The 137,131-nt window shown below is 40.9% G+C and overlaps 20 protein-coding genes across 25 annotated transcripts in view; 10 read left to right on the top strand and 10 right to left on the bottom strand.

Moving 5' to 3' along the window:
• Positions 1-604: 604 nt before the first annotated feature.
• LOC135346701 (protein MON2 homolog) lies at positions 605-23,670 on the bottom strand. The gene is made up of 33 exons (XM_064544417.1): positions 23,419-23,670; positions 22,945-23,008; positions 22,486-22,610; positions 21,467-21,598; positions 21,063-21,260; positions 20,429-20,554; positions 20,013-20,213; positions 19,508-19,632; positions 18,485-18,781; positions 18,185-18,342; positions 17,953-18,034; positions 17,216-17,708; positions 16,892-16,996; positions 16,588-16,668; positions 16,184-16,260; positions 14,373-14,457; positions 13,829-13,930; positions 8,801-8,893; positions 8,222-8,314; positions 8,048-8,130; positions 7,776-7,938; positions 7,458-7,645; positions 6,556-6,685; positions 6,268-6,393; positions 5,106-5,240; positions 3,967-4,830; positions 3,523-3,698; positions 3,165-3,225; positions 2,820-2,943; positions 2,492-2,596; positions 1,882-1,993; positions 1,548-1,636; positions 605-936 (listed from the first exon to the last, which is right to left on the bottom strand). The coding sequence occupies exons 1-33, from the start codon at positions 23,563-23,565 to the stop codon at positions 797-799; spliced, it is 5,280 nt and encodes a 1,759-aa protein (XP_064400487.1). The 5' UTR covers positions 23,566-23,670; the 3' UTR covers positions 605-796.
• Positions 23,671-23,721: 51 nt separating this feature from the next.
• On the top strand, positions 23,722-30,015 carry LOC135346712 (mitochondrial-processing peptidase subunit beta-like). Its single transcript, XM_064544434.1, has 14 exons — positions 23,722-23,881; positions 23,999-24,055; positions 24,115-24,204; positions 24,969-25,185; positions 25,389-25,667; positions 27,009-27,099; positions 27,194-27,263; positions 27,515-27,628; positions 27,898-27,989; positions 28,455-28,520; positions 28,836-28,952; positions 29,398-29,455; positions 29,519-29,594; positions 29,825-30,015. Exons 1-14 carry the CDS (start codon positions 23,837-23,839, stop codon positions 29,887-29,889), a joined length of 1,437 nt encoding a protein of 478 aa, XP_064400504.1. The 5' UTR covers positions 23,722-23,836; the 3' UTR covers positions 29,890-30,015.
• An 843-nt stretch (positions 30,016-30,858) lies between these two features.
• On the bottom strand, positions 30,859-32,929 carry LOC135346720 (ras-like GTP-binding protein RHO). The gene is made up of 2 exons (XM_064544444.1): positions 32,772-32,929; positions 30,859-31,694 (listed from the first exon to the last, which is right to left on the bottom strand). The coding sequence occupies exon 2, from the start codon at positions 31,676-31,678 to the stop codon at positions 31,100-31,102; it is 579 nt and encodes a 192-aa protein (XP_064400514.1). The 5' UTR covers positions 31,679-31,694; positions 32,772-32,929; the 3' UTR covers positions 30,859-31,099.
• Positions 32,930-33,003: 74 nt separating this feature from the next.
• On the top strand, positions 33,004-36,846 carry LOC135346719 (ras-like GTP-binding protein RHO). The gene is made up of 4 exons (XM_064544443.1): positions 33,004-33,160; positions 35,574-35,778; positions 36,051-36,194; positions 36,369-36,846. Exons 2-4 carry the CDS (start codon positions 35,595-35,597, stop codon positions 36,617-36,619), a joined length of 579 nt encoding a protein of 192 aa, XP_064400513.1. The 5' UTR covers positions 33,004-33,160; positions 35,574-35,594; the 3' UTR covers positions 36,620-36,846.
• Positions 36,847-36,905: 59 nt separating this feature from the next.
• On the top strand, positions 36,906-40,816 carry LOC135346715 (proteasome subunit alpha type-5-like). The gene is made up of 8 exons (XM_064544436.1): positions 36,906-37,040; positions 37,183-37,249; positions 37,732-37,858; positions 38,192-38,373; positions 38,607-38,665; positions 39,285-39,387; positions 39,521-39,607; positions 40,569-40,816. The coding sequence occupies exons 1-8, from the start codon at positions 37,012-37,014 to the stop codon at positions 40,656-40,658; spliced, it is 744 nt and encodes a 247-aa protein (XP_064400506.1). The 5' UTR covers positions 36,906-37,011; the 3' UTR covers positions 40,659-40,816.
• A 1,797-nt stretch (positions 40,817-42,613) lies between these two features.
• On the bottom strand, positions 42,614-49,348 carry LOC135346717 (sentrin-specific protease 8-like). Of its 3 annotated transcripts, XM_064544440.1 has the most exons (8): positions 49,187-49,348; positions 49,001-49,089; positions 48,836-48,944; positions 48,499-48,614; positions 48,347-48,400; positions 43,330-48,047; positions 43,023-43,098; positions 42,614-42,971 (listed from the first exon to the last, which is right to left on the bottom strand). In XM_064544440.1, the coding sequence occupies exons 1-6, from the start codon at positions 49,309-49,311 to the stop codon at positions 47,884-47,886; spliced, it is 657 nt and encodes a 218-aa protein (XP_064400510.1). In that variant the 5' UTR covers positions 49,312-49,348; the 3' UTR covers positions 42,614-42,971; positions 43,023-43,098; positions 43,330-47,883. The 3 variants fall into 3 exon arrangements, with proteins under 3 accessions (XP_064400510.1, XP_064400511.1, XP_064400509.1); XM_064544441.1 differs by having other exon boundaries at positions 43,023-45,342; XM_064544439.1 differs by having other exon boundaries at positions 43,023-48,047.
• Positions 49,349-49,380: 32 nt separating this feature from the next.
• LOC135346705 (ataxin-7-like) lies at positions 49,381-60,120 on the top strand. 2 transcript variants are annotated; one of them, XM_064544423.1, is made up of 12 exons: positions 49,381-49,679; positions 50,450-50,518; positions 50,930-51,034; positions 51,341-51,556; positions 51,763-51,839; positions 51,953-52,101; positions 53,448-53,616; positions 53,934-54,067; positions 54,994-55,046; positions 55,911-56,659; positions 56,896-57,076; positions 59,125-60,120. In XM_064544423.1, the coding sequence occupies exons 1-12, from the start codon at positions 49,622-49,624 to the stop codon at positions 59,736-59,738; spliced, it is 2,574 nt and encodes an 857-aa protein (XP_064400493.1). In that variant the 5' UTR covers positions 49,381-49,621; the 3' UTR covers positions 59,739-60,120. The 2 variants fall into 2 exon arrangements, with proteins under 2 accessions (XP_064400493.1, XP_064400494.1); XM_064544424.1 differs by lacking the exon at positions 49,381-49,679 and adding an exon at positions 49,745-49,842.
• A 105-nt stretch (positions 60,121-60,225) lies between these two features.
• LOC135346710 (blastula protease 10-like) lies at positions 60,226-68,329 on the bottom strand. The gene is made up of 7 exons (XM_064544432.1): positions 68,224-68,329; positions 65,777-67,020; positions 65,265-65,381; positions 63,041-63,167; positions 61,948-62,354; positions 61,410-61,457; positions 60,226-61,000 (listed from the first exon to the last, which is right to left on the bottom strand). The coding sequence occupies exons 2-7, from the start codon at positions 66,051-66,053 to the stop codon at positions 60,465-60,467; spliced, it is 1,512 nt and encodes a 503-aa protein (XP_064400502.1). The 5' UTR covers positions 66,054-67,020; positions 68,224-68,329; the 3' UTR covers positions 60,226-60,464.
• An 87-nt stretch (positions 68,330-68,416) lies between these two features.
• On the top strand, positions 68,417-70,956 carry LOC135346709 (zinc metalloproteinase nas-8-like). Its single transcript, XM_064544431.1, has 6 exons — positions 68,417-68,664; positions 68,784-68,999; positions 69,094-69,223; positions 69,335-69,765; positions 69,896-70,012; positions 70,104-70,956. The coding sequence occupies exons 1-6, from the start codon at positions 68,517-68,519 to the stop codon at positions 70,667-70,669; spliced, it is 1,608 nt and encodes a 535-aa protein (XP_064400501.1). The 5' UTR covers positions 68,417-68,516; the 3' UTR covers positions 70,670-70,956.
• An 11,405-nt stretch (positions 70,957-82,361) lies between these two features.
• On the bottom strand, positions 82,362-87,767 carry LOC135346721 (mitochondrial import inner membrane translocase subunit Tim17-B-like). Its single transcript, XM_064544445.1, has 7 exons — positions 87,647-87,767; positions 87,396-87,571; positions 86,590-86,689; positions 86,113-86,170; positions 85,172-85,336; positions 84,657-84,731; positions 82,362-82,687 (listed from the first exon to the last, which is right to left on the bottom strand). Exons 2-7 carry the CDS (start codon positions 87,419-87,421, stop codon positions 82,575-82,577), a joined length of 537 nt encoding a protein of 178 aa, XP_064400515.1. The 5' UTR covers positions 87,422-87,571; positions 87,647-87,767; the 3' UTR covers positions 82,362-82,574.
• On the bottom strand, positions 87,728-90,086 carry LOC135346718 (ras-related protein Rab-7L1-like). The gene is made up of 5 exons (XM_064544442.1): positions 89,878-90,086; positions 89,604-89,659; positions 89,033-89,230; positions 88,386-88,507; positions 87,728-87,921 (listed from the first exon to the last, which is right to left on the bottom strand). Exons 1-5 carry the CDS (start codon positions 89,993-89,995, stop codon positions 87,780-87,782), a joined length of 636 nt encoding a protein of 211 aa, XP_064400512.1. The 5' UTR covers positions 89,996-90,086; the 3' UTR covers positions 87,728-87,779.
• A 67-nt stretch (positions 90,087-90,153) lies between these two features.
• Positions 90,154-92,544, top strand: LOC135346716 (ras-related protein Rab-7L1-like). The gene is made up of 6 exons (XM_064544437.1): positions 90,154-90,318; positions 90,930-90,982; positions 91,068-91,083; positions 91,246-91,430; positions 91,779-91,906; positions 92,288-92,544. The coding sequence occupies exons 1-6, from the start codon at positions 90,192-90,194 to the stop codon at positions 92,451-92,453; spliced, it is 675 nt and encodes a 224-aa protein (XP_064400507.1). The 5' UTR covers positions 90,154-90,191; the 3' UTR covers positions 92,454-92,544.
• LOC135346711 (T-cell differentiation antigen CD6-like) lies at positions 92,504-96,371 on the bottom strand. Its single transcript, XM_064544433.1, has 5 exons — positions 96,057-96,371; positions 95,832-96,005; positions 93,738-93,902; positions 93,188-93,626; positions 92,504-93,061 (listed from the first exon to the last, which is right to left on the bottom strand). Exons 1-5 carry the CDS (start codon positions 96,301-96,303, stop codon positions 92,626-92,628), a joined length of 1,461 nt encoding a protein of 486 aa, XP_064400503.1. The 5' UTR covers positions 96,304-96,371; the 3' UTR covers positions 92,504-92,625.
• Positions 96,372-96,433: 62 nt separating this feature from the next.
• Positions 96,434-103,162, bottom strand: LOC135346703 (uncharacterized). The gene is made up of 2 exons (XM_064544421.1): positions 103,055-103,162; positions 96,434-100,708 (listed from the first exon to the last, which is right to left on the bottom strand). The coding sequence occupies exon 2, from the start codon at positions 100,177-100,179 to the stop codon at positions 96,577-96,579; it is 3,603 nt and encodes a 1,200-aa protein (XP_064400491.1). The 5' UTR covers positions 100,180-100,708; positions 103,055-103,162; the 3' UTR covers positions 96,434-96,576.
• On the top strand, positions 103,143-107,339 carry LOC135346707 (E3 ubiquitin-protein ligase RAD18-like). Of its 3 annotated transcripts, none has more exons than XM_064544426.1 (11): positions 103,143-103,312; positions 103,364-103,499; positions 103,567-103,628; positions 103,770-103,840; positions 103,895-104,361; positions 104,478-104,774; positions 105,092-105,165; positions 105,723-105,783; positions 105,978-106,535; positions 106,739-106,814; positions 107,127-107,339. In XM_064544426.1, exons 1-11 carry the CDS (start codon positions 103,262-103,264, stop codon positions 107,275-107,277), a joined length of 2,004 nt encoding a protein of 667 aa, XP_064400496.1. In that variant the 5' UTR covers positions 103,143-103,261; the 3' UTR covers positions 107,278-107,339. The 3 variants fall into 3 exon arrangements, with proteins under 3 accessions (XP_064400496.1, XP_064400497.1, XP_064400498.1); XM_064544427.1 differs by having other exon boundaries at positions 103,144-103,312; positions 103,418-103,499; XM_064544428.1 differs by lacking the exon at positions 103,143-103,312 and having other exon boundaries at positions 103,413-103,499; positions 103,756-103,840.
• Positions 107,340-107,379: 40 nt separating this feature from the next.
• On the top strand, positions 107,380-119,214 carry LOC135346704 (FYVE, RhoGEF and PH domain-containing protein 4-like). The gene is made up of 19 exons (XM_064544422.1): positions 107,380-107,537; positions 107,873-109,486; positions 112,178-112,239; positions 113,957-114,136; positions 114,422-114,578; positions 114,728-114,866; positions 115,125-115,183; positions 115,292-115,435; positions 115,927-116,010; positions 116,069-116,145; positions 116,364-116,394; positions 116,615-116,677; positions 117,186-117,335; positions 117,624-117,726; positions 117,891-117,967; positions 118,150-118,275; positions 118,356-118,406; positions 118,473-118,567; positions 118,913-119,214. The coding sequence occupies exons 2-19, from the start codon at positions 107,885-107,887 to the stop codon at positions 119,100-119,102; spliced, it is 3,390 nt and encodes a 1,129-aa protein (XP_064400492.1). The 5' UTR covers positions 107,380-107,537; positions 107,873-107,884; the 3' UTR covers positions 119,103-119,214.
• A 4,403-nt stretch (positions 119,215-123,617) lies between these two features.
• Positions 123,618-125,251, top strand: LOC135346737 (26S proteasome non-ATPase regulatory subunit 10-like). Its single transcript, XM_064544459.1, has 2 exons — positions 123,618-123,938; positions 124,620-125,251. Exons 1-2 carry the CDS (start codon positions 123,633-123,635, stop codon positions 125,061-125,063), a joined length of 750 nt encoding a protein of 249 aa, XP_064400529.1. The 5' UTR covers positions 123,618-123,632; the 3' UTR covers positions 125,064-125,251.
• Positions 125,167-126,998, bottom strand: LOC135346731 (ubiquitin carboxyl-terminal hydrolase 21-like). The gene has a single exon (XM_064544454.1). It carries the CDS (start codon positions 126,949-126,951, stop codon positions 125,245-125,247), a length of 1,707 nt encoding a protein of 568 aa, XP_064400524.1. The 5' UTR covers positions 126,952-126,998; the 3' UTR covers positions 125,167-125,244.
• Positions 126,999-127,029: 31 nt separating this feature from the next.
• Positions 127,030-128,879, top strand: LOC135346736 (speract receptor-like). The gene is made up of 4 exons (XM_064544458.1): positions 127,030-127,185; positions 127,418-127,592; positions 127,763-127,871; positions 127,993-128,879. The coding sequence occupies exons 1-4, from the start codon at positions 127,099-127,101 to the stop codon at positions 128,729-128,731; spliced, it is 1,110 nt and encodes a 369-aa protein (XP_064400528.1). The 5' UTR covers positions 127,030-127,098; the 3' UTR covers positions 128,732-128,879.
• A 1,270-nt stretch (positions 128,880-130,149) lies between these two features.
• LOC135346727 (exportin-5-like) overlaps positions 130,150-137,131 on the bottom strand; it is a 26,267-nt gene continuing 19,285 nt past the window's right edge. The window contains exons 13-32 of the mRNA XM_064544450.1: positions 137,051-137,131; positions 136,644-136,790; positions 136,076-136,117; positions 135,871-135,960; positions 135,394-135,500; positions 135,183-135,269; positions 134,788-135,003; positions 134,422-134,522; positions 134,267-134,354; positions 133,949-134,085; positions 133,476-133,579; positions 132,279-132,346; positions 132,134-132,213; positions 131,681-131,862; positions 131,417-131,521; positions 131,294-131,353; positions 131,015-131,092; positions 130,790-130,858; positions 130,426-130,515; positions 130,150-130,354 (exon numbers count right to left, since the gene is read on the bottom strand). The exon at positions 137,051-137,131 is cut by the window's right edge and continues 32 nt beyond it. Coding sequence (XP_064400520.1) covers positions 130,220-130,354; positions 130,426-130,515; positions 130,790-130,858; positions 131,015-131,092; positions 131,294-131,353; positions 131,417-131,521; positions 131,681-131,862; positions 132,134-132,213; positions 132,279-132,346; positions 133,476-133,579; positions 133,949-134,085; positions 134,267-134,354; positions 134,422-134,522; positions 134,788-135,003; positions 135,183-135,269; positions 135,394-135,500; positions 135,871-135,960; positions 136,076-136,117; positions 136,644-136,790; positions 137,051-137,131 — 2,067 coding nt within the window. The 3' untranslated portion in view covers positions 130,150-130,219. The remainder of the gene's footprint in view (positions 130,355-130,425; positions 130,516-130,789; positions 130,859-131,014; positions 131,093-131,293; positions 131,354-131,416; positions 131,522-131,680; positions 131,863-132,133; positions 132,214-132,278; positions 132,347-133,475; positions 133,580-133,948; positions 134,086-134,266; positions 134,355-134,421; positions 134,523-134,787; positions 135,004-135,182; positions 135,270-135,393; positions 135,501-135,870; positions 135,961-136,075; positions 136,118-136,643; positions 136,791-137,050) is intronic.

Consider the following 137,131-nt stretch of genomic DNA (forward strand, 5'->3'; position numbering starts at 1 on the left):
CTCAGGTCAATTTAGGTGTGACCTTCACACCAATTGTGTGGTGTGCCATCACACCTATAATAACTTAGGTGTGGGTATTGGGACAAACGCATCACAGCTAATTAGGTAGTGGGCCACACCGCTGTATCTTCATGGGACAATACATAATTGCACTCAATTTATTGCTTCAAAATTAAAGTCGGCAATTACCACTTATTTATACCATGCAAACAGAGCTTTTGGCAGACTTGTATATACGTACACACTGTACATATATACAAGGGCGTAGACAACTTTAGACAAGTAGGGGGGGGGGGGGGGGGGGTTGGCATGCAAGGCGTGCTGATTCTTAATTAATAACCAATTTATGGGAGAAACTGGGGAGGGCTTCAGCCCCCAATGTCCTTGACACAATTATATCACAAATCAGGATCCAGTTGATGTTCTTTTTAATGAGGCCATGCATGTAACGTTCACTATATATACACACATGCATGCATTCATTCATTTGACTGTCGCACAAACTGTAGCCCATGCCTGCATGCCCGAATGACCTGCACACATGCAGTCTACGATCATTCTCTATTACATAAAACGTTCCATCAGTTTTCCAACAGCAGCGAAGCATGAGCACAATGAATATTATAAGCAACCATACCAGAGACAATTGCATGGTCATGACTCTTACATGTATTAATCACTTTACATGTACGGTATAATTATAATAATTATGCTGAACAAAGTTTAAAGAAATTGATCAGATATAATCCTTAACTTTTAATAAAACACAAGATAGAAAACAAACTTGCAGGTGATCTTAAGATTGTTCCTGGATGAGATCAGTGAATTGATGAAGTGCTTCTCTTAACGCTGCCCTTACTTCCTGAGAGTGACACGTCACACACTGCACCAGAGCAGGGTACAACCTCGCAACTCCAATCCAAATGCTGTGGTCAACTGTATACAGTAAAAACAGAGAAGCTATAAGAGGCAGCTACAAAGGTACCAAGTATAGACCATGTATAGTGAGGATTATGATAAATTAAATGTTGAATGACAATGCCAAGCCCAAAGGAAAGCTACAGCGGCCATGAAAAAGAGTTTTGTATAGATGTACACAAGGCAGCTGAATTTGAGCATGCAAAAAATAGTGTAGATGGGCAGGGTTTCGAATGTGAGTACCGTACGGGTAGAAAATTTCGAGGGTGTAAATTTTCGTGCAATTCAATATTCTGTCTTATTTGGAAAATTTCACGGGTAGTAAATTTCGTGGAGTTAGGGTGTGTCACTATCTCGCATGCGTAAACAAAGCCTTTCGCGGGTTTTAATTTTCGTGTTCTGCAGCCACCCACGAAAAACGCGAAATTAAAAACACCTCGAAATTTTCTACCCGTACGGTATATATTAAAAAAAATAGCAATCATGCAGGCTTGTACAATGTCCTTTGTTATCGTTTGGCTATATAATTGAAACCTGACCTACAAAGGAGATTTGTAAGATTTGTAAAACCTACAATTTTGACTGTAAACTGTTTTATAGTGTTGCTGTGATATGTCTGAAGAACTTACTGTTTGTTGATGTCTTTCGAGCCTCTTTCAGTGTAGAAATTAGAATAGTGACTGACTTTAACACTAAAGCAACTTCGCTCATTCGAGTCCTGTGTGTTAGTATGTGTGAACGCGTGTACAATAAGTGCTTGTCCAATCAGGAGCTGTGGAAAATACTCTTCCATTGTACACTATAGCACAAAACAGGTATTCAAATGGCTAATGGGTTCAGTGCATGCATGCATGTGTTTATGATTTGCCTCCTACAGGCCTATTAGGAGAGGAAGAGTTGGTGGAGGGAAATTAGTGTTGTATGAGATCGTCAATTGTCTGGCATACCCCCATGCACACTGACCTCGGTAGGGGACATGACCCAGAGAGCCTCTCATCGTTGACGAACCTGCTCAGGACCTCCTCACTCCTCACCAACAACGCCTTAAGGGCACCCTGATTAGTAGAGTCCGGAGCTGTGGATGTGAAGAGATCATAACGATTATATGACGTACACCAGGAGCCCATAAATACAAGAAGGAGCGGCTAACTTCACAATGTATACCTGGGGATCACGTTTCATAATTGCCAGTGAAACCGCATTTACTTTTATGGAAGCAACTAAGTGCTTGCAAACCGCAGCCCTGTATTGTGTATAACACGTGTAGGTATTCAACCACTTACAGTGACCGTGCATATATAGAAATGCGGTCATAGCCACTTACGAAACGTGATCCCCATAGTCAGCCGGTCCTCTCTTATTTATGGGCCCCTGGCGTACATGTGACGAAAATCCAAATTATTTACTGATTCTACAGGCAAGTGGCAGCAGTAAATAGCTGTCTTTAATGCAGAAGCACCCAAAATAGGTAAGGATCAACAACAAGTAACCAGATAACAGCCGTACATAAACAGTATAATTATGTTACTGTGTGTCCTAAAGTCCTACATAGTAATAGTAGTCTATAGCATACCCATTTGGTTGTCTTTGGTGCTGACGAACGAAAACTGTAAGAGAGCCTCAAAACACACCCTGGCAAAGTGCTCTCTGAACACAACACCACAGTGAGCACCTTCTCCTGGAGGAAGGCACCATGTACGCAAGACACTGAAATATTTTTTGTTAGTACAGTACCTTTAAATAGATACACACTGCTAGCAAGGAAAATATGTATGTATATATATACATGTACATGTACACCTAGTTTTGTTGCAATGGTAGCAAATGATAATGTTTATAGATGTGATCCAAAAGCTTGGATACACATTTACATGTATTAGGGGGCTTTCTATCGCACTCACCATCTAGTTGGTCAGTCGCCGAGTGTATGGAACCTCTGTTGAGAATGGACGTAAAGTGGTCCAGAAACTCCCTTGGGGCTTTTGCTGGGGTCGTAAGGACCCTACTCTTTAGTAACTCAATAACCTGAGGACAGTAATGGGTAGCATCAACATTCAAGGCCTTGTGTAAAATCTGAACACAGTCCACTCAATCAAGTGCTTCTAAGGTTGCACATGAGCTTCAAATAAAGAGGTAGATGTGAGACAGTTACATGTAATGTAGCTGGTTAAAACATGTAGATAATGCAAAAAGTACATGTTACATGCATGGACATGTACATGTATTGTAGATGTGTATGGCTGTACCTTGATATCCATTGCTTCACATTCTCTAATCTTTTCGGGAGTCAGGTTCATACCTTCAGCACTACAATAGAACAAATTGTTTGACATGCTGATAGTTGACTATTGGAGATTAAAAAGTAAACAGTTAACGGGACGTTACTGTGGTGTTCAGAAAATGTTTTTGGATCATACTCTTGATTGAGTACAGGGTTTGGCTCACAGTTACAGAGTTCAAAGTGCATTGTACAACTCTAAATGTGCTAAAAGAATGCTTTAAAACAATTGCACGAACCTCAATCATTAAGGTCACCCACCTATCGTACACATACAAAAGTATCTTACTAGTACTACAAGTAAACACAGAGCACATAGCTCCCACCTTTCATTGAAGAGGAAGTCTTCGAGCACTGTTGCCAGCTGGAGCCAGAACGGACTGTTCGCTTTGTTACCACTTGGTAGGGCAGTCTCTAAAATTAGCAGAAGGGCATTCAAACTCTGCACCCAGACAACGGGAGACAAACAGTTGTGCTTCAGCTTGAGAGGCATGTGCAAGGCCTGCGTGTGCACACGGAGATGCATGTGAACAAACAGACGTGAACATAGCAAAGGCTTCACCTACATCTGTAACTACACAATTTCTGAGTTGGACTTTATCAAATTATGCACTCTACATTCTGGATAGCTCTGAAAATGCACATATTCAGATCAATAATAATACTGACAATAAGCCGTCCAATTTCCTGTCAATCCTACGCACATTAAAACTAAATCATATACGTACATGTACACCCACAACCACCTTCTCATGCAGACACATACATACCTTTAGAAACATCTCTGACATGTTGTCCGGTAGTGGCACCTTCTCTGTCACACATGCCCTGTACAATTTCACAGCCAAACACAGAGCACCCACACTGACTGGAACCATGTTAACAACCATCACTGGTAATTTCACTGGGGGTATGCCACTCGTAGCGGCAATCAGATCAGGGAGTTTCGTAGCGTAAGAAAAATAGTCCAACAACTGTGATAAAATACGTGGGTAGAGAAGGGCCAATTCACAGTCACTGTTCAATTTGATGGCTTTTGTCATATCAATTTGGTCTGATTTTCGTTTAGTGAGCAACGATCCCTCAACTGGTTCTTTTGGAGGCTCAAAAATGTCATCTTCTGTAAAGACAGCCCCTAACGATCGTAAAACTAGCTTATGAACTGACGTCATCAAACTCTCGTTGCTTGATGGAACAAGAAAAGGAGAGACATCTCTTGTGGCCGGCATTGAGAGGGCAGAGGTGAGTATCTGACACAACATTTCAAGATTAGCTTCAGTGAAATGCGGTTTTAGATGAGAGAAAACATGTGGAAACACTTCTAAGAAATGGTTGAGAAACGCTTGTGTAGGTAAGCTGTTGAGAAACATTCGCTCATTTTGATGCTGAGTTTGGATGGCTGAACGGAATTTCTCCACCCCTGGTAATTTATCAGATACCATTTGCTTGCCAACGCTCTCCCAGGCCTGCCATGCTCTGGTCCAAATTGCCGACTGTTCTTCATTTGTCTGACCGCCCCTTACATTATCAGGGGGTGGTTCGGTAGTGGAAGTGGGTGTTGGGTCGGCAACAGAAGAGGTGGTGGACTGGGGATCCACTACAATGTGGAAACTCTTGATAGCTGCTATGGAAACCTACGTACGTATGTATGACACTGTATGTTAAACGTGTTGGACGCAAGTACATTACACATACATTACAGTCAAAGTACTGTATGCGGCCTTCGGGCCTATATACATACTACTAATTGGTCTACCAATAACAGTATAACTGTTGGATTTACTAATTATAAGGAAATAGCTACTGTTACAGAATGTATAAAGAATGTTCTACATACATATAATATTTCTGTTGTACGTGTTGATACATTAATGTGGTCAAAACTCAAACTTAATAGCTCTTATCTTACCTCACTGCTAGAGTTACAGGCACAGTTCTTGAGAGAGAGTAGAAAGGTGGTCCATGCCTTCTCAAATCCACTGAGACTCACCAGGACCGGCCACCAGGACTGGAAAAGTCGGGCTGCCCCAGTCAACACTAGAACCTGCACGTTGGGAGAGAGGCAATAAGTATTTACTAGTACTTACAGTACTCCATGATGTGCTCTGACACTAAGGAATACCCATTGAAACTCTCAGCATACTCTAGGGTACAAATGCCGTGTACCCTCCAGGGGTTTACATTCAAGAGAGAGGGCATGCAACAGCTTGCGAGCAAAAACTAAAGGGGGCGGTGGAAAAGTACAAATCTAAAAATTATTCTATTAATAGTTTTGTGTACAGTACATAGTATATCCGGTCTGTGGCTTTAGTTTTTTTGCTCGGACGTAGGGTTGATAGTCAGTTGCATGCCCTCTCTCTTTTTATACGTACTTGCTACTACTCAGTTGTAAATGGGTTTGTCAAGTCAAATAATCAATAGGTGTTTTATACAATGTAGTACAAGCCACCTGTACCGTGCATGGATTATCTTAGCGAGTATTGGATTTGTTTACCCTCGTGCAGTTGTATGTATTCCCTCGGGTACAAATCCAATACACCCTAGTGTACAACTATTACACGTACATGTATCCTACACAATGTTTGACATGTATGTAAGCTAGGCTAAGAAAAGAAGGCTTATGAGGTAAAGCACGTGCTTCCTTTTCTTTTCTCTAGGATATACTGTAAGCATTCCAAAACTATCTGCCTTGCATACAAGCAGAGAGTCTGTGGATTTTCTTAGTGATACGTGTACACATGTTATTACCGTATATGTTCTAATTTATTGGACAACAAAAATAATTATTTTGGAAATTGTCTGGGTATAATTGGAACAGATCTTTATAGAGCACGCGAGTGTCCGGAATAAGTATGCAGCTGCACACAAGCTAATAGAACAGTGTGCGGCTGAATAGTTGCTGTATCAAATCTAACTTGCAGCACTTTTGCTGGTTATAAAACTACGTTGCTTGGAATGTATCTCAACGTTTCAAGGTATTGTCCAGATGTTTAGTAAATTAAAAGCACCAGACTGTATTAGAACAACGAAAATTGTCCAGAAAGTGTCCAGGTTAAATAGCAGTGTTGTACCTGTGTCTCCGCCCACTGTTTCTGTTCGGAGTCTCTACTGTGGTGGATCATGATGGCAGTCTGGAAACTGCTGGTGCTAGCCGACCATGTCGCCTGGGTAACACCATCCAACAGTGGGAACAACACCTGCATGCACGGGGAAGAGTAAGTATTAGTGTACTTAATATTGTACGTCCATAATTGTCTGCCTCTCCAAAATACAATACCCACAAGTATATGTATTGTAGCATGTACAACAAATTACACGGCATTCTTGAAAAAAAAAAACCTCATACAAGTTAATCAAACCTGCCACAGAACATCTGTCCAAGTGGTGCTCTGTAAGAGTGAGCCGTGAGCCGACAAAGTGGAGAATAGAGTCTGACAGGCACTCTTACGCACGGCAGCTCGCTCATCCACACACAGCTCAGACATGTACCTGCACCAGAGAGAACAAGCAAATAGATTAACTAGCAGAAAAAATGGGTGATATAATTATTACGAGAGGTTAATAATATAATGAAAGCACCGCAGGTGCTGATGCCTCGGTGGAGATGCCAAAGCTACATACATAAAGCTACTAATAGCTTTTACACTGATGAAAATTTTTGCAATAATTATTTTGCTGCATGCAAACTCAAAGAGTGGGTAATGATCAACCATGATTGTTGTTAAAAACGATCGATGCCAAAAGTTCAAGTCTAAAATTAATGGCTGCCATCAGCAGAGCCTTGCAGCTCTCTTCCTCACTCTTGCAGCTACCAATAGCTAGCGTTCTAGTGCAGAGCTAACTACTAAGTAGAGTAGTAACACTCGGTAAACAAGTTTGGCTATGTGCTCTTTTGAAAAGGCTGCAATGGCATTCCAAGTAAGCAAAACTAGGCATAACTCGAGAACGAAGCATTATTTTGCAAATCCATGAATAGTACACATGACTAAAAGCCTATAGAAACTCTTACTTGCACTTGATTCATCCTTGAGCAGCTGTAGCAGTCTACACAGACACACAGACACACACACACTACCGTATACCTCGCTTGCATATGCGCACCGAGGCATAACTATACACCATTTAAATACATACTAGGAAATTCAGGATGGTTTGTGATGATTTGTGAACACATCCAGAAACACTGCCAGTTAATTTTCAATACTCTCAATTTAGCTTCAGATACATACGCACACTTTTTTCATCACACTAATGCACTCACTTGAAAAGCATCAACCAAACAGAATCAAACACAGGTAGTGAAGGATTCTGCAGGGTCTTATAGAACGTCAAGACGGGGGTCTGGTTCTCTTGACCAGTCTGCCTGGTTTTATCAGTGTCGAAACGGAGAGCCTCTAGTGAGGTTTGAAGAGAGGACCGGTTCTGATAGAGATAGTCCGCCATATTCCACTGTAGGTGTGTCCAATTGCAATGCGATTATGCACAGGTGCTTAAAATCATTTTTTTACCATGGAAAGATCATCCAATCATCGTAAAATCTGATTATGTGTATGCGCAAGCCAGTACACTATTCCCTTACCAGCAGTCCCACAGATGTCAATGAGATGTTGATATCCATTTTCTGCAAGCCGTACTGACCTCCAACCTCGACGCAGACAGGAACACAGGAGGGGGGTAGGGTAGGGAGGAAGTCAGCCATCACCAGCTGGAGACTTGAAAACCCGGTGCGGACTAGTGATTCACTGGGGGTGGAAAAGAAGTGTGGGCGTGCACATAAGATGGAAACGGAAATAAATCATAAAGGGAGACTAAACAGCACAATAGAGTCAGGAAAAACAAACTGACACTGACCTTTGCAAGTCAGTGGCTGATCTGATGACATCCAGAAGGATGGGCCAGCTGGACTGAAGGCTTTGCTGCGTAGACTGAAGCACCTGCCCAATACAATCACAACAGATTACTGGTTGCAGTGTGATCACAGGCATACATTATAACAAATAAACCAAGGGTCTTAACTTAACACACCTGTGCAACACACTCCAGTTGTTTTTGTCTGACATCAGGGAAGGGGATTTTAGTCAAATACTTGAGTGGAGACAGCATCATGAGTTTGATGTCCTATTGGGCATGAATAACTTATGAATTTCATGCACATCCATTCTACATTCAAACTATATACATGCACCATGCAGGGGCCCAGGGTGTCATACAGGATTTTTAGCTGGGGGAAATGTTTAATTGAGGGGGTCTGGGAACATTTGTTTGAAAAATAGTTATCTGAGGTGGAATTTGGGTTAATTATGACATCATTAATATTTCAGATTTATAGAGGGGGAATTTTGGTTGGGGGTATGAAATCCCAGGGCGCCCCCCTTCTGTATGAAACCCTGAGGGCGGTACGTGGATCTCAGCATACAAAAAGTAGCATGCAAAAAGTAAAATGGTGTGTTGTGCTGTGCCAGATTAATCAACTCTAAAATGGCTATCACCAGTTGACAAAGTACTCTCTCAATGTACCAGTACTTTAGGGAAGCAAGCCAAGCTACAGCCTCTAATGAGGTTTTAATCAGGGGGTACCCTTAAAGTGAATATTCAACACTGTACCTCCTTAGAGGTTGTCTCCAGTGCTGATCTGATAAGAGTGGTCAGTGCTTCAGCAGCAAACACCCTCAACGTGGGATCACCATGAGAACACACCTGCGAACAAGCAAACAGTGACAAGGCTGGTATTGTTTATACTTTTAAGTGAATATACTACAGTACAGTGCTCATGCAGGTACAGCGCGCGCACAACACACACGCATACGCACGCACGCACGCACACACACACACACACACACAGTTCAGGTGCAAATCAAAACAATTGCAACACAATGCGATGCAGGCTTAACAAGTGGGCGGCCATGTAACAATTGGTAGGCTTTAACTTGGATTGGCATCATAAGTGGATAGAAAATCAATTCAACACGCTATAGACAGTTACTATAAATTATGTGCATGGTGTCATGCCTGTTCCGGTCTGCATTTTCCCATGAACACTTCGGCGCATGCAGTTGTTAGCTTATTTGGCAGCACTTAGTTAAGTAAAGTACACTGCACACAGTTGACATGGTGATCCCCAATAGAGCATAGCTGGACTATAAAAATAGATAAGAATGCACCACACATCGTTGACATGGTGACCTCCAATGGAGCGTAGTGTAGATCTACGGTCGAATGAATGCACTACATGCACATTGTTGACAGAGAATATGCCTGTATGCATGGATATCACCACTGAATGTATAATTATAGAGGGTTAATTAAGGAAACAGTATGTTAATTGATGCTATATGTGACAGGGCCTAGGAAAACAACCCTTATGGAGCAAACTAATAATGTTCAGTACACTACAAAGTAAAATATTTAGAGCTATTTTAGGATTTTGGTTTTCTTTCATAAGAAGTAACTTCAATATCTCCTCTAACTAAAAAAAAAATTTTTTTATCCGAAAATTTTTTTGTATAGCCGTTACAAGGCAGCCATTGAATTTTTTCATGCTGTTCTTGTATACGGATAGAACTTCGAACATTAGTTTCTCAAAACGGTAGGTCAATACTGTCCCCCTTTCACCCGAAAATATTTTGGGGTAGGAAGGTGCAAAGTGAGTGATATTGTAATCAATTTGAAGCTTAAGCACTGCTTTATTTAATTATGCAATAAAATACAATTAATTAGTTTGCTCCATAAGGGTTGTTTTCCTAGGCCCTGTCACATATATAGCAACATAATCATACCTTTCACAGGCGCGTAACAATGCGGGGTATAACATAAACATGAATGCACATGCAAAACAAAGTGTTTTCTTCAACATGCGTACCCGACTAGTATAAAAGCAAACACTTGTTTGAGCTCTGCAGTTGCTGTTATCTATGCAAGACAACTACCATGGCGTACACTTTAAAACACCTCCTGGCTGCTTGTTTGATACTGGCTCTACCTGCTGCATTGATTGCCAGGCCAACAGTTTCACAACGGGACCAGCTGATCAAGCAGCTTTTAAACAATAATCCAAGCAAGAGAGCAAACAATTTTTGAGGATAAGACCATTGCTTCAAAAATCCAAGAAAAAATGTTGGTGCGTTGACAATTATCAACTTTATCTAATGACAATTACATTGTATATACTCAATACTGTACTGAATTTTTATATCCCTAAAGGAACAGCTGTTACATCGTCTGAGGAGCCAAAAGCAAAGTCGCATTATAGAAAAAAAGCTGGAGGTTAGAGATACATTAAAACAGCAATACGATACAACATATAATATAGAATCGCATGCATGCATGTGTCCTACGTAAACATGCATGTATGAATACGGCACTTTACAACTGCACTTTACAAATGCAGGACGAAGACATGGCAATGGCTGATACTTATGATGCAGGGCTCTTTGAGGGAGACATTGCTCTGACTGTGGAGGACATAGCTGAAATGAATGACCTTGATATGGTGAGTTCACATACCGCCACGTATGCAAATACAATTGTAGTTTGCCATAATATAGTCCGGGAGATATCTGTATACCACATGGCCATGGCCATGTACATGTATATGTAGCCATGCACTCGGAAACTTATTGCTTGCATGTTTATTGTTCACATGTTTTACAGGATGTTGAAATCCAGAAAATATACAGCAGGGCAAGAAAATGGCCAGAGGGAAAACTTTACTATTCCTTCGATGATGGTTTCCCAGAACTCGGTAAATATAACGTTCTAGAAGCAATGGCGGAGTACGAGAAAAGCACATGTGTGACATTCCATGAAACAACTGAGGGTCAACATTTAAACATCACACATAGACGTAAGGGCTGTTGGTCATACATGGGAAGACTCAATAAAGTGCAAGAGTTGAGTCTCGGACCTAGATGTCAAAGTAAAGGAACCGCTATGCACAAACTAGGTCATGCAATCGGATTCTTCCATGAGCAAAACAGACCAGATCGAGATCGTTATATTACTGTTCACTGTGAAAATGTCGGAGACAATAAAATATTAAACTTTGATTTGCAAAAGTATATCAATTTTCAAGGTGAGGAGTACGCGTTTGATTCGATTATGCACTACAGTAATAATTCTTTCTCGAAGAATAAGCAGCTTACAATGACGATTAAAAATAGGGAAGTTTGGGAAGAACAAGGTGAACCCGAACTTGGAGCTAGAAAGAAACTCAGTGACATTGACATTAGACAGATCAACAAGACATACGGCTGTTATGTACCAAATAGTCAAATGGGGTCTCTTCGTGTCAAAGTACTGCAAGCTGGCCCTTTCCAAGATCCCGCTCACTATTTCGTTTGCGTACTTGCCCAAGATTCTAAAAACAACAAAGTATCGAAATGCAAGAAAAAGGATCTTATGTCTACCACAGATCCAGAATGGGACAAGGAGTTTGTATTTCACCCAGTCAACCCCGAAACAAAATTCTATTCTTTCGATATTACAATCAAAAAGGAAAAGGACAGATTGTTCTACCAGGCCAAACAATTTGGGTGGAGTCAAAAGAGCGTTCGGGCAAGTACTACACAAACAAAGCGCAGAATGTTCTTTATCAATACAAAATCGTGTGAAGAACAATCAGAGGTGGCACAATCAGAGGTGGCATGGACAAATTCTTAGAATTGGTAGGCAGAGAACAATAACTATAATAATTAAGTATCAGACTTTCTTAGCAATGAGAATAGAGTTCTATACACGCTTGCATTAAGAGGATGTACGCAAAAGATAATTTGGGGTTTTTGTGATTTTGCTGTTCACGCATGAGTGACTGATTGCTGATTACATAAAAACCAGGTGACTTCCCTAACAGTGAATAGAGTCATACATACAAGTAAAAGATACATGATATATACATGTAATTGTTAACATAATCCTCCTAGAGAAGCTGATTCGTATTAGCTAGATATATGTAGATATACACTTCATGTTTGCATACACTCCCGTGAATAATGTCATACAATGTCATGTATGCACGGATAGTGCTAGCCTCCTTCAATGATGTTTAAGGTAGTTAAACAAGGTTAATCGATGTACATGTACCTCCCATGCTGCCCTGCCTACTATCATTACATAAAGACACGCCCATCTTATATGAGCATGTGCTCTTGAGGTCCCTGCCTTTGCTATACCAGCTATCTGAGTAAAGCCCCAACCCTCCTTTGGTTTCTATAATCTTTTCTGTCGTTATGACATGACTGAGCCGAGGCTATGACTGGTGGCCAGGCCACGTTTTTACCACCAAGTACTTAATTAGGGGAGCAATAATTATTAATAACTGTATTCCTCTAATTAATTAGAGGGGATACCTAACCCTAATTAACAGTCATCAGTCATGGTCCGGCTCACCCTCCAAGGAGCGTTGCGGTAATGGGTACATATATACATTTAGTTGTCTGTATGAGTATAGTTAGTAAGGTTAGCATATGTTTCTCAGAGTACTGAGATTAACAGGCCTCAATGAAGAAAAGAAGGCCTGCTACTGACTGTTTGCGCATGCGCAAGATATTTGTAAAATTTACTGTAAAACCAAAATTGTTTGCGATATCCTGAATTAGACATAATATATACCCCACTTGGGGTATGTGTCATAGCAACTAGGTGGGGTTTAACTACCACAAACTCCGCATTCCTCCATGAACTCCCTTGCCTTGAGGGCACACTGTTTTATACTAGATCTACACACAGCCAAGAGAAGCTAGACACTTGTTAGCAAGGGCAGGACAGATGGGTGGGGCTCGCTAAACACCATGCAGGAAGGCTGGAGGAAGGGTGGGCTCACTGCTTGGAAAAGGACAAGTTAGTGCGTAAAGTTAGAAGCTTAGCACTGGCTACAAACTATGTTAGAAGGTTAGCACTGGCTACAAGCTATACGCACAAGCTTTTTGTTCATTTAAAATAGTTTTTGAGACTGTTAGCTAGTTGTGTCAAGGTGAGGTAGCTTAGGTAGCAAGCATATTTCATTCCAGTGGGTATATAACACAACAACAATATTGTCCACTACATTTGATTGCAAACCATCCTTGGCCTCGGGGCTTCGCCCTCGTCCTCTGGGGTTTAATTACTGCCATAAATTCTGCTTGTATAGTGGACAATAAGTATATAACAAAGAATACATCAAAATCATACACAGAGTTATATAGCTAGCTAGCTAGCTAGAGACAGAGCTGTACATGTATGTTTGTTGCAATTAGAGTCTACATGTAGACTTTCACCAAGCTGCTAGGTTAGTATTAGATGGAGGTGGCCAGTCCATATAGGCTAGTGTAAGCTTTCACTCCGTTCAGACAATTGTTGCAGGCTGTGAGTCTTTGTTAGCACAGCAGGCTAAGGGCAAGGTAGCTATCAGACAGGCTAGAAACCTTCAATCAAACTTTCTATCTACTCTTGACTTCCTTCAATCCACTTCCGTTAGCTGTGACGTCATTGTTTTACTGAGCATATACATGTACATTGTTATCCTGCGTTAGCTGGCTAATGGTTAGCGCATGCGCAAGCAGTCGATACCATGCAAGCCCACAGTGCGGCCTGGGATCAATCAAGGCTATAGGGCTTGTGCAAATAAAGTGTGTAATGATTATAGTGCTCATAGCTCACCTTTGTAATGTGAGTGGTGATGGGGGTCCAGGTGAGGGAAAGCTGAGGGGTGTTGGCCACACCCATTTCTAGGAGGGCTGCCACAGGGAACAATCCAACCTCCTACACGTATATGTAGTAGGAGATTGACCAGTGTGTGTGTAATAGCCCATACAATGTACATACACATGTATGAGCTGTTACTGAAACGATCACTCCTTGAACTACAATGTACCGTATTACTAGAATATTTTGCGGGTGAAAAACGTTTGCGAATGAGCCAAATCAGCAGAACATTTAACCCTTTATGATATAACTATTGCGTTCTGGAAAGGATCATGTGTATTTACTAGTAATAATTTCGGTTTTGCGGATTTTATTGTTGCGAATTGATCAACCATCGCATAGTTCGTAAATGTTTGATGCTCGCAAAACATTCTAGTAATACGGTACATGTATACGTACAACTGGCATAAGTGTATCTACATAATTATACTTGTTTCAACTAGCTAAAAATGAATGTGGCGTAATTCTATAGAGGGGAGTGAAAGTGTCCATAGCTTACCCTGGGGTTCGGTGAGGCCATGGCATTGTCAGACAAATGACAGAGGGAGGTTATCATGCTCGTTACCGTGGTGTCTCTCAGTTTCCTGTGAATATACATGTACATGCACTGAATAATAGAATCTGTACAATTAATTATACAGTGCATGTATTTTTGGGTGTTACATATGCATGCTGTATGGTAAACATAATTATAGCCACATTATTTTGGTCCATGCATACCGTATAGCTAGAAATTTCTGCGAATTCTGCGTAAACGCAGAAATACTATCCGCAAATGCTTATTAACCACGCCTAATTTAACAGTTGAAAGTTCAATTCGCAGAAATATTATCAGCAGAAGGTCTTTTTACAGCTATTCGCAGAATTTTTGGGCCACAGAAATTTCTAGCTACCATATAGCGGGTATAAATGTTCGCGGTTTTCGCGGATTGAGCCTGTACCGCGAAAATTCATACCCACAAAAATTTATGAATAGTACTATTAGTAGGCGTGTTCAGTATTATTGACCACACCTATTGACAATAAGAGGAAAGAAAAAGGAATCAAGAGACAAGGACGCCGGTATAGCCCAGATTGTTTTGTACTGGTGGTATCCCCTGACCATGGCCTGCACAGCAAACGTTCTGCTAGAGGTGGAGGACATAGTGCCTCACCGATTCTATTATTTTATACAGGCTTAGCCTGGATTCGAGGCTAACGGTGTGGAGGTACAGCTGCATGTTGATGTGCGCATGCGCCAGAAGGCTGGAACTCAGACCACAAAAATAAAATCCGCAAAATCCTTTGTAGAGGTCCATCCGCGAAAATGTATACCCTCGAAATATACCCGCTATAAGGTATACGGTAATTATATAGCTACCTGTGTTAGTACGTGCTAGTACCCTCGCGAAAATACGCCCACCCTTTCTGCAAGAATTTAGTTTAGGCTTATTACTATTAGGGGACTGAGCGTATAATCGTGAACGGCAAGTTTTCACTCGAATACGCGCCCACCCGCGGCCTCAAATCGAGGTTTACCCTTGTGGCTATGGCTATGATATTTTAATACATAGTATGAACATTTCATTGACAACAACAATGTTATAAACTAATGCATGAGTATGATTAAAGCATGACAAGAGAATGAACAAGAAGAAGTGGACTCTGACTCTATTCGTTGCTTCCCGAAGTATGGACAAAGTTGTAGGTCATACTTCTAGAGAGCTATCAGGTAGCTCTGTTTCAGCAACAACATTGGCTTGGGTGATGACTTTGTTCTCAGATTTGTGTTAATTGTTCCCTTTCCCTGCATATAGGACTAGTTTATTCCCTGCATACATCTTCAAGGGCAAACAGATCCACACAAAGAAACTTATATACTGTATGTCTGACGTGGTCCAGCAAGGAGTAGAGTCTAACTATACATGTAGCTACATGTACTACCTAAATTTGCTTTCTTCACTAAAATTAAGTGTGAACATGGGGCATTTAGCTACTGCGTATGCTTAAACTTCATTCTGGGTGGGCGTATTATCGAGTCACAATACCCTTGTAAGAACTTCAAAGCAAAAGAGGGAATGGGCGTTTAGCTTATTTTCGTGAGAGTACGGAATATACATGTACATGTACAAGCACTCAAGCACACAACAGACTTGACGAGACACGTGCAAATATAACACTTGTGATCAGGAGCAAATGAATGCAGTTTTACTTGACAAGATTTAATTAACATGTAGCAAAAGGCTACCAATGTCGATGTGGTCGACATACACATCGACATAATTTATTCATATGTGTATGCCTCCACCAACCAGTGTGGGGTACACTCACTGAGATGACTTGAAGAGTGAGTTCAGTTTCTCTGTCAGAGAAGAGATGTCAGTCTTCTTCTCGACACTCACCAGCGACTGCAGTGCACAACACAGACACTGATCAGGATGAGGGTACATGTGTCCGTACATACATGCATACACATACTACATACACATGACATAATATAATTATACAAGGATTGTAAATAGTATACAGTGTACATGTACATGTGCAACAAAAGTACCATGTAAAAGTCTTATACTCAAATTGCTGTTGATAATACCAGGAGTGATAATACACATGTCAGCACACATGGTGTTTATACAGTAGTGCCACAACGTAGACAGAGCAACATCTTTTGATAAACCGTGCATAGTATGGTGCTACTGAATAATATTTGACAGATGCTACTAAAGCCTTACCAGGGCAGAATTGTCCGCAATGCCACTCTGCTTGAAACCTCCGCTGGCTAGAGGTCGAAGTCCAAATATCTCAAATATGTACTGTCAGAGAGAATATAATGCATGCACAAGACGGTACATTTTAACTATAGAAAAAAATCGAATTAGCATGTTGTACAATCATGTAGGTTGCTGAGGTAGCAAAAAGCACATCATCACATGCACACACCAATCCTACATTAGTTTTTGAGCAAGGCAGATACTGAATGAAAATTAACATGAATGCGTGAGACAGGCGATTATGACTAAGCAAGCATGGGCTCACTTGTAGAGCATTGAGTAACAGCGGCCAGGCTGTGTCCAACACGTTGCCATAGAGATCCACTATCTCTAGCAAACTGTTCATGCACTGGAGATTCTTGACCGATACCTACATGTACATGTATGGAAAGAAAACCACCTCACATGACAATTACTATAATACATATACACGTACACACGATTCAGTACAACACATACTGTCATGTACATGGAAAATCATGCATTCATTCATATGGAACTTTACTTAAAATACTGTACTTTTCACATAGTGTACCATTTGAAACAACCCACGCATCATGTCACAATGTACATGTAGCGTGTCACCTACCAATCCTGACTGCTGCTGTTCTTTAACTCCCGAGTTCCCACTGCCCAGATTCCTAACAGGCATCGTTGGAGTGCCGCCCCCTCCACTGGTCTCACTCCCCACACCCTCACCACCTCCACGCCCAACACCAGATCCCTCTGATAAATGCAATTTTCGCCTCGCTCCAAAATCACCACTCCTAGGTGGCTCTTGTATTAACCTTTGACCTCCAACAGTTGTCCCGGCAATATGCGAAGGTGGAGCTCGATTCTCGGGAGAACCAGTCACACTGGTTTCAGAACTGCTGCTTTGTCCTGTTTTAGAATTTGATTTTCTAGGTTCGGGGTGTTTAGATCGCTGAGTGATAAGACTCATGAGGTATTTGGGCGGAAGAGAAGCCTTGCAAAGTGAGGTGAGGAAGGCGTCTCGGGGAGAGGTCATTTGTAGACGACCACACAGGTTGATGTATGTGGTATTTGCGGACAGTATCTTATTAGTCGTCTGCTCATCAGCACTGTGAGTGTGGGTGGAGGAATACATAATGATGGACTATGTACACATTGACACGCTATATAAGGTGTTCACATAATTATAAATGTACAAGCAACAATAAAAAAAGTGAATTTCATATAAGCTGCAGTTATATAATAAACGAAGTTGTGAAGAGATTAATTTGTGTAGGGTACAATCAGAAGTGCATGAATTCACTCCTGGTACAACTTATCTACATGTACACTGCAAGAGCTGTCACGGCTCACCAAGTGTCTAGTAGCAGAGCGAGTGCAGCCAGTACTCCAGACCAGGAGGACTTTAGCATGGTGCTCTTCACACCATCAGAAGCTGTGAATGGTGTGAACATGCACACAGCATTCATAGTGTAGTTTCTACACTGTACATGTACATGTGTGTACACCATGTGAAGAACTCTACAAGATGATTATACATGTGTAGCTACCATTCCACCCAGTACATGTACCTTAATTAGCTCACCGTTTGATGTGGGAGGGGGCGTGGTTGCCCGAGATGTGATCCTGTCACAAATGACCAGGGACACACTCTTGATGGCATAGAGCAGTGCGTTCATGGCAACCACTAGGGGATACCCCTCTACTATCAGCGGGACATCAGACTTGTCCAACATCTCAAGACTGCACACGATAACAAGAATTAAAATACGTATGAGCAATCTAATCAACATGGCAGAGCACCTACATGTACTACATTTGGCCATTCAATTAAAGATTCGGTTTTCAATGAACAAACTCTCTACTAATAAAGCAATCGACTCACTATATAGGCTTGGTGTGTGCTGACTTTGGGAGCACCTCCACTTGAATATTGTTGCCACGGATACTAAACAAGTGCAGCTGTCTGCCACTGCTAACATTCATGCCTCCGGCTGATGGAAGAGCACTGTTACTATTATTAGCAACACTCGTTGAAGATGATGACGTAATTCCAAATGGTAGCTGTACTGGTAAAGGTTGGGAGGTGAAGCTGTGTTGAATACAGCTGCCCAGAGCATCGATGATGTCTCCAAATATGCGTGACGAGTGCTCCTGCATGTCATAACGCTCACAGAAAGACCTGGGGTAGGAGGTCAATAATAGAATAAGGGGACTAAAATGGTACATGTACATGCATGTCATAGCGTCTAAAGGGTTATCAAGTTACAATTTACCACGCTGTGTGCGAACTACTAGTGGATACTTGACCACACCTACCTTTTATAAAATTCTAGGTAATGAATTACACTGTAAATTGTACCACGAAGTGATTGCCAAACACATACTGTACACGCAAGAGTGCATAAGAAGAGAAGAGTGTCGAACTACTGATACTTCTACACAAACACTGTGCACAAAGTAACATGACTTGCACGTGATAAAGTATTGTAAATTTACTAGTAATCTCCTAGTAAATGTTAACCGTGGACGTTTTTAGGGGTGTGGTAATCGAACAATTCTAGCTAGTTATTCATGTTCAATGTTCAGAGCTTGTGGAGCTGCTCACTGCACACTGATAGGAGACGATCTCTTCACAAAAATCATCTAAATAGAGACAATAGTTGAGTTGATCCTCTTCACTTGCACTCTTTACTCACTATTAACAACTTCTGTGCGTTGCGTAATTATGCGCAAATGTCATCAATTGCGAGATGCTCACGTGCAATTACAGGATGTCACGTTACTTTGTGCACAGTGTTTGTGTAGAAGTATCAGTCGCTCGACACTCTTCTCTTCTTATGCACTCTTGGTACACGTATGCATATAACAATGTGTTAATTACTTCTCTTAATGCAGATCGACTCACTTGAGCAGGTACGGGTCATTACAGAATGAGAAGAGGACCTCCACAGCGAGGGTCCGCTGCCACTGTGGCTTGTCAGGGTCCAAGAACCGTACCAACATGCTTAGAAAGATCTCACATTGGGTCACCTGAATAGGGCAGTTAACTCATAGTCACACTGTACTCATAGCTAACAGCAATGAGAAAAACATCTGCACAGTACTTCTACATTATTATAATTATGTACAACATGTAGTTAAATGTGAGTGCGTATCAGTAACGTACAGTACACCAGGGATAACACATGAAATTTTGTGGTTAATTGGCTTGAACATCGTCATGTGTAATACACAAATACATGTACTTATCATGACTGCCAGTGAAAAATCAGGACACTGCTGACAATGGCAAGAGCAAATTGAATGTAGTCAACAACAAATACTTACATGACCTACATGTATCACTCAAACTATAAAACACACATTCAAATGCATACATGTAATTATGTACACCAAGAGATAGCTCTCACCAGACAAGAGAAGAACTCTCGTATGAGAACATTCAATATCCGAAGCAAGCGGACAAAGAGTGCAAAGGTCGGTTTATCGGCAGCAAGGAGAGCAGCTGCGACAGGGGATGGGCTGGCATGGCGATACTTGCTGGACGGAGAGAAGAGCTTGATGACCAGGGGACATACTCGCTCAGTTAGCAGCTGGTTGAACAATTTCTCCTGTTGGGATCAAAAATTCTAAAATGAAGAAACACTCCTAAAAACCGACTATTTCCATTACACGGTACGTTTAATCAAAAGTCTTTGACAACCCATTTCCAAATGAGACTGTCTGTTTAAAGTTGCATGTAACGCTAACCCTCACTCTCACTCATACATATATCTTAATTCTGTAATGATAATTAATTCTGCCAATATCTTAATTAGTAACACACCTTGACAAAGACCTTGCTATGTCCAGATAGCACGGCCTCCAGTAGCTCTAACCCCAATGACAGTTCCAAGTCCACTGACCCGGGCAACCAAGCCGGGGGGTCTCCATTTGTTAGGAAACATATGTCCTGAGGGGGTGGGGGTACACTGAACATGTACTGTATACTGGTACGTACACTCGCAATCCAGGCTTAAAGTACATTGTAGGTGCAAAGCTAAGTGTATTATATAGGTAACGTATCTACATGTACATGCAGGGTGTCATACAGGGGAAAAGGGGGGATATCCCCTCCCTAGCTCCAATTCCCTCCCCTTTTTTTTGCATTCAGGTACTAGTTGTATGACTGAGTGTCCATAGCTGGCAATTTTACATACTATAACAGGGTATTGAAATAACAGTTGACTTTTTTTAGCTCTTATTTCCCCCCTCTACTTCAAAATCCTGTATGACACCCTGACATGCATGCGTATAAATAAAGAGTGAATGTAAAAATGTACCAGTACAATCATAAAATAGAGAGGCCACAGTGAATAATTATTCCTGAGTTTCAAAGCAAAATATATCATGCACATCAGTGAGTTAGCAACATCTGCACACCAATGTATGTGTGTACATACACTCGGTCCAAATCTTACCTGAAAGAGGAGGTACGCATCGTTAGCTTGTGTCGGAAGCTGATTGGTAGCCCCACCCACTGCACTCACACCCTCCTCCTCCACGAGATTGTCCAGACGCTCAAATAGAGAGAAGACGATCTGTCGAATGGCCACCCCTGCAGTATTGCGGACACTCGATTCTTTCGACCCGTACAGCTGGAAACACAGCTCCAGAACCTGCACAGAAGTATATACGTACACATTCGATCTTTTCATGAAACGATTTGATGAATTTCACAACTGATATTAAGTACGTATAAATAGATATCCACAAAAGAACTCTCTGGCAAAAACAAAAAAGTGGCACATGCGATGAAAACTACATGACGTATTATGGAGATTATTTGGGGGCACATGTATGTGCGTGTGATATACGCTGTCACCTTGGTGAGGTCTTTCCCTTGCACGACCTCAGTGACAGAGACCAGTAGGAGTATGGTCTGCAAGATCTTGAGCTCCTCGACACCTGACACCATCAATACTCGCAGCGTCGCCACAATCGACTGGACACTTTTCTGAAATGAGGAAATACAATAAGGTACCCTATTTACTTGATTAAACGCCCTCCTTGATTAAACGCCCATTTCGTTTAAATGCCCATAGTAAAAGCTCAGTCTTTGTCAACAAACGCTCATCTTAAATAATCGCCCATGTATGGGGCGTGGCACTGTGGGTGGAGCTGAAGTAGCACGTGGAACCAGTTGCAAGCATGACAGCATAGAATAATAGATACTATTATTTTATGATGGCAAAGAGAGAGATACCGACACAGAGAGAGAAACACTGCTCCTACGACTTAAGATTTAAGCTGAGAGCTGTGGGAGCCAAGAATAGCATAATAACTGCTGCTGTGCAAGAGTTTGAAGTAGACATAACAATAAACGCCTGTTTCGAAGAAGCGCCCATCTCGTTTCAACGCCCCCTCTACAGATGTTGCTAGGAGATAAATACCCGGGAATTTAATACGGTAATTGAATGCAAGCTGTAACTATAGCAATACAAACTGCATCGAAACCTATTGACTGGATACTCTGGACCAACTGTGAATTACTGAATGCCTTATAGTATCAGCTACGTGAAAATTAATTCAGGCACTACTGACAGCTAGGACACTTTTCAATTAAGTGTACAATATACACATGGGCTAGATGTACATGTAGTTAGCCTCTTCAGACTAACACCTGCCAGTTCAACACTCTTCTACTTCTAAAAATGAGGTGCCTAACTGAACTTCTGCATAGTTAAGGTACACATACATGTACTACATGTATGTAGTAAACTTACACTGAAACTAGGGATGAGAAACATAGATCTACATCTATGTACTGTACACAGTGGATTCTAGAGGCCAGCATTTACAAATACCCTACAAACATAGCCTTCATTGCACTAAATGGCATACCCGAGGTACGGCCTTGTTTTGAATGAGTCTCTGCAGTGAGAAGAGGGCTATCTTAACCAACGTCAAGCTCTTGGTCTCGCACGCAAACAGGAGTGGATGGATCACATCATCGGACTCGGCAAGAACTGTAATGGTCAAGAGATGAATAGAGTATGGTGATTGAAGCTTGACAGTAGATCGAACCTCCTATAAAATGTGGTTATCTAACGGAATATTGGACGGAAAGCCTGTATACAAAATGACTCTATAAACAGCTGTTTCCCTACAGGTACGCTCAAGGGGCAGACAACAGAAAATATGGCACTGCATGCTTTTTCAATGCACATCTGACAAGGGATTACTGGTCAGCCCATAAACCGCATTACACCACACAACTGGCCACATGCAGCTACATGTACAATGATAGACATGTACATGTATGACATAGATCATACGTACATGCATCAGAGATGCAGTTACCTTTCAGAGAGAATCCTTTTGCCTCTGACATGGTCTTCAGCTTCATAGCACTTCTCTCAGCAGCCTGTACACAAGATAGTACTGACTGATTGATCTTGCATGTATACAGTACATGCACGTGAATGTAGTGTCTCGACAAAGAACTGCTGCTTCTTCAATGTACAGTTGTACACCTGCCACATTGATAAGATACGGCCTCAGGGTCAACTGTACACCTGGCTGATACGCCCGGTGCCCAAGCTAAAAACAGAACATTGCCTCACACAATTACTAAAAGGCCTATCCCGTCCAGTGTATCTAGCTACAATACCTTGAAACAGCAGACCACACCATTTCAGCCATCTATAATTATGGTATTGACTTAAAAAAAGCTTAGGCCAATTTATCCATGGCCGGCCAGGGCTACAGAACACGATTAGATATTCAATATACTAATGAGACACTTCCATGCTTTTATTTTTGTGATTAGCTTACTTCTTTGACAGCTGGTAGCTTTTTTTTGGCCTCATTGGAGAGCATATTCAGATCACTTCTCAGAGAACGGACTAGCTCTCTCAGCAATTGTCCCTCCCCATCCTGGGCCCTTCTTGAGCTGACCCCTCTATCTCCCAAAGAGGCCATCTCACAGATGCAGCAACTATAGTAGACGATGTACAGTACAGTACAGTGCAGAGAAAAAGGGAGAACGGTCTTAGTTTGAGAGGTCAAAGGTTGATGGGCCTGCCTTGGGGTAGTTGGGCGGAGTCAGGATATGACCACACCTCCGCTTGGCTTGCATTGATCTAGCGTCGACCCAGCGCCTTTCCCTGCGGCCTGGATTCGAGGCTAGCATTGATCATTACTCTAGCTCTGCTATTAAATACACTGTGCTGGTGTCACGTCGACAGTAGAAATGGCACTATCTGTGGCAAGGTTAGGAAAGAATCTTCTGTCTAAGGTGAGACATTTTTCTGCTGATTCTAAGATGGCTAGGATCTAGGAAGTAGGTACAATAATTATAATATTCATGGAAAGACCATACTGGCACCTCTGTACGTTCTATTTATACATTCAGGGACATTCTCTCAAGAGGTGTGCATCAACCTCTGCTGGGAATGCCACATATTTGCAGGTAAAAACCTATTTCATGTTCACAAACTTTGGTTCCAATTAATGCTCCCCCACCTGTAGAGTCTGATCAACACTCCTGAAACGAAAGTGACCACTCTTCCTAATGGACTGAGAGTGGCCTCAGAGAACTCTGGAGGGAGCACATGTACTGTGAGCCCCAGTTACCCTGCGTGTGTGTTTTTGTAGTGTACATACATGTATGTTTCAATTGTGTGCCGTCAATTTAATCATAGATATAAGAAGGGAGAGGGATAGGAAACGCTATGTAAATAGCATTGACGATCCGCGTTTCGGTCAATGTTTTCTTATTTCCTCCAGCCCATGCTTTTAGCTAGTACTAGGCTATAAACTAGCTACTGAGCTCCATGTATTAGCAATGGCTAGTGGAACAGTCACAACAAGGTAGCAGCAATAGTTAGTGAGACCCCTCCAAGCAGTAAAAAGCAGCTTGGACAGGCAAATTCTTGAGAGGAGCACTATCTGTACTGTTGAGTATTCCAGTACAGTCACAGACATGATAGAGATGTAGCAAAGTTCTGTCGTAAATTACTGTGCCGATACGATGAACCAACTATCAATGAATGCAAAAAGACATTTACCTACATTCAATCATTGATATAACTTTCCTAATGGGTACACAAAAAGTCTGCTTTTCAAAACCAGCTTACTAAGGGTTGGCGGGGTGTCTAGAGGCGAAACACGGATCAACTTTTGGCATTACACATAAGTGATTGTGCGCACGTGCTCCATTTCCCATCCCTCTCCCTTCTTATTCTATGATTTAATGGTCTAAATTATTGCACGAGGATTCTTGTGGTGCACGTAATCATATAGATGTACTTTGCATGCATGACTCTTTATTGAGTATGATGTGATAGTATTCAATGGTTTGTTTACCATACACACTGACACAGGTTGGCCTGTGGATCGATGCTGGTAGCCGCTACGAAGATGCTGAAACAAATGGAACAGCCCACTTTCTGGAGCATATGATCTTCAAGGGCACCCAGAGACGCAGTCAAACACAGCTGGAGTTAGAGGTGGAGAATATGGGAGCCCACCTCAACGCCTATACCTCCAGGGAGCAAACCGTCTACTTCTCAAAGTGCTTCAGCAAGGACATTGGGCAGTGTGAGTGTACATGTACATGATGGGCATTTGCTTTAGATTGAAGTTTCCAGTGTAATTTTCACAACCATTGTACCCACTTATGTGCACTAAATATCTAGCCTTTTGGTGATCTTTATCGCATTTCCTATGATTTTCCACTAACTTTTGAAGAGTGTTTCCTTTTCCTTGATAAGTGTCTTTTCTTCCTACTCCAACCACTATAGCGGTGGACATACTGGCTGATATCATCCAGAACCCAACCCTGGGCCAGCGAGAAATGGACAGAGAGAGGGGAGTTATCCTCAGAGAAATGGAGGAGGTTGACCAACAAGTTGAGGAGGTCATCTTTGACCATCTCCACACCATAGCCTACCAGGGTACCCCTATGTCTCGCACTATACTGGGCCCCACTAAGAACATCCAGTCTATCAGCAGGCAGAACCTCGTTGACTACATCTCAACACACTACACTGCCCCAAGAATTGTGGTGGCTGCAGCAGGAGGTACGTAATGTGAGTGTGTGTGGAGGGGGGCGGGGAGTTGTGAGATTGATTGTTGTGAAGATGGGCCTGTACAATGTACATGTACGTATACAGTTGATCCATACTTATGCTTTGGTGCACATGCGCAAGATGGTAGTCTGCTGTTTGTGTATTGCTGTAACTTATGTAGGCTTCTAGCCATGTTTTCTTGGATTTCTTTTCACAAACTAAAACTTTAATCTCGAGTTATGTCTTACTTTTGAAGGCCATTGCAGTCTCTTCAGACTCGTGCGAGGCAAAATCTGCTGTAAGATCTACAACTTTGCTATTCTACTTAGTAGTTGGCTCTACACTTGAGCGCTAACTGTGAGAGTGAGGAAAAGCTGCACTGCCAACGAGCAGTAGCTGCTATTAAACTAGAGCACCAAAGTGAACATGAATAATAAAGATCTATAGAACCAGAAGAGTACGTATTATACAATTAATGCAGGAGCATGGAAGCTGGTTAACAAGTAATAAAATTGAAGTAGACTAGAGGCATGCTGAAAACTGAAGTTAGTGCAGGAAAAATGCACTGCAGCAAAGTCTGCAAAGAAGCCTCTTTGGTATGTTCTGGGGCTAGGATAAGCACAACCGCAATCATAATTCTATAGCTACATTGTAGCTTTCTACTTTAGGTTTCCATTGATCCTGGTAAAGGATCACTTCAACTGCAAATGTATAACATATACCTCAAATAAAGGCCGCGTGTAGCTAGCCAGCCAACGTATAAGTTTAAGCTTCTTAGCTTTTGCTTGCGCTTTAATCAAAATCTTCCCCTTTTAAGTTGTGTGAAGACTATATATCCATGCTGTAAACGCAGCACTATGGCATCCAGGTGAGTAGACTCAGATATTACGGACAAACAAACCAACGAGTATTATAACTCGCTGGCCTCGGTACGGCCATGGGTTAATTATGGACTCTGAACTTTATGTATATTTTAAGCAACAGTCAATCATTTCCAATACTGTGTACCGACTTGGTTATTTCGATTGCGAATTGCAATGCACACAAAAAGTGCATGCGCATACAATTCTACAAACGCAATAAAAAGCTTGTACAGTGTTATTCGCAACTTCTTAACTTACATGTACCCACTCGAGCCTATATAGCGTATACGCTATGTGAATCAGTATGCAATGCTAGCTAGACTATTGTTAGACATAAAAGCTTCCACTGAGGCATCTATACATCTGGTGCTTTGTTTATTACATAGGTATTGTTACTACAGTATAACTGTGGATCTGCATAATTATTGCCTACATCAATGTTTGGTTTCGTTGATTGTATGCGAACATGGATTCATTCTTCTCGGTGCAGGTGTTGACCATGACCAGCTGGTGGGACTAGCTGAGAAGCACTTTAACTCTCTCCCTACCACCACCGATCTGCCACAGCTTACACCATGCAGGTACAAGTGTACAAGCTTTCATTTAACGTTTGATATGTGTGTGTGCGACTGTATTATCCTTGCATGTACACTCATCAAACACTTTACTCATCAGGTACACTGGCTCAGAGATGAGAGTGAGAGATGATGACATGCCATTTGCCCACATTACCTTTGCTGTTGAGGTTAGTGAATCCATCTGTTTGGTCAAGAGCGATTGTTGTCTAATCTTGGTCTCCCACTCGTTTTTTGTGGGAACCTAAACCTTTAAGGCTCATTTCTATTAAGCAATATTCATCCCGTTGCCACTTGTTAAGTTAAATTGTTGTGAATTGCAAGAACTAACTTACATGTACATGTAAATGTATAGAATACTTTACATATACACGGTTTAGTTTTACAGTGAGTGTTATACTTTATCCACCGCCCCTCGTAGAGTTGTGGTTGGGCCAACCCAGACTACCTCCCCCTCATGTTAGCCAGCACCATTGTGGGTAACTACAACAGGACTGCCGGCACAGGGTCACACTTTGCCAGCAAATTGGCACAGGTGGGAAGTTGTAGGCTGTAAGATCTTTGTTCTACAGACTATATTCATAGTGTGCTGTTGTGTGGCGATTGTCTCATTCATTGGCTTTACATTAGATACCAGTTTCTATCAAGTGTAGCAAGATTGTACGTGTATAGTTTGTTTGTTCTTGGAAATGTACATGTGGCTTTACGAAACAATCGCTTACCCTTGTTGTACGTATACGTACTTGTGTATAATTTAAAATAGCCCCATACACAACACATTCCGTGTGCTACTTTTCTGTGCAGAATGTGGTTGATCTGGAAGACTATAAAGACATGAGCACTGGTTGTCAGAGCTTTATGTCATTCAACACCTGCTACACTGACACTGGCCTCTGGTGAGCTATTTTTAGTAACATAAGCAGGAGGTTGCGTAATACACACGTATCTCAGTAGTCAGGATGCACTTTGTTAGTGGGTGGTACTTGTGTTCTATTTTTGGTAACACGAAATTTGCTGAGTAAGGGAGTAAGGCTTAAACACTGACTGTATTTGTTAATTGATCTGTAATTGTAGTCACATGCTGAGTAAGTGCAATACTATCCCATAACTGCTAATCAGTGATTCTTATAATACAATGTCATGTATGTAAGAAAGCCAAGTTAAGTTGCACAGTGAAAGCTGTCTATTGTGGTCAACAGGTTACCAATCTAATTCCTCATCCCTGAGGTCTCCGTGTTTTAATCTGTCTTAGAGACCACCACTGTTGGTCTACCCAAGGGCGGCTATTAGTATACAGTAGCCATGCATAATAATGTCAGGCTACCCAATACTTTTTTTAGTAACGCTTGTTTTCGTTGCAGGGGTATCTACATGGTTGTGCACAAGATGTTTATTGATGACCTCCGTATCAATGTCATGAATGAATGGTGAGTCCCCCATTGATCGTTATGCTACTGTATGCATAATTATAACCAGATATATACTTAAAGCTCTACTCGAGTGCCCGAGTCCAATACAGTTTTTATGCCTCGGTGCGCATGCACAAACGAGGTATACGGTAGTGTGTGTGTGTCTGTCTGTTTGTGTAGACTGCTAAAGGTTTTAAAGGCAGACCAAAGTGTTTTTGTGAGGTCAACACTGTGCTGTAATTGACTGTGGGTATTAAATGTTGTCTGCTTTGTTGTCAATCCATTACGTATTCAATTTCGTACACTCCTCCAACATGCCCTTCCCTATTTCAGGATGCGTCTGTGCTTCAGTGTGACTGATGATGAAGTGGAGAGAGCCAAGAACGTGTTCAGGACCAGCATGTTCATGAACCTCGACGGCTCCACTGCTGTCTGTGAAGACATTGGCAGGTACAAATACTGTGAACACGTTTATACTAGAAACTAGAGTATCCGTCGAACATCCACCAACTCACAACCATTCAAATGTGCTGTTTAAATTTTTTACTTGCAAAAATCACTGTTGTTAAAGTTAAATGAATTTTTTATATCCCCAAAAATTGACCCCCTAATTGTTTTTGCATACAAGAGTCTTTCAAACGCAATGATTATGATTTTTTGGGGCGCCTTTCATATAGAGAAAAAGTACAGTACTACAGTGGAACCCCTCTATAACGGACACCTTTGGGGAACAATGTTTTGGCCTTTATACAGAGGTGGTCTTTGTTGAGGGGTTATTTTGTGCACAAACTGTTCATTTGGGACCTGGGTGCCTGGCCGTTATATAGCAGCTGGCCTTTATTTGGAGGTGGTTGTTAACAGAGGTTCCACTGTATATTAATATTTCTTTGTGCAGGCAAATGCTTACCTACGGCCGAAGAATTCCCTTGTATGAATTGGACTACAGACTCCAGGTATGGACATGGTGATGCTCTCATACAACTACTGGTTTTTAATTTCTTCTTTCTTCTCTCCAGCAAATTGATTCCCAGACAGTGAGAGACGTGATGACTCGCTATCTTTACGACAAGTGCCCAGTAATTGTGGGCATAGGTGAGATTATTGGCATGTTAATTGAGGTAGTACAGTGGGATTTCCATTTTTAATTTGGTATTATAACGATTATGAATTCTTTAAACTAAGTGTTGGCGGACAAAACCTCTGTTCTTTGTAGATGGGTTAGCATGTACACCGATGTTTAAGCATCCCCTAACCACTTGTAGTGCACACGTACACTCTCTGTATCTATCTCTCACGCACACACACACACACACACACTACAGGACCCATTGAGCAGCTTTTTGAGTACAACCGAATCCGAGGCGGTATGTACTGGGCTAGGTCATAGTGCACAGAGGCGGCATACTTCTTTAGCATGAGTTAACTGTTTAGCGTGTAGCCTCACTTCTATGTCCATGTTGTGCATTATCTGATGCTTTAAATAATATTTATAGAAGTTAACTAAAACTGTAAAGTGTTCATGGCTTTAGTTAGCCTCGATTCACGACTGATTAATGCTGTCTGGAATCAAGGCTAGGCTTTATTACCATTATAGCGGGTTATTTTCGAGACACTATACATTTTATTTTCGAGGATAGAGGTTCAAATGACCACACCCCTACAGTAGAGAGGTGTCAATACTGGAGGTAAACCAATTTTCGAGGTTTGAGGTCAATCCTCGAAATCTGCAAAAATGTAGCGCCTACTATATTATTATGGTATGTATATAATTATGGTCATTATGAGGGTATTTTTTGGCCATAAAAGATCAAATCCTAGTTTCCTGAGGAAGCTCATGCATGTTCTGACTACAAAGACTATATTCTGAGAATTGCGACACGGTCATGCTATAGTCTGTGTAGTTGAAATAATTGGTGATAGTGGGTGTGGGAAGTTCACTCTGAAGAATGTGTTCTGCATGGGGGTGTTCTCTCATACCATAGGCTAGTCAGTGTGGATACAGAAACTTAAGCTGGTGGATCTCAAAGTAATATACCTTGTGGTAGAAAGATTACCCTTCACTCTGGGATGGAAGTATCTATTAATAGATATCGATCATGCATGTCTGATTATTGCGTTTATTTGTTGTATCATTTATATAGATGTTATATACTACATTATGTAGTATATAACTGTGCTGCTATGTAGTACATAGCAGCACAGCAATAAAAAGATAATGGTGGCTGCCTAAATTAGTGGTATAATTATAGACAGTTAAAACATGATGGAGAGGCAGGGTTAAATCTCAAATTCGGGATTTTGGGCAAGAGCATCCATCAATTGATTATGTCTCACCATGAGTGCACTCCTGGCCTCACATAAGTAATGCTTTTATTATCAAAGTCACCACAAAAAACATTGCATGCATCGATCATAAACAAACAAAAATACATACATGACTGTATATAATGTCCTTGGAAACATAACAATAGCAATGCGTGTGAAGCAAAATACAAAAACATATGAAAAACAAGGCTGATAAAACTATAATTACAAATAAAGAGTGTTTCTGTTGCTATGAGGTATAAAACATTTACGCACAAACACATTCAGATCCTCTAAAGCACAGCACAGATACCCTTCTTGCGCCTCCTCTTCTGCAGAGCTGCTCTAGTAGCATTGTCAAACACCTCACGAACACCTTCTCTCGTCTTGGCCGAACACTCGAGATACGTCCAGGCAGCAACTCTGTCGGCCATCGCCTTGCCTTCTTCTGGTTTAACAATACTGTCTTTGTCTCGGGCCAGCTGTTGTCTGATGGCTGGGTCATTTCGAAGGTCCTTTTTAGTGGCGATCACAAGGAATGGTACGTTGGGACAGAAGTGGTGTACTTCAGGGACCCACTTGGCGTGAATGTTGTCCAAGCTATCGTGAGAATCGACAGAGAAACACACCAAGATGACATCTGTGTCAGGGTAGGAAAGCGGTCTCAATCGATCGTAGTCTTCTTGGCCAGCAGTGTCCCATAGAGCTAACTCAACGAGCTTGCTGTCGACTTCGATATCGGACACATAGTTTTCAAACACAGTTGGAATGTACTTATCGGGGAACTCATCTTTGGTGAAAGCAAACAGAAGGCAAGTCTTTCCACAGGCACCATCCCCAACAATCACCAGTTTCCGCCGTATAGCAGCCATTATAGGACTCAATTATCTGCAAGGGAGAGCGATAAAATATAGCATAATTGTGGTTTCATAAAGAAATTGTGCTAATGGTACACCTAACCATTGTACACTACACGTGTATTAGGAACTCAGTGCTGACACTCCCTGAAAATTAAGGGCTGTGCCAAACTGTGTATGGACTAGACTATCGGCAGCTAATTGCATGCTTGGCCGATCACATTTCGTTCAATTACACACTCGGCCAATTTCAATCAAAAACAAGAATTTTACCACGGCAATGTACTCTGAAATGATTGAACCTTTAACACATACACATGCATACATCTATTGAGATCAACGTAAACAACGAGATAGAATAATCAACTTTCAGTTTGTCTTGACTTGTACGTTAAACATAACACAAAATTCATAGTCCAAAACAACATATGCTTGAAAAAACCATGTTGTCACACACTTGTAAAATCTCAGACCAGTTTTAGTCTTTTAAAGTTCGAAATAACACCTGGAATACCTTCCCCCCCAAAAAGGCTACAAACCACAACCATTTGATCAATTACCTTTTCTTCATGGAGACCTGCCTACAGCTTCCAATTACATAAAACGCAATGTAATAGTGGGAGAATTATTACAGTGGGACGGACAGTACATGTAGTAAATGTACCTTTTTCCTTGCAATTTTGAGCATAATTGATGTGTATAAATTATTAAATACATACAAATGCTCGATAACACTCAACACGACATCTAACACTAACAAAAAGTACGGTACGGAGCAGATCATCCACAGACTACTATACTAGATTATAATGGGAGTGTAAAGCTAAGTACATCAAATTCAACATCTACAGTGTTGTACATGCGTGCACACCATACAAACACATACACACGTACGCATCGAAATGTCCCCATAATATATGGATATAAACTAACATACCCCAGTATCAAGTATATCATACAACCAAGCCCTACGCTAGCATCCAACTAAATAACAATCAACTGAGTAATTAAACACATGCAAACATCATTGTCTAACAAGATCGACCTCGTTCACCTTTAATTTTGCATAATTATAACTTTAATATGGAGTCGGAGATCGGTAACTCACTGGTAAGTAAGTGATATACAGATTTAGACCTCCTCCAAGATAGTCCAGCAGGTTGTTTGCAGAAGCACGACTAAGAATACACGATACACGCTTTTACTTGGATCCAGCTAGCTATCCTATTATACCGAGAGTATACTAACAAAGTATACGGGATTTAAGCCTAAGGAACGCCCAGTTCTATTTTTAGATCAGGGGGCGCTTCTATTTTTAGAAACATGAGCATGCTCAATAGCTGCTAGATTACAGAGGTATACGGACATGGATATGTAATATACGAGACTTCTATAAAAATCTGTAACCAGAAGATTGATCAATCTGTGTTTAAGTTTGTAGAGTGAGAGCTTTGCTATCAAGAATCAACTGCAAGTATCTGTAAGAGCATTGTATAGGTGAGAAGATACAAGGGTTCATGTACACACTTGAATGCGGTTTGGCTGTGCATAAAATAGAGATAGATGTGTACAGTCATGTTTTTACTTTGGTGTATACTAGCTAGCTAGGGGTGGTGCTTCATGGTGTATAAATATAGATATGTAGTATTTGAGTTACAGTAAGGCTTATTCTTGTACATGGTGGGTGTGTAGCTAGCTAGCTAGCTATAAGTACATACTCTTTGAGATTTTAGCGTGCGTAGGTACGGTACGTAGTATTAAAGATGGTGATTGGGTGTGGTAAGTGAGAATTGTGTCTTAGGATGTATATCCTTCTGGTCTCCCATAAAGAAAGCATAAATTGTACATTGGAGAGTGCCGTGTGGTTGCGCATGTATAATAATACTGTGTGAGAGCATACACTTGTGACAAGGTAATTACAGTGTTTGATGCCGCCTTGTCCTGTGTTCACTAGATATTTGTTTCTCATTCTGATAAACTGTTTGTATTGTATAATCGGTTTCCTTCAGTTTCTATAATAGTCTGCTCTGCTCAAAATTAACCCCCCCCCTGCTTTAAAATCACATTTGCATGACTGATTGTAGCTATTTTTGCTTGCGATGTTGGTTTCAGAGCAGGATATTTTATTTGTTACACTGCCAATATTCACGAAATGTTGTTATTGTCCATATACATACATGCGACTTCCTGGTGAGGCGATTCCCTGATTAAAGCTTTGTAGATTTCAGGAAGTGCTCTAGTTGGTAAAAGGATGTACTCTGTGTGCATGCACCCACCTAACTGGTGTTAACGTGGTAGCTGGTTGTGGCATTCCCATCTCTATTCCCATGCAGGTGCAGTGTTTTAGGCTATTGATTACAAAGCGCTAATTTGCTTTGAATTTTTGTGTATCTGAGCGATATGCTTTGCTTGCACTGTGCGATAAGCCTCGATCACACTGTGCAAGCAATGCATATTATTGTAGCTGCATTACTTGTCCCTATGAAATCTCCCCCATTTCTTTGTACAGTAAAATTAATGTTTACCTAGTGATGCTCTTATTTGAAGCTCCTGTACTTTAGACCGCTGGTTGGCAGTGATATTGTTAATGTTTATATAGGGTGTCAGTTGGAAACGTAATCTCTGGCTCATTAGGATTTACCTAGTGTTACATGAGAAGTATGCTTTTTTCAATCTCAGCCTTCTAAAGTGGCGGTTTAGTGCAATGTGTAGCAGCTTAGTGAACAAAACACTGTAGTTTACCGTCGTCCAGCAAGTGATTATTTTCCTTCACTTAGAGTATAATGCTGTGGGCCTGTGCTGTGTCTTAAATGACATATGCTCACACTATATTTATTATCTGTAATGTGTTAGTTACGAATAACTGCTATAGTGGGACTAATGTATGTCTGTGTGTATCTTAATATAGCCCCTAGTACCAGTGTTTACATCACTGTAATATCTCCCAGTACTTCCACCTAGATGTGTGTTACCTAGCAACCCTGTTCCCCTCAGTAACTATTTAAAGTATTCATACAATCCTTGCCAAATTAGTCAGGCCATGCACACACACTTCCTCTCTGCATTCTCACTCAGATTTCCAGCTGTTCTTTCTAGGGCTCGTACACAATCCCTTGATAAGAGCCTACCCTTGTATGTATAATGTGTTCGGTTCATTTCATTAGCCGTTGCAGCAGTATAGTATTGTGGGTAAGATAGTTGAATGCGTGTAGTGTGTTATTTCTGGTTTTGCATGTAGAAGTTGTGTCGTGTTGCAGTCGTGCAAGCTCTTATTGTTTATCAACATTTATTATTGGACTATTTCGTATCAACAGCGTTCTCCAATTAGTATGATTATTGCTTGTCCAAAGATTTGTTCGGTAGTGTGTACTGTGTATAGGGAATGAATATCTTTACCTGTGTGTGTGTGTTTTGTTCAATTTGCAGCTTTGACCACACAATAGCTTATGTTTGTTGTTTGTTACCTGATGGTGCTCACGAGAGGCATGTTTAATGATTGTTTATTTCTCAATACACCAACATGTTTATTTTGGTTGAAATTGTTACTGCATAATTTATGCTGAATGAAGCACGTCCCTAGTACATTCTATATTGTAGCTCTCGTAGCTGGTACCCTGTTTACAAGGATAAGCGATAGGCTTTCCCTTTACCAGTATACATTTCCTGCCGTTATATGATGTAATCAATTGTGATCTATTTGATTTCCTGATGAGGTACGAAGAATGCTTGACCTCATGCTGAAGTGTTTGTGTTTTAAAGGGCTAGTTGCAATTGGTTGAAAATATGCCAGCCCTTATGTTATTGTGGCTAGTTGTGTGCGAGTTTCCTAGTGTATTTTTAAGGCTTTGATTGTGTGTGTGGTGTCTAAATCGCCGCCAACCATACTGCACAAATGTACACGCACACACAGGCGTTCACTATCAACTTTGTGATGGCCAGCATCCGGAAGAAGTTAGTAATTGTTGGTGATGGAGCATGTGGCAAAACTTGTCTCTTGATTGTGTTCTCCAAGGACCAGTTCCCTGAAGTGTATGTTCCCACTGTGTTTGAGAACTACGTGGCTGACATTGAGATCGATGGCAAGCAAGTAGAACTAGCACTATGGGACACAGCAGGTACGTACAATACACACTGTGTGTGTACTCTTGTATCTCTGAACATGTGATGCTGTGTATACTTTTCCCAATTTGGACGTATCAGGTCTTTGCTTTAGGAGTGTATACCCTTACATGAACATAAGTGGTATCTTTGTCTTACACATTTACATATTAAGCTAGCCCGTGCCTTCTCACTGTATCGTGGTTGGCACATCCCTATACCTTTCCTGTACACGTACAAATTAGGCCATACATGTATACTAATCTTGCTCATCGTCATGATATCTCAGGTCAAGAAGATTACGATAGGCTGAGACCCCTCTCCTATCCTGACACTGATGTTATCCTGATGTGTTTCTCCATCGATAGTCCGGACTCTCTGGAAAACATCCCTGAGAAATGGACACCAGAAGTCCGACATTTCTGCCCTACAGGTATGTGCTGGTACATGCATGTTCCAGTATTAGATTGTAGTAGGTCCTTGAATGGTTTGTAAATATGTTATTCCTTTTTTGCTCCTTCTATTCATACTGTACTTGTTTACAATTAGTCTTCTGAATACATGTACATATCCGTTCATGTTGTGCTCTGTCCCTCTCTCTCTCTAGTTCCTATTGTCCTGGTGGGTAACAAGAAGGATCTTCGAACTGACGAAGCCACCCGTAGAGAGTTAGCAAAGAGCAAACAGGAGCCAGTCAAAACAGAAGAGGGCAGAGCCATGGCTGAGAAGATTGGAGCGTATGCTTATCTCGAGTGCACAGCCAAGTTTAACGAAGGAGTTAGAGAAGTGTTTGAGACTGCCACCCGTGCTGCCCTGCAGACTAAGAAGAAGAAGGGAAAAATGTGTACTGTTCTTTGAATATTCTACATCCAAGATTTAATACAGCATAAATGTTCAACTATGTAGTAAATTATTGTTGTGTACACTTGGTGCCTTGAATTCTAGACTTAAGCAAGATTGTGGTGCATTTTATTAACCAGTCCTACTTTGAAAAAAACTGAGCTTGTGTAATTATGCTTTTTGTGTGTTGTGATAGGTAGATATTGCCTGTTGTAGTTTCTAAAAATTATTTTGTTTTGCACATACTCTTGTAAATTATGGTGAAATTTGGAACAGTGTAAGCTCTGCTATAAAGGTCAGAGTACATGTCTCATGTGGGTGAGGTCATTGGTGCGCATTAACTGGTGAGGGCAACGTGGATAGACTCAGCATTTTCATACTGTGCTGGCTAAGGGATCTGCTGCTCCAGGATGTTTCTCACAAGATCCGAGTATGATAGGTAGTTATGAGCATTTCATTGTACCATAATAAGGCAAATGCTAGGTTTTTATCTTTCGTAAGAGCTGCAAATGTAATTTATAGCAGGTAGATCTATTAAAATAATGTGTAGTCACACTTGAACTTCAATGGATTTTATGTAGGGGTGTGAATACCTTTTCTCCTGAAGGGCGACTCTTTCAAGTGGAATATGCCATTGAAGCAATCAAGGTTTGTAATTGTGTGCATTACCAAAAATGCCTACTAATTAAGGTCTTATATATGAACAACTACAACTCACAAATAAAACAAGATGCTCATGGAGCATTCACTCGAGCTTCATCGCTCAGCGACAAAACGGAATACAACAACTTTTACCGTATGACCTTAACAATAATGATGGGGAATGATCGTAAATCTATAAAGCAACGATTAAAAAACAGTGTTTTTTGTAAGATCCCCCACTATTACTATTATTCCTATTATTTACAACCACTGTCTCTCATTAGCAGTTAGCCTCACACAGTTAATTTGTGTGTCCACACACACGCCAATCACTCTACCCCTGCTGTGCACGCACCCGGTAATAAGTAGGGTCATTCTTCAAGTGTATAAGTGTGTACTTACTGTGCATCGTAGAAGTACATAATTATGTATGTAGTGTGTATTGTATCGAATTTGAGCGCAATTTCCTCCCCCCTCCCTTTCTCCAGCTGGGGTCAACTGCTGTGGGCATCTCCACGCCAGAGGGTGTAGTGTTGGCCGTGGAGAAGAGGGTCACCTCCAGTCTAATGGAGCCAAGCAGCATCGAGAAGATCCTTGAGATTGACACCCACATTGGTGAGGCTTAGGCTTAATTATGTAGAAATTACCGTCAGTATGTTGTGAAAGAACATGCCTTTTTTAATTTTCGCATTAAAAATTTTCACCTCCCGAAAATTTCCCGCTATGCGGTATACTAACTCTGGGCTAACCATTGCTTTATTTTAGAGTGCATTCTTGTAACTCATAATGGGAGCTCAACATTACAGAAAACTGGACAAAATTAGTTTGAAGAAGTTACATACAGTCATTTCTGACTATAGTTAATTTTGTACCACATATACAGTACACATACTTGATAGCATACATGTACAATGTATATTGTCCTTTGACACCCACACTCCCATGCAGGGTGCGCAATGAGTGGTCTGATAGCGGACTCCCGTACCATGGTAGACAGAGCCCGTGTGGATGCCCAGAACCACTGGTTTGTGTACAACGAGCCCATGTCTGTACAGAGCGTCACTCAGGCTGTCTCTAACCTCGCTATGAAGTTTGGAGAGGATAATGATGACGACAATGAGAAGGCAATGGTAATTTGAAGAGTTGTTTGTTTGTTTGTTGATGAGCCTAGGTATTGAATGAGCATTTGATGATCTTTTGATGATGTTTACCCAATTGAGGGAGCATTGTCTGCTTACCTTGTAAAAAGTGCTGAGAAACGACTTTTTGCTTATTACGGTTACTCAAAAAATTCTGTTAGAGATAATTCCACGAAATTTAAGTGCCTCAAAATTTTGCGCTATACTGTATTCAATCCCCCCAGAGTCGTCCATTTGGAACAGCTTTGCTGATTGGTGGAGTGGACGATGACGGGCCACAGCTGTGAGTGACAGTGTAAATAGTCCTTTTCTATAGCCCTGTCATTGTGCAGCATAGAAGTACATGTAGGATCTAAAAGTAGCAGGTACCGTACTCTACCGAGATTACGCCCACGTCCGAAATTACTCCCACCCCCACTTTTGAGTGAAAATTCCTGCATAGGCTAATTTGCCTCGAAAATACGCCCACCAGGAAGTGATGCATTTGTCAGTGAGCAAGTTGTCAAGAAAAGGTTTAGCAGTTTATTGTGTACGCTGGTTAGCTCTGAATATAGCTAGATATATATAGCTAGATATAGCTAGATCCTATTAGCAAGTATAAGAGACAAGGGCAATCTTCTCTGAATCTCTATTGAAGACTCCGACAGTGACAAAGAAGAATAGTTTCTTAATGAGTGGGCTTAATTTCGAGGCAAACATCTGGGTAGGCTTAATTTCGAGACAAAAGTACTGTTTTCGAAATTAAGCCCATCCCACCTGTAGCTGCTTTGTAGCATGCAATTAGGGTGGGCGTAATCTCGGTAGAGTACGGTACATGTATTTGTGTATCACCTGTTTTGAGACACTGTTGTACTCAAATCATCCTTACTAGATACATGGCGATCAATGCTCTTTACATGCAGGTGGCACCTGGACCCATCAGGCACTTACACCCTGTATGATGCTAAGGCCATTGGCTCGGGGTCAGAGGGGGCACAGTCCTCACTGCAGGAGGTCTACCACAAGGTATTCTCTCGTGTGGAGGAATTGTCCCATTCACATAGTTTATTTAGTGCATAGGTTATTATAAGTAGTGTGGTTTTCCTCCCACGTTTATTAATAACTGCCTTCCCCCTCACATACACTATCACGTGACTAGAGCATGACAATGAATGAGGCTGAGGAGAAGCTGCTGATTGTTCTCAAGCAAGTCATGGAGGAGAAACTCACCTCTATCAATGTCGAGGTACATTCTGTGTACTCCGTTAGAATCTTGTATTGGTGTGTATCATTGTCATACATCTGTGTGTGTGTTGATGTAGAGAATGACTAACGTGTACAGCTTACAGACAAAACAAAATTTCCTGGGGAAGCCTGCCCTCAACCACCTGTAGTAGTATAGCTCGTTTGCGAGTGCACATGGATATCCGGCTAACTCTCACTTCAGCTGTAAGTATGTACCTCGAACAAAGAACGCTTGTATGCTAGAGACCAACGTGCAATCAAGTTTCTTAGCTTTTGCTCGCTTTTATTCGACAACAAGGCTTTAACATTGAAAGCTGCCACTACTAATAACTTGTTGTGTGGAGGCTAGCTACCCATGCTGTAAACGCAGCGCTATAGCATCCAGGTAAGCAGACCCAGTCACAAGCTTTGCTCATTTTTATTTGACAACGAAGGTTTAACATCAAAATCTGCCACTAATAAACTAATAACTTGTTGTGTGAAGACTATCCATGCTGTAAACAAAATGCTGTGGCATCCAAGTGAGTAGACTCAGATCTGACCAACAGGCAAACAAACAAACCAACGGACTACTATACCCGTGGCCGCCCACGCGCCTCATGTAACAAGTCCAAACAACTACTATACCTGCTGGCCTCGGGTAACAAACCAAAGTACTACTACCCGTGGCCGCCCACGCGCACCTCTGGTAATTACATCTAGTTATGGGGTAGTCAGAACCGGCCGGCATACGGAATAGCGAGTGGCCACATTTCAAGGCAAGTTTTGTGCAATTTGTACCAAATGAAACGGTAGGTATATCAAGGTGACCGTACTTTAAAGAACCAGATTAGCGTGAGTCTACTGTATGTATACCACCACCTTTTCATTAGCTAGTTGCTAGGCATAATGTGTACGTGCATGTTCAACTACGTAGTATGTATGTGCCCCCTAACGCAATGGTGTACATATTCATTCTGTAGATGTCTTCTGTACGAGTTGGAGTTGACGAGAAATTCAAGATCTACTCAAAAACCGAGCTTGAAGCAATTTTGGCAAGAATAAAAAGTTAAACTCATTAGCCCATTGTAGCTGTGTTTGACTGTGTGGTTGTAATATACAGCTGTATATATATTATGCATCTTGTATCTACATGTAACATGTATCAGTACTGTTTATAAATTATAATTATACCAGCATAGTGAATGTTTAATGTTGTTTCCACTGATAATATCTTTTTTAGTAGTTACTGTACTGTTGCTTACTATTATATTACATGGCATGAAGCGTCTGTTGAGTACAAGTCATATAATTATACCAGGAGTCATGCATTCTTGACATATACTACTGACACACTGTACGTATACATTGCACAATTTGTACTTAAGTTATGGCTGCATGTGCAGAATAACACGTCTCAACATTGAGGGCATTACAAACTTTAAGTCTTAGCCCTTATACTTGTAGATCTATATAGTGCTAAGGATAGTAACTGCATGCATGGGAGAATTTCTGCCCTTTATTATCACTGAAAATATCCCATGCACTTTTGTGTGATCGTACTGCAATTCTGTTTATCCGCTTTAATTGTTCCGAGAGACAAACCCGGAAAGCAGGATACAAACATCTCCACAACATGAAAAAATGTGTTAAAATTCAAATCCCCCCCTAACCGGCGACACGTATACTATTAATATAGACACTGCAATCAGCAACAGGGGGACCCTTGGGTTTGTCTGTGCATCCATCGCAAGCGTCCCTGTTGGTCATCTTGCCACATCGCTGACCTTCTTCAGGAGAAGATAATTAACTCTGTGGAACTGAATGGGCTACACGCTAAAACGAATGCTGCACTTGTGCATCCTACTCAAACTTTAAGAACTCCTTTGCAATTCCAAAGCTTATCTACGTCAGGACTGCACCCTGTTTTCTTTCGCCAGCGCTGCAGGATTAAAATGACCCTTACTTGGTTGCAGGTCGCCCCTCCTGTAAATATGGGGGGACTTGGATCAGGAATGTAGTATAGCTTGCACCCTCTGCTTTTTTAGCATCAGCTTCTGCCTCTTTAGACCTCGTTCAATAAATTGTTCCTCCGGCTATCCTAGCTAGCTCTTCGATTCGGATGCTGCCGAGGCCCACTGCATGGTCAGTTGGTCTCAGCAATGCCCCCCACCAGAAGGTGTGGATAAGAAAGTATGGGACACCACAAGTCATCACAGAAGAGCTATATATGTATATATTGGCAGATGCGCCAGAGCTCGTGCTCGGTAGTTTCTAGAGCGAAGGAGTCTGGTGCCTGCATGCATGGTGGATGTGCTGCCCACTTCATCACTCAGTCTACGTATGGATGACAACACCATCAGGGTCGCTGTTGGCCTGCGTCTTGGTGCCCCTCTCTATGCAGACCCCATTCCTGTCATCTTTGTGGAGCTGAAGTGGACAGAACAATTGATTATAGATTTTAATTTTAGGTGTTCTAGGGCCTAACTCCGCCTAAGTCTATGACATTCGTCAAGGAACTAGATGGGCATGTCGCACGAGTCACCGGGGATTCGAAGTCTCCCCACTATACCAATGTACACTATCATTCGAACACACAACTGCAGGCAACAATACCCAACAATTATGTCTGTGCCGCCCACCCACCCACCTATACCTATACCTACTCAGTGCAAAGGCTATCAGTCGTTGGGAAGTCCGCCTCAGTAATGGGCACAATGGACCACACCACCGCCGCAGACCTTTTTAGAACATTGGATCTTTGAAACATTTATACGTAAGTCACTATAATTATGTATAAATAATTATTGTAATACATGTAGTACATCATGTTTACAATTATAATACATGTAGTAATAGCTCGAAGGTCGTCATCTGCATGCATGCGTATGAATACTATTGACCATAATAATTATTCTGATAATCAGATAAGCACATGACATATAAATATACTAGCCTCGATCCCAGGCCGAGTTTTCGCTTTTATAACGGTTAGGCGAACAACTGGGCCTGGTACTAGTTGTCTGCACATGCGTCAAATTTTCATTGTATATTTGTGGTCGGCAAAAATATTTAATAAATCAATAATTGAAATTTGTACACAGAAAATGCACAGAGTGAGTACACAAAAGATGCACATAGGGAGCTGCTTCACAAAGGCCTGGGGAGTTGCCAGTTGTGCTGCAGCACAATTACAGTGACCCAGGGCAACTTCAGGATGATTGAATGCCTTCAAATTACGTTTCAAAAAGATTTAGCAGGCTGCTGGACTTCTCTGATTCTAGGCCCCAACTCGTAACTCATTGCTTGAGAAAATGTAGATTCTCTTGATGTCTCTGAGCTACCCAGCAACGCTCGAATGAGCAGGTCATACTCCAGTCCTGTGTCTGTGAGTATAGGACAATATTAAAAGAAACCAAAGACGGTTAAACCCTTACCTCAAACTGTCCAGTCTCGTCCGTTAGTATAGCCAAGAGGAGCACTGTTGGGATAGCTGGATATTAGCCATTGCTCCTGTACAGAGAAGTAGACATTTTAAATACATGTAGATCTATACATATTAAATTTCTCGGTTATAGTGTCATTGTCGACGAGCTGATGATGGCAGCACCAAGTTCTCTAGCTCACACTCTTCACTTGATCCACCATATTAATGATGAAACTATAGTCTACCTACATTCTTGCCAAACATGAACAAGACTTGATAGCATAGCCGGCCATAGGGCCCATACAAAAATATCTGACCTTAACAAGCTTGACAAAGCTTTATACCTCTTCCCTTGTTGTTCAGTCTTCAGAATAAGCTTCAGAGAAGAGAGAAGCTTCAGCTAAGAGCCATTCCAATCTATTCCAATAATGATAAAACGGGAACTGACTTCTAGTACACGATAGTACACGAATATAAATGTCACGAAAGTGAACGAGAATATCCATTTGTCAGAATCTGACAAACGATTGACGCATGCGCAGACAACTAGCCAGGCCCAGTTGTTTGCCTAACCGTTATAAAAGCGAAAACTCGGCCTGGGATCGAGGCTAATAAATATACATGGCTAGGCTAGAATAAACAGTTCAAGAGAAATACGACAATTTTGATGTAAGTTACATGTATACTATGATTGCATACATGTACGGTGTATAATGTAGTTTTATATAATATAACCACGGTTTTGATACAAGACTATATATCAGGTGCATTTATTACATGCAGGACAAAATGCTTGTGTACATAGCAAGTATCACCCTTGTTTTTCTTCTGAAAGACTCGTTTTGTTTAGATATCTATGTGCATCCAGTAAATGGCTCCAACAGTAGAACATGTGCATTTTCTAACAGTGCTAGCAACCCGTGTCAAAGCTTACAGTGGGTACTTCAACAAAAGTATCGTGGAAATGGAATCCGGTATCACTTGTCTGGTTCCGGTACTCATTTCTTGAATTCTAATGTAGCAACATTCCAAGATTTCGATTCTATTTCGTTTATTGGATATGAGGGTGTGTCTACTGTACAGTGTAGTGAAAACATTGGATTAGCTTTCGAAAGGATGACAAATATCAATTTCACAAATGTGACCTTTTTTAATTGTTCAGCTATTCGAAACAGCACTAGCAAAAATTATGACGACAATTCCACTGGTAGACAGCAATTCCGAGTTGCCCTCTACTTTTATGCCTGTCAAAACATCTCAATGAATGGAGTTAATGTTAGCTATAGTATGAATGCCACTGGTGTAGTGGTGTACGACACTGTTGGAGTAAACTCATTTGTCAATTCTATCTTCTCAAATAACAACGCTAGCAATGGTGGGGGTGGTTTCTATTTAGAATTTACTTACTGTGTTCCAGGAGACACCAGCTGTGAAAACAATGTTACTTCTTATACAAGCATGAACAAAGATTCTGAATACACATTCGACTCTTGCTCATTTATTAAAAATCAAGCAAAATCGACTGATGAACTATCCACACACTTGATTCCATATCGAGCTGACCATGTTGCATTTGGTAGGGGAGGAGGTTTGTCGATCTACATGACAGGGAATGCTACCAACAACAAAGTCTACATCAGCAACTCTAATATCACTGAAAATTTCGCAGTTTGGGGTGGAGGACTATTTGTAGAGTTTGATGATGACACTTCAAACAACAGTGTGATTGTATCGAAATCAATAATAGAGGGAAATGAATGTTACTTTGATATTACTTCTGGTACAGGAGGAGGAGGCATACGTATTGCGTACTACCTGTTTCAAATGGATACACAAACTATCGGAAATCAAGTGCTAGTTGACGGATGTCACCTTTCTAACAATGCTGCCCTTAATGGTGGAGGAATTTCCATATCTGTCACAGTTCAGAATAATCAAAATCTTGGAACTATTAACGTTGTCAATACCGAATTTGAAACGAATATTGCCAAACTTGGATCTGCATTGAACATAGACAGATTTTTACAGGTCACAGAAGGTTTTATGCTCACAGTGGTCCTCTGTGATTGTCAATTTATACGCAACACCGCGGAATACACAAAATACCTACAAGAAAAGCTTGGTATTATTCACAATGCTTACCCGCTAGGAATTGGTGCAGTTTACACCAATCAAGTACCAGTGGTTTTCAAACACAATGTATCATTTGACAGTAATATAGGATCTGCTCTTGCTGCAGTAGGAACATCACTGGATTTCACGAATTGTCGTGGTATGTTCACTAACAACAAAGGGAGCAATGGGGCGGCCATCAGCCTTCTGGGAGTTGCCTACATTAGAGTTAGTGATAACACGATAATGATATTCTCCAAAAACAATGCTAGAATCAATGGGGGAGCAATCTATAATGTGGAAGTCAATAAAAAAACGCTTGCTAGCTACGACAATTGCTTCATTCGACATACTAATGTTTTTTTGAGTCCTACAAAATGGAATTCCACCTTCAATTTTTATTCAAATTATGATCAGGGTGGCACTCGCCCGAGTGCAATTCACACAACATCGCTTCTCTCTTGCACGTGGTCTGGAAGAATTCAAAGTAGTAATGTCACAACAGCGTTTTGCTGGAATAATAACTCAAACTATTTTCCTGCATCATGTGAACAACAAATACACTCCGATGTTTCTCAAATTGCTGTAAACACATCCAAGAAAAAACACAATCCTTATGTTGTTTTCCCTGGTGAAAATTTTAACATGCCAATTGTCATACAAGATGACCTTTCGGAGAATGTAGGCAATCAGACAATATTCAACGTTGTAGTTGATTCATACAGCAAAAACCAGACAGCACAGTATTTCTGGGGAGGAGATAGCAACGTAAACTTGACAAGCTCAAACGAAGCGGTAACTCTTTTGCTGGATTCGATTGGGCCTACATCCTGGCATGTTAATGTGTTCATAAAGTTACTTCCTTGTCCTCCGGGATTCACACTGAGTGGTAAAGAGTGTGTGTGCATAGAACGCAGCTACTCTGGAGCTGTTACGTGTGGTAAAAACACCCAAAAAGCATTTCTTAAAGAGGATAATTGGATAGGAAACATATCCATTCGGAACGAGACTCGTTATGTTGTCTCCTTTTGTCCACCGAGCTTTTGCTCAAAAAACACGTCAATTCCGTTGCCAACATCATCAGAAGACGACCTTGATCATGCAGTCTGCGGCCCACGCAACCGAACAGGCACACTGTGTGGAGAATGCTTGCCCGGTTTTGCAGTGACAGTAAACACATTTACATTTGATTGTATCGACTGTACGGATGAAGATATAGGTATAAACACCATCAAGTACATTGCTGCTGTGTACATTCCATTGACAGCTGTTTTCACAGCCATTATCTTCTTAAACATACGACTTACTAGTGCTCCTGCAAATGCATTCATTCTCTACAGCCAGGTAATTGCCAGCGCATTTGATTTAAGTGCAGATGGACAGATTCCAATTCCTAGTAGCTTTCTGCAAGGCTACAAGGTACCATATGGCATTTTCAATTTGCAGTTTGTTGAAAGGCTTATTTCACCTATTTGCTTAGGGCAAACAAATGCACTTGATGCTTTAATGTTAGACTATGTAGTAGCTATATTTCCACTTATTATGATTGGAGTTGTTCTGATATGTTTCAAGATCAAGGAATGTTGTCAATCTCGGTGTGGAAAGAAGAGATACCAGCCTCAAAGGAACAGACGCCAAACTTTCATGTGCAAATTTCATGTGAACAAGGCGCTACTACCTGCATTTGGTACTTTCATTCTGCTCTCATACAACAAATTTAGCACGACATCATCGTACATTATGAACACCGAAAGTCTATTAAATGAAGACGGACAATCAGATAAACTTTCTCGCGTATACTATGCAGGCAGTTTTACTTACGATGATTCAACGTATCAGCTACACTACCTTCTTCCTGCTTGCATTTTCTTCTCGATTTTTGTTGTCACACCTCCTTTGGTTCTACTTGATTGGCCAATGCGAATGTTTGAGTGGTGCATAAGTAAGGTGAATGGTGTATGGAAACGATATCCATCTGATAAAATTCACATTCTATTAGACATATTTCAAGGGTGCTATAAAAATAACATGAGATTCTTCGCTGGTCTTTATTTTTTATTCCGTCTTGCTATAAACATATCATACATGGTAACATCGACCTGGTTTAGTCAATACCTGGTACAACAGATAGCATGTGCTATAATGGTCACTCTGATTGCAGTATGCCAGCCTTACAACGAGGAAAACAAGATTTTCAACACAATCGATATCCTCATATTCACAAACCTTGGATTTCTAAACACTCTGAGCTTTTATCTATATTCTGTGTCACAGTCAAACCCAGACACATCCACGCCTCCGCCAGTTGCTTTCGATTTTCAGTACATCCTTGTGTTTCTTCCAATGATTTATATGGTAACATACGTTTTCTGGTATTTGATCAAGCCCTACAAGAAGCAAATTATTCTGAAGCTTGTGCCCATGCTTATCAGGGACAGAAGTAGTCCATTGACATACATTGGGGCAGATGGTACAAGTGATATAACAAGTGGTAATAGTATGCATGTTTCCCAGGCCCACACCAACATTGAAGAGGAAGAAGCATTGCTTAAGAGAGCAGAAGAAGAGAATCGATATCGACCTCCTAGTATCAGTCCATTGTCGAGTGAGAAGAACTCAAATTCCCACTCAACAACTACTCTTAGCTATGGTTCAACTAGAGAATCCCCAAGAGTTAGTGAACCTACCAATTGATGAACACAGTGCAACAAGATAAGTATTTTATTCGATTTCACTTTGATTAGAGCATATACTTAAATTCAATTAAGCGATAGTTTTTTTATTAACTCTAGACACCTTACTCTAAACTGTACACAATTGTCATTGTTGATTGATTGTAATGTTTTGTCAGCACTGCTATCCCGTAGATGAACGGAGCACGAGCACTCAGCAAACAATAGCACAAATACTCCACAGTCATAGCCTGCATCAAATGCAAAGCGTTGACATCACCTTCAATGATACATTTTGCGGCCTGTGGATTCTATTTCAGTTTCAGGCACCTTTCAAAAATACATAGGCTTCTATCAAATGATATCATCTTGAGGACCAGTCACAAGTATAATATTATAGCTCCAATGGGTCACCCTGTACTACTGCCACTTTAATGGGTCCCAATGCTGCCCTCAAAAGTCTGACTCTTAATATTACTATAATACTTTAGTAGTACACACATATTCTGACCCATAAAGCTTACACTACGATCTGCATGCGTAAACTTACCATTGGTCTGCTGAGGACAACTTGGTACTTCACTGAAAACTGGTTGTGATGGTACTATAGTTATAGAGCACAAAATAATACTGAGTACGTGTATGTCAACAGAGTCTTACATAACTACAATGCCTTCCCTTGCGATGACTTGTCTAACTCACCACTGAGAAATGGGGTAACTTTCTGAGCACATTGCTGGCTGGGTAGCAAGTTCAAGGAATGACAGGAGTCCCATGAGTAGAAAGTGTTTTCTTTTCTTACATACACTAATAAGCTCCTGTGAGGGTGACACTATAATTATACCTAAAAGTGTAGTAATTTTATAGTACCTATATATCGTATACATGCATATGCGCATAAAGTTCACATGGTACATGGTAAAGTTAAGTTAATGAATAAGACCTATTGTGATACCAATTTAGTGGCAAGTGACCTAGAGTCCTGATTAATTTGTCATCAAATCATGTAAATATCCGCGTTAATGTCGCTAAAACTCACCAATGAGATCCACCAGAGTGTTCACTCGAGGCATTGTTATTGACGGCTAATAACACCAGATCCTTATCACTCAGGCCCAGTGGATCCAAGAACATGCTCAACTCAGGACCTGCAAATCAGAGCTTTTATGACAGCAGTCTCACTTGATATTGATGGTTGGCATACCATTGTAGATTTTAATGAACTGCGTAACATCAGGAGTAATGAAGCACACTTGATCTCTGTTGTCACTAAACAATTCATGTTCGAGGTATCTGCAGAAACACAATATTACTTATAAAGAGTGTTTATATACATAATACAGTATAGTCTAAGAAATTGCAAAAATGCTCATAAAGGGTTGTGTCTAACTCAAAATAGAATCCAATAATTTTATCATTAATCCAGTTGGCTCCTATTAGTAATGCAACATCTGATTCTCGAAGCAAGCTGTCATAATAGCTCAGTGCAACTTTGTCTTGCATTGAGCTGGCCATTTTCTTTTGCAAGGGGTGGGGCTCATTTTTTACTTCCTATGTTTGGAATTCTAATTAAGCAGGCTGCCAACAAAAGAGAAATTCAAAACAAAATGGTCGCCAACCTCTAAGCGTTGGCAACATACACACAAGCTTCTAGTCAAGGCTAGAGTGTTTTCTATAGCTTAATTACTACTAGTGTAAAATCTATGTACACTAGACACCGTTCAAATGCAGCTGGAGCCAAAAAGACAGACAAGGAAGACATTTTCTAAGAAAGAATTTGAAAGGCGTTGGTGCTTGTTGTAGGCAATTGTGTGCTCGTGTTGGAATGGAGGGGGGAAGGGGCAGCACTTGGGCTAATTTTGAAGAGACTGCTCAAAAGAATGGTATGTGGGTTTGTATATTTACTCTGTCTGTGGTGAAAGCTATGTGCAAGATTAAGAGTTCATGACCTCACTCTAATTAAAAAGCACTGCCATGCATTCTGAGCCTAAAGATCCCTTCAGATTGTGTTCTGTAGTATTTTAATGAGTTTACAAGACATCTCAGGTTTGATTTTAATGTCGTAGTAGTAGCCATCAGCTGACTCGAAATAACAAACCTATCGGAGTTGGTGTTTCTATGTACATGTCACGTAATCATCTCATCCATGTATGTGGTATACTTTTTACGTCCTTTATACATAATGCACATACTTGAAGAGAAGATCATTCAAGATGCGTGAATTCATATCTTATTTATACATTATTCATAGTTCCTAGAAATCGGTGTATCACGTGCTTCTTCATGAGCCCAATAACTAAAATGAATGCCTTTCTTTCTTTTATCGGATCAAGCGTGGTGAATAGTGTTCTAGCTTTACGGTGTACGTTTAGTTTCATGTATTTCTACAGTATTACTGTATCTACTATTCTACAGTACCTACTACTGTATTACCCCACTAGGATTGTATCGTACACAGCACACCCATACACAGCACACCCATGCTCATTACATGTAATGTGCCTGTCCTTGTATGAAAGTTGCTTTACTGTGACAGTTTACAGTACTTACAATAATTATAACATTTTAACTCACCGTTTGTAAATCAATAATGAACCTACATGTACATTGTGTGTTTGTCTGTATTTCAGTTTACATTACCTCCCCACTCCAGATGCTCTGATGGGCTGGCCCCCGTCTCGTAACCCCCTCTCCCCTACTACAGGCAGGCTCTGCAGAGAAGGTAAGTGTGTACACTTGTACCAGTCTGTTCATGGTAGGGTGGGTATACAGCGTCCTCTTGCACCATAGGCTGAGTGGCCCTCTAATGAACCTTAGCATCCACTTTATTTCATAGTCTGTACTATTTGTTGTCCCTACCTGTAGGTGCTCCCTCCATAATAATATAATTATAGTGTCACTCTGTGTATGTGCACGTGTGTGTGTGTGCGTGTGCGTGTGCGTGTGTTTGTGCGCGTGTGCATGTATGTAGTGCTTGTTGGTAGTGTTATCCAACTGGCAATTCTTCCTGAGTGTACATGTATCGGGGGGAAGTACACGTGTGTTTATATGGCTTCTATGTTCTAGACTGGTGTCCTTGTTAGGATGTAACCTAACTCTACTCAGTGCCCTTAATGTGTAATGCCCCCCCTAGATATGGCGATATACGGTGAGGAGCCTGCTCTGGACAGCTTGTCTCTGGTGGTGTGTGGGGACTGCGGGCGTGTGGTCAAAAGTCAGGCGCTAGTTAACCATAAAGGTATGATGTGTACAGGTATAATGTGGGTCGTTTGCTGTCACCAATTCCATTGTACACGTACATATTGTGTAGGCAATTTTTGAGCGTATATAATATACACTCATGCCATTAATTAAAGATCAATGTACCTGTATGCAGTGTGGTGTGCGAGTGTTGTGTGTTAACCGTGTAGATTGTGTAGTGCATGTTTATCCCTGACAGAAGTATACGTGAACTTCAAATTCTAAATTTATTCCTCGTACATTAACAGTGTAGGCAGGTAAGGCCTTATTGTGTACATTTTTTATGCCTTCATTTTCCACACAGAGCAATACCACTCTCAGCAGTTGGACATCCCGACCCCGCGTCCTGTGATACCTCCCTACACTCCCCCACTGAGGACCCCCCACACAGTTGGCCTGTCGTCCAGTGCCATGAGTACCCCTCTAGGGGGTGTACGAGGTGACAGGGTCATGGGATTTACTGCCAGTGACCTACCGTCAACCGCATTCAGTGGAGCCACTACAGTGAAGGCAATAAAGGGTGAGAAAAGAGGGTGCTTGCATGTACACACATGTTCATATGAATGGCCGAGTTTCAGTACTGTACTTTTTACAGGTGTATGAGATTTTCATTTTACAGGTGTACAGTGCACTTAAAATGTGCTTGGAAAGGCTCTCTATACATGTAGTTACTGTGTATGTGTGTCACAATATAAGGTACACATAATTATAATTATCATGATGCAGAGTATGACCCTACCCGTCACTGTGGTGTGTGGATTGAGGAGGAGAAGAGACAGTGCACCCACTCACTCAACTGCAAGGTGTGTTTGTGTTAAATTATATACACACGAAATCTCACATTGTAGTTGTCCTTTATACGTGCACTGTGGTACTTTTGTGGTCAATTGTTAGTTATTTTAATATTCCCTTTCAGATCCACTCTCTGGATGCCCGTCAGAGTGTGAGGGGGAGGAGCAAATCTTTTGCCCTCCTGCTCAAAGAGAGGAAGCTGAAAAAGAAAAAAGAAAAGTTACCAAAGAGGACTGATTCTCAGCTTCCCACAGCTTCAACGTCCTCAATACTGTTAGTCATTCTTGTCTTGTGTGTCTTACATGTAAGTACATAATTATTGCATTGGGTAGAGTGAATGCGCTCCATTTGTAGACTGCTACAGCTGCTCAAGGATCAATGAAGTGCAAGTATAGGCTTCCAGCATAGATAGAAGAAGAAGGATTGGAAACAGTGGTGCACGTGACCATTTAACATTAACATGTAGTTCTACACAGAGGCTTCAAAAACTATCTGCTTTTCGTCCTATTTTTTACCGTGTAACTCGCTCGAAATAAGAAAGTTGTGTTTTCTTGAAACATAATTTCCTTTTTATGGCACGCCTATTCTGTGAGTCACGTGTGGTACTAGCTAATGACTGACCACACCCAGTAAAAGGAGACATTCAAGTAAAGTTATGAGCTTCAAAGTGCTAGATAATGTGTAGCATCCTAAAATAGGTAAGTAGAAGTGAGCTGCACAGAATCAGCTACATTTTCTTGTAGTTTATTCTCCACATTGTGTAAAAATAGGCATCGGCTTGGCTACCTCTGCAATCTACGCCCTTACAGATACATTGTAGGCTTGCTAAAGACAGCCTCGATTCAACCGCGGAGAAGAGCGGATGTTCATTCGAGGGTACTTCCATTCCCAATCCCTCTCTTTCCTTTATCTCTGCTTCCAGTAACTTGTTCCAGTAGTGGATTTGCAAGATAATGCTTTGTTCTCGAGTTATGCCTAATTTTTGCTTACTTGGAATGCCATTGCAGCCTTTTCAGAAGAGTGCGTAGCAAAACTTGTCCATGGAGTGTTGCTACTCTACTTAGTAGTTACATGTAGCTCTGCACTATAGAACACTAGCTATTAGTAGCTGCAAGAGTGAGAGAGAACTGCAAGGCTCTACTGTACTGATGCAGCAGCCTTTGTATTTTTGCCATCCTTTTTAGCAACAATCATAATTAACTCTCTGAGTTTCCCTGTGATTAGCCTGATACAAAAATGTTTATCATAATTATGATATCACGTGTGTATTAGCACTAGCTAGTAGCTTTATGTTATATAGCTTTGACACACCCACCGAGGCATCAGCACCAGTGGTGCTTTCATTGTTCCAGTGTCAGTGTCTTCATTATTGTCTGCTTTTTCTTTCTGTACCTTTTCTTGGCTGTTGGTTGCTATTAACACTTGCCATTAACACTTACCATTTAGTATCTGAACTAGAGAACTAGAACTTACTCCACCCTATATTGTCACACCATGTGGGCGGTCACCTGCACTATCTGTTTGGTACAAGGACCGATAACGACTGGTATGATAATTATTATACTCCGTTAGTGATTTGTCTAACCCCCCCCCCCCCCCTACATATACATACACCACAGATCCCCTTCACCCACCACTCAGCACTTTGAGTTAGTGAGTCCGGTGAGTGCTCCTTCATCTGTTGGCCAACCCTTCCTGTCAGAAGGTGGTGGTCTGACCACGCCCCCCACTGAGCCTAATGACGAGGCTGTCCCTGTGGACATGGATTCATTCCCCAAGCCACTTGCTGTGAGTTGCAATGCTGATTGCTGTACTGTACATGTACATCGTAATTCCTTAATCAACGAGGTTTTAGGCCACGATGCTTAACTCCCCCCCCCCCCCCGTTCATTCACCATTGTTTAATCAAGGGCCAGATGCTTGCTTACAAATGTAGCCTACTACACCCCGGCATTTAATCTAGAAAACATCGGTACATGTTCAACTTGTACATTACAAAACTGATATTTTGAAGACTCTATACAGCTAACACAGCGAGTTGATTGAGCATAATCTTCCTGTAGTAGTATGTTTGTACCTTGTGTGACATTGTGCTATCCCTGTAGGTTTGTTCGTTTGGTTTACGCTCCAACTTGAAGGGATGTGGCCAGTTGCCAGGGCGATGGACGGACAGTCTTCGAGCGACTCTAGCTACTCTTAGTGGAAGGACTAAAGACTATAGCCACACCACCTTACACCGGTGAGACCTGGTTCAGTTCACTGTGACTTCAATCGTGTGTCTAGTATGTACTCCACTGTTCTTTACCTGGTACAAATTATCAGCATAGTGAAACCTGTTCATAGTAGTCAACAGTGATTGTGTTAAAGAGGTGACCACTAACACAGGTACAAACGCATACAGATTGATTGATTGAACTATTAACCTGGTTGTATTGATATGGCCAGGAGCACATTACAGAAGGAGCATCTAACTCTACATGGGTGTGGGAATCACATCTCGTGTGTTTTCCTAAACGCCGCATCGCCTTACATGTATAAGAAAAGTGCGTAAGTACTGTGTACATAAATTACAGACCGCGGTTAGCCTGTGAATATCATTATGAACGGATTTTGTATGTAGTGCAGCAGCAGGAGAGCTAGGTTGAGCCAGAAACACCTAAAATAAATAGCTAGGTTTTTGATGGATGTTGGTATACATCATTGAAGAGACTGTCACTGTACAGAAAATTCTGAAAGAGGAGCACATCCAATTACTTTGTAAAGAGAAAGTCTTGCTAGACCTAGACTAACACATCTAGGCGTTCTGTTTTTGCAGTAGAGAGTCTTGCGGGGTTCTTAGAAGAGAGAACCTACTATCAGGCCTATACATTGTAGCTAACTAGCTAGCTGTTAGCTTTTCACTTTTACTGCATTGGTAAATGTGCACCGTCAGCTCAATTAGCACTCGCCCGCAGATGATTATCACCCACTTAGCGGTTTTGCGTATAAGGTCATGCTTTGCAAATTCGCACGAGATGCGATTCCCCAACGTAAGACGCTCCTTCTGTAATCTGCTCCTGATACGGCTGATCGACCTGTTGCAGGGTGACCACTATAATTTTTTAATGTACTGCAAAAAGCTTCTTTTTGTAACTGTATTGTATGACTGTATGCTTTATTGTGCAGGAAACACAGCTATAACTCGTTATCAAGCCAGAGAGCACAGAGAAAATATTACAGTAAGTTGTGTGTATGTATCCCAGATTTAGTGAGAACTGTAATTTTATGCATGAAGTTTGCTTACACTGTTTCATGTATTTACAGTACCTACATACATGTACAGTAGAACCTCGATTATCCGGACACCTTGGTTCCAGAAGCAGGCCGGATAAGTGAATATGCCGGATAATCAAATAGATAAACCACGCCTTGATCCACCCACTTTATTGATAAACAGCAGTGCCACATGGTTGTATGCGCATGCGCAGAAGATAAGCAGGCATGTATCCATGGTAACAGCTGCAACCCGCATGCGCGTTTGAGGGACACGCCCATTTTCTGATCTGATAACAAGAAAACTGCCAAGCCGGATAATCGAGGTTCCGGATAATGGAGGGCCGGATAATCGAGGTTCTACTGTACCGTATTTACTTGATTAAATGCCCTCCTTGATTAAACGCCCATCTCGTTTAAACGCCCATGGTGAAAGCAGTAAACGCCCCTCTTAAATAATCGCCCATGTATGGGGCGTGGCACTGTGGGTGGAGCTGAACTAGCACGTGGAACCAGCTGAAACAATGGCAGCATGGAATAAATAGATACTATTTATGATGGCAGAGAGGACACAGAGGGAGAAACACCACTCCTACGACTTAGATTGAAGCTGAGAGCTGTGGCAGCAGCCAAAAAGAGCGTAATAACTGCTGGTGAGCAAGAGTTTGAAGTAGACAAAACAATAAACGCCCGTTTCGAATAAGCGCCCTTCTCGTTTAAACGCCCCCTCTACAGATGTTGCTAGGAAATAAACGCCCGGGCGTTTAATCAAGTAAATACGGTATGTTGTACTGGGTACACAAAGTCACATCCATTATTTACTTCCTCAGATCATCGACATCACAGACAACGTCTAAATCTTCCTTCCCAGCCATCACTCAGGCTCCCTGTACCACCTCATCCACATCCCCCACCACACACACCTTCACACCCTCTCTCCTCACCCCTCACGGCAAGCACAGTCCTCACAAACATATCCTCACTTGTCAGCCTCTCATCATCCCCACACAACCCTTTGTCATCACCGGCAACACAAGAAGACAGCTCCATGGACACTCGCGTGCCACCAGTCGAAAGGTCAACTACGACGATGACCCCATCTTACACTCATATTGTTAACCCTTCGATCAGTGAAGGAATGCTACCTGAAGCTGGTTCAGGGTTCTTAAACCATGCTCTTGGCCACCTAATGCCTCAACATGAACAGCCTACAGAGAGTATGGAAACAGAGTCTAATGATCAAATGCAAAATTCAAAACCCTCTGGTAAGAAGTCCAAATCACGACGGACCAAACGAAAGAAGCATAAACAGTCGAGGATCACCCTAGACAACTCTGCCAGTGTGGAAGAGTTGCGTAACTCCAATGACTCCAGACACGAAGACAGGGCTACTCCTGGGGACGTATGGAACACTCGTGGTGACCAACCTTCCGTCAATGGAGCACTCTCCGACACCCATCTTGAGACAGAAGTTAGAGGTCAGCCCCCACCCACACAGAGATCAGGGGTTAGGGTGAAGGAGGAGCTTGTCAGCGATACAGAGGAGATTGCCTCCTGTCACCAGGCACCAACCACTAAGGTGAGGACGGGGAAATTAGGTGTGAATAAGATGTTTACAGTATACTGTTACGTGCATGTACACTACCCGCCATACAACCAATGCATTGAGAATTGAATTACAAGCTTCCAAGAGTTTTGAGAACCCCTACATGTAGTAACCTGAGTCTATCACATGCATGTAGCGTGTTTGTATAATTATACCTGACTGTACATGTCCACTGTAGCAAATCTTAGTTTACCCTTCCTCCCTCACAGTCTCCAACAGTTGGTCTCAATGGAGTGGTTGCCCCAAACGTTGCCTCTCCAGTGCATGCTACCTTTAACTCGGTCAACTCTCCTCAGTCGTTTGTCATCAATCCCTCCCGTCAGCTCCCTGGCACCTATCCCCTTATGACCACTCTCTCCCCTCACATGCGGAACATGCTACCAATTCCAGGTGAGCTACATGTAGATTACCTTAATTATGGCTTCCTAGTACTTTTAATGGTCATAATAATTATACTACTGTACATGTATACCGAAGCTACATGTGTAGTTTAACCTCAGTGTACATGTTGTTACTCGAGGCGCGCGTGGGCGGCCACGGGTATAGTAGTCTGTTGGTTTGTTTGTGATGGGATTTTCTACTCACCTGGATGCCACAGCACTGCGTTTACAGCATGGATAGCCTTCACACAACAGTATCTTGTTTTAAATAATAGCAGACTTTGATGTTAAAGCTCCTTTGTCGAATAAAAGCGAGCAAAAGCTAAACTTGCACATGGCCTTGAGTCAAGGTACGGGATCACTTCAGCTGTAAATACGTAGTTAAGGCTTCATTACGTATTTTCAGCTGAAGTGATCCCATACCAGGAACAATTGAATAGGCCTACGGTCAAGAAAGTAGAATTGTGACAGGTTGTTGACTGAGTCTGGATCCTATACTCCAGCTTAGCAGGAGCCATACTTCTCTTAGTCTAAGACTCCAGGCTTCTTTGCTGTGATCCCAGTCCACAGTGCATGTCTCATGTAGTTGTACGTTGTTAGTTTAGTTTTATTGCTCTTGAGTTGCTGTGCTAGTCATAGGCGTAGGCCTAGGCATGCTACATGCACTGCATTATAATTATACCATTCCTCCGTTTTCTTTAGTATCATGTCACCAGCCGAGGGTTTGCACTTCAGTGCTCTAGTTTGTTTGTTTGTGATAGCCTTTTCTACTCACCTGGATGCCACAGCATTGCGTTTACAGCATGGATAGCCTTCACACAACAATATCTTGATTTAAATAGTGGCAGATTTTAAAAGCTTCTTTGTCGAGCAAAAGCTAAGAACCTTGAACTTGCACATTGGCTACTAGCTACACGTGGCAGACTATGTCTTTGCAGCTGAAGTGATCCCGTACCAGGAACAATGGAATAGGGTCACTAAAGTAGAAAGCTAGAATTGTGACTGGTTGTTGACTGATCCTATACTCCAGCAGCCTGGCAGGAGCCATACTTCTCTAAGACCAGGTTTCCACAATCAGGCACTGTTCTCAAATGTTTCAGCATGCATGCCTCTCCAGTCTGGTAGTTTTATATATATTGCTCTTGAGTTGCCAACTTGCCATACACGCTACTAGCCTCCTTCACAAGGCCTCAACAAGGAGGCCTGCACTGACTGCTAGCGCATGCGCAAAATTATTGGACAATTTCCCCATAAAGTTTCCCATTTACCAGAAAAAATATCCTGAATAAGTATACAGACAAAGAATACAAATTCATAATATTAAAGTCATACACATAGCTAGCTAGCTAGCTAGCTAGAGACAGAGCTGTACGTTTGGTTACAGCAGCTATTTCTTTCTGATAGATTCTACATGTAGACTTTCACCAAGGTTAGTAGCAGATGGGCGTGGCCTGTCCGTATAGGCTATTATCAGTCTTCACTCCGTTCAGACGATTGTCATCCACACTGTTGCAGGCTGTGAGTCTTTTGTTAACATAGCAGGCTAAGGCTAGCTATTAGAAATGCTATTAGAAATGCTATCAGATAGGCTAGAAACCTTCACAATCGAACTTCTATCTACTTTCTTCAATCCACTTCCGTTTGTTGTGACGTCATTGTTTTACTGAGCATATACGATGTTATCCAAATTACCCAGTTTGGTAATAGGTAGCGCATGTGCAAACAGTCGATACCAGGCCCTCTCTTCGAGGAAGAGCGGCCTGGAATCGAGGCTAACATGCTACATGCACTGCATGCATTATATCACTAGCTCTGTTATATCACTAACTCTAGTTTCTTTATAATCATGTCACCAGCCGAGGGTTTGTACTTTAGTGCTCTAGTTTCCAATTACTTTTTATAGTACATGTGCATGTCCTCGTGAAATTGTTGCAGGAAAACAGTTGGTACTCTTTTCCACAGAAGGCAACATTAGAAAAACATTATGCAGTACATGAAAATGTATTTGCTACATTGCCAGACACTTGTTCATTTTTTATATGTTTTCTCTCACTCCAGGGATGCCGCAGAATGCCAATCTGTTTCCGTCTCAGCAGGCTCCTCGGTTTCAACTGGCGACCAATCAAGTCACGTCTCCCGCTGGCACCACCTCTCCCCTCCACCCCGGCCTACAACTCATACCAGAGACAATACAGAGACAAATTATGCAACAAAATGCTGCTCTCCTGTTTGCCAGCAACAATGCCTTCTTGCAACAACACCAGCTTCAGCAACAGAGCAACAGTCTCCCTCCTGGTGGCTTCATCAACCTGGCTTCAATGAGGACTGGTCAACAACAGAAATCGCCCTCTCTCGGAGGAGTGGCCCCTGGGTTGCCACAGTTACACCATGTTGGAGGATCCACGGGGCCTGGTAACCTTGGAAAGAGTGGTCAAGTAACACCACCGATGTTATCAAACTTTCAACTACCAAACCGAGCATCCCAACCAAATAATAAAGTCCGAGCTCCCATTTCGCACATACCGTCTACTACCCAGAGAAGTTTACCCCAACTGTCGTCCCTTGGTCAAGCTCAGAGTATTCCTGGCCTCAATCAATCTGTTTACCATCATGGAAAACAAGTCAACACTCCTTCTAGTGCAACTCAGAGATTCCCGTCACAGGTCACGTGATATCAAAGGTGTGTCATGTGATTCATTGCATGGCACACGGCTTGTGTAATGAATCCTGGACACGTAGCTCTGTGCTTGGTTTATTTATATATACATGTTCCTCTGTTCTGTTTGTGAATGCTTGGGTTCACTTTTTATCATTTAGTCACTCTTCTCTCACAGTACGAATTTGTTACCTAATCAAGATCAAAACATTGTCACAATGTTAAATTCTTCGCTCTCAATAAATTGCACTTTTATGCAGCAGTTTGTACAGCAAACCCCATCTCATTTGCTTATTAGCAGCTCTTCTTTATTGGAAAATTGTACAGTCTAGTCTTAATTGTACATGTATGTCACAGTCACTTGTGTTGCAGTGGATATTATGTTGCTCATGTCTGAATAGTATTTATCAACTATATACCACTTACAAGCATAAGGATCTTTACCAAAGGTTTTAGGAGGGCGTGGCTAAACTAGATCTAATGTTTCTTGCATTTGCATGATAATTATAAAAGCTTACAATTGCTTCATAAAATTGTTTGCTGCAGAAATGACATGCTGGTATAAAGGTGTCTTTGGAATAATATATACGGCTGATAAAAAATAAAAAGTGACTTGGATGATTGATACGTACTGAAACAGACAGGTTGTGCTCAATCCACAAACGTGTCCAGTGAAAACACAAGTCAGGGGGGGGGCTATTTACAAACGAACAAACAGCTACGAAAATCACAAAAATCACACCTAATACTTTTGAACAAGGAACCACAAGTCTAGTCTATTACAGTCATCGACAGTGCCAGTTTTACATCGAGTAATTGTACAAGTCACATTTTGTGCACAAGACAGTGCATATACAGCGTCATTAGTCACTTTCTGCTGCAAAGTTATTTTATCGCTGTGTTTTATTACCAAATCTAATGGATTCTTCCCCCGTGCGTCAATAGTAAATATCTGCTGTTTGCAAGGCTCTTGTCCACCACATTGTCCTGACAGTGAGCACATAGTATCGTTAGTACAGTAGAGTGGAGCAAAGGTGGGTCCATTGACAGTGCTTGTTTCCCATCTGATTGATACTGTGTCCCCTGATCTGATGATTTTATCGTCCTCTGATCCGGAGATCTTCCTGATAGAAATAAGGTTATCGGGACAGTCAAGTGCATCGTAATATTTAAATAATCGACCGGCACATTCGCTGAGTGTACAGTTGTGAGCATCGCACACTAGTCTCTTCTTGTAGTGCTTCACCACACTCGTAGGGGAGAGCGTGATCCAGTTACCTGCATGCAGTACAATGACAATGGAAGAGCTAACACAACACAACAGACCATTATCGTAGACAATGAAATCAACCCATTAGCAATGGACATGCAACATGTACAATACTTCTATGGCTTAACTCTTTGCAATACCGTAGAGAGCATCAAACATAATTATGTGAACTTTGGAGGGTTGATCACTTTGCAAACATAAATTGCCAAACCTAATTTACACTTGCCAGAATGCAATAATTAGATCGCAAAGGGTCAATTTTTCTGCTGATTTGGCTCATTCGCAAAGGTTTTTACCCGCAGAATATTCTAGTAATACGGTACAATGTCCGCAGTATATTATTATGCAAATGTGAGAAAGTTCCACCATAAAATAACAACCTACAGGCATGCTAAGCTGTAGCTAAACATTTTTTACCGTCTTTGATAAAGTCGGCATTTGTTGGTAGGATGTCGTTGTTAGCACCTAAAGGAATAGAAACATAAATACTGTCAATGACCATGGATAGTTGTATAGTGCATGCATGGAGGAGTGGTCAAGTACATGCATGCACATGTGCTCCATAATGGGCTGTGTCTCATAATGAAGTTAACACAATGACCAGAGGCCACACTGAACATATAAAATAATAATTAATTAATATAGCCATGCAGCCAGAATCGTAGAAAATCCTGTTGGCACACTTACAAAATTTAGCAGTCGGCACGAGGCTTATTACTAACAATCACTTTATACTAGACGCACACAAAACAATAGAAGCCATTACAGGCACAACATAAGGATTTTCGTGACAAATAACAGACACCCCACCATTCCAACAATAGTATTACGTACATGTGCAGATGTACCTTACTTCCTGTAAAAATCAAACTCTTTTCTTGTAAACTAATAATTATAATGGGAAACGGTGAATCAATTTTCCCTCTAACACCCAGAGACAAATATCTGAACTTACCTATGTCCAAACACGGATAGATGTCGTTGATTAGTTCCTTGTCTATGCGGCTGAGTCCTTTTCTCTGCCCGATCACACCCTCATAAATACTTAAAGGAACGAGAGTTTTCAAGCCATTACGGGAATACTCATAAAGAGAAAAATGCATTATACTCGCATAGTCATATGGAGCACCGACTGCTGCAACATGATCTTGTATGTCGAATCTTCTAAGAGCGTTCGGTAGTACGTTGTCCCTGAGGACTTGTATAAATCGGTCTCTGTCTCTTCTTTCGTGCTCATGGTAGAATCCCAGTGCATGGCCTAGCTCGTGCATGATGTGTCCGCGGTTACAGCTTAAGGTTAGAAACACTGGCTGTCCGGTAGAAAAAAATTTGGAATCTATTCTGCCCACTAATGAGACACACCTGGAGAGTAAGTAGACAGTGATTAATCATTGCACAATGAAGGTATAGTAACCTTCTGTGATAGAGAACAGAACATTTTCAGTCAGCATTGTATCACTATGCATGTACATGTAGTCATGTTGTAACTATTGACACTATCAACCTTTTAGACAGAAGTACTTTGGATAATGTCCTCAATTACCTCACTACATGTATATGGAAATTAACCTTCCTAAAAACATTGAACAGCTAACTATATAGTACACGCAGTCCAGGGGGTGTTTATATAGGATTCAATGCTACACAAGTGTATGGACCAACAATTCTAGATAGGGTAAAGGATCAACTTCAAAGTGTGTGTGGGAACGATCAAAATACAACGAGCAGCGGTCCTCTACGGCAAGTCATTTAACTATGAATTCCATGCACCATTAGAAGCCACGTAGCTATACTCTTGTCACATGAACCCATTTAATCACACTGCTAGGTGGCAAAAACACACAGAGAAGGTATGCAGAGAAGCTATTGTATATAAGTATACTGACAGCCAAAACAATAGAAAGGCTATAGTCTAGGGCATTGCAGGTATTCCTTGAGTGGTAAGTGGGTGTGCAAGGCTTGGTAGTGTACGTGCGATCAAAGGCTTTAGGCGTTTGTGATGTGTTTTCACAGAGAAATACAGAATAAAACAGTGTGCTACAACTTACTCCCCCGTTCTACTGTACTGGTATCGAATGAAGTTCTTTTCATCTGTTCTCTCCACAAATTTAATGCAGTGTGTTTGTTTCATCCAAGCACACATGGCCTTCACTGCTTGCCTTTGCATTCTCAGCGCTGTGTGTGTGTATGTGTTATTATGTGTGGCACGTTGTATCGATATACATACACTGGTGTACAGAAGTACACATATGCCAAATGAATATAATTCTAACTTTCCTCAACACATACCAATGTGATACATTGCATATTCATAGTTTACACAAGCAGCTAGTGTATTGATAATGCAACCCTCAGCAGAAAACCAGACCGACAACATAAAAGCAATACATATTATGAGGCCATAAATGTGACTGAATTATCTTCATAAGCTCCATATAAAATCAACACTCTGGGGGGCCAGGTGCAATATATGTGGCGCCACAACAAACAACCACCACGCATTCTCCCTAGGGCTAGCAACAAAGATCGTTTATCTAATCAGTAGATTTTGACCCCTAGGAAGTTTTGACCTCCCGTGCAACTACCACGATCTCACCACATGATCAAACATACACCCCTTTAAGTTCCCCCGACTCACACACACAAAGAGAAAAGGTCACACATTACACACAAACTAACTCATACTTATACTAATTGCCACACAGAAATAAAGTCTAGATGGTTAGTAAGTAGTGTTTATCATTCTAACTTTAAGAAGTCAGTTAAATCAGCTACAGGTAAAGTGCTCCTGCAAAGACTAACGCAAAGCTAACATTTATGGTTACTTCAAATGAATGTCTTGACAATTAATAGTTGGTTCGAAAGCAGTCTATATAACAGGCAAATTAGTCACGGTATAACACAATTAAGCATTGTGGAGATTGTGTGTACCAGCTGACAGGGCAACTACTATTGTAGGTATAGGAATTAGACATAATTTTGGATAGTATCATAGCAATAAATCGTCCAGCACTTAAACAACTGATACAGTGTATAGGACCATAAATGTATCAAATGTATCAAAAAATAGGTGAAGAAAGTGACTACGGATGAACCGCACATTCTATAGAGTATTGTGAAAGTCATCACATGGCCATTGTTAATTAGCAGTAAAACCACACGAGACAAACGCTATGTCTAGTTCCCTATTAGCTTTAATTGAAACAAAGCCACGAAGTTATTCGCTATAGGTTGAATCTATTATATTGTTTACTCCCAAGAGTAATATGGTTACCTAGGAAAAGTAGACACACTACATATATTTAGTGGCATCGGAGTGCCGGGAACATACAGAAATTCTTAAATAGACATAGCTGTCCATGTCATTATAACATCCGCCATTCGTGGAGCTGCAGAAATGTACAGTTGTAGGATTTAATTTTGACAAGTGGTGTCTTGCCAACTACTTCAGATGCACTCAAGATAAGTAATAATCTTAACCACAATTGGTAATAATTTATACCAGCTGAGCACAGTACCTATGAATATCATTAACTGTGAACCACACTTATATAAACTAGGGAAGAGGACTGTTGTTCTAACGAGAGAACAAGGTATAAATATGATACGAGATAATTAAGCGAGGGTAGCAAGCTTAAGGTAGACAAGAAAAAAATCAAACTATTCACATTGCATTTCTATACTCTACTTCAAATGGTTTTTTGTCAATTAATTTCATACGTCAACTGGTATGTTATTGAGGTGTTTTTACTTCCCTACCACCAGTTGTAAAACGAAGCCAGAGCAAGCGACTGTTCAGTCAACATTAATAAATATCGTGGATGAATGAACCTGCAACGATAAACTATTCACGCACGCAAACAACTCATTAACTAACATAACGGGAGTTGATGATGCAAATATTTGCACAACTGATACCACCACCCAGTCCCCAGCGTACCAACGGTAGGGTGTGCATAATTATATGCTTATATAAGCCTACGGATAGGTATGCACAAGTTAAATTATAAGCAGGTTACACCTGCTTATAAGACAACTTGTTCTGTTGCTCCCTGAAGACATCCCATAAGAAACAATTAGTCAATTACAAAAATCAGACTACGCCTTACACTTGTTAATAACCTGGCTTAAAGTTATGATGATTATGCTACAGATGTAAGTCCTTCAAAATAAAGGGGAGGGGCTCAGCAAACACATGTTATTGAATTACACCAAGTAAAGAAAACTAGTAATCCAGTTTGCTTGAGGATATGAATGAATAAACTGACTTACGTAGTCCTTTGTCAAAGACGTACGGTACTGTTGCGTTTTCCCATGCTCCATGGTTAAATAGGCTACGTGACGCTCTTCTTTCTCTAATAGAATCTGTCACATTATCATCATCAATGCCTGTGAGTGAGTGTGTATGTGGATAAGGAGGTAATGAATGCATGTGTGTAACTCTGCATTACATTAGTTGCGTCAGAGTACCGGGAACATACAAGAATTTCTTTAATGAAACCACTAAAGATGCACGTAGTGGTCACTGTTCTATTCAAGATACATAATAAGTTAATTAGCTCTTTACAGAGGAACCCTAAACAAGCTTCGGCATGCCCCTAGGCAAAAGTCACCACCAGGACCACATTGGTTTAGTACAATGGATGATTACACTACCAGGCCACCAGTTGCAGAGCTGGCTAGATGCAGCACCTGATAGGTAAGGCCTAAGTAGGGGCTCAGAATCCATACAAAAGCTGAGGTAGCTAGGTATGATTTTGTACCATATACGAACAGGCTTTTACCTTCACCCAAAAAATCTTTGTCCACTACAAGTCCATTGCAGACATCGGATAAAAGAATGGCAAATAAAGGCACCAGCAATAGCCAGTGAAGTGTTGTGAGTTTCATGTTCCCTGATAAGGTTCTGTGTAAATCTGCTGCTGGCTCATTATCAGTTCTGTGTCTGCATGGGGCTGTACTGCTTGTCTTGCAGGACATTGTGTGACAGCAGAGTCCAATTGATGACAGTCTTGAGTGCTTACAACACACATTTGGAGTTGAATCAGACTTTATTTCCATAGCTAGCTATTAGCTTCTGCTAGCTATAGATCTAAGTAGCCTTGAAACTGTACAAGCTAGTTTGGCTACTAAAACTATAAGAGATATAAACCATGCAGTACAGCCACTTGCACGTTAATACACACACAGCTTGGGTTAATAGCCTGGGTTACAACTTATCTCGACCACAGGTTCACTTGATTACTATGCGCACGGGCATGCGCAGTAGATATAACAATTTGCTGCGGGGAAACTCAAACCCCAATGGATGCTCTAACACTGTAAACTAAGAGCATGTGCTAGGAGCATTTAATAAGGCAACCATCTGGAATCTCTAATCAGACACGAGCTCATTATTGAATTTCAAACATGCAAGAAACATTTTATTTTTGTCTTTGAGCTCGGGAGCATTTACTTCAATCAATCACTCTTAATTAATGGCAAAACATTTAATGGCAAAACATGGATACATAAAGTATCCCAATGTGAAAACACGCTAGTGATTCATAATCACATGTACCACAACAAGCAAATCATACACATGTAGCTCACACTACATGTATGAACAGCTGTTGTCCATTGACATGCTACTCTATAATGCATCAGTTTGTCAGAAAGTCTGGCCACACCAATGTTTCATGGACCTTTGAACCCCGAGAATAGACCAGGATGGCAGGCCAGAAGCAAAATAGAAAACCATAAACAGAGTCACAAAACACCACTTTAGCAATTGTTGCGTTGCAATCTGATCTCTCACCTTGACACCTAATTTTTGAATTTTGCCCGAAAAATCCGTGAAACATATTTGGTATGGCCTTATTGCTTATTGTGGATATTTTATTGTTAGCATCTCTTTTGTGATCCCAATTGTGCATGTCACACCTTATCTTGTGCAACGATTTCCATCAAACTGTTCACTCCAATTGCATCTCACGTCACACCTTATCTTGTGCAACAATTTTTCCATCAAACTGTTCACTTGCAAACACTGCAGGGGGGAGTGACAGTAGTTCCTGACCATCTTAGGGCAAAACCACCAATTGCTACATGTATATAGATGCCTTCGGTTCATGTGAAAATTCTTCCCACATTCCATTAGAATAATTGTTGACATTCAGCAATCAGTGTCAATAAACACAAATCACAAAATGCAATGTAATAAGCCCACACTGATCTTAATGATCATGATGTAACTTAGTCTCGTACCAGCACTCTATTGAAACGCAGGTCAAAGGCTGGTGCTAGACTATACATGTATATGTATAGTCTCAGTATAACTTCAGCTCCCATTATGCAGTATAATTATTATTGTGGATTGCATGTATAGAGAACATCTATAGCTTGAAAGTTACCTCAAAACTGCAAAATTAGAGCAGTATAATCTATAATTATACAGACACATGCACTAGTGTCTGTGACACAAACTGTAATTCATCCCAGTATTGCAGGTAATGATCATTAAGTCAAGAAGCTACCCAACCTACTCAGCCATGGCCTTTCTTGGATTGCTGCCATGCATGCAAACTGATACCCGTATGGTGTGAAATTTCGAGGCATTTGATTTTCGTGGAAGTGCCTCTAAAAACATTTCGTTGAATGATTAATTTTTTGCTTAATTAATGACGTTGCATCTTTTGCTAGATAATTTATTTCGTGCATGGATCCTAGGATTGCTACCGTAGGATTGCTACCCGTACTTGATGTATACCGTATAGCGGGTATATTTCGAGGGTATAAATGTTCACGGTTTTCGCGGATTGAGCCTGTACCGCGAAAATTTATACCCACGAAAATTTATGAATAGTATAGGCGTGTTCAGTATTATGGATTTGAGGCTAACTGTGTGGAGGTACAGCTGCATGTTGATGTGCGCATGCGCCAAAAGGCTGGAACTCAGACCACGAAAATAAAATCCGCGAAATCCTTTGTAATGGTCCATCCGTGAAAATTTATACCCTCGAAATATACCCGCTATACTGTAGCACAAAAATGTTCATTTTGGAGTTGGAGTGGTCCACTTTTAGAACCTAAAAAATAACGTTCAATCCAAGCGGGTGCTTAAATTATGGAAGCGCGTTACAGCTAGTGTAGTGTCTAGTGCAATCTCTTAGACACGCAGGTGGGGATCTACTGTGTGATTTTTGGTCTCATGTATATCAACCATGCAGGCCAAAAAGTAAAGGAGACTTACCTTAATGCCTTTTTAATAAAATATTAACAACAGAACTGTTCGTAGTGCACAATCCTGACTGGCTAGTATACGTCTACAATATTAGGCCCATTGCAGTATTTTAGCTAGACTCACATCCCCCGGAAGAATCTAATCTACATTCCAGACAATCAATTGCAAGGTCTATCTAGTATTTCTATACTGGTTTCCGCACAACACATCCAGCAATGTATATAAGCAAGTCACAGAGCAGCTACTGCTAAACATCGAGCAATTCAGGAAAAATTTAGTAGATCTAGCAACTGAGATTGAAAATGTCACTGGGATTACAGTGCCTTTTACTGCTTGCTATTTCAAGCAGCCTTCTAGCATTGCCTGTTTATAAAACAAGAAGAGGAGACAATTTTGAGAGGTCATTTGGAAGCAGAGTTTCAAGAGATGCAGAAACATCCAATACTAAAGGTGAGTTCTGCAGCTAAAACCATAACTATAGCTATTAGAGGTGTATGAATAGCTATATATACTATTTTGCAGCAATGTATAATTATGTATAGCCTACTGACTCTACTATATCATTTCAGGCGAAGAGAACGAATTTTTGTTTGAAGGAGATATCAAGCTTGAAGATGGATATAATCCATACGCAGACCAGATAGTCAAAAGAGAAGCAGGTGGCAGTGGTGACGGTGTCGAGGTCGAGGTGGAGCCTTCAGCTGTTCCTAATGAAAAAGCCTTCCAATTGAGAGACGATCTTTGGGTGGAAGGGAAAGTCCCATACAAATTCGAGACATCATTGAGTACGTAGTATGTTAAGAGCACTCATTTTGCTAGATGCAGCAGGAAATGTGTACGTTATATGATTTTCACACAACATTTATTTCTTCACTCCAGGTCCCATGTACAGAGACATATTCATTGAGGCCATGAAATGGTGGAGCAATGCAACTGGTGGATGTGTCAGTTTCCATCATGCTTCACAAAACGATCAAGATTTCCTTCTCTACAGAAAAGATAACGGAGGGTAAGTGTGCTAACAATCGATTTGTAGTATATATAGTATACATGAACATGACATGCATCTGATGCATGATATCCCCTGCATTCTCATCACTCCATGTGTTCAAAATTGCAGGTGTTCATCGTTTGTTGGTCGTCGTGGAGGTGAGCAGTATCTCAACATCAGTAGCACTTGCTCCGGTGTTGGAAATGCTGCACATGAGATTGGGCATGCACTTGGACTATGGCATGAGCACAGCAGACCCGACCGTGACCTGTACATAAACGTTCTAACAGATAATATTAAATCACAAAAGATTGCTGACAACAATTTTGGGCTCCTATCGCAAAAAACCTTCAGCAAAGTGCCACCTGTTACATACGACATAGAGAGTATAATGCATTACGGAGCGTATGCATTCACAAATGACCAGACCAAAAAAACTATCGAGGTACGAGATGGCGCTGACTGGGATATGTGTGACAACCCGGAGGAAATGGGCCAAAGAGAGAGAATATCTCATAAAGATACCCTCCGCATAAAAATGCTCTATGGATGTGGAGTTGGTAAGTACAATAATATCATTTTAGAGTGTCAGTCAGCCTAACTAACAATTCACATGCAGTCTGGTAGTGTGGGAATTCATTGTGACAGCTAGTTATCATGATCACATATACTATTTCCTTCCCCTTGCAGTCACCCCGATGGACATGCCCCAGTCATGTGAGACAACGACACCCACCCCCACTCCAACAACCCCTCTTGCTTCAACACCCACACCCACTCCAACAGCGACAATAAGGCTCATCTCAAGTAAGTTATCTTATAAATTTAGCCAGATTCTATTTAGTAATAACTATTACTCATAAACATCCCATAACCGAGAATTTAATTTCTTTCTTAGATAATGTTATCACTCTTCAATTTTTCGCTGGTCCAATTAATGATAAAAATGAGCTAACAAAATACGGAGTAAGATGTGTTCCCAGTCCTGGCTGTACACCCACCCCCTGCATCTCTTTGGGCGGGACAGACGGGCACTGTTCAGTGGCTAAAAACGAATTCAGGATTATCCGGCCAGGAGATGCGAAAATACGTGCTGGCGATAAAGTTCTGCTAAGATCAGTGCACAAGTCTTCGATGTGGTTGAATTGCAGTAGTGGTATTAACAACGAGTGTAATATCAGTCCATGTACAAGCAACGCAGCAGACCCAAGCAACTCGAGCTATATCTCGGAATGTAAAGACCACTTCTTCATCATTGAAGGAATTGGTAGAAAGTCAGGGAAAATTTTGTCGACAAAACATCAGATCCAGTTCAAGAGCTACGAGAACAATAAGTATCTAAACTGCGAAGACAAAAAATGTCGACTCATTGAAGCCAACGAGTGCCCTGCTACTGATAGTAATGAAAATAACTGTGATACCGGTATCCAAAGCTACAATATTACAAAAATAAGAGAATATTAATCTTCATATAAACTAGGTGTATAATTATTATTGAAATCCAATCAGTCACTATTCTTATTTGTACTACATTGTGATCATGTATCTAACTATTATCCGAGGCTGGCACCTCCCGTTTTCTATGTTTTGTACCATGTATGTATCAATCATTAATCATTATAATCACTTTACGCTTCCTTCCTTATACATGATTTCATATGCTATTCACTGGTATTTATTTATTCAAAATGTGAACTTTTGACACTAAATTGTTAACAGATTTACCATAATTATTACATGCAAGCATCAAACATGTGAACTCTGCGAGGGTTGATCAATAAATCGCAAATAATACTTAGATCGCAAAAGGGTCAAATTTTCTGCGGATTTGGCTCATTCGCACAAAGGTTTTTACCCGCAAAATACGGTATATCCTATATACGACAATTATTAAATAGGTACACCAATGCGTTATAACATAATTATACATGGTTGCTTTTAACCTTACTACGGAATATTATCATGAACACCTTCATGTACACTGATAGTACGACCATGTACATGTAACAGTAAACTACTTGCACTTGGATTATAATTATGCACCAGATCTACTGTAATGACAAGACTGTACAATCATGCATCGTCTTACTGTGTAACTTTCAAAATCACCGAACAGTAAATATAATGGTGCATGCATGGAATGTCTGAGAATGTACAGCCACTATACCTACACAAACACAAGTAACAACTTGACGTACGTTTCTTATGAAAAACACATTATGTTTTTAGACCTTTCCCTCGCACCCACTTGTGGCCTTTGAAACTGATACCCTTGAAGTGTTTTCATCTGGAGCTTGATTATGTAACGTACGTTTTATACATGTTCCCAGCTGATGGCATTGAGAACAACACTTTTTGCACAAGTTTGCACTCTGTTTAGTACACTACTTTTATTCTTCCCATGTGGATCCCCTAATTTTGCTGCTGAAATAGCTACATTAAAATTATAGATGCAGCCTGACCGCTAATCGTGCTGTTCTGTGTAAGCACATTCTGCATGTTTGACCTCATCACAGTATGAGTGCAGAGTCACTCCAAGCCATTGGAGAAACCTCACTAGTACATCAACACCATCAACACCTCTTTAATCATTATTTTGCTCCATGGACATTTACAGTACTGGAATGATATAAACAGGTATTTCCTTTCAGTGACAGCACAGGTCAGATCCCTTACTAATATAGTAAAAGTATAACATGCGTTCAGCTGGGGGGTCGACAAGCAGGAAGGAGAAACAGAGCAGCACACATGCACATAAACCAATTAAACTACAGCCTATCAAATAGTTCTTATACATGGTTGGTGTAAATCTACAGGGAAATAATAGGGCTTACCGTTTGGAAACAAACATAAAACACAATTATTATTATAAGCATCCTATTGTAACAACACAAGCCATGCAGACATATACTAATGAACAAGTGGGGGTGAATCTCTCCCATATACGCTATTCTGACACCAACAGATTTAATTATCACCTCATTGTTTTTCGTAGACATACAGACTTGATACACACGCGCTGAGATGAATTTAATTATATCACTATGCAGCAGTTATCCTAATTCGTGTTTATTATCAATGTCAACAGACTTCTACAGAAATAGTTAATAAATGTCTAGTCAAAGCTAGCATAATTATTTTACTTTTGGATAACGTTATTGCTTAAATGCACGGCATTTAACAAAGTGTGCAAACAATAGGAAATGGATAGTCTAAGACAATGAACTTAAATGCCTCAAATTGAAATTATCAGTACTTTACTACCGAAGCTCTAGATCTTCGATGTACAGTGAGTAAACAGGAAGATTAAATGCCAGAGCTTAAGCATATTCTACAACATTCATGGCATTAGCTGCATTTAAAAATCATATCCATCTAATATTTGCGTAAGATATGGTCTCTATAAGAATAGTTCATGCAGAATGGAGGAGTAGAGAAAGCATGTATTGTGTAAAGTATCTGTGCGTGATGAAACAATTAATCGCACAAATTCGATCAAGAGAGAAACAAGGAATAAACAGGGGGTGGGTATGTTCCAAGCATGCAGAGTGTGTATACTTGATCAAAGAATTAATAACAAGATCAACCTCCCACAAACATTCCATGTTCAGGATATATGACACCTAATTAGGACACCTGTGATGGTGTCACAGGTGATCCAATCACGTACACTTCATGAAAGCATGAAATCAGAAACACGGTACTGCAAAATATTTTGATCACTTGCCAAAGATGGCTGATACGTCTTTGTGTTTGAACCAACACACACGTCGGTGTGGTCTATTGGAGAATGTGCCAGTAAAGCTACACGGTAGCAACAACATAAGAGTTGTGTGCTTGAGTGGGCGATGAAAGCCACACAGTGACATATGATATGACAACATTGGGTTGAGGTACTTTTGGCAGTAGCTAGAAACGATGACTTCATCAAACTGTGGCTCTACGTAACTCTTTATATGTGGTTAAACATAGAAAAGTGAAAGCAAGCAATTTTCGCTTATAACCCCCATCATGGAACTCCCTGATAAAACTAAGGTATCGTCTGTTTATTATGAATCATTTGACAATAAAGCACCACAATTCGAAGTTCTCACACGTATACCAATCTTGAAACATGCACGACCATTGCTGTCACGAGATTGTGCATCAAAACGCAGACTATCCCATTGTATAGATAGTAGTACGATTAATATGATAACCATAACATTCCATTCCATTGTGTCCACAATGAAATTTCCCATACTTGAAGCTAGACAAGGTATTATTTGACAACAGGTTGGCATATTTCATTCAATCACCATATTCCTTAAAATTAACACGCTATGATTACGGTGCAATGTATGTGTGCGCGACTTGGTGACTGGCTGCCGTGCATGAGGGCCTTCCTGAGTACACCTATATGAAAGACTTCTGTGGTCCCACCTTCATTCCTTACACAATAATAATTATCACCGTACACAACACACACAGACTCGCTGACTAGCTTGAGCTGAAATAGAAGATGTTTCTACTTATCGTTTTTGAGTGCTATCAGTGAGACTACACCATCCTCCTTCGGCTATTGAGTTGCTATTGAGACCATCTTATGTCAAACCTAAGTGGTGCACATGTATAGCAGTATAATTAATTATCTGAGACTGTCGACTGCTTCTGTTTTACACACCTGATTAACCAATCACAACGTACTTATCATGCATAGCAGTCCACACAAACTGTTTCACGCGCTCTAAACGGATTTCTATTCTGCTAATGCATAATTATCATGCTAAATGAGTGCACGGCCATTAGTTGAATTTACATAAATCTGTGTGGTATCCTCACAGGTGTGCACATACAGCCCTAGGATACTAATCAACCGTAGATAATATAGTTAGCATTTATGTGAAGACAACACACACGCTCAATTGAAGAGGCTACTACAAAATTAATGTGTTTCGGAAGGACTACGATAATGAGGTACATGTATAAAGATAATTCTATTAGCTCGGCCTAGCTGTGTGGCCCTCTACACTGTATATTACATAATTATTTCCCACCTACTACACTTTTGCCATGTAGTCAGGTAGGGTTTAACTGTCATGGCAGTGGGTGTCCTTGCTATTACAAGCCCGTCGAGACAGAGATTGTTTTACTAGACCTAGGAATGCAAAGGTCACAGCAGCAGCTGTTAATCAACACAATCATCAAAAGGTCTATGGGATGAAATGATACCCACTATGCAAATCGACTACTCGGACTACGCATCTTTCACATGGTTTCATAATTATAGAGTCAGCATGTGTGTATGGTGTGTTACATAACAGTACAAGTAGGAAGGGAGGAAGTGCACGCTAGGCATGCAGTGATTCAAGGGAATTAGCCAGAGAGCTCCTGTGGCTTTCAACTGACTAAGAAGCCAATATGAGAGAATAATAGAATGCCACCTTGCAGGAGGAATGTCCAGGAATGCCCCACGAGTAATACCAGCTGAGTGGTAATGTAATGTGCCAGACCAAGCATATACGGCTGCACGCTTGCAAAAAAGCACTGCAAAGCTTCTCTCTCTGAACACAATGTTTACACTAAGGTGGTCACACTGTTTTGATTAGAGCATGTGCAGGAGCAATGAAAACTGACCACAACAGCTGATATGCCCATGCAGCTATAGAGAAGACAACGATATGACACGTAATGGCAAAACACACTGCTAGGTTGTAAGGTCCGAAGGGGATATAACTAGTTTTTTTTGTAACTAATGGGTCCAGTCCCCCCCATACAACAGTATGCAGAAATGAGGGAAACCAATGCTAACCAGACTAAACTCTTCATGCACGTAATGCTGGCTGAAACCCTATACTGTAGTACAGCCAAGTCACACACATTGAGGAGGTATGCATAACTATGTACAATTATGTAAGAGGCAACTGTACACAGTTACGATGAAGATGCAACCATTACAGTAATTTCATCATGAGATCGAATCATCTGATCCTTAGTTAGCTATTACGGAGAGCTTGTTGTTTAAGAAGTAGTGCCAAAAGGGAAATTAAACTGAAACTGTATGTAGATATACAGGAATTAAAACGAACTGCAAACATCCACAGGATTTTCCAAATATGCGAACGTATATAGGAATTGAAGCATGATAAAGCAAAACAGATGCCATTAAAATGAGCACCTTTCCTCCTGTCATTCGAAGGGGTAATGTATAAACTGCCTTTTTGGGGGAAGTTGCTGCACATTTGAATAGAGTTCTTGACTGAATTAGGGCAAAGGTTGAGTCTTCGCTACTGACTAATTAAGAGATCATGTATGCAGATCGAAATCTGGTCTAAAACTGAGGAAGTATATGTACTGACAGCTGCAGGCAATCTCAGCAGACAGAGTTGTAAACGGCAGCAGTGAATATAGAAACACCTGCAAGAATGGAAATACAAGAAATCTTTGATCTGTTTCCCTCAATAAAACTCTTGCTAATTGCTAATAGAAATACAAACACTGCAATTAGAACTGAGTCATGTGAGACGGACAACTTACAAGTGGTCGCCGTAGAAATTACGAGTGCATGCTGACTATGGGGCATGCGAACATTCCTGGCATGTTTAAAGGGCATGCACTACAGGTTTCGCATGAGAAAAACATACGGAAAGGGCAGAAAAGATAATTTGTTGTCTCAACTTTGAAATACAACGCTATTTCGTAAGCTGCATCAGTCTATAAACAAAGCACTGATGAGAGTACAAAGTCTTTCACTGTGTACATAGTTGCTTTTGAGCAGCTCTGAATGTTAATTTGCGAATCACACCGGAATGATGAGCATGCATTCTTGTTTACATCAAGTATGCATTTTGAATGGTATCTCAACCTTGTAAAATCCCTCAACCTTAGTTAATGTAATTCAGTCCATTCACACAGTAGTCCATTCACACAGTAGTCCAATACGGAAGAGTTACATTATGAGAAGAAAAACAAGTCAACCATTTCTGAGTAAATAATCGGATGCTAAGTGCAATATTATATTGACAGACTGCATGGTGTCTGTACAAATTGGGCTAAACAAAAATTAAAAGCCAAGGTATTTAGAAATCTATATAGGAGTATTTTTAGCATGGCTATTTTTAGTCGCCAATTTTATGACTAACTGAGTGAGAGGTTTCACTCAAAGGCATCGTGATTGCACACATTGCGTCACTCGGTATTTACGTGGGACTAGCTGTGACATGAGAGATTGCCATTGACACCAACGATGGATTGATGTTTTTGAGCATTCCAATTCCAACAGTTGTCATGTCGGCAAATAGAATCGCAACTAACCGGAGGCCCTCACAATTGAATAGCTATGAATTGCAGCAACCCAAAGGCTCCCACATGGAGCAACCAGAGGCACCCACACTTGAATAAAAAACAGATTTTTTTAATTTGAGCAATTAGAGGCACCCACACTTGAATAGAAAACATGAGCAACCCACATTTGAATAGCAAACAGGTTTTGAATTTGAGCAACCCAGAGGCACCTACATTTGAATAGAAAACAAATTTTTAATCACAATAAACTAGAGGCTGGGCCCCCACAAACTGACCAAAAAATCAATCGGAGCAACCAAAGGCACCCACACTTCAATAGCAAAATAGATTTGTCACATCACATGTCAACTAGCTATTTTGCCCCAAAACAATAAACTTCACATTTGTATACCAATGGTAATCTCAAGCACACACAACTCGGTGGGTGGATAAGCGAAATGAGTGGGGGTGAAACCCAACTCTCGATATCACTAAATAAGGATACGATCTTCGTGGCTGTTTTCAGACTAACGAGATAAAGAATGGATGCTGTTTAGGGGATGAATTATTCTATATCAAAGCTTGAAATTCAACACTCCACACTCGAATCAGTTTACAGTTACAGTGTGTTTCATTTTGACATTGTAATATTAATACGACAATAAATTATTGGGCCATGGGATTAAGATACGGAAAGCTTATAACAATAATTATGCATAAATCTCAATTAAAGAGGAACCAAAGTTATCTAAGTATACACAGACAGCCGTGGGTAGATGGGTACACCAACAAACACAGTCATGCGAGAACTTACTTTCAATATTAAGAGCACAATTATCAATGCTGTAAATAAGTGTTGTGGCGAGTGGGTGGAAATATTATAATTTTAAGCCCGACAGGATGACAGTATAATGTTAGATCAGATATCGAGTACTTGCACCCTCTTTCCAGGAATCAGTGTGGGAGGACTGTACAGCTGGATATCTACTTGTGGCATGTACTCCATTGCTCCAAGTATTGCCATGTGGGGGAGGTATTGAAAACTCTTAATCGTTTAAGTATGCTACTAGTCATATCACCGGATGCAATTTACAAACCTCAATTAGCTTCTACATGTACAGTATATTGTATATTTCAATGGGAGAGGAATTTGGTGACTGTATGTGTTCAATTTCATGCAACTGGGGCTTTTAAGTTTCTTAGCAAGCCAACCCGATATATTAGCTCTCTTAGGAGTAAAGAGGGCTTAATTACTCATAGAGGGATGTTGTGATTTAAAAATGTACCAAAAATGTACCATATATTTACATACACAGGCAAAATTAACTTTTTTCACACAGAAGGGTATACAGAATATTAAATAAGCACAGGAAACAGGAACCAGATCACTCTAGCATAGTAGTAACTGCATGCATCCTGCTGAAGAAACATCGTGACTGGATATGATCTCCTGATAGGAATTTCGAAGGTGTGCCCTTCTTCTACAAACAGCGCTATGTACACTGTCTACCACAGGGCCATGGTTTGTACAGAGTCATCTCACACGCCCGCCCACATGGGTGTCTGCGTGTACCTACCTACATACGGCAATAGTCTCAGATGAGTTTAATTAGCTTTCATTATCGTGCCTATTCAGCCTATTTCAAATTTCACAGCCTCCCACTAAAATACTTCAATCACTTAAATGCTAATGGTTCAGTCTACTGTCCAAACTCAAAACCACACTTTTCCTAACTAAAATATGTTACACATATTTCAGGTCTGAATAGGACCTTAGCAAAAACAAAGTGAGTTGATAACTGCATTCCAGTGTCTGCCCAATCCATACCTCAGACTGTAGACCAGTGATAAGCATCAAGTCTCAATGAGTGGCACACTCCTGCCCCCACAGCAAAGGAACCACAGGCACACTTCTAAAAATGCCTGTGGCATATTCCCATGGTAACAGCAATCCAATGCTCCCTCTACCCTTGATCCAGACAGTGTTTCATTCCAGGGTTGATTCAAGATGGTTTCTACTGCTGTCTACTTACATACTTCCTGCGTTAATAAACAATAATGATTATTATGGAATTCTAAAAGCATACTCTAAAAATGTGTACTACTTTCACAAAACTGGTGGGAGGTAGTGTATTCCATTCTGAAAAAAGCATCCACCAGCGACCAAGTAAGGACAGGGAGGGGGTGTAAAGATTATTGTTAAGCATTCCGCGATAATTGTTAACAGCTAGCTATAGCAAATTCGTTTTGTAAAAAGTACCTCCTTTTTTTATTCCCAAGCTATTAATGATAGTGTCCCCACAAGTATCTTGTCTCATGTTATTAGCTGATAACGTGCAGACAGACTATTTGAATCATCAAAGTTTATACCCCATCATCAAAGCCACCACAAGTGTTACATACAGTGCACAGTTTGTATGCATATTTCTGGCGAGACTGAATTCTTATCATCGCGAGTGATTGGGTTGGGAGTGGCAGCTATGGGATTGTACGTAGCTGATAGCAATCGGTTTAAAATAATCTGCGTAGGGATACTGTCGGAGCATGCAATTAACGATAAACGGTTCTTGAGTATTTCAGACTTAGTGGCGCTATTGGGCAAAGGAAATATTAGGTTTCAATCACACGGGATATTGGTTTGCGTGAAGTTACAGTGGGGGGCTAGACGCCTGTTGTTTTATGGAGCTAAATTTCACATAATATAAGCGTATTCACACGTACGTACAGTGGTTAGACTAGTTAACTGGTCCGTAATTATAGAAACTGTTGAGGGGCATAATTATGGGAAACAATTTGACATAGGTGACTGTACTTGAGGCAAATGCATGGACCTGGCACGGTTTTCTTCACATTATAACTGCTGTCAAAGAGCACAAACATAGTTGCCATGCAACAGGGCCAGGTGGTGGAATGAAGCTTACAGTATGACCTGTGTCACTCTAATTGCCTCTGAAACACCTGGAGACTCGTCCACTTCAGCTGATAGTACATCATCACCACCATACCTATTGTCCTATAGTAACAGTACAGGAAGGAAGAGTACGTAGTACACCAGAAGAAGACCATATACTGCACACTGGTGGTCATGGCAATACTAACAAAAGAGGCTGGTGTGGGGACCAAAACTTGCTGCTATCAAAACCATGCATGCAGTAAGATAATTAAGGACACTTGAGATAACCAGCAGTGTGCAGTATAATGGCCCCTAATGTATGTTGTGTTGACAAGAAACCGCAGTAAAAACATGTTACGCTGTATGGTGTAATGTGCACTTAAATGTGGGGGCGTAAGGGCGTATAATTACCGTTAATTCGTAAATTAATGATCATCACATCTTGTTAAATATCATTACATAATCAGCTGACAGCCAAAGATAGATTATTATAACAACAAGCCTTGGGCACCCAATTATAATTATAGGCATACAGTAATCAGTCTACAAATATACAATCATTTTATACAACGAGCAACTACTTATTACAGTGAGTTTATTTAATTACCATCCAGTTTCAGACAGCTGTTACGAGGTCCCTCACTAGATGATGTTGCATGCCAAGCAAGAAAAGTGTTGTTAGGAAATATCTGTCTGAGGTGTGAGAAAGCTGGTGGTGTCAGTGGGGTGGGGCAATGGATCCGGGTGGCACTTATTTTTGTTACACATTTGTTATGACACCCTTAATTGGGGTCCACTTGACCATGCATTTCGTGCATCCAATTAATAACACGATTCTCACACAAGAATGTGGTTGCTAGGCAAAAGAAGACAAGTACTGTTTATGGCGAATAAATGGAATTTCGAGGAACTGCATTATACTTAAAATTGAATTATCACAAGGAGATGCTCGACTATAGTTGAGACTCCCCTGCATAAGTCAAAACATTTATCACTTTCAGACAGGAACTACGTACTTCTCGATAATTATACCCTCGATCAATAGAAACCCATTATTATGTCATTATTGTGTCGGAATGTATGCCCCAGTTTGTACACAATTACGGGAGACACACACAGACAGATGACAACAGGTAACTACTGGCTTCTGTGGTCAATTCGATTCAGAGAAAAGGAACTAATAAACATTAGCAACCCGATAAATCATGGCGCTATTTTGACTGTGGCGAGTAAAAGTTGATTAATTAACAACAATATTAGAGGTCACATATTGATATAGTTATCCCAAAGTATATTTGCAGAATGTAAACACAACTGAATATAGTTACGAATACAAGTGTGCCAGACAGCTGGTAGGAATGTTAAGGATATAGCTTTAAGCGCTCAATGGTTCGTCTAAAGTCCACTCCACACAGAAGCAATTTCACACTCCATTTATTTTTGGAATTTGCCACCCAGGCATGATGTTATCAACATTGTCTACCCTCAGGCTATGTTAATGGTTTCTTGGATAGGCCACCTGGCAACCACTGACCATCTTCAAAGAAGAGACATCTACTATGGGACTAACTGGGACCAAAGCTAGAACAAAAGGTCTACCCACAAGCCAAACTGATCAATACTTGCAGGCTTCTCTAGGCCACCATAAAGAAGAATAGGAGTAAATAAACCCAGCATCAAGTGTATAACACCACAGAAAGGTGTCTACAATAATGGGATGGGACTGGATCAATATACTGTTTACGACTTAAAACCTAGAGATGATAATCAGTTAAGCCCTACAAATTTATATAAATTGTACAGCCCAGTTTCCGTCCACAAGGCGGTAATTGGCTACTATCGATCTATATCAGCAGCAGCAGTAGCGTACACATAATTAGGTACACGTAATTAGGAACAGAAAGATCGATAATACCAAGAATCTGAAAGCACCTGTTAGACAACCAATTAGTACAAAAGTGCAGCCAAAAGTTTTATAAAGCATTTTACACGCCCCTAAATTATTGTGCCGCTGCATACACGTACCCCCTATGCTATGGTCTCAATACAGTTTCTGAGCCTGTTCTATAAGCACTTTAATCATGGGATAATAATTATTATGCTACAAGCACATACACATACACATACAAGGTGTACTGTGAGCTGTGCTTGTATTCGTAAACAGGTGCATAATATTCAAATACTAAAAGGTGAGTCACTAAATGGACTTTCTACGGATGTGGCTAATGGAAAACAAATGCTCAACATTCTGCAAAGCATAAAAGTACTGGAGAAATCTCTTTATAGCCGTCACTGATGGTTGAGCTGACCAACAATGGCTGTACGAAAGAGGTAGTCTGCTAACACAGTTTGAAACACATGCTATATACAACACAAATTCATGCTGGTGGTGATGGACTAAAAAAAACCCATTGTAACTGGGAGACGCATAGTACCCATAGACAGAGGCACAGACAAAAGCGTACCACAGATGAGAGGCACAGACAAAAGCACGATAGTTTGTATATAGTCCATTTTCACACTGTCAGTGTGACTGGGAGATGAGTAGTGTGCAGCTCCAGTCTACAAAGACTGCAGACAGCAGCACACATGAAAGGAATAGGTAGGATTGACCATACTACATAAAGGGAAGGTGTACACCTATATAGTATGTGTAACAAATGACTAATTACCACACTGTAGCGGATGTGCTACAAGCCAAGTGCCTGATAGGCTGCATTAGTAACTGCTATAGTAAAGCCAGGTCACTCCAAAATAAACCAACCCTACAATAGTTATATAAATATAGTTTTATGTAACCTGTGGTAACATTGAGATAATTCATGGGCTATACCTTGGTGCTACACATGAACGTCACTCTGCATGATGGTTTGTTTTAGAACCAACATTCGCCAAACCGGCCATTAAGGTCTAGACACCTGTCCTGTCTGCCCACAATGAGTCACAGCTGCTTTGAAAATGAAGTGCCAGTTTCAGACCCAGAATATCAATAAAAAGAGGTCAATAGGTCTACAGACTATAACCATAGTCTCAGACAATACCAATGTGCTTTGAAAAATTAAGGAAGTAGTAGTTAGAAAGAAGTAAACAATTGTAATTCCAGACACAAAACAGTAAACATTTCAAGTCTAGAAACTTCAAATACATAATTTAGCTGCTGATCCATATTGATTGTTATGGTGCACACAAAACTAACCACTGGTACGTACATAGTCACTGAGGAGGAATGGGTGCGTTGTAGTCAGTTCCGCTGCTGCCTATAGAAGTGGGTGGAGCTTGCTGGGGGGTGGGAGGTAATTGCTGTGGGTCCGGGATCACCGGCATCACTGAAGGAAGGTGTGTGCGTGTGTGTGACCACAAGCGTGTGTTACCATGTAAGTGTTGCCATATTATAGGTTTTCAGTACTGGCACAGAAAAGGGAAATAACAAAAATGCTGAGAGTATGTAAACACTGAATTCCTCTGAAAAATGAATGTACAAATTTACATGGACACTGCAAACTACAATGGACTTATAGGAAATGTGTACGTGAAAGATCCTTGCACAATCATTGTGGTCACCCTCGGTCACTAAAAGGTGACCTATTAACATAAATAGAATAACATACGCTATGGAGGCTTTAATTAATGGTTACATCATAATTACAGTGTTTTGCACTTAACAATACAGTCTATGTCTAACACATGTATAATAATATTATGTGCGTTACACTGTCAGAACTGTTTGTGCCGTATGTTCAGTCAATAAACTGTCACACTATTGTGGTCACAAGTCAATTGTAATCCAATGGTGCCACAGCATGTGACACCTGATACCAGTGTGGTATTACGAGGGACCGTGTGAGCCTGGCATACAATACACCAGGTGGGGCACATGAAACAGCTGATAATATATTGGCTCAGTCTCTATGATGAATAGTAAGTATTTGACCAATTAACAACAAATGTTACACTGACTGTAAGTATTGTAACCGTCACAGCTAGACAGCTAAGGCACGCGTAGGATAAACTAACATACCATTCACATCATATACAAAACCCAACAGGTGCACCACATTATTGATATGCCTCCAAAATTATACTGCAAATATTACAAATCTCATGGGAAAGGGCAACACACCACTTGTTGCTATAACTACAGAGGACAAGTTATGGGGATAACACTTATTAGACTAATTAATTTTACGCTATCTTCCTCAATTCTTCGCCCACTAACATCTGTGTGGTACATTCTCAGGTCATTGCTACAGCTGAGGTTCACAGAGTGTTAAACGCATGAGGTACATTCTCAGGCAGAGGAGGTTGGACACGATCATGTGCACCACTGTTTTTGCTGAATTGACAAGGATTTTCTATGTAAACTTCTAGCTAGTGTTGCACGGTCATTGGAGACTGAAGGCAACATTTATGTATCTCTCTTACTACTTTGAATATAAAGCTTTCATTAACCAACAGGATCCCCAGCGATCCCCTCTATTCTGGCGAGTTATCAGTGCATACAGTGTTTACTAGATTCTTGCTAGCCAGTACAGTGCAAGATACATACAGCACTACTGAACTATACTCTACCCCATAGTCTAGCTAATCTTGCCAGCCAGATGCCAGACAACAGACACAGCTAGTCAGGTGCTATAAGTCAGCAAAGCACGAGTATCCCTAACTTTTTTTAAACAGGTATCTATGGTAACGTGAGCAGAGACCTTAGGAATGTCACATGATTGATGACGCGTGGCCAACCTCCTCTGATTTACAGCTTAGGTTCACAGAGGGTTAAACGCATGAGGTATAGTCATTACATAAAAACGAGGGAGACCACACACACAAGACTGTGTTGCACGAACAAAATTAATGGTCAATACCATCAGTTGAGCCTCATAGCAAACACCTAACTCAAACGTGTGCATAAGTGTCCATGCGGTTGAAATCTTTCCGTGTTGCTGATTAGCAGAAGCAGCTAAACGCTTCAGCTTAGCCTAACAGTATAGCTTGCTACCTTGTTCTGTCCACCGATGCATTATGTCCAAGACTAGTACAATTGAAGAGCTCTGCACATCGTTTGCTGATTTTGCATGCAGCGGCTACTCGAATTATTGATGGGCGTGGCGGGGGTATCCGAATATTTCAGCGATGAGGTGGGGACACCAGGTGTTCGGATAATTAAGGCTCAACTGTACTAGGTATAAAATAGGTAAAGATCATTAGTGCAAAAAGCTTGGGTTGCATAACAACTGATCATCATAAAACTCTCCAGTATTGAATAGGTAAAGATCAATAACACAATAAGCTGTGACCTACCTGGTTTGAACTGTTCAGACACTGCTCTGTTGATGGCGATGCCCACACCTTCAATGACAGCCAGGATAACACCACCTGAGGGATAGAGCACAATAGCATAGTCAGCACTTATTCATGAGCAGATGCTACAGAATAATAAATTAATTATCATGCCAGAACGACTTTTAAATCAGCGACAATAATTATGATATATACTCACAGTTGACTAATTTCTATTTGACATGCACAGCTTCAGTCTCCATAAAGTAGGATTTTATTTAGGGGTGGGGAGGGGGGCTTTTGCCCGTTCGAAAAAACTTCTAGTTACAATACATTTGTCAGTTAAAGTATTGCCTGAGAATGCACTGAGTGCGATCCCAAACAGCCTAGAAAGCAACATTTTCTGGGGGAGCATGTCCCGCACATAATTAATTGCCTGAGAGAAGATGCACCAGGTGGGATACATCAAAGGGATACCTTCATACAAGCATTACTTAGCTACAATCAGTTTATTTCCCTCTTAAAAACCCACTTACCTGCTACTGCTGCCCCTAGCGATGCCTTGGCGCCTGACCTAGCAGCCAGGATGGCCCCGGTGATGGCACCACTTCCGATAGAGTTCCACGGATCCTCTTTGTCTCGTATCGAGATGAGCATGCAGTCAAACGTCGAGTACAGGCCACCCCACACTCCAAAGTTGCCTGAGGCAGACAAGTAGGCGTACGTACATGCAATATCAAGTTCGGGTGTGCCATGCACATATGTATTGAAGCATTCTAGTTTTTAACGAAAACACTGATCCTAATTAATGAAAGCACCGCGGGTGCTGATGCCTCGGTGGAGATGCCAAAGCTACATGTACATAACATAAAGCTACTAATAGCTTTTATACACACATTATAATTATCATGATGAACATTTTTGCATATCAATTTGCTGCAAGCAAACTCAAAGAATGGGTAATGATCGACCATGATTGTTGTTAAAAACGATCGATGCCAAAAGTTCAAGTCTAAAATTAATGGCTGCATCATGTCAGCAGAGCCTTACAGCTCTCTTCTCACTCTTGCAGCTACCAATAGCTAACGTTCAGTGCAGAGCTAGCTACTAAGTAGAGTAGCAACACTCCATGGACAAGTTTTTCTACGCACTCTTTTGAAAAGGCTGCAATGGCATTCCAAGTAAGCAAAACTAGGTATAACTCCGAGAACGAAGCATTATTTTGCAAATCCACATCCAAGAAAACATGACTAGAAGCCTATAGAAACACTTACTTGCACGTCATTGATCCTTGAGCAGCTGTAGCAGTCTACACAGACAGACACACAAACACACCACCATATACCTCGCTTGCGCACGCACACCGAGGCATAATGAAGTGTTAAGAGACAGTACATGTATATAATTATATCTACTTCCAAGACAAAATCAGAAGAGGCAGTACCAAAATGAGAAGCAACCATTATAATTCTCTTACCTCCTAACACAGGTGCTCTCACTTTGACAGCTGACAAGCCTCCCCTCAGTCGAGTGCCCTGGGGGGGAGGAGAGATTGGATACTAATCTACACATACACACACGACCTGGCTGTAGGTTACATTTGTAGTCGCTATAGAGAAATACCACTTCGTACCCCATAATGGAATAATAATTAATTATCCACCATGAATATTGGAAGTGAGTAAAAAAAAAATATATGTAATTGGTGTTAAGATGCTACGTTTTCATGACTGAGGAGGGGAATTAAAGTCTGGCTGCGCATGCTGACAATCAATGTCACACTGAGAAAGAAATTGGCATCTACTGTATAACTGGAAAATTTAGTGGGTGTTTAAAACCGTCAAATTAAAGCTTTCCAGTGGACACAACGTCATTGCAGCAGCAAACCACGCCTGAGACACCAACGTAATGACGACACAAGTTAGTTACCATAATTACATCAGGGGTAACTTACGGGTGGCGAGTTCCTATATCCCTTCCAGTATGAGAACACCCCCCCTCCGATACAGCCCATCACAAAAGCAGCTCCACAGTCCTCTAAAATACGCCACGGACTGGGCAAAACACATTTCAGCAAGCAGTGACAACAAGGTCATAATAATGCTACGATTTACACTGTCCAATTAAAGCTCACCCGATACATGTACGTGTACAGTAGTATGCAAGCGAACAACTTGAGATTCGAACCCACCCCTACAATTGTAGACTACGACCTGAACGCGATGGGCTAGACAATTATTGGTGTCCATTGTTGATTGATGTAGATCCAAACTACGAAATTGCTCTCCCGTTCTTGATTAAACTAAGTACATTGCTATGAGAAATTTCTGAATGAAACGTAACAATGTTGGTGACTTTTAGGGGGCATGTCCAAACTATCAAACTATATAGGCAATCTGTTATAGCGTCACTCCATCAATGTGACGTTTGGGGGAAAGGGTTGAAATTTATGACATTCTGACTAGACGGAAACATCGAAAACAAATATCACAGTCATTTTCTGCTTGTACTTTATGACATTAAAGAGGAGGGAGGGAGGGAGGGAGGGGGGGTAGACTCGCAAGCCGTCACTGTTACACAGTGAACAGTGCTGGTGTAATTCGAAAAAGCTTAAACGATTCTAACACATGTGTCACAAAACTGGCTTGAGAGTCTAGGGGGCCAGGGGGGGGTAGACTTAATGTGTGTCACAATACTGATTGCCAAAAATAGTTTGAACGTATGTGCCCCTTACTGAAAATCCGCCAACAATAAACACACCATGGCTCTCTCTGCAACTCCTCCATGTCCAGGAAACAAGACACCCTTTCTAGCTCCTTGGCCTTGTTTGGCTAGCTCTGTGATGAAACACTCCACGTGGGTTGGGGGGCTTCCCTAAAGGAGATCCGCCCACCAAGGCAGCTCCACACATTTTGTATAATTATGTCACCAGGGTCCTGTGTTGTAGTCAACTCATGCATGTACACAGTACAGCTAGCTACCGTTGAGGACAATCAGACAGACTGACTCACAATAATAATCATGCCGAGAGCCAAATTCCTGTAGCTTAGGCCTAGTGCAGTGTAGGTGGATCTAGTTATTGCTGACAGTCGTGCAAATCAAAACCTGGATAAAAACACACAATGTATGAATTAGCTACACTAGCTAGCCATTGCCTCCACAACAGCCACTGTGTTTAGGTTCAGGTTCTGGCCTGTGCAAGTTAAGCACATCCTCATCCACTTGCCCTGGTGGATTAGCTTGAGCCGACTCTTTCTCTTGATCCAGCATCTTCTGAATCAACTGACTGCATGGTGTGTGTGTGTGCGTGTGTGTATGTGTGTGTGTGTGTGTGTGTGTGCGTGTGTGTGTGTGCGTGTGTGTGTGTGTGTGTGTGTGTGTGTGTGTGTGTGTGTGCGTGTGCGTGTGCGTGTGCGTGTGCGTGTGTGTGTGTGTGTGTGTGTATAGACACAATGATGGTGTTGCAGAATGGATAATTAGTAGTGTTTGTAGTCAGTGAGGTTTTAGTGTTAGTCCTCATGTGCATGTTCACTACATGCTACAATGGGCCAATGATGATGCTAGAGATGGAGGTAGCGGCTAGGCCCTTATCAAGGAGAAAATACTTACCGTGGGATTGTGTACTTTCCAAGGTCAAAGTTGTCAATAGCACGATACAAACGTGTACACTTACACTAGCTACACCTTTTAGCAGACTACTGACAGTACTAATTAGGCAAAGAAAAAACCATGGAGACAAATGTCACTAACCATATTGATTCTGTGATGTTTCGGTTATCTTTGACCGAGACCGGAGACCAATGAAAGAATCCACTGTCTTTAGCAAACTTTGCAATTTCATTGTGTGTGACTCGTTTGTCTGGTAAATCATCCTGTATGAATAAGAAGAAGATTTATTATTTTGTATTTAGTCATAGTTGTATGACTGAGTATATGCAAAGACAACGCATAATTATAAAGCTACTAGAATTCAGCTCAGAGCACCGGGGAAAATTTCCTCGTTTGATGACTATATAAACCTTTAAAGATACCACTGAGAGGATATCTCAGCATGCAAACAAAATGCCGTCCTACTTATAGTAAGATGCTCCAGTTATGTAAAGCGTTAACAGATGAGGTACTAATTGACAACATGAAACGTAACTTTGTTAACACAATATAGGGCCCAAATACGCCAAACCACAAGGTATGAACAATCCAAATGAGAACTGTCAACCAGCTATCATATAATTATGACTCCTATAAAGTTAATAGCCCTATACTGTACACACACACATATGTATATGTACATATTTGTGAACTAACACAAGTACCAAAAAACCTAAAATATCACCTACAGGTAAAACACTCCACACGGTAGAGTACATAATCAGTTTTTACTTTCAACCCTATTATACCTTGTTAGCTACCAACAAGCAAGGGATAGTGTCTCCATTTGACAAGAGCACTTTCGAGTCAAGGTCTTCTTTCCAAGTCTTTGCTTCTGTGAACGATCTCTTGTTGGTGAGATCAAAGAGAACGATGCAGCCTGAGGCACCCTTATAGTATGTTCTGGTCATGGCCCGGTAGTGGTCCTGTCCAGCAATGTCCCATATCTGCAGGGACGTGTATGCACATGTACACTGGAGAGAGCCAAGCTATATACAATGTAACAACCATCGATCCACTTTCAACAACAACAATCAATAACAATCAATTCTACAGGGAATATGTATACATGTAGTATTAGCTAGGGCCAGGTAGCTAATAATTAAACACCCTTTAGGACATTGGGATAACCATGTTTATAGGCAAATAGCTTGGGTAGTTGCTCAGACTGTAAAACGGAAAAGGTGTTTATTTGACCCTAAAATCTAATACACGGGCGCAGGCACTCGAAGTGGACAATACTCATATTAAGTGTAGTGTGATTTCAGTATACAATCGAGGTCAAGGTTGGTACAGACAATGCTGATATACTGCACTCACATGCAATCTGACAGTGTCTGTAGTGGACCATTTGATTGTCTTGACAGCATAATCAGCTGCAAAATAAAAGCGCCATCAAATTGTACAGATATTGAATGGGTTTACATGATTATTCTTAGGCTAATCAAAATCGCCCTACCAGTTTCACAAATGGAATCGGTGTAAAATAGTGAGCTGAATTTTGGCTATAGTATAAAAGAGACACAGGCCCTAGGGCTAAGGGCCAGGGACATGCACACAAGTTGAAAGAGATGTTAGATGGATCTAGCTATACCTCCCACAGTGGCCTTGTAGTTTTCAATCCAGTCCCTGTAACAGTAGCGAGCCACCATGGAGGTCTTGCCCACTGACGGCTCTCCAATCACCAACACTTTGAACACTGACTCACTCATCCTTGCTTTAATAGGTGCACCCACACAAACTGCTTTTTTTGCCCTCAAGCCTCAAGGGCTTTTACCCACAAGCTAGGGACTGTCCCTATATTAGAAGAGAGGAAGTAGGCAAGGCTTTGTTTAGCTGAAGCCCTACATTTTCCAATCCTGTTCAAAACAATGTGGCTATTGCTGACTCAGCCAGCAAGTGGTCACAATGTCTAGGCCTACAGAAAACACCAAGAAGGTTATTGTGATAGGCGATGGCTGCGTTGGAAAGACTTGTCTTGTTGCTAAACTAACAGAAGGAAAGTTTATCAACAACTACCATGTGACAATTGGAGGTCAGTGCAGTACAGCTAGCTTTAATAGCTGTATGATGTTGACCCACTAAATGAGTGGCTCTCTTTAGTGCACTGATACATTACAGTAGTATGGCACAGCTTTGTGGGTCTGTTCACAGTCTAGTTGAGTATAGTCGTTGGCGAATTATCTATTTACCACTGTGTATTAATTAAGATATTAAAGTGACAACGTTAATGGGAATTTCATTAGAGAATAGGATAGGAGAAAGCCTATTAATTGCACAACGGCCAAAATTAGTGACGTTCTCCCTATTAAAGAGTTAGCATGTACCTTGCATTATGTACGTATAGTAATATCGAATAACAATGTGTATCCATAGTAGCTCCTTGCATGTCACTGTCTTTCCATTGTTACTGTATGGGCTATGACTATGGCAGTAGTTCACATGACATTCACCTAAATGTGTATTAAGTGGTTATCCATTAAATGAGTTTCACAGACCTGGAATCCTTCTCTTACTTGCTCTAGTAAAAGGAAGTGAAGGAACCAAGCACTTACATGATGTATGCATTAATGAACGCTTTTGTACATGTACATATCTCAGTGATACTCGGGTAAATAGCTCACCTCATAAGTTCCCTCCCTGCAGTTGAGTATGGAGTCAAGTCGTTTGTGCGAGGTGAAAAAGAGATAAGACTTCGAGTATGTAATGCTGTAAATCGTATAAATTAGTTATGTACATCACTCGTACTATAAATTACCGACTTGTTATTTTCTTTACCTACAGCTATGGGACATTGCAGGTAGGTAGATCTACTTAAAAGTATACTTAACTGTACAGAAATAGAATAAACCTACATGTACTTGGTTTTAAAAGTCGTCTCGTATAATAAGCCACCACCCACCATATTTATTGTATTTGCAATACACTCTCCACCTGTTCTCTCTCACACTTCTCCCTCTAGGGCAGGACCCATTTCGAGCCCTGATGCCACAGTATGCCAGAGGATCTGAGGCAGCTATTGTGATGTGTGACGCGACCCGCAGTGAGACAATGGAACAGGGAGCTACACTATGGAAGAAGTCTGTAGACGAATCAGTGTGTCTCTCCAATGGCCAACGCATTCCCTGCGTGCTCTTGGTCAACAAGGTGAGTGGTACAGCCAGGGTACCTTCGCATTGGCTTTGGATTTTCTATCAATCTATGTACGTGTTAGCGAGCTATTATAACCAACGGCATATTAAAGTGTCGGGCATGCAGCATTAGCCATTATAAGCTTTCTAGTGTATATAATAATAGTCCCTTAAAGAGACTAGACTATTGCGTTTCATTTTATCAATTTCTCACCATCTGAATATGAAAACCCTTTATCAAACACTTTCAATGTCATTGTTTTGCATACATCATTTGTTTTTCTGGCACCATATGAAATGAGGTGATTGTTTGTTATTGCTTTAGTGTGATAGTATACTGATGGCATTATTTTGTTTCTGTCAGTGCGATCGCCCCAAGAACCAGCATCAGATAAGCCAAGATAGAGCATTTGAGTTTGCCCGGGACAATGGTTTTATCAAATACTTTGAGACTAGTGTGAAGGATGGGACGAACATCACTGAGGCTTTGGAGTAAGTGGTCATCTTTCAGCTTTACCAGATGGCATGGTAAAGGGTCATTCAGGTCATTCATACCCATTAAGAACCTGTAATTATGTGGTGTGTGTGTTTATATGACTTTTGAAATAGGGTTAATCTCATCTTCCTAGTACATGTATATATACCTATTACAAGAATCAGCCTAGGTGTATGTGCTTCTAATTTATAGTTCTTTGTCTTAGCTGCAACACTCAAACTGAGAGTTTATACCCATGTAATGTATAGCTATGCCTAAACTTTATTTTTCCAAAAATACTTGGGACAGTTCTTATAATGTGGTTTTTGTTTTGTTGTACATACAGGCCAGGTTTGTACTCAGTAATGCTGACTTAATTGTACGTGTCTCTCATATAGGTACTTGCTGGATGTGGTGCTGGCTTATGAAGAAGATGGTCAAATGTTAACCTCAGCTTATCAAGATGGAATCAGACTTTCGGCTACGTACAGCCGTGCTAAGAAACAGAACAGTGGTTGTTGTGGACAAGTAGCTGATGACTCTGATCCTAGATATAAAAAATGAAGTGTTTTTTGTATATGTACATATACAGGTATGCTATTTTAACCATGTGATTTGTGCACTGCAAATCATGACCATTATTATACAACGTAAAGGGAATGTCATTGTGACATTGAACAATGCTTCTGCAATATAGACAATAATAGCATGACTGTGCATGTATGTTGATACAGATTTATCTCTCTAGTTCAGAGTACTCCTCTGCAGAAGTGCTAGATTTGTTCCTCCTTGGTCTTGACTCGACAGGACCCTCGGGTCCATTCCTCTCTTCGTCCAGCATTCCATACTCCCTTTGGCCAGGTTCTCTATTTCCTGTGCTTAAACTGCTTTCCTCCACTACTTCATAGAGTGGGTTGTCCAATAATTCAGGTGATGCAGCACTCGACCGTGAGCCTTTGAATTCGTTGGGATCAGCATAGGGATTTTTATCAGATATCCCATCTCCATCCTCACAGCAGTTAACTTTACCATAAGAATTGTTGACAACAAAACGTCCTGACAAATCCAGTTCTGCTAGGGAGCCTGCAGGAGGAACATTCTCGTATCCATCATCACCATACATTGAGTTTCGAAATTCTCTCACAAAGTTCCCATTATCCATGGGTACCATCCTGTAGATATAAAACACATCACATGTTACTATTATAGTACACTTAGCTGAACTGATTAATTTCTTGCTTTAAATCCCTTATGCTACATGCAGCCATACAGTCATTGGTATAGTCATGGGGGCTTACTGATCATTCATAATGTATTCTCCTGATTTTATTTTGGCTCTCATGAGTATGCAAGTAGCAATCCATCCGATAATCACAGCTATGAGGACCACAAGCAGAACACCAACAAAAGCACCAAGTATAATATTATCGTTGAAACAGGTTACAGCAGCCCCAGTCATGCCCAGATTGTCCGTCCGTGGTACTGTTCCTTGTGTCTCTGTAGTTTGATCAGGTGGACTAGTAGTCACACAGACCTCCCGGGTGGAACCAAGGTCACAGCGATCAACACATCTCTCACAGGCCACACCAGCATCATCAGTGTGGTCGTAGTTGGCATGCAGTGACACGTGCAGTGACACAGTACACTCAGAAAGCTGTATTTCATTACCCACACAGTCAATGTTAAGAACGTTACCAAAACCTGCTCTAAAAACCCCACTTGCAAGTGGTACTGCACCTGCATAGACAGTAATTAATGTGAGAACTATGACGATTATTAAATGGATCATTAAACTACACCATTAGTAATATCAAAGATACGATCACGGCACAGTAACATTTATTATACCCGAGTCTGAGAATCCCAGCTGTCTACATGCCACAGTCGCTACCTCAGGTGTGATACTGGCATCATACAGTGTGGTCCAGGACTGATTGTAGCATAAATCTACTCGGCCAGTATTGTACGAGTCACTGTCAGCCAATCGAATAGTGTTCTCAATGCAACTTGAATCTATACATGATGCATATGCAGTGATATTAATTCGGCACTCATTATTGCTTTATAAGACAGTGGAATCTATAATAGGCATTCTCAAATTACAGCCACATGCATGCAGAAGGATATTCATGATGATATGCATGCACCTTAAGTATAATAGCAGTGCATGCATGCAATAACATGTTTGTATAGCGCAACAAAACTATACTTACTAACTTATCACCAAGTATTTTATTATGACCATTTCTATCCAGGTAGTTAGCTAAGGGACTTCAGGCTTCTTTGCTGGCTCTATTGTGAGCCTACTCTGCATGGTCCCATGCCTATAGTACCTGACATACGCTCCCAAGCTTCCCAAGCCGATTTTAGAACGGAATATGAAAAATACGACCGGTATTGTGATTGTATCTGGGTGTGGTTAGAAACTGGAAACACAACCAAAGATTTTGCATGCAGTTCTAGTGAGGGGGAGGAAGAAGCTAAGATATTGTCAACGATATGCGACAGTGCAGTGTATTGGGTTGATAGATTATACTCGAGATATTACCTATTATCAAGGGCGTATAAAAGAAGAGAGGGCATGCAACTCCTATACGAGCAGAGTTCAAACGTGGGCGGTTGAATGTGCATGACTGTGCATGAAATGAAATTTCTATTTTTAGCACTTCATGCAAATGCACACATTCCTCCGCCCACGTTTGAACTCTGCTAGCTATGTGTACTGATAGTGGAGTTGCATGCCCTCTCTTCTTTTATACGCCCTTGCTATTATGCTATTCTTTTATGCTCAAGCAAACAGCCTACAAATTGTCTATTATTCTTTTCAAATCGCCTATTATTCCCACATTATTCCTCCAAAGCACAACATAGGCCCCATGTCGTGGCACAAGTGACATCAAACTATAAATAATTGCCACGTGACTCTATCTATTAACACTATAATATAGAATTTCAAGAAGATATTTAACCACCAGTAATTCCAATTGTTTATACTATGACTCGTACTGACCTGTATTTCTGTGAAACATGCCTATTATTCTCATAAATGTGCCTATTATGCTAGCCTCGATTCCAGGCTGAGTTGTTTCTAGCTAGGCCGCCATTTTTCAACTTCGTTCTATTAAAAAAATCGGCCTGGGACTGAGGCTACTATTATGCCAGCATAATTCTCACCCAAAAAATGTACTTATTATGCTCAAAATTATGCTAGCATAATCTACCAACCCATAGCAGTGTACATGTACTAAAGCGTTATGTATTGTTCTTAAACATCTTTGCATTTGTTTCCAGTTCCTAACCACGACAAGATACAATCAATACCAGGCCATATTTTTCAACATCCGTTCTTTAAGAAAAATTGGCCTGGGAACAAAGCTATTCAGTCTTGATACACTCAATGAAATATATGAATTATAAGATCGTGAGTATCAAAAGCCGGCAATGCAATGCTACCGTGTAATTACAGTGCCATCATAATTTAAGCGCCACGTCAGCATCAGCATAATTTTTTAGGTCCTAAAAGAAGCGCCAACCAATTATTTTTTCTGGGGCTTATAAAAAGGCTTCTTTGACAATCATCCTGCATCTTTGACTCTGAACAGTTGTCTAACCCACATAGCTATACAGTCAATGAATGTTGTTCACGAGTCACTCAGCTCTCAACTGTGCAGTTAGCAAGTGAAACCATGCCCATTTTCTCTACAAATTCTATACTAGCTGTAGAACATAAGCGCCAACATAATTTAGGCGCCAGCTGGGCTGAACGCAATTTTAAAAGATATGAGTCACTCAGAAGTAGTCTGGCCCTATTATTACATCAATTACGTATTGTCGAACATGCATGATTATTATACTGCCATGAGTGTAATCGAGCTCATCATACTTGTAGCGCTATATATATATAATTGTAGTCTATCAGCTGCTGGATGCAAATAAACTCACTGCAAATAATTCCTGTATCCTCAAAATGCGAGCAATCATGAACACCAATAGAATTGTGTGAGCAGTCAATTATCCCTCCCTCATCACCACTGCACTGCACACCATCAAGATGAATAGGAAGTCCTACTGCCGGACCAAAGAGATTTTGTGTAGCTACTCCTGTCGTTACAGACACTGCATGGGATACTTTATTACATAAGCATAGATCATGGCAGAAAAACTCACCAGGCAAGAGTCCCAGTTGTCTACACACTACAGTGGCAAAGTTTTCGATAGCCTCTCGTGAGACTATCTCATCATCACAGACAGTGCCCCACTCATTTTTCCAGCACACTTCAATGCGTCCTTCAAAGCTGCTCTGTCCACCAATTGCAACCAGCCTGATGTCTCCATTACCACAAAGAAGTTGGCCAGCTGACACAGCAGCTAGTGCCAATAAAAGAATTGGCAGCCTAATCATGAGCTGGTACATGTAAATTGTTGTAGCTATAGATCTAGCTAGCTATTACAATTAACAACACTGTCACAGAAGTACATCTTAAAATAGTAATTAATTTTAATGCTGCAAATTGATTATAGCCTCCCACACATTTAGCTTATGGGCTGGCCAGATATGAATCTCATTATTAGTCTAGGATGGCTAGTCATTTAATCACTGCAACAAAAATAAGCATCACCCATAGTTATACAATACAATACAAGAACACATAATAATGCTATACGCATAGGGAATAGCGTTGTATTACTAGTTTGTTGTCTTTGTGCTGCGGGAGCTATTTCGTAAGGATCCGTAATCGTTACTAGAAGTTGTTTGAGCTGATCGTAAGCCAGAGTCTGAAGATTCCCTCAGCTCACCAGTATGTTCATGCACATCACTGATCTCCACCAACGTACTGGTGGGTCGGTAGGTGTTGCATGATTCTGCTCGTTTCAGAAGAGCTTCTTCTTCGTCAGATTCGTCGCTCACTTCCACTTGTTGTGACGTTGCTACATTTCTGATTATGTCAAAGTTTACTTTCTTCTGATCAGGTATACTGTTAAGTAATTTGACTTTCAGCTTTTTCACACAAGGCTTTAAGAAGTACCATGCCAAAAACGATAGCATGTAGACTAAAGGTAGCAGCAGTAGAACATACTGGACTATAAGAAGGTACATGTAATTTTTGTTGTGTGGAGATAACGATACAGACAAAAGGTAAAAGCTGATAATATTCAGGGCACCAAGATTTAAGAAGATGAGAGGGTCAATAATGTTGAACATCTTGTTGTCTTTGTTGTATGGTTGGCAGACTAACAACAATGCAACCATTACTAAGCATACTATTTCTTGAAATAGATATTGTGTGAGCCACAGGGTCGTTATATTGTACGCTGTGTTTACAACGAGCCGAAACAGAAAGTACAATCCTGCAAATATACGCATATTGTTCTTGAAGCATCCTTGGAACGTATCCAACAAAATGTGCACTTTGTCAACTGGATACTTTCTCCATAAAAATCCTATTTTGCTTAGACCCTTCTCAAAAAGTTTGATGGGAAAATCAAGCAATAGTATGGGAGGAATTGCGACAAAAGTTCCGAATATTATGCAGGCAGGAATCAGGTAATATCTTTGGTAGTGTGGATCATAGAATGAGTAAGAACCATCATAGTACACCCGCAAGCCACCTTCAATTGTGGCAGCATCACCTGAATCTGAAACAAGACTCTGAGAGCCAACCAGCAGACTCGATATCTGACTGAATTTGTTGTAGGATAAAAGGAAAAATGCTGCAAATGCTGGCAGCAAGGCTTGACTTATGTTCATCCTCCTATGAGGTATAATGAAGTGTCGGATTTGTTGAGTACGGCAACATGGAATTCGAATACAACTCCATAGTTTATACAATACCAGAATGAGTAAAATCATCACTAGTGGGAAGAATGCGACGATGTAATCCAAAGAGATAGCTTCAAGCGGGGATATATCTCCTACGCAAAGTGGGTGCAGAAATTGTTCAATAAACTCCAAATTGAAGATTCCGTAAATGTATTTATATATTTGTATAAATCCACCTCTACTTTTTCCCCCAGTTATCGCTGAATAAGGGATTTGACCATCTGCACTCAAATCGAATGTACTTGAGATCACTTGGCTGAAGAGAATAAAAGAATTTGCAGCAGCACTGGTTAAACGGATATTAAATATGATGATCAATGAAAAGAGCAGAGTTAGTGGTATGTACACAGCAGCAACATACTTGACTCTATTGAGGATAACATTTTCCCCAGTGCAATTGATACATTCGTAATATTTTGTGTTTACTGTGACAGAGTAGTTGTCAATACAACGCCCACACAGAGTTCCGTTTCGATGGTACTTTCCACAGATCTGGTTTTCAAGCAGGTCTGACTTGTTTGGAAGCACCGTTTCATTAGAAAAGCAATACTGTGGCGGGCAAAGACCAACAAGGTAATCGCCAGTATGATTAACCTTGCCCATCCAAGTGTTATTTTTAAGGTGAGGGTTGTCACTAGTATCACAGTGTACAGCTCCAGAGTATGAGTTAGGCACACAGACACAGTTCAATCTTTGTCCATCAAATTTGAAACCAGGTGGACAGTCCTCTAATTTGACCTTGACAACAATATGCCAGGCATGATCACGTACACCGTCCAGGAGTAGCTTAGAATCACTACTCACATTTCCATTGATTGATGTTTCTTGCTTCCAAATGTACTGTGGTATTATTAAAGTAGTCCTATTGTAATAGCCATTCAGAGTAGCACGAAATACATTTTGATGTCCGAGATCATGTGCTAAATCGTCTGAAAGTTCAATCGGTATATTAAACTTGCGACCTGGGAATGCTCTAACAATATTGGAAGAATCATAAAACGACACTTTCCCAATATCTGAATGGATATGATTGGTACAGTTTGGTGAGTCGTAATTCCAGTAATCATTCCAACAAAACACTCTACTCAGATTTTGATTAACAAGGCTGCCGCCAGCCCAAGCACATGGGAAAATGGAGGTGGAAAAGATAGCATTTGTTCGGTTCCCACTCTGATCAAAATTATAGGAGAACAAAAATTTTGATTTCCACTTTTCAGGGCCTATAAGGTGGTTACTATGTCGAATAAAACAGTTGCCATACGAAATCAAGTTTTCTCTCTCAATATATCTGTTGTAGATCGCACCCCCATCCATAATTGCTAGATTGCTCAAAAATATTAGTTTTGTATCATCATTTACTCTTAAAAAAGCAAGGCCAAGCAGAGCAATTGCACCACCTTTTATTCCCCGGTTGCCCGAGAACCAGCCAAGACAACTAGAAAAATTGAGGGATGATCCAATAGCCGCCAGTGCTGAACCATTGTTATTCGTAAAATTAGCAAAATATAGAAATACTACTGGGACTTGATTGACGTAGACAGCACCCAGCCCTGGTTGGTATGCACGGATCTCAATACGTTCATTACGTTGCAAATAGTTGACAAAATCGATTGAATTGAATTTAAAGGTACAGTTTCGAAGTGCAACCTGTAGGATATCACCATCAAGTATCATTGCGAATCTGCTTATGTGCAGGGCAGCACCAAGACGGGCACAATTCTTCTCAAATGTAGTGCTGTTAATCAGAATTTTGGCTACCTGGTGTGCATCAACATTCTGAACAGTTGGTGAAATTGACATTCCTCCACCATTAAAAGCAGAGTTGTTTGAAAAATTGCAGCCGTTAACTGTAATCCGGTTTGGAGGAAGTACATGTAGTGAGTGATTTCCATTACCAAACACATAGTGACCCAGACGCATTCCACCACCCGCTGTACCATTCTCGGCAGTGAAGGGACAACGATTAAGATGCATAAAACATTGTTCAATATTTACTTCATTGTTATAAGTGTCATCATGAAACTCTACAAACAAACCAGCACCCCAATTGGCAGAATTATTTGTAAAGTTGCAGTTTTTGATATTAAAAGCATTACTTCTGGCATTTCCTTTGAAAAATATAGATAATCCACCACCTCTACCAAGAGCAATGTGATTAGAACGATAGGGAACAAGGTATATAGCATTCGAATGTGTATTGGCCTGAGCAATATTGTTCTCAAATGTACAAGTGTCGAAAGTGTAGGTAGAGTTGTGATTTTGATCTGTGTAGGACAATCGATCATTATCTGAACAGTTGTTGCTACCAGGTATACAGTACGTAAACTCGACATAAAATCCACCCCCTCCAGAAGAATTAAACACAGCATTGTTTGAAAACTTAGAATGTGAAATTACATTCATCCCAGTAGTGTCATACACAACAACACCAGTAGCATTAGGACTATTTCTTACGCTGACATAGTTCATTGTGAGATTTTTACAACGGTAGAAATACAAACTAGAAGTACCAACTTTTTGTGTGGTATTTCACTCAGGCTTGTACTGTTCTGCGAAGAAGAGCAATTTGAAACGCTAAGATTGGTAAAGTGAAGATTACTAACTCCATAGAAAGAAAGTCCACTGCCATTATAAACCTGACATTGAATAACTGATTCATTAATTCCTGTCCCAATGAATGAAATATCGTTGAGGGCCTGAAAAGTCTCCACAGTTTCAAGCACGTGGGTTCCGTTGGAGAGCACATAGACAGTATGGTTAGATCGATAAGAAACATTGAACGCAAAACTGAGATTCTTACAGGGAGCAATTTGACTATCGGATGTTTTTAGACAGCTGATATCGTTTGAGCCATTGTTTGGATCAATGTAAATGCAATACGTATTTGCTTCATGACATTGCGGCACATACGGGAAATGGCTTGCTATAGGTGGTGTACAATTCAGAAGCAAATAGAAAAGTAGAAGAACACAGAGTGTCTTCGACATGCTGGATCCTCCTGCCAAATTTGGTAACAGAGACAATGATAAATGTAAACCACAATATGTACAATACACAATTGTCACACATGCACAATGACGACAATAATCACATGTACCTATATATAGCTACACATCAAATAACTACGGAAACGAGAAATTTTGAGCCACTTTGTTTTAACTTCACTAACATACAGAGCCTTCTGTTACCGTAGTATAGCAGAAATAATTACATAATTATATGCGAGCATAAAATTGCGTTTTGGTAAATTTTTATTTAATTTTATTTCAGTTGCTTGCCACATTTCCGCGTGATCGATCAAAGTAATAATGGATAGAGCCAATTAATGAAATGTTAGTATTGCCTATACAATACTGCGTCTACTCGTTCTTTAAACCTCCAACGTGACAAGTCTCTTGATATTCTAAGAGTACACAGAAATTTTGAAAAAAGTCTCCAGACCTTTCCCCCCCTCCTTAGAAAAGGTATGGCTTCTAGACTAAGAAAGTACATGCAGTCCAGCGGTGCTATGTAGCTTACATTACATGACTGTATATACTAGCTATATAGCTGCCTGGCAAGAATCTAGTAAACACTCAATGGCACAGTATAGTCAAGGTGCATACTTTCAATAAGTACGTAGGAGAGCATGTATTGCCTCAAAAAAAGGGAAAATACGAACTAGCTAGCGGTTTTCCATTATAGTTGGAATATACATGCCGTTACAAGTAGGGCCGTAGGGGGGGGGGGGGGGGGGGGTTCTAGATCTAGCCTTGTGCAGATAAGTCATGTGCAATGCAGTAAATTATTAGCACTACAGTAGAACCTCGCTAATCCGGACCCCTTTAATCCGAAACCTCGCAAATCCGGACAAAATGGCAAACTGAAAAATAAGAGGGGCTGTCAGTAGAATAGAGTACTGCGCATGCGCAATATAAATTGCTTAGCTGAATCAGCAATAATTTTATTGATAAACTGCTCAAGACAATTAATGGCCACTGCAAAGAAAACGAAGAGAGAGCTCACAAGACTCACTGTATTGGAGAGAAAGTGGATAAAGACTATTCTAGCTAGCAGCTTCCCTTCTGACCACAGTAATATCATAATACATGTACAAAAGTGTCTTCATTAATGATATTGATAATCACATCTGTTAATCCAGAAATTTCATGTATTCAGATGGGGTCTGGTCCCGCTCTATTCGAATTAGCGAGGTTCTACTGTATTGAATTACAGTGGACCTCCATTAACGACCACCTCCGAAGAGCAAACGCTATATAACGGCCAAGTGTGCTCAGGTCCGGATTGTACAGTGACTTTGATGTAAAGCAACCTCTCAGGAATGGCCAACTCTCTAGCTACTCCATATAACGTTGTTCAAGCTAGGTGTTTAATTACTTAATGTTATGCAATATTTACTAGGTTCATAGTTTAATGAGTTTGTGGTAAATGTGTTGTTTTGTTCAATTTTCTTTGTTGTGCGCAGGGCCCCTTGCTCTGGCCCTGCCCCTTTGTTTTTGTATTTGCCATCACCCACTATCTTCCTCAGTTGTTGTTGTTATTTGTCTAAACTCACTAAGAATTGTTGCAAAGGGTCAAGTCAACTTGTACTCTAGGATAAGTAGGAGCCTGTCTCCCAACAATAGCTAACTCTCAAACTAAACTAGCCTGTCTAGTTCTTAGTCTAGATACAAGAAAGAGCTCAACAAACGTGTAGCTTTCTATAGTGCCCAATCAGCTAAAAAATAACCTCCCAGAGCAAATAGGTACCCCAGAATTAGCAGAAAATTATTATCGTGAAACCATAGCTGTAGCTCGTCCCTTCAGCTTTTTCAAAGCTTGAGAAGCAGTTAGTAAAGCTCCAACATCAGGAATCGAAACCCTCAATGAAGACCATGCACCTCTCTATGACGGCCAAAGGCTGTTCCCCATTGGTGTCCGTTTTATGGAGGTACCACTGAATATAGTGTGTACATAGTCAGTGCAAACCATAATTATGCATGCAGAAATCTATAGATCTAGCAAAGAAACCTCGACAACTGTTTTCCGCCTCCAAAAAGGGGGGCATGTCCCCCAAAATCCGATGTGCGCGATCGTGCCAGGCGCCTGCCTGTGTTATCTTGCCACCCATAGCTCTAAGGCTAAGCTAACCTATATATGGCCTTAACAAGCCATACCTCAGACAGCTAAAGTTTGCAACATTTAATACACTGAGAGATATATGTGGCTAGTCCCAATAGATCACTGATATATTCTAGTAGATCTAATCCAGTCTGTGTCTAGTTAAGTCACTTGGGCATTTTTGCACAGCCTAGCCTAATTAGCTATAAAAATGCATATACACATATTATATTATAACACTTACCTAGCAGTTGCAGTAAATTAAGCTTGCAGTAGTCTTGGAAAGAATAGAAAAGGTGACTTTCAGATCAGTCTATCTGATGTAAAACGACCATAACCAAACACAATTTTATACAAACCAACCCTCTTCCACTCCTAGCCGGGCCTGTTCCTGGCGCTCTTGCTGCATGTCTTGTGTCATGATGATGAAGGGGCGATAGCCATAGACAAAATGGAGGAGGGGATAAAAGAACCTTCTGATTGGAACTTTTCTCCATTTAAGGTAAATGGAGAAATGAAAATGAATGCTAGATCTACAGTACGTTTAATACAGTCTCGATTATATCAACATCATTACTACCACGATCGAGTACCTTTTCTTGTTCAGGAGATGGACTCTTTATTGCGATGCCCAATCTGTAAGGACTATTTAAACAATGCAATGATTGTACCGCATTGTTCGCACAACTGTAAGTGTTTAAGGCATCGCCCTTTTATACACACTTGAATTGTCTTCACAATGTTCTTTCTTTTCAGTTTGCTCTCTGTGCATAAGAAGGTTCCTGCACACCAGACGCCAGTGCCCCATATGCTCACAGGTGAGTGCAGTGCAGCTGTAGTGGCACACTGTACATCTATAGCAGAGACTCACTCGTAATTTCCTTGGAATAATTATTAATGTAGTGGTAGGAGGTCTTTTGTCGGCTAGTTTCATTCACAGTTAAGTGCATTTCGTCCAGGTAGTCAACGAGTCTGAACTGCGGATCAATCGCCAGCTTGATCTGTTGGTGCAAACCTTTAACACAAACAGGTAAGTACTCTAACAACGAATAGTGTAGAAATAGTTTCACTCTTACTCTTGCAGGCACAATTTTCTTGATCTCCTCTCGTCAAGAGCTACATGTACATGTAGGAACCCTGGCCCCCAGGAAGATCTTTATCGGGTGCCCCTACCCCCTGCAATGAGCCAGCTGCCAGACTTTGACGAGGAAAGTCAGTTTCAAAACGACTGGATCCCTCCAACCGTCGCTATAGAAACATCGACTCCACCTACGTGTACGATACTTGAGACTTGTAATGAAATTAGTTCGGCAAAGTTAGTACAAGACGAGGAAGATTGTTACGGTGGTCCTATTGCCAGAAGTAAAGGAACAATTGAAAATTCTTTAAATCACAATCTATCTTCTGATGTACATGAAGGAAACCCTTCCACAAGTTTTTTATCATCCATACAACAAGTTTCTGCTGCATCACCAAGTGTAGCAGTGAATCCACTCAGCATAGGAGATCCCACTGGGAGTGCAACCCCTTCTCAAGCTGCTGTTAAAAATGGTGTGTGCATTCAACCAATTTAATGGCTGTACATGTACCTCTATGTAGTGTATGTCACTTGAATGGTGACGTTCATATATATTAAAGCAATAATACACCTCACCCACTCCTTGCAGTACCCTGTCCAGTATGTAGCCAGCTTGTGTCTGAGACGTTTATCAACTCTCATCTGGACTCCTGCCTCAACCGGTCCCTTATTCAAAAACCACCCACACCTACATGTAGCTCCCAACACAAAGCGTGTTACAAACTACCCAACTTGGTGTTCGCTCCTATGAAGGACCGAGAATTGAGGAAGAAGTTAAAGACGTACGGATTGTCTCACCAGGGACAAAGACATGCTCTCATAGATAGACTCCGAGAGTTCACACTTCACTACAATGCTCAGTGTGATTCAAGCAACCCCAAAACAAGTGAGCATGTACCGTATAGTGGGGATATTTTGAGGGTATAAACTTTCGCGGAAATACCGGATTTCGCTTTAATTTTTGTGGAGTTTCAGCCCTTCATACCCTCGCAATATATGCCCTCGTCAATATTAATTTAATCAGGCAGTAAATGATTTTAAATTGTGGAGCAATGCCCTCATGTTCTTGCATGCATGGGGTGTGGAACCAGAACCAATCTGTACATACTAGAAGTCTTGTGTGTACGTACAGGGCACCTAAAACTGGTGTTATTGGATGGTAGCTGGGCACAATGTTATACTCAATTGTGTATTCCCTTGCAGTGAGTAAGGTAGCTACTGAAGTAGAGAAGGCAGAGAAGAGCCGGGCCATTGCCAGCAAAAGTGGGACTAGTCAGGTTAGGGGGTGGTGGGTGCACGGGGAGGAAGTTGTTATTGTACATGTACTTGATACCACCCTGCTTATAAACAACTGCATACGCAGTGATTATTAATAGGGTTATTCAAGGGGGTGTGGTGTGCACTCTGTCTGGCCAAACCATGACCAGGTAGCCTTTGTTCTGGGGTTACTTGTAAGCTCATTTGATACCTGGGAGCCTGGCCTGTACATTGCAGTGATAGTAGCAGTGGGAGTTCATTAACTTTATCCGTCAACAGAACACGTAGCCTTCCAGGGATACAGGGGGGAACTGGCTCCATTCTCCATTCCCTCCCTCCTAAAATTTAGCATTCAGGTATAATATAATGAGAACGCTTAGGCAACCCGAACAACATTTTTTTCCAGTAACCTCCCTGGGTCGGTAATGTTGTATACTAACAGGCCCCCCTCCCCAAAAAACAGTTTACTCTTTTTTTTAGCGGATGACTCCTGCACGTGCCTTATTTCCCCCCTCTACTTCAAAATCCTGATGACACCGTGCCTTCTTCTATACCTTGTACTTGTGCTTGTACACAGGTTGCCAGGAGGAGGAGCACCGCAGATCCCACTGAGATTGAACAACAGAACAAAGCTCATGGTAAATACGTTGTTAGGATTGTTATATACTCAGAGTCCTTTCGCATGTATATTCAGTCTGGCCTGTTTGGGTCTGACATGTGTAATATTCTCTACTAGGGTGCATGAGCCTGGTACTGGAAGACAGTCCGCCAGACAAAACTTTGATTCACAGGTAGTAGCTATTCACTTATTTACCTTGACTGACTACTGCAGTGAAGGCCCATGCAGATCAGTTTAATCAGCTCATTGCACGGGCCAGAAAAAGCCGAAACAAGGCATCCAGCAACACGACACACTCCCCTTTGAATGCTGATGACACTATCCAATCAAATTTGAGCACTCCTCCGTTGTCACCGGTAGCACCACTTACCCTGGTAACTCCACCCTTTGCAAATGCCACGCCTACCTCAAAGGCTACATCCGCCTTAAAGGACACACCCACAATGAAGAGCACTTATCAGGCAGGAATGACGTCATCCCATGAAAACCACCTATCTACTCAGAATGAAAATGCTCATAGCAGAGGATGGTCAGCCATTGAGCAACTGTACACCCCCATCCCAAGGCATAGGACCACACCCATTCCAATGACGACGCCTATACATTCAGTAGCAACACCTCACTACAAACATGGTGCACCAAGCAACGGCGCTGTCCCTCGTAAACTTGAGGAGGATACGGGCTTTGATGACCTTTCTCCTTTAGAGAGTCCACACTTTAGCAAGGAGGGAAGTGAGGGAAGCACTCCAGAGTTGGAACATGCTGTTAAAGGTACAACCCTCCTGTGTTGTGGTGCACAATCATAACAGTGAAATTTAACCTTTCCGAATGCTTGTATTTTGGTACAACTAAGTGTACATTACGGCAATACGTGTGTATGTATGTATGTGTGTATATTCATTCCTGGTCCACTTTTACCATCACCAAGTTTGCATTCCCTGTATTTCACCAGACACTCCCCCCCCCCCACGTAGGTTGTGAGGTGGCTCCAGAGAGCCCTGAGGGCGTGACGAAGCATGCCCGTGGAGAAGTCTCAGCTGTTCCTGAGAGGTGAGAAGTCGTTATTACACGCTTGACTTGCACTACTTAATTGCTTAGCTACAATGTATACGTAGCTTGTTACGTGTATAATTATAGTGTATGGTACGTTACTTAGCAACTAGTACATATCCACTCATGTAGTCTCGTAAGCCAAACCCTACCGGATGAAACGTCTGGCTTGTGAGACTACCACTCATGTACCTCAGCTTTTTGTTTTCTGCACACAGCTGCTTAATCACCAATAATCCATACACACACACACACACACACACACACACACACACACACACACACACACACACACACACACATAATTTACAGCCCTGTCGTCGTTGTGAGGTCCCTAAGAAGTCAGTCCAAGCGAAGATTCAGATATTCAAAGATACGATACACACCCCTACTCCCGGAAAAAGATGACCCAGACTTTGATTTGTCTTCCCCCAAACACAACAAAAAACAGCGTCGATCATAGCATTGCCATTGCTGCTTAATAATTATAATTATATTCATGATCAAATTATTTTGGCAATGATTTCCTGTTTTTGACATGTTCTAAAGGACCACACCTACGTAGTAGTCTAGTCAAAGTTCAGAGTACTGCAACTGATAATGAAAGAATAGCTAAGCTAGGTACGTATAGGCCTTAGGAGACAGAGCTCTAGCTAACCAACCAACCAGCCCAGCCACCAATAGTATTAAACATACAGCTACACCTTTTCTTGTGAAGTACTGGTAAGTTTCTTGTGCAGTATGCTATTATATTTGAAGCATGTCAAGTTAGTTCAATAATAAAAAAAACATTAGCTAGAGCCAGGCAAGTTCTTAATCTTGTGTTTGCATTAGGATTGATTGTAAAAATTGCAGGTTTCTCATATGTATCCCTTGTCTTTCGTATTAAATTAAGATGTGGTATATACATGGTGGTACTGGTCGATCTACACTGCACTGTACACAGTCCTGTTTTTTCAGTGTGTACATACAATAGATCTTTAGTACATGCAGTAGAATTTACTGCCTGCCTGTACTTGTTGTGTATCGTAAGATACTATATTTTCTCTACACTACAGTTAGTGTTCAAAATGACGTCTGAACTGGACCAAGTACTGCAAGCCCGATTCAAGCAGACAGAGGGGAGTGGCAGTGACGCAAACGGCTCCAAGCCGTCACAAGGCAAACTCTCTTCCACCACCAAACCATCAACAGCTGGTAAGCCGTCAGTTGCTAAGCCAGTACCAGGAAAAAAACCAGGTCCGAAGCCACCACCACCAACTAAACCTACGCTTCCAGCCAAGAAGTTTAATCCGAAGGTTGCCAGCAAAATCAATGCTTCTCTCGCTCACAAACCAAACAAACCCCCACCACTAACAGCAAAGCCGAAGCTACCTCCATCAAAGCCTGCCTCATCGAAATCTGGAAAAAAGGAAGAGGTTAAACCGTCACCAGGAGCTGCTGCCCTTGCTACTTTGCTTCAAGCTACTAAGAAAGATGTCACTGGAGTATCAGTTTCAGACGATGCCAAACAGCTTTTTAAGTCCCCAAAACTATCCAGGCTTGAGAAAACGCGAAGTGTCGAAGTGTCAAAGCCACGAAGTGTTTCGGACCTAACAAACAGTACGGAGAGACCATACAGTACTGCATGTAGCATCGATGAAGACTTTCTGAGTCAATCTCCACGCCAGAGAGCTTCTCCGGTCATCTCTCCACGTTCAAGCCCCTCAATTGGAAAGAGAAGAACAATCAGTTTGAGTCCTGCAAAGTCCGTGGATAGCCCTCTCACACAAAGTCCTTTACACACTGCCTCCAGCAGTCGAGAGAACTCGGTAGAACCAGAGTCGGACCAGTTCGACAAAGCTTCGTCTCTACCACGTGAAGCATCGCTTTCAACATCGCCCCAAGAGAATGACTCAATACCTACACCCTCACAGAACAGCAATACACTGGGAAATAGTTTGTCTGTTCAGAACCAGAAACTAAAAGCAAGATCAACATCTGATTTGAGAAAAGTAAACAAGAGAGGACCACCTCCACCACCTTCTAGAAAACCTGACTCAAAGCCGAAAATGAGTAGCTCCAATATTTCTCTGAAAGAACCCGAAAACAATTTGGAATCTAAAACACGCTCCAACTCTCTACCTATAGAAAACCCTGATAATGGCAGCAATAAACCACCTGTAAATGCTGTATCGTCAAGCTCACTGGAAAATCGTAAACTGCCCCCACGACCACCACCCAAAAGACCGCCAAGCCCACTAGCACAAGTAGCCTCGGACGTTAATCGTTCAACCTCACCACCTCAGCACCAAGCACAATCACCACAAACTTCGCCATCCTTGCTACACGGTGAGGATTCTCCCACCCCCGGATCACCTGCTACCGGGGTCAAAATCCTCTCTGGTGGAAGCCCGACGATCCGTGTGACAGCTTCTTCAATTAGTGAAAACAGTTCCCAGAAGAGAGGGGCCAAAACAGACTCTGGGTTCGGCTCTGAGGCTCCGGATGAGGTTTCAATGGTTAAAGGAACGTCTGTGGAGAGTCTACCAGAGGAGGCTGTGCCTGGTCCTCCCTCCCCAGTCACAATGGAGGGCATGCCTGCTCCCCCCTCCCCCATCGCTGCCGAGACAATGGAGGGTCCCCCCTCCCCCGTTGCTGCTGAGACAATGGAGGTTTGGGATCAAGAGAGGGTGAGTCACTGTATGTGCTCTGTGTGTGGTTGCTACATGTATGTATACATGTAGCAACCACACACATGATTTAGATGAACATGTAGACTCATTGAAGTATACTTCAATGTATCTACATGTTCATCTAGATAATTTTTGTGAATGCATTTAACAGATTGAAAGTCACTTTATAGGATTCATAATGCAACCTTCTGCCTGTGACTTTATAAACTTGTGTTGCTTGTGTGTGTGTAGCTTCTGAGAATTATGCTATTGAATGAATAATTGTTATGAGATTAGTTGGATGTAGTTCACTGGTCACTTTCTCTCAAGTGCTGCGTTGGGGTTGTTTAATTATCAGTGTACCATCTAGTTCTGGCATTGATAGTCACCATGGTGAGCTATGCTATGCACACAGTGCATTTGTGTGTGCCAGTGAGAAGGTGATTGTATAACCACTGTCAACCGCTGTTTGTGCATAAACAGGAACATTTACTAGTACTGTACTTAGTTACAAGACACGAAAGCTAACTTAGTCATAGCCAACAGTCAGTCTGTTGGTTTATGGCTCAGAATTCCTTTCTTTTCTGAACTATATAAGCTTAAGGCTGATGTCTATAATTATGTATGCAAGCTCCATTAACCAACTCTGGTCTGTCTAAATAATCGTATAATCCTCTCACTCTGTACCAGCGTATGTGTGTTAGTTGCTCTTATGTACGTGTACAGATCTGTCCACAAAACTACTATTATTATGGTCTTTGTTGTATGGTTCTTTGGAAAGTCCATACTGATGTCTGACCTCACTACAATTGTGCGAGAACCTATTTTGTGCTATGAATGTGCATTACTTGTTTGCTTTGTGTGTTTGTGCTTTTGTTAAGCTTTTACTGAGAGTAATGCACAGCTGTGTGCATGACTTTTGTCATGTGATTTACACTAGGTATCATACAGATGTACATTAAATGTGTGATGTGATGTGCATTGAGAGAATTAAGCCGATCTGCTTTCCAACATGAAAGCTACTGTTGGAATGCATAATTATTATACAATGTACATTATTTGTGAACATGAATGAGTCTGAACTCTTTGACATTCATGATTATGGCTTATGTTTGGCTCCATGGCAACATACGGGCAGTACAGAGTAGACGAAATTTGACCTTCTCAGTGTAATGTGTAATCTATAGCTTCTGTTTCCTTCAATATTCTATTTACTTTGATATTTAGATACAGTCATGTACTGTATACGCTATGTAGTTAGTTAAATTACTTTCAGTACTAAAGATTAAATTTTTTCTGCTTGTGCAAGTTCGTGTACTTCATGTACTGCATCTATTGTGAATTTGTTTTTACTTATGTAATGTACAATTATTGTCATACAGTCAACGATGAGAATATCTCACAATTCATTGAACGGTGTTACTACAAAACCCATGGAAATGACACTGTACAGATAAAGTACATCCTCGTCCTCTGGGAACTGTATATTCAACTCTTTTGGTTGTTTTGGTATCATTAATATTCACTTCCTTTCGTTGTTTTGGTAACATCAGCTGCTTGTGGTAGTCTTGGTCGTGTGGGCAAACACTGAGTGACGTCATTTTAAATAGTTTGACAAATATGCTATCTCTTCAGTGTTTTATATGGATTTGGGAAATACATTATATTATGATGTACACTTTTTGCTGTTGTAGACAAATCAACAATTTCGGTTTCACTGCACAAAGTGTTCACAGTAATTGGAAACATTGTGTGTAGTGAACCTGTTTTAGAAGTCACCATTATTAATTGTTAGCAGACAATGGTGACTGTCAACTAAAGAGGTTGTAAGCTAACACAGACATGCTATGGAGACGTTGAGGCTTATTGACCTGACTGCATTTTAGAGAGTGGCCCTAGATTACCTCAATTTACAGGTTTTCACCTTGTTTGTCAATGTGGCAGTTGCTGTGCTAATGGAATAATCGTGTTTGAATTGAATAGTTTGTTTGTCAACATCTTGTTATCTACTGGAGTGCTCTCTCCGAAATAGCCAATACTTTGTAAACGCACACGGTTATATGTACTAGTGTATGACAGTTAATAGCGATGGTGTGTAGCTAATGTATTGAATGGACCAATGGCATGCGAGCATTAATTCATTCAATCCGGCCATTTGGAACGTGATTACTTGTGCTCAGTGTATGCTCAGTATAGCCACTAAAAAGATGGTACCTGTGCTCTGATTGAAATATGCAGGGCCAAGTGAGTGTACGTGTGAGTGGGTGTTTGTATATTATACTTAAAATGTAGGTACCTGTGACTATAGTAACTTGTAATTTGATTGTGGATTTTGTAATTTGATTGTGGATTAAATAATTTGTCCTTAAATATCGAGTTGCCCCCCAAACATTTTTATTGAGAATGTCAGACTCTGTACTCAGCTTACATGTAGCTCCACCCATATTACCGTCTCCAGAATGCCATGATATGAGTGCTATACTTTACTGCCACATGCATATTAACTTTATTTATCATGTGTGTTGCACAGCAGCAAGAAGTACATGTGTACATAGCACATGATCCTTGGCTGGCATCAGTGTACATGTATCAGTAGAGTATGTAGTCCGTTAGTTTAAGACTCAACTCTGCTTTACTCTGTTTGTTTGCTTGACAATTCATTTTTGAGGCCATGGTATAATTATTATCGTGTTTCTTCACTTATTGCAGCTGGATAAAGCTCGCTCGAAGAGACACCACATCGCTCTGGAGCTGCTCTCTACTGAAAAGACGTGAGTGCACACACACCATACCTGTAGTAACACTTACAGTTCATGATAGTTACAGTACACAGATTGTGATCCCCTATTAATTGATTGTGCAACACAGTTTTTGTTTTTGTTTATATAACTAACTTTAATGTGAAGCCCTCTTTCATTGCTTTCAACCACACAAGGTGCCCTTAGATCTTAGACTAGACAAGCCTAGGGTGTGATTTGTGGTTAATACATGTACAATATACATGTACAGGTATACGTACAGTACATGTATGTGTACTTGTGTGGCCTTGTACAGCAGTTCACCCTATTTAACATTTCCAAACATAGCAATAGTAGTCTCAGTCTGTTTTTAAGTGCCAGAGTGTTCACTCCTTGTCCCTACACGTGTTGCCTTGGTAGCAATGTTGTTTCACTCTAACCGTGGTTTTGTCTACGGCCATATTTGTCTATGTCTAGAAAGAGTGTATATTGTTGTTGTTTGTTGACTTGAATGGTTGCCAAAGAGACCTTCGTTGGGTATAGACCAAAGATTGCAGTCATTGTCTGTCTAAAGACAACGGCCAACTGTAATTTAAAGGCCAGGTCTCAAATGAATGGTTTGAGTATAAGAAACTTCTTGACAAACTGCCACAAAGTCTTCCACATACATGTATCCATAACTTCTCAGCAAGCTATACGTCACACTGAAACTGTATGGGTTATTATATACTTGCTCCTGGCGGCTGTTGGTTCCTTAAAACAGCTGGCCTGTATCTTTAGCGTTTCACGAGGTCAGAAAGTACATGTTACATGTAGATGTGCCCAGCTGTGCCCTGTAATGTATACTAGGGCATACGTATACATATACCCAGGCGCCTCGCGGGAAGCTCTGATTTTGTTTTATGTTTAATAATAATAGCTAAATGAAAAGTGAAGAAAATAACTGTAGGATCAGACATGCAGACGACTTGTCCTGTTGGAAGTGTGATGTGTAGTGTTAGGTCAGACCCCGTCTAGTATCAGATCCACGTTTTATTGTGAGCTTATAAAACATTACATTGTACTTTTACTTTCTCTCTGTATAGTAGGAACTAGATTCTACACTAAAATAAAAACGTCATGTCAGGCATGACACTGCCAGTTCAGTATAGATCTACTTTGTGATTACAGATACCTCTAATATAATGACCTGTGCAGATCTGCCTGCTGTCGCCTAGCTGGCTCTTCTGTCTCTCCCTTGTGTTTGATGCACAGACATCAGCTATATAGAGACAGCTATAGCCTATGTGATCTGAGCAGAGACAGTTGCACTGGCTCAGTTTCAGAGTAGTAATTGTAGTACGAGGTGGCCACGCCCATCTAGGCAAGTGCATCGTTTGCTTCTTTATTGCCTTATAGTGCCCCCGGGAGGAGCCCAACCCACATCCGTGACAGACATATATATATATATATATATATAATTATATCTACGTGGGCCAGAATCAGGTAGCAAGATTATTCGCCTCGCTTCCCGCTCGGCAATGAATGATGGATCTCTTGCATCCAAGTTAAAGGTGTTGTAACTTACTGTGTAGAAGATGCCCCTGGACCCATTGCCCCACTCACTGACACCACCACCCTTTTTGTGGCCAGATACATGTACATGGCTTTGTTTTTCGTTGATAGATGTATATGCAACCATTAAATCTGATTTCCCCCTTGATAGCATATTTTCTCAATACCCATACACACATTCCCATTCCCCATGCAGCTATGTGGAGCGCATTAGGTGTATAGCGATGGATTTCCACGGGACAGTGACAGAGTTTAATGTGAAGAACAAGCAGGCCATACCCCAGTCCGCAGTGCAGCTCATCTTTCTCAACATACAACAGATCTATCAGCTCAACGAGAACATTCTGACTGCGCTTCAGGAGAGGATGGACAGCTGGTACGCCCCTGGGGCATTGTATGCGTATAACACTGCATATATGTACTGTGTTTCATGTAATGCACACTGTAACTATACCCCACTGTGCATGTGCTGCCATAGCTGTGATGTGCATGTACATGTACGTAGCATTTAGAGGTGTGGTTTTTAGTTGAAAGTTAGTCGCTGGTCACACCTTAAACTTAGCTCACAAATGTATTTCATGATGTAGATGCCCCCCCCTCCACACACACACACACACACACACACACACACACACACACACACACACACACATTATATTAGGGAGACCCACGAAGGCCTCGGTGATGTCATAGCTCGGCTGGCACCGTTCCTGAAACTATATGCCACGTACACATCAGGGTTTGAGGACGCCATGAAAACGCTGACAGATTGGACTAAGAGAGACAAGAAGTTTGATGCCCTCATCAGAGACTTTGAGGTAAGAATATCAGTGATCCCAGTTATTTAGTGTAGTTTGTGCTGTACATATAATAGCTTTAGTGCACACTTATACTGGTACTATATACATCATTATGTAACAGCATAATGGCTTGAAACATTAGTTCTGACCCCTGCTCCCCCCTCTAGCAAAACACGTTGTCGACTGGCCTGGGTGTGGCCCATTACATGTTGGAGCCTGTGCAGAGGATACCTCGTTACCGCCTGCTACTGGCCGACTATCTCAAGTACCTCCCTCCAGACTCCCCAGACAGGCTGGACACCACAAGTGAGTGTACTGAGCTAGCCATACTGTAGGTGTACATGTATCTGCCACGCCTTGTGTAGGGGGAGTGTAGTATTTTGTAATTGTTATGTTTATTAATTAATTATCAGAACTTGCTATGTTTGGATTGTTTGCATTTTAATTTGTACATGTACATGTATACATTTCTTATTTGTTACTGTGTGTATTAGAGGCCTTGTTTGAAAAGTACGAGGTGTGAGTGTTTACAAATAGTGATGACTGGGTGTTTTGTTCTTGCAGAGGCTCTTGCAATCATTTCTGATGCTGCTTATCGCACCAATGACAGAATCAAGGAACTAGTGAGTACAAGTATCATACAGATTGTGGTTAGACATGCCCATTTCCGCTCCTGTGCTGTCTATACACCTAATCTTGATGATCATTACCTAATTTACTGCTGTCTGCAGGAAAACTCAAACGAGATTCTTGCAATCCAACGCTCACTGACGGACTTTGAGGGAAATCTGGTGACCCCATCTCGGGTGTTCCTCAAGAAGGGAGAGCTGCAGAAGTCCTCCAGGAAGACAGAGACACCAAGAATGTTCTTTCTGGTGTGTTACAATTGGAATAGTAGCTATTAATTCTTCTAGGTCAAAATCTACAGTGTTTTTCAGTAGCTATAATTATAGCTGCCTATACACAGTATACATGTATGTATTTCACTTGACTGCATTGTTGTACATTGCCTTGAAAAACGCCTCAATGGCATATTATAGTGATGTCCAACAAGCCCCATCTCTTACCGTATAGCGGGTAATTTTCGTGGGGTAAAAAATTCGTTTAACTCGAAAAACGGTGGTTTTCGTGAGTGAAAATTTCATTTAGTCTTGTGGCTGCACTGCATTCCTACGTTCCGGTAAGCCACGTCTACGTTAAAATTTCGTGGGGGGCAGCTTGCCCACGAAAATAACAAATATTTACCCGACGAAAATTACCCGCTATACGGTACTGTAGCAATCTGTACTGTAGCAATTTTGTCTGCGACTAATTTCCAGTATATACTGACTATGAAATCACTAACTGATCATTTCTCCTCCTACAGTTCTCTGATATACTGCTGCACACAAAACCATCTGGTACTGGCACTTATGAGTTCAAGGATGAGATGCCAATATTTGGAATGAGGGTAAGTTAACTTGGTGCATGTATTCAAAAATTACTTTTGCCACATTCCATTTAATTAGGTTGAAGTCCCGAAAGTGTCACTGGTTCCCAGCTTCAATGTGCACAGCACCAGCAGAGCACTCATCTTAGTAGCCAGGTAGGTGTACCAGTCTTGTGGGTAGAGATCAGATCGTCACGTTCGTATGTGTACAATCGTGTAGGCTATTGATATGCTTGCTCCAAGATCTTAACCGTTTTTGAGAAATTGATAAATATATGTATGTGTGTAGCTCCCTGTTGTAAGGGATGCTGTCTGTGTGTGGCGTGTCAGGGTAGTCGGTGTGGGGGATTACACACACTTCTTTTCTTGTGTAGTTCTGAAGAAGAGAGAGTAGAGTGGATGACTGTGAGTTAACTTAAAACTGCAAACAAAAACTAGCGTGTACATTGCAATACTGGACCATTTATAATGGTGTCCCTTGGGCAAATCAGCAATAGCTATAGTGACTATATTGTTAAGCTGGCCCTACATATATTACGTGCATGCACTCTTGTATGACCATGACCATGCACATGCACAAACAGATTCCATTGTGCATGCCCTTGTTCGTTCTAATCTTTCTCAGGCCCTAAAGAAGGTGATTTCTGATGATATGAAGAAGAGGAGCTCCTTAAGGAGGGATATTCTGGTGAGTAATAGTGAACGTTAGCGACATGTCCCCATCAAAAAAAGGAACTGATTATGTTCATGCTACTTTCATGATGAGGTTGTTCATTTAAAGTGCTTAATGGCTTTAACCAAGACGTATAGCGAGTAATTTTCCTGGGGTAAAAAATTTGTTGAACTTGAACAGCGGTGATTTTCGTGTAAAAATTTCGTTCGCTTCAGTACGTGCACTGCATTGCATGCATTCCAGTAAACCACGCCTGAGGTGTGTGGGTAAAATTTTGTCGAGGTCAGCTTGCCCACAAAAATAACAAATTTTTACCCCACGAAAATACCCGCTATATACGGTATAAGATCTACTCTTGCTTCAACTTCATCTACAGTAGTAAACCTGAATTAAGATACTGTAACAGCAATGGCATTGCTTTGCACAATAGGACGTTACTGCTTTCTTTAAGAGTCTTACTGAAACTGGATAATGCTATTCTATTGTCAGTCATTTTATAAATCTCTCCCTCTCCTATGCGCAGCCATCTCAGACGAGCATTGACTCTGCCGGGGGTGAGTTTGGCACTTTACCCCCCATCATGGTACCAGACAAGAATGTCACCATGTGTCAGACCTGTAGCGCTGCCTTCACATTCACGTTTAGGAGACATCACTGCAGAGCGTGCGGCAAGGTGAGGAACATCGAGTCTGTCTTGGGTACAATGTAATGTCAAATAGAAGTTGTTGGATGCTAAGAGAGTGGGTAGAGGTACATGTAATGAGGTTTAAAACACCATATTGCCTTGATGGATAAGTGTTCACTAAATTTGCTGCTCCCGCAAGTGTTTGAATGGCTTTGACTGTCTTAGCGTGTAGTTGTGTTACATGGCATACAAAGCAGCCTATTTGCCCAACATTTATTGCTGCATTATAGTGGAGGGTGCAATAATTTGACTGTCTAATGAGGTATTTTCCTGCAGGTGGTATGTGGGAACTGTTCTCAAAATAAAACATACCTCTCCTATATGGACAAGGTAGAGAGAGTGTGCGAGCAGTGCTCCCTCAAGGCCAAGGGACTCACAGGTACTGTAGGACTAGCTGTGGTATTAACATGCATGTACCTGTGTATTTGTTCCCTCTGATCTACTGTAGCTGTACATGTACTCCATGTACAGGCTTAATTAGTGTCAGTGCTTATTATGCTCTCTGTCTCATGATGCATTGAACATAATTATATCTCTCCACAGAAGAAATTAATGGCCAGAATTCTCCTATTGTACAAAAGAAAATGAAAATAGAACCTCTTCCATCTGGAGTTCTTAATGTAAGTACATGTCACTCGACGTATAACTATATCGCTTTTAGTTTCGAACTATAAGCTTCAAATATTGGCCTACAACACACCTTTCCGCCCCACACACACTCACATCTTCACCCTTACCTGCACCACCACCCACACCCTTACATGTACCTCCACCATGCACCTCCCCCCCACACACACTCCAGTTAAAAGCTCTGGAGGATGATGCTGTGATTGCTGCGTACGTTCTATTTCAAGATGGCCGCAACTGGAGGAAACTCTGGTATCAGGTCAAGAAAGATTTTGTCCTCTACAAGTTCAAAGCGCATGAGGTTTGTATATGCAAATAGAATTCCCATTTATTATCCCGGAGAAATTTATAGATCCTTATAAAATTTTTGATTTGCTGCAGGATATAAAGGCAATTCATTCCATGCCATTACCTGGCTATGTAGTCACACCGGTAAGTGCGTAGTTTGCTGTGAGCATACATGTAGGTATAGGTTGACTTGAGTGCAATCCATTGCAGGATCGTGAGAACTCGTTAATTAATCTCACCCACCCGTCCTCAAAGAAACAACTTTGTGAGTGTTTTAAGGTGGAAGACCCTGTGGCTTTTGAGAGGTTAGTCAATATTGAATTACTTGCTTCACACGGATATATTAACTGATTGTAGCCCAGTCTACATAATTATCTATTTGGAACTTTAACGTTGCCGTTGAATTTCCTCTCGAATTTGTTGCATACATGCATGTATAGCTGATAAAATAATGAGTGACGTTGTGACTGACATGCGTATACAGCCCTCCCCTGCTCACTTGTTGCCATGCTTTTGCAGTGCTTTACCTAACCCCCATCCTACATGTAGAAACTTGAACATTGCAAATAATTATGTTTGTAGTCTATTATTATGGTAGTTAATAAAATCAACTTATAAATTTATTTCCTTTCGCTCCCTCCCACTTTTAGCTGGATTGCCGTCCTGGGCAAAGTAGTGAGTATGCAGCTACCCCAGTCATCAATCATCAGCCCCACGTCAAACAGGAGTTCCCTCATTGACAGTTTTGACTTCCCCTCCGGACCCAACAGTGTTCTCAATAGTGGGGAGGACTGTAATAGCACCATAGGCTCTAGAACTGGTAGCTTTACTGATTGCTGACCGTTTGTTCTTCAGTGTTTGAAATGTATCTTGCTGGTGAGGTATGTATTTTTGTTATTTGTTTGGAATCGTTGAAATTTAAATTCAGCGACTAATGAATGTATGAAGTGTATACAGTCATATATAGGTTTAAGGCACTCCTCTGTATAGTAATCATAAACTTCATACATGCACTGTAGTTAATTTGATGGCTCTGGCTTCACTGGTGTTGCTAGAGCTGTTTATTGAATTCCCAGCCCTTTCTCAAGCATCGCCAAACGAACAGGTTTCAATAATTATGGTTATGCATACATGTGTTGAGGTCATGTTCAACCCTATCTTGAACATACCTAAAAGGTGACATCCATGCATTATTTTCACAGGAAGATTTGTCTAGCCTCCTTCGCAGGCCCTCCTTTTAGAAAGAAAAGGCTTTCTTCTTTGTTCTCTCATATTTTATTAGAAAAAGGAGGCCAAGATTATTTGTCTACGATTTCACTGTTAAGCTGGTATTAAATTCTGAATTTAGCGTTTGTAATTACTCGCATGCATGTGATATTCATTACAATTATTCGCATGCATGTGATATTCATTGCAATTATCCGTGAGTACACGTTTTTGCTATAGGATACTCTCGGGTCGAGTATCCTATAGGAAATCCAAATCCATGTACAAAATTCAGCTCCGAGTATAATACATTATAATGAGATCATCGTACGTTCTTGCTTACCGTTTTGGCTGCTAGAAGTGCTACAACACCCACCTGTTTAGTGTAGGAGAAAAACAAGCTAACATGTGCTGTAACGTGCATGACATCCACTTGTAGTGCAGTGTTAGCCTGCTTCTGGAGTGGTCTGCTTCTAATTACACTCCGCTATAATAATAATTATTGGTGGGAATTAGCACTTGTTGGTATAATATGTATAATTATATAATTATGTGGCTACATACACTGACAGTTGCAAATTAGGAGTTAACCTCAACAATTATAGTAACAAGAGTAAATTAGTACTGTAAATTAATAGACACAACAATTAAACTTAAATTACAAAGTCTTTAGAGAGAGGAACCAGCTAGTATAACATAATTATAATTATAAAACTACACATATAATAATAAGACTAGATGTGTTGTGTAAGAGAGAAGTGTTTGACGTTGAATTGTTGTTGCTTGACGAAGTTGAAACAACAATTATTTTATTTTCTACATAATTTTTCAATTTCACTGGCTACATCGCTACGTTTTACAGTAGGAAACCTTAGGCATTCGCATATGTAAGGCCATGTGACCGGATTTTCTTGATCAACAATTTCAAGACGCTTGCCTACCACCTCCATTAGGCGACGATTATTCTCATGGTATTGTTCTCCAATGTTTTTCAAATTGACAAACGTAATTCCAAAAGACAATCCTAAATTAAACCAATCTTTGCTTGCACTATCCAGTCTTTCACGAATTGTTGGAATATCTGCTCCAGTCAAAACAGATGGCTTGCTCGTAATTTCTACGTTTTTGCTTGGATAATCCTCTGACGCTGATCCTATAGTTAAATGTATACAGAATTTGTGATTATGACAGGCTGCATTTAAATGTTATTCTTGAAAGAAAATTAAGGTGAGAGTAGCAACCCTGCATGACAATGAGATAAATTATGTCCGCGCGCTTATGAAAAAAAGTCTAATTTAGAGTATTATGCTAAGCAAGCTAGCCCGTTTTTCATGACTCTAAACTTTCCATTCAACTTTAAAACTCATACTTTTATATCTTTTGCTAATGAATTTGCTGCAAATCCTCCGGCAAAATTAGTATTAAAATTATCTGTCTCTAATATTAATAAGCAGTAAAGTGCAAACCCTCGGCTAGCTGGTAAAGAAAGCAGAAGAGTGATACAATGCAGTGTATGTAGTGATATGATTATGACTGAGCTGTCCCCCCCCATGCATGCACTAATAATTATAAGTAGCAATTGTGTTTGGGAGGAGAAATTTATTAGCCTAGGCCTAACTACCACCTTCTGTTATCAGTAAGGGTCCTAAAGATCTTGCAGCATTACTTTTCTGAACAGAACTAAGGAGAGGTTCTATCCTTCTCTTCTCGGCCATGTTTAGGTCGCTCAACTGGATACCTTTTAATTATGTGACACTTTTAAATCTGTTATCTATACAATTATAGTAATCATGTAAAACAACTGCTTATGTTTTACATACACTTTAGTTTACTGATTTCCTCTTCTTGCAAATTCCAAGTTTTTCTGAGGTGCTCTTCAAAGAGATCCGTTCAAAACAGGAAGTCTATAATTATTACTAGCTAGCTACCATATATCACCAATCCCTTTCTCTTCTATCTATGATTAAACTGCTATAGTTCTAGATTCTATCCTTCAGGCTTGTCATCAAGGTCAGGGGGGTGCTCAAACCCCAAATCCCCCCACTGGATCTGCCACTGTCTGATCAATACCTAGCCTCGGTCCCAGGCCGATTTTTCTTTAATAGAACGAAGTTGGGCGACCTAGCGTTCAATTGGAGAGGGATCGGCCTGGGGTCGAGGCTAATCAATACCATGCATGCACATATCAGGCATTTGGTAATGACAGGTTCACACATACTACCCTGATAATTATGCTCAAACTAATTTTAATATATACGTGTCTAAAGTCGATTTTTGGAAACGATTGCATAGGAAATCTCCATGTCCGTTTACATGTAGCTAATGTACGTTTATTGCCGCGTTCCAATTATAAGGAGAGCACTAACTTTTACTGCCATGCAGTTTTGCTGTTGTTATATATATCTAGCTGATGTTACAAACATCTAAATGTGTGCCTCAAAATTTATCTCCTCCTGATCTAACAGCACCAATTAAGAGATGATCTCTCTAGTGTGATCAATGTAATCAGAGTCTGCTAGACGAATTGTTCATGAAAACGTTGATTTCATTAATTCAATATTAATATTTTTATTACCTTAAGGTGACATATTTTCGCGTGTATTAATTTCTGCTATTTCTGCGAATGAGAGTAAAATCGCAAAAATTAGTACTCGCAAATAATGGCCGCCCTCTTGTTTAATGTATCCAGATCGACAATTTCGCAAAAAATTATACCGCAAAATGTACAAAACTGTAAAAACGCAAACAAATCTACCTGTGAAAATATGTCACCTTAAGGTAGATAATAATAATAATAATAATAATTATGGTTTCTCAGCATACATACAGGTGATTACAAAAAAAAACAGGACAATATAGTGAGTGAACAGCTGAAGGCTAATCTGAAACTAGTCAGATTGCCCAGTGTGAGATAGATTATAGAGAACAAGCGATTCACAAACAAACACTAATGACCATTGTGAGCTTGACGATACAGCATTTACAGGTGGTTTATTGCTGCCATTATCAGAGCATTTACTGCAGGGACAGAGAAAATGAAAGGAACATATGTTGTAGGGGTCAAAATGAGTTACAAAGTGGGACCATAGAAATCGCTTGATCAGTGTCTTTATGCATTGAGATGATAGAGACATATCAATGGCCGGTAGGCAGTTCCACAGTCTGGGCAGACGGTTAAAATAGAAATGACGGTGTTGATTGTGGCTTGATCTGGTGTGACGGAGGGTGAGCTTGTCAGATGACCTTGTGTTAGAACAGGATATTGAGACGAAATCTGTAATGCAGAAGCGATTTGTTTTGTTTTTAAATGAGTTAACAAAGAACATTATGTCTGCCAGCTCAAAGGAGTACATCAGAGGAAGTAACTTTAACTTCACTAGTCTTTCCTTGTAGTCACCATCAGAGTTGCCTAAGATAAACTTTGTTGCTCTCTTTTGAATACGCTCCAGAGCTTCAGTATCTTTGACTAGCATTGGTCTCCAAAGTTGTGAGCAATACAACAGCTGTGAGCGAATCAGTGACAGGTATAGCTTTTTCTTGGTATATACTGAGTTGGATGATGAGAAAGTACGGCAGAGTAAACCTATAGTTGTCTGTATGCCTTAGCAGAAATGCTGTCATAATGCTTGTGCCAGCCCAGATCCTGTTGCAGTATTATCCCCAGGTCTCTGTGACTCTCCTTTGGTGAGATCTGCCTCCCCGAAAGGAAGTAAGAGGAGTTCATAAAGAGTGAGGGGTTTTTAGAGAATTTCAACAACACACATTTTTGAGAATTAAAAGAGAGGTTCCATTTTTTGCTCCAATCATTCAGCATATCAAGGTCCGATGTAGTTCAATTGTATCTGCATGAGGTTGATTTCATCTGATGAGAGCATTTGGTATCATCTGCAAAGATATAAATATTAGAGAAGTTAATGCTAAGAGGAAGATCATTGATATAAATCAGGAAAAGCATAGGCCCAAGGATGCTTCCTTGCGGAACTCCAGAAGACACCGGTAGGAGAGTTGAGTGGTGAGATCTAGCTGATCAGCTGGATCAAGCTGGTTCTGCAAAAACGATAACTCACCTAGCACTTATCCATGTGTATATAATAAGGCCCACACTCCAGAAAAACAATCAAAAAGAGAAGTGGAACTCATTCACTTCTTTGCAGTCAACTCACAATGCAACATGCCATGCAAGATGATTTTTGTAAGACTGGAAACCACTCCCAACAGACTCAAGCTTGGGAGTGGTTTCAAGACTTTGGGTTCAGAATGTCAGCTCAAGTTTCAGATCATAGTAGTGTTTCAGAAGTGGAAATTTGCAACTATGCCTACGAAGGAAGGCTCCAGCTGCTGATAGCAGTTTTGGACAAAAACCCTGCACTCCTGGGTAAGAGGGACTCTAATGAAAGAACTGCTCTTCACTGGGCATGCTCATCTGGGCATGCTGAGATTGTTTCTTACCTACTGGACAAAGGTGCAAAGGTGAGTGCTGATTCGCTACTCGACTCTGACATGACACTGTATTAGAGAACCAGGGATTATGTTTGAGCTAGACAAATTGTCTGTATGTGTGCGTGTGCGTCTGAAACTACCTCAGGCGCGCGGATCTAGGATTCTTGTCAGGGGGTTCCAGTGGCAAGGCAGGGCTCAAGTGGGACAGAGGACTCTGCTTTTTACCTAAAAAAAGGGTCATCACTTCTATAAAACAGTCAGTACGCGCATTAGAGCATTACATTTTGCCTAAAAAAAGGTTGACACTCCTTAGGCTTAGAGATAGTCAGCATGTGCTGGAGGTTTAGAGCCTTTTAGTAAATAGAACTGCACAAACAGAGCGCAGGACTTAGGGAGAACTAAAAGTAAGTGAGAAGTGAATATGAAAGCTTGTAATAAAAGAAAAACTTGCTGGCTAGCTGCTTAAGCCTACCACTCAATTATGTCTATTTGGATCAACTACTGTAAGGTCAGGGGTGCTTGAGCACCCTTTGCTACCTGCTAGATCCGCCCCTTCATCATTGGATTGCGACAACTGCATGGTATCCATAATTACTTATAGGACGGTAGATCTATAGCTTATAACTTCCTATATTCCATATCCTTCTTAAACTCATCCACAGGCGAAAAATACAATTTGTGACAGCGTAAAAATTAATTCTTTCATTGCAGGTTAATGTCGAAGATGATTCCAAGCGGACCCCACTTCTCATAGCCTCGTCGGCCGGACACCTGGGGTGTGTAAAAAAACTGCTTGGGGCTAAGGCTGATGTGAGTGCCACTACAGACACAGGACAATCGGCCCTTCATTACGCAGCCTCAAAGAACCGACCAGAAATCGCTGAATTACTCATTGACAGCAATATTTCTGTGGGTCACCAAGATAAGTATGGCTGGACAGCACTGCATCGTGCCGTTGCAAAAGGAAACTTGAAGATTGTGAAGCTCCTGCTTGCTGCTAAAGCAAATCCTAATTCCCAGGATGCTGAAGGGAACACCTGTTTACATGTTGCCGCTGAGGAAGGTCATCTGGAGATTTTTGGGCTTCTGAAGGAAAGTGGTGGCCATCCTGATGTTGTTAACAAAAAAGGAAAGACTTGCGCTGATGTTGCCTGAGCATGATAAACATTATAATTAATCAACTATTATATGTACAATGTACTGAACAATCTCTGAGCTTATGATTACTATTACGCGTACGGTGTTCAGTCTACTTCAATCAGATGACAATTAAATTATGGTAAAATTATACAATTCATGAATTATGACAAGCCAAACTTGTTATCAATAATTTATTTTAAAAGCATGAATAAAACAGAAGGTATGCATTTTGTAGAATAAAATAGTCTTTGAGGGCTTCTTCAATATCACTAACTTTTGACACCGTATCATCATTGAAGTAGCACCACCCAGTTGATGTGAGACAATACGCCACATAATGTCCATATGAAGTGTTGTCAGCTCCACTGTGCACACATACTCCTACTAGCTTGTATACCACTGGCGTAGGTGATTTGCTGGGGACCCCTAGCTGAGACTCAATCGAAATTGGGACTTGAAATGTTGTATTGAATCGTACGCAAGCCTTATTTTTTACAGTCGCTTGTAAGCTTATATCGTATGTGTAACGAGATAGTTGCATAATGAGAGTACGTGGCGCTCTACCGAGCAAAGCAATTCTCGTTCCTGGTGTGAGGGACTGTTCGTTAGGAACAATACACGAGCATGTTATCATATTAGAGCCTGTCAGTTCTTCGACATGACTGAATGAATTGAAACAGTCGTCCAGAAAAATCACATCATGAGCTCCTGTTGACTTTGGAAGGGGAAGAGGAAGTACCATAAAGTAATCGATATTTAGTGACACCTTGTGGCACAGTTGACATTCTCTTGCCTCTAGTATCTGGCCAAGGCACTGCTCATAAATAGGCGACTTCGCTTGCAATGTGTACAAATACCAGTCCAGTTCCGAGTATTCCAAAACTTTTGTGCCAAAATTATGGCCATTTGATTTCATAATACTTAGTTCGGCTAAGCGGGTCTGTTTGTCTTCTTTCAGTGCAATGAAGTCATTCGATACAACTGTAAAATTCTTAACGGCTTCAGTATGGATATGATTCAGTAACCATAATAAAAATTCAGCGCTGTCTTGTTGAGATTGAAACGAGAGTCCACTTCTATTGGTAATGAGATGAGGAGCCAAGGTGGACATCAAAAACAAAAAATCAGATGGGCTTATGGTTGAATCGTGTTGATCTGTTTGGTGTGTAATTCGAAACATCAACTGTAGCAATGTTGTTACAAACACATTCGACTCTGTAACAATAGATGCAAGGCCCTCAGCAAATCCTGGAGTCCATGTCAAACATTGTAAAGTTGAATTAATAAAACAAGTGTTCCCTGAATTGATAAGACCGGGCGGACGAGGATCAGGGGAATGCTTGAAATCAAACATCGATTGAATATAGTTTAGCGGAGGGAATTTTGATAAAGATGATTTTTGTAAATTTCGTATTTGAGGAAGTAGTTTGCTCTGAATCCCACCCTGAGGATTGCTCAAAGGCCTCCTCTGCAGATACCTATTTTCCTGGGTGCCCCGTATACTGTAACCAGTCGGATGGAAATAATTATTAGGTAGTGACGACCTTGGTCGGAAATTTCCCATCTGTGGCAGAGGCATGCGACTTTGAGGTGTTTTCGGATCAGTTCTTGATGACGATTTCATTGCATTTGGTAGTGGCTTACTGATGTATTGATTACGAGAGGTTTGCAAGCTCGCGTAAATCATACGAACCATCACGCCAACAATAGTCAACAGCAGTAGATATGGTACATGATCCACCAGAATAAAAACAACAAACGTCACAAGGAAACCCAGCTGTGACGATAGCAAAACAAGCCTGGAACATCTTTTTCTAGAGAAGACATGTCTCGTGAATATTTCAACCAAACCGAACACTATCAGCTCGAATAGACAGTTCATACACAGCTCCCAGACCTCCATTTTATTCACTTAGACAAGTCGGGCCACACCCCCCATAAATTTCAAGCTCTGGAGATTGTGCAAAGAGGGGTGGGGCTGCATGGTCTAGCTGGTTACCATGGAAGATCTCTATGAATATCTAACTGAATCTCTACAACTAAAGGAAAAATGGGAGCAGGAGGCAGTGTTAGAAGATCACCAGCCCAAATGCAGGCTGAACTAGAAAGGCTTAGGTCTAAAGAAATGGACCTCCTTGTAAGTGCCCTAGCTAGCAAGATCTATAGCAATGTCAATCCTATCAGGAGTACATGCATAAAGTACATCTTTATGTACTCATGATCTATCGATCCTATGTACAACCAACCTACTGGTTGTACTAATTTAATTATTCATATTGATAATGTTTCGTTCGTCCTATAATTTTATTCAGAATAATTATACCAACACCAGTCTAGTTGTAACGCTTTAAAATTAAACGCCAATACAGGAGGAACATGACAAACAACTCAGATCAGAAGAGCAGAAACATGAAGCCACAGTCACTAAACTGGAAGCTGAGAAATTTGAGATTGCTGAAAGTCTGCGTGAAACTACAGCAAAGCTGAATGTACAGACTGAGAGATGGAATAAAGAACAATCCAGGGCACTCTCACTAATGTTCAGTATGTTATATATATCATAGCCCAATAATTATCTATTATCTATATAATTATATGCATGGATATAACTGCGTAAAGATCGCGACAATCATGACAAATTTGTATGATTTGAATTGCATTGAATGTGTGTGTAAACAAACCCTCTATATACTCTATATAATACTACACTGCAGGCGACCTTCCCCTACACTTGCTTCAAGTAGAGAGCCTCAAATCTGTGAATAAATTTGAGTTCAAATCGACAATGACAAGAACGTTCCCAATGGTGACAGTGGCCCAGTGGTGAGTATAGTTAATCTTTACCTCAAAGCAGTGCTAGTGCGTATCTCGTTACCTATATATGTAAATCTAGTCCCTTATAATTATATTTGTTGTGCCCACGTGCATGCATGCATCCATGCAGTGATGTGGTCGGATTCTCTTCCATATCCGCGAGGCTACAACCAGAGCAAGTCATTCTCGTGATCGATCAGCTACACACTTTAATTGAAGAGGCATTCACCAACTCAGAAATCTTCATTATGGAGTGTACATCAGATGGCTGTATTGCAATCAGTGGCTTGTTTGACTTTAAAAATGAAACGTGGAAAGTTGCAACTCCTTCATCAATTACCGACAGCTCTTATTGCTCTGAAATCAACATGGACGAAAATTTAAACGACCAAAAACCAAGTGTAGCCATGGAGCAAAGCCCAGCACACTATGCTGAGATTCTGGCAACTGCAGCATTGAGTTTGTTAAGTTACTCCAACAAAGTGTTGGTACCACTTCCTGAGAATCGAACACTCCAGTTAAGGATAGCGCTTCACTCAGGACCATGTTCTGCAGGAGTGATCGGCTTGCAAACAACAGCCAGTGCTTCGCGTGTGCCTCGCTACAAACTGTTTGGCCCCACGATGCGACATCTACAAACACTGTGCTCATCTAGCTTAGCACTTCAGGTTCGAGTGAGCAAGCAATGCCGAGACTTCTTGGTAATGGCTGGAGGGTATTCGTTTGAGCGCTGCCCAGACTATACTGTCGTTTCAAACAGGAAACCTCTTGAGTCGTACTGGTTAGTGGCCAAAGACCAGCTGCCTCTCATACTGCCATCTTTAAGTGATGCAATATCCTTACAAGACTATGATATCATAGAATGCTAACTCATGAGATGTGCACTTGTATACTACGTATCACATTATAACTATCATTGTTTACATGACATTGTAGGAAACTCAATAAACACATTGTGTAATGTTTACTTCCTGTCTATACAGTATTAAATTTCATCATCAAAGCATTTCGTACAGACGTCACTACTAGTGTTATAATTATATAGACATTTAATCTGATTTCTGACACCTCCAGCTCTAAGCGTAATGAAGTTAGCATTATTTTTGTCACTTAATTCCCAACAAATACCATGCAGATCTAGTTAGTAAAGGTTATAGTGTAAGAAGAGTCCCAATTAAACTTTTGATCCATTATATACAATTAAGGAATCTTGGGAAATTTATTTAAGTATGAAGCAACACAGCGAGGAGCATGTTCAATTATATAAGCGAGAGCACTAGATAGTGAAGTTCAAAAGTTTATCTTCTCTCATAACAATTATTAGTCTTGAAGTTGAAGGAATAATTATCATGGCTCCACTGATCATGATCGCTCTGCTTATAATCCCCATTTTCAGTCCAGTAATACAAGCATCTCCGACCACAAATCCAGATGTCTTGACCTCCGTGGAGAAAGAAATCATCCTCGTTCATCAACACATTATACCAGGACTAACAGCAGCAGCAAAGGACTTGGTGAGTCCTCAATAATTAGTCTTCAAGTGAAAAATTTCCTATTATATACATAGATCTATACATGTAGTTAACTTTATGCTTAATATAATTATGAGCAGAAGGATCAACTTCCATTGTCATCCAAGCATTCTTTGGATAGGCTAAATCGGATGATCAACCCTCTCCTTAAAATGTTCGACTTCACAGATACGCTCAACAAAACAAGCATTACCTTCAGGATTGTTGAAGCTGTCATTGAAGATACATGTAAATGGGTAAGCAACTTGTGTAAACATTTCAAGAAGTAATTATGTGAAGCACTGCATGTTGCAATTCTACCTCTCCTTAATAAACAACAGCTCTATAAGATGTGTATAGGCACATGCATGTACATCTGCGGCTAAAACCATTGGTATTATTATGTATCAACGTCTAATGTATATAAAACTCGACTTATTTCATATTACAGCTTGGACTGGAAAATTGCCAAAAAGAAGCTCTCCAACAAATCAAACAGAAACTTGAATTACAAATCGCCTTTGAAATTGAGGTGTTTAACCTACAGAACACATATCTCCCATCACTTTGCAAACAGAAACAATCACTATCAGGGGATTACTGTTATGGCTACAGGGGTACAACAGAGTGGAAGCAAGAAAACATGATTCTATGACACAAGAAATTTATTTGTAGGAAAGCTTGTCTATCGTGCATGCATGCAAGTATCAGAATTTATCAAACACTAGGTAGTACATTCAACTATTGTAGTACAATGTATGTATACCATTCTCATGTTTCTTTTCATAATTATTATTGCAATACCATGTATACATGATGCAAAAAAAAAAGAATAACCAATACTAATTAGTTTTCGTCACCAAACAAAGCAGCTAAATTAGGTATGTCAATCTCTGACCTTGGCTGTTTTGATTGTTTCTTAAACTGCATTTCCGGAAGATCGAAAGTTACTGGTCGTTTAAACACTTCTCCAATGTGTTTCTGCAAGATAAACATAATTATACAAAAAAGGGCCTCATCATTGCGGAATACATAATTATTATTGAACTTACACCAACAGCGCCTGAAATCAGCTCTCTGAAGGCTTCTTTCCTCACTTTAAACAATGCGGGAGGATCTTTACTGAGCATAGCGTTGAAGGACTGTATATATGGATGCCACAATTACATTGACACGCACAAGAGCAACAGTTTATCAGTATCATATCACGTTGTCAAGTAACAAGCGTGTAACAGTAGCCTTGTTCTTCCGATTTTTATTCTAACCTAATTATAAACCTATTTTTGAGCTAGCGTTACAATAGACCCCCTATAGGAACAAGGCTAATTACACAACAGAGCGGCCACTTCTTAACTTCCTTATACATGACAATTACAGTGCAGCCATGATGCTGCTGCTTTCCCTTTAATTACATACCTGCAGTTTTTCATTTTTAACGTTGGGAATTTGAGTGATGATGTCTTGCAGATTGGGGCACAATTTGACCTAACAGTATAATTGCATGAAATTACTCATAATGATTGTAAGTAGTATAGAAGTGTATATACATGTACATGCAATGCTTCAGAAAACATAACAAAGCAAGACGCATACAGAATACACAATCGCGTACATGACAAACAACACAAAACATGTACTCACAGTGGCCTCGTAGATCATCATAGCCAGCAAAGAGAGCTGCACTTTAGTGTGAGCTTGAGTACCATGCATATTGAGCGCCTGAGGGCAAATAAACGGTTTCACAACTAATTAATTGCTTAGCAAGCACAAAAGTGCATAGCTATACACACGTTTCAACACACAACAGAAGCCACGTGCGATTGAACCAGTGATTATGCATATCATGGGGAAAATTTTCAAGGAAGTGACAAGGCTAGATTTTTTCAATAACAACTGAACCTCCTTATTTTGTTTACTCACCCACAAAACTTGAGTGAAAAACTGCTCGTACACATTACTGGGAAAAGCACTTCCTGGAGCCTAAAACAAACATCATACAAACATCATAAAAGTAGACAATATAATAATACCACATAGACCCACCTCATGAAAGAGAACTCCTGCAATGCTGACACACTTGTTGGCACTCTGAGAGTCACTCCAGGTCAGTCCACAGAACGATGAGACAAACAAGAGTTCACACATTTCCTACAGTATAAAACACACATATGCATATAGTTATAATGTATAGGGGTTGAGTATCTTCAATTAACTCTAGCATACACGAACCTTTATTGTAGCTGCTATATACATGTAATTCATCTTTCCACACATAAATCATTAATCAAAATCTCTGTAATAGCTTACAGGGATCTGGATCAGCTGTTTTCCCAGGGGGTTTAGACTCTCCACTGACGACCATTGCTCAGAACCCCCTTCGTTTTGTGCTGGTGCCATCTCTGTCATTTCTTCACCCATTGCCACATGCTCATCATTCTGTTTGCCCTTTGACTTGCTAGGAGCATATGTGCGCTTAACGCAGATCATGTCTGTGAGGAGAGTACGTAAGAGGTACTCACTAACAGGGCTATTAATTTTTTTATTATCAGTATAAGATGCATGGCTCCAGCCCTATAGGGGAGAGACTGAGAGTTGATTTTACTTCATGGGAATTTCCCATTTCTTTATGGGCGCTAGCTGATAGGACGATAATATCCAACCAATTTATGTGTGCCAATTAATGTATGTGTGCTAAGGTTTCAACATTCCCAGGAGATTGCAATAATTAATGTACACTATAATTATACATCGTGGACTGACCTAGGAGGTGGAAATACTCTCTAGAGAGAAGCACAGTGACTTGCTCATCAAGAATCTCTGCTGTCTCAACAGTAGAGGAACTGTGATGGTTCACGTCAGATGACAGGTGATGCACACACAGATATAAAAGTTTATGATGTCATACCCTGTTGCTTCGGTGGCTGTATCAGTGGCTTTTCGATGCATTATCACCTCCCAGCAGGTCTTAAGCTTCTATAAATTGAGTGCATTAAGAATATAGTGCGTACAGCAAACAGTCTGTATATAGCCGTTATATTGAATGGCAACAATCATCATGCTCAATGGTTGAAGAAACACACAATTAAGACTTGTGACTGTCATGATGAAACATTAATCGTTAGGTTTCAATCTCAGACACTTTCAAGCACCATTACATTTGTGGTATTAATAAGGAAAAAGAAAGGTATATAGGGAACACCATTGTGGTAACTGCAGGGTATATGATTAGTAAGGAGGAAACAGCCATATACTTGCAGCAGCCCTGAGAAAAATATTGTGGTAGAGAGAAGCCTACTGTAGATCACATAGTGATACATTGGACTGGAAACTGACTGCTATTTAAGCAGCCCTCACTATAAGCTGCTATACACATTGCCAAGATAAGATGAAGCTAACCATTGCTTTTTTGCTATGTGCTCTACTGTGCAGCACTTATGCTGCTCCTGCGTTCAAAACAAAGGAAGCTAATGCACAGTTTGCTTGGCTACCTATAAGCATGGCTTTAAAAGGTATTAGTCACTTCATCCCTGACAAAGATTTGTCAGAACAAAGAATGAAAGAGCAGAGTGTGAATACCGAGGAGAACGCTGAGGCTCAGTTTTGGTGGACTGCAGCAAGGTTGCTCGGAAAAGGTCTGGCTCATTTGATCTCTGATGGAGAGGAATCTCAGATGAGTGAGAAGAAGGTCAAGGCTTTGCTTGAGAGGCTTGTGAAGGAAGTGAACATGAACGACGTATTGATGCAACGAGATGGCGAGAAATGAGACTATATATGGTGTATCCTATATACATGCAATGAACATTGATTCAATAGTTCTGTATACTAAGTAGAGTTAGACGATGTCAGTTAGTAGTCCTATACCACGCAGTTTTTGTATGACCAACGTTATTTAGTATCAAACCAGCTACTAGCTATACTAACAAAATTGATATATATCGTACAGCGGATAATTTTTCGTATGTTCATACTCCAAAATATTTGTACAGCTCAGAATGGTGACGTAGAATCTACAGCGCTTAATTTTCAAAGTAATACTCACGAAAAATAGGACCATACGAAAATAACACGCATATACAGTAATTACTTTATGCAACAGACTCACTGTGAAGATTAAGGTCCCAATGTGTGACAATAATGGAAAGAGGACAGCTTTCCAATCCTGGTCAGACTTACTCAGAATGTTCACCAGAGGAATCATCAAAAAACGTACCACCAGCCAGTTAAAAAATTGTAACACATGTAGAGTTCATCAAAGTGACACAAATACGGATGGAATACTTCCATTTAGGACGCGAAATTAAAAAATAATTGTCAACGCAGCTGTCGCTACTTTTAGAGGTCAGAACATTACCTAAACTTTAGGGTGTCGCATATTTGGAGGGTCACCTTAATTAGAGGTCTTACAGCGACGTACTACAATCCATGATGTGTGTATGCCACTCACCATGGTAGCAGTAAAAACGTATGTGTTATATAAGAACTAAGTAGTATTACTTTCTAAGGGGTTGCCTATACACAATGTATGTTGCCCACTAGAGAAAAACAGCTGCTATTAAATTAAGAACGAGAGGATATGAATGAGGACTCTTAGTCTGAGCAGGTTGAGGTGCTCAATGTTGCCAGTCATAGTGTGCAGAGTGAGTTGGACCAGACCAATATCCGATAAGTGCTTAAACCCATACACACCAAAGCAACGAGAGAGGCTGGACACACTACAGTTTGGGATTACAACACGCATAAAAGCTGATAATTTGCATATGAGTTGGTTCTAGTATAATTGCAGTGCATATACATGTACAATATCTACATCCACATGAAATATTTAAGTGCAGTTAATAATATAGACGGGAGACATCCCAGTAAGAGCAGGGCTAAACCCTCGCAATATCTCACCATCCTTCATGAGCTGATGCCAAATTCATCCTCACATTCCCCAGCTCTCCATAGTCCTCCGTCTCTGGGCGACGAAGCATTGTCCGACCTACACCGGATTACCCAAATAAGCCATCAAATTATCTACATCACCTAGCCCTATAGTGTATACTTACCTAGAATTGTGTCTTTTTCAAATTGGTGTAGTTCTGGTAGTGTTTTAAAGTAGGCAGAGAATAGATTGAGAGAGTCACTGGCCCACAGCTGGTACAGGGACCTGCAGAGTGTGTGAACATGGAGCGCTGTTTGGTGCTTACAGACTATCATAAGTATAGTTTTTAGAGAGTAAAGTACGCTAGACTGCTAAAATGAGGATCAAGGAGAAAAGCTAGTCCAATCAGTGATGCACGTTGTGAACAGACTAACAAATTAATGCCGGTTAAAGAGGTTGGATAAGCGAGAGTCTTAATTGTGCAATTTATGATAGAAATTCCAAGCTTCGGTACATATAATTATAGCTTAGATAGCTAATTAAAACTCACCCAAGGAGAGGAAGAATGAATTTGGCTACAAAGGGCATCACATGAGAGTAAGAGGGATGGTCTGCAGCTGGGCCGGGAGTTGACCTCTTCAACACCAGCGTCACAATGTGCACTACAAAGCAGAGCTTGTAACGATGGAGGATTTCATAGGAGGGGTCACTTGGCTCCTTGTTCAGGCATAGGTACGAGACGAGGGATTGAGGGGAAGAAGCAGCACTGGCAGTGTATACATGGGAGGAGGGGCAGTGTTTGAATAGTATATGCATGAGTGTGTGGGGGTGGGGATATATATCACCAGAGATGACTAGTGGCATGATTATGTGAGAGGAAAAGGATGGCAGTGGTGTGTGTGTGTGTGTTTGGAATATCATACATGGTATGAGGGAGAAACGTACCTCTCCATTTCTGAGAGCAGCTGTTTTGGTTCCTGCAATAGTTGACCGAGAAACATGGACTGCTCTTGGGGATTGTGGACACTTTGGCTACAGGGACAAGACTAAGTAAGATATCTCAAGGGCGTATCGACTGCCAAAGCCGGGAGGTCGATATACGCCCTCGATAAGATCTCATCTATGGCAATAAGTATAATAGCTCTAATGCACATACCTCAGTATATAGAAAGACTCGAGGAAGTTGCATTTTTCAGCGTACACAAGCACATCGTTCTTGAGTAGAGTCTGATAATGATCAGCAAACAGTCGCTCCACATGAGGCTACATTAGCACACACAAAACACACAGTCTCAATTAAACGAGCTAAATCCGAACGCACAAACTACATTTGAGACACTATTATTTACATTTTAATGGCATATTAAGACATAATTAAATTATAGATGGTTGCTAGCAATCTTGTAGGGCTCATGCCAAAACTCCAGTAAATCTGTCGTATTTTGTTATGGGGGTGTTTAATTCAAGGGTATCACTATGTGGTGAATAAAAAAACTCACTGTTCTTATAGCAGCCCTTGTTATATCTTTTAAGAGTTTGTACCCTAAGACTGTTCAATTTACCGACCTCTAGTTTACCATAAGCTACAATATGGAATACTACAAGTGATAAACACTCTTCAAATGTAACTCACTGCCAGAAGAGATGGTTGGGCTTCACAAAGTCGGACGAAGCACGAGGTGATAATGTTGCGTGTGTTCACAATGTACCGAGAGAGGTGGTACTGTGAGAGAAGCATACGTGTATATATATCACCATGAACAGCTGCATTATTTAGTAGTAGCACAATGACATATCAATGCATGTACACTGATACTTTAGCATTGAGAAGAACTTACTTTATCCGTACACTTGCCCAAAAATCCAACGCATGAGAATATCTGCAACAATACATGACATGCAGACATCAAAACACTCTTAGCTATAATATAGTACTGTACACAAGATTGAAAGAGAAGCTCTATAATGCCAATTGCCATTATTATACTACAAACATTCTACACTTTTATCCACTTGTATATTCCCAAGAGCAGGTAAGAGTACTCTTATCTACTCCTGACATTACTTACTGTACACTTGTACCAAAGGCGTATAAAAGAAGAGAGGGCATGTAAATGCACATTAATTCGCCCACGTGGTGAATTCTGCTCGCTACGTGTACTAAATATGCATGCCCTCTCTTCTTTTATACGCCTTTGCTTGTACCATGCAGGTACACATCTCTTGTGGGTTTGTCAGCTTGTACCACACTATCGCACCACTTATTAATAGCTATTCTGAGGGAGTTAGATGCTCCTCTATAATTATATGCTCCTGCTTAATTGTACAGTGGTTAACGAGTCACCCATGCACTAAACATATTCATATGCCACCAACCCATCCCCATGCAGCATAATCTGGATATACCTTCTGCACAAACGTCTCGAATACAGCCTGATCCTTGTCAATGACTACCAACCCGGTCTGGAGACAACGGAATTGCAGGAAGAGCAACAAGGGATGGGAAGTTTCGTAGGAGAGAAGATGACGTAGCACAGCAAGGCTACTGTCAACCTGGGTGGATGAAATAACAGCTTCTGAGTGCAGTATAGTCAAGCCACAAGTAGTGTTGTATCAACATTATGGACAAAATACCTAATAATGAGATGCACAACTCGATCAAATGCACAACTCAATAGCCAATACTCATTTTTTCATTGTAACTATGACGTTCTCACAATCAGATCATTGTTTATTAATGTTAACAACGGCAAAATGTCTGTCAGTGAAAGCTCAATGAAGACATGATACACTTCACATTAAGTACAACTCACCACTTCAGGAATGGTCAGGAGCTCAGCATTAGATCTCAGTGTTCCAGTCCAGCACTCGAGGAATGCGACTAGACCCTCCCA

The sequence above is a fragment of the Halichondria panicea genome, chromosome 13 (genome assembly GCF_963675165.1).
Source record: "Halichondria panicea chromosome 13, odHalPani1.1, whole genome shotgun sequence".
NCBI classification, from domain to species: domain Eukaryota; kingdom Metazoa; phylum Porifera; class Demospongiae; order Suberitida; family Halichondriidae; genus Halichondria; species Halichondria panicea.

Excerpts from the sequence above, each read along its gene's own strand:
- LOC135346712 (XM_064544434.1), top strand. The coding sequence starts at position 23,837 with ATGGCACTATCTGTGGCAAGGTTAGGAAAGAATCTTCTGTCTAAG. Across the intron at positions 27,264-27,514 it reads ACATTACCTTTGCTGTTGAG|AGTTGTGGTTGGGCCAACCC; the intron begins GTTAGTGAATCC and ends CGCCCCTCGTAG. Across the intron at positions 29,595-29,824 it reads CCCAGTAATTGTGGGCATAG|GACCCATTGAGCAGCTTTTT; the intron begins GTGAGATTATTG and ends CACACACTACAG.
- LOC135346711 (XM_064544433.1), bottom strand. The coding sequence starts at position 96,303 with ATGTACCAGCTCATGATTAGGCTGCCAATTCTTTTATTGGCACTAGCT. Across the intron at positions 93,903-95,831 it reads GGATACAGGAATTATTTGCA|ATTCAAGTTGCATTGAGAAC; the intron begins GTGAGTTTATTT and ends CATCATGTATAG. Across the intron at positions 93,627-93,737 it reads GCTGGGATTCTCAGACTCGG|GTGCAGTACCACTTGCAAGT; the intron begins GTATAATAAATG and ends CTGTCTATGCAG.
- LOC135346710 (XM_064544432.1), bottom strand. The coding sequence starts at position 66,053 with ATGGAAATAAAGTCTGATTCAACTCCAAATGTGTGTTGTAAGCACTCA. Across the intron at positions 65,382-65,776 it reads CAAAGATTTTTTGGGTGAAG|GCATTGATGATGATAATGTG; the intron begins GTAAAAGCCTGT and ends ACTCACTCACAG. Across the intron at positions 62,355-63,040 it reads CAGTACAGTAGAACGGGGGA|GTGTGTCTCATTAGTGGGCA; the intron begins GTAAGTTGTAGC and ends CTTACTCTCCAG.
- LOC135346704 (XM_064544422.1), top strand. The coding sequence starts at position 107,885 with ATGACGTCTGAACTGGACCAAGTACTGCAAGCCCGATTCAAGCAGACA. Across the intron at positions 116,395-116,614 it reads AGAGAGTAGAGTGGATGACT|GCCCTAAAGAAGGTGATTTC; the intron begins GTGAGTTAACTT and ends AATCTTTCTCAG. Across the intron at positions 118,276-118,355 it reads ACAAGTTCAAAGCGCATGAG|GATATAAAGGCAATTCATTC; the intron begins GTTTGTATATGC and ends GATTTGCTGCAG.
- LOC135346731 (XM_064544454.1), bottom strand. The coding sequence starts at position 126,951 with ATGGAGGTCTGGGAGCTGTGTATGAACTGTCTATTCGAGCTGATAGTG.
- LOC135346707 (XM_064544426.1), top strand. The coding sequence starts at position 103,262 with ATGGAGGAGGGGATAAAAGAACCTTCTGATTGGAACTTTTCTCCATTT. Across the intron at positions 103,313-103,363 it reads GGAACTTTTCTCCATTTAAG|TCTCGATTATATCAACATCA; the intron begins GTAAATGGAGAA and ends CGTTTAATACAG. Across the intron at positions 104,775-105,091 it reads TTCAAGCAACCCCAAAACAA|TGAGTAAGGTAGCTACTGAA; the intron begins GTGAGCATGTAC and ends ATTCCCTTGCAG.
- LOC135346703 (XM_064544421.1), bottom strand. The coding sequence starts at position 100,179 with ATGAACTATGTCAGCGTAAGAAATAGTCCTAATGCTACTGGTGTTGTT.
- LOC135346709 (XM_064544431.1), top strand. The coding sequence starts at position 68,517 with ATGTCACTGGGATTACAGTGCCTTTTACTGCTTGCTATTTCAAGCAGC. Across the intron at positions 69,224-69,334 it reads TACAGAAAAGATAACGGAGG|GTGTTCATCGTTTGTTGGTC; the intron begins GTAAGTGTGCTA and ends TCAAAATTGCAG. Across the intron at positions 70,013-70,103 it reads GACAATAAGGCTCATCTCAA|ATAATGTTATCACTCTTCAA; the intron begins GTAAGTTATCTT and ends TTTCTTTCTTAG.
- LOC135346717 (XM_064544440.1), bottom strand. The coding sequence starts at position 49,311 with ATGGCCAGCTCAATGCAAGACAAAGTTGCACTGAGCTATTATGACAGC. Across the intron at positions 48,945-49,000 it reads GTTCATTAAAATCTACAATG|GTCCTGAGTTGAGCATGTTC; the intron begins GTATGCCAACCA and ends TCTGATTTGCAG. Across the intron at positions 48,401-48,498 it reads AGTTACCCCATTTCTCAGTG|TACCATCACAACCAGTTTTC; the intron begins GTGAGTTAGACA and ends CTATAACTATAG.
- LOC135346721 (XM_064544445.1), bottom strand. The coding sequence starts at position 87,421 with ATGGAGGAGTTGCAGAGAGAGCCATG. Across the intron at positions 84,732-85,171 it reads GCTAGGGGCAGCAGTAGCAG|GTGGTGTTATCCTGGCTGTC; the intron begins GTAAGTGGGTTT and ends TCTATCCCTCAG. Across the intron at positions 82,688-84,656 it reads GTCTGAACAGTTCAAACCAG|TGATGCCGGTGATCCCGGAC; the intron begins GTAGGTCACAGC and ends ACCTTCCTTCAG.
- LOC135346718 (XM_064544442.1), bottom strand. The coding sequence starts at position 89,995 with ATGAGTGAGTCAGTGTTCAAAGTGTTGGTGATTGGAGAGCCGTCAGTG. Across the intron at positions 89,660-89,877 it reads CTACAAGGCCACTGTGGGAG|CTGATTATGCTGTCAAGACA; the intron begins GTATAGCTAGAT and ends TTTATTTTGCAG. Across the intron at positions 89,231-89,603 it reads CAGACACTGTCAGATTGCAT|ATATGGGACATTGCTGGACA; the intron begins GTGAGTGCAGTA and ends ACGTCCCTGCAG.
- LOC135346737 (XM_064544459.1), top strand. The coding sequence starts at position 123,633 with ATGCAACATGCCATGCAAGATGATTTTTGTAAGACTGGAAACCACTCC. Across the intron at positions 123,939-124,619 it reads TACTGGACAAAGGTGCAAAG|GTTAATGTCGAAGATGATTC; the intron begins GTGAGTGCTGAT and ends CTTTCATTGCAG.
- LOC135346720 (XM_064544444.1), bottom strand. The coding sequence starts at position 31,678 with ATGGCTGCTATACGGCGGAAACTGGTGATTGTTGGGGATGGTGCCTGT.
- LOC135346715 (XM_064544436.1), top strand. The coding sequence starts at position 37,012 with ATGTTTCTCACAAGATCCGAGTATGATAG. Across the intron at positions 37,250-37,731 it reads ATGCCATTGAAGCAATCAAG|CTGGGGTCAACTGCTGTGGG; the intron begins GTTTGTAATTGT and ends CCCTTTCTCCAG. Across the intron at positions 39,608-40,568 it reads TCACCTCTATCAATGTCGAG|ATGTCTTCTGTACGAGTTGG; the intron begins GTACATTCTGTG and ends TTCATTCTGTAG.
- LOC135346716 (XM_064544437.1), top strand. The coding sequence starts at position 90,192 with ATGTCTAGGCCTACAGAAAACACCAAGAAGGTTATTGTGATAGGCGAT. Across the intron at positions 90,319-90,929 it reads CTACCATGTGACAATTGGAG|TTGAGTATGGAGTCAAGTCG; the intron begins GTCAGTGCAGTA and ends CCCTCCCTGCAG. Across the intron at positions 91,907-92,287 it reads AACATCACTGAGGCTTTGGA|GTACTTGCTGGATGTGGTGC; the intron begins GTAAGTGGTCAT and ends TCTCTCATATAG.
- LOC135346701 (XM_064544417.1), bottom strand. The coding sequence starts at position 23,565 with ATGGCCTCTTTGGGAGATAGAGGGGTCAGCTCAAGAAGGGCCCAGGAT. Across the intron at positions 23,009-23,418 it reads AGCTACCAGCTGTCAAAGAA|GCTGCTGAGAGAAGTGCTAT; the intron begins GTAAGCTAATCA and ends TCTTGTGTACAG. Across the intron at positions 3,699-3,966 it reads TGTCAGAGATGTTTCTAAAG|GCCTTGCACATGCCTCTCAA; the intron begins GTATGTATGTGT and ends GTGCACACGCAG.
- LOC135346736 (XM_064544458.1), top strand. The coding sequence starts at position 127,099 with ATGGGAGCAGGAGGCAGTGTTAGAAGATCACCAGCCCAAATGCAGGCT. Across the intron at positions 127,186-127,417 it reads CTAAAGAAATGGACCTCCTT|GAGGAACATGACAAACAACT; the intron begins GTAAGTGCCCTA and ends ACGCCAATACAG. Across the intron at positions 127,593-127,762 it reads GGCACTCTCACTAATGTTCA|GCGACCTTCCCCTACACTTG; the intron begins GTATGTTATATA and ends ACTACACTGCAG.
- LOC135346705 (XM_064544423.1), top strand. The coding sequence starts at position 49,622 with ATGGAGGGGGGAAGGGGCAGCACTTGGGCTAATTTTGAAGAGACTGCT. Across the intron at positions 49,680-50,449 it reads AGAGACTGCTCAAAAGAATG|ATGCTCTGATGGGCTGGCCC; the intron begins GTATGTGGGTTT and ends TCCCCACTCCAG. Across the intron at positions 55,047-55,910 it reads AGCACAGAGAAAATATTACA|ATCATCGACATCACAGACAA; the intron begins GTAAGTTGTGTG and ends TTACTTCCTCAG.
- LOC135346719 (XM_064544443.1), top strand. The coding sequence starts at position 35,595 with ATGGCCAGCATCCGGAAGAAGTTAGTAATTGTTGGTGATGGAGCATGT. Across the intron at positions 35,779-36,050 it reads AGCACTATGGGACACAGCAG|GTCAAGAAGATTACGATAGG; the intron begins GTACGTACAATA and ends ATGATATCTCAG. Across the intron at positions 36,195-36,368 it reads CCGACATTTCTGCCCTACAG|TTCCTATTGTCCTGGTGGGT; the intron begins GTATGTGCTGGT and ends CTCTCTCTCTAG.